General features: G+C 52.1%; 1 protein-coding gene across 1 annotated transcript; it reads right to left on the bottom strand.

Moving 5' to 3' along the window:
- Positions 1–53,937: 53,937 nt before the first annotated feature.
- Nphp4 (nephrocystin 4) lies at positions 53,938–141,583 on the bottom strand. Its single transcript, XM_059255480.1, has 30 exons — positions 141,361–141,583; positions 135,385–135,565; positions 130,218–130,370; positions 121,399–121,571; positions 120,179–120,243; positions 118,992–119,147; positions 114,694–114,830; positions 113,621–113,802; positions 112,986–113,112; positions 102,279–102,461; positions 96,839–96,959; positions 84,550–84,611; positions 83,066–83,182; positions 82,244–82,392; positions 81,943–82,134; positions 80,825–81,012; positions 73,540–73,700; positions 70,400–70,580; positions 65,897–66,022; positions 63,064–63,269; positions 62,042–62,268; positions 61,644–61,830; positions 60,967–61,050; positions 58,156–58,312; positions 57,672–57,757; positions 57,023–57,108; positions 55,896–56,067; positions 55,448–55,627; positions 55,044–55,187; positions 53,938–54,483 (listed from the first exon to the last, which is right to left on the bottom strand). Exons 2-30 carry the CDS (start codon positions 135,517–135,519, stop codon positions 54,343–54,345), a joined length of 4,278 nt encoding a protein of 1,425 aa, XP_059111463.1. The 5' UTR covers positions 135,520–135,565; positions 141,361–141,583; the 3' UTR covers positions 53,938–54,342.
- Between the last annotated feature and the right edge of the window lie 2,596 nt (positions 141,584–144,179).

Raw genomic sequence — 144,179 nt, 5'->3', positions numbered from 1 at the left:
CTCCCTCCAACCACCCCAGCTCCTCTTGGGAAAGGGAAGCTGATGGGCTGCAGTCAAGACTCAAGTAGAGCTGCAGATCCTAATGTATATCACACAATATATGTATGTGATGTCTGTGTACACACATAAGCACACCTACATGTGCACACATATATATATACACACACACGTGGATCCACGCAAATATAGAAACAAATATAGAAGCAGGCAGGCCAGAAGCATCTCTCCCTGCGGACTCAGCCTCCTGCTCAGGGCTGACTATTTTTCTTGCTCATCTGCTCCTCATCTGAGTTCCCTACTCTCTTGTCCTTGGCTTAGGCAATCAGGAAATCAGAAAAGCAAAGGGGTGCTTCTGTGGCCTTGATCTCAAGCCCTACCTTCTGGAGGCCATAGTGGACCCAAACCTACATCCAGCAAGGAGATTGCACGTTGCCCAGAATTCCTTCTCCAAGCATATACCGCTGTGGGATCCTGGGTTCCCTGGCTGATGCCACCTGTGAATCCTCATCCATCAAGTCTCACAGGGGCTTCTGTCCTGGAGTCCTTTTCCACATTGTGTGGCAGGCTACACAATTTCCTAGTTGGAGACCTCCCTACTCAAAATCAACACATGGCTCTCAGTTGTTTCATTTAATACACTGTGATTCACAATGCACACAATGTGATTCTTTCTTCAAGATAAAACCACAGAATTTAAGCACAGCCAAAGCCAGGCCAAAGCCCATGAGGGTCAAGAGCATCTGGAACAAAGAGAGTGAGACTGTGAACAGGGGCCAGGTAGTGCAGGCTCCATGGCCTGGGAAGGAACATGCTTCCAGAATCTTCTTTAAATGGAGAGCCACTGGGCATTTCTAAAATGATGGCCATGCCCACAGGGCATAGCGAAAGAGAATCTGGAGGGACTTCCCAGTCACACTCAACCCTGAAGTTATCCCTGGTCCCCTCACTGAAATTGTGCCTGTTCAGTGTGGGCCACCTGAAGCAGCCCTGTAAATGGCTCTTCAGCTCTTCTCGTAGGGCAGGGTGGACTTCCCTGTGGCAGGGCCACAGTTTGTGTCCACCTGTTCCCAGAACAGCACAGGTAAGGACTCTCCTGGTACAGATGCAGACCACCTGGAATCAACCTTGGTATCCAGACCCAAGCCCTGCCCCTTATCCCTGCCTCTTGACCTCTCCAAGCCCTGTAAGGACCTCAGCACAGTCAGAATCCAGGGAGCCTGTGCAGACACCAGGCAGCTTCTTGGCAAGCACAGGGACAAGAGAGTCCCACCACCAGCCCTTGCCCCAAAGCTGCAGTGATGGGGACACCAGGACCCTCTTCACTGGAGTCAGGAAGTTGGGGACATCAGCCTGCTCGGGTCTGCAGCAGGAAGTGGGGACATTTTCCCAGCCCCACAGAACCATTTAACAAGGGCCCTCTTGCTTTTGGTGTTTAACTGCAGGCAGCTTTCATGGCACCCACACTGAGCGAGCTAAAGGAAACTTGGGATCCCCCTCTTTAGGTCTGGCAGGTTATTCAAACACACAAACCCCTGTCCCCTGGTAGTGAGGACATAAAGACTGATGTCAGAGCCACCTCTGACTGATGCAGGTCACTGTGGCAGGTGCCCATTTGCCTGTGTTAGCAAGGGGCCCCACGCCACGCTTCGTTCTCCCCTCCATCAGTTTCTAAGTCACTTCTCAGTAACCGGGGCTTGGCAAGTATTCTTAGAACGAACCAGAGCCTACATGGGCCTCAGTCCTACCCTTTACGGGTCCTTTGGTCTGAAGCCTAGGATCCACCAGATGCTCCCAGAAGCTGAAAGGGGCTGTGGGAGCTTCTCAGAAGACAGCATATGTCAAACAAGCATGAGGACTGGAGTTCAGATGCCCAGAATCCACATGGCAACCCATCTGTAACAGAGGCAGAGACAAGGGATCCCCAGAACAAGCCGGCCAGCTACACCAGCCATATCCATGAGCTCTTGGTGTGAGTGCAGACTTGCCTCAGTTTATAAGGTGGACAGCAATCAGAGAACACACTCAGTGTCAGCCTGTGGCTTCCCACATGCACACTACAGTGGTCAGTTTTTTTTTGTCAACTTGACACAAGCTATGGTCATCTTGGAAAAAAGGAACCTCAGCTGAGTCTCCATCCGACTGGCGTATAGACAAGCCTGTGGGGAGTTTTCTTGATGGATGATTGCCTTGGGAGGCCCCAGCTCACTGTGGGCAGTGCCGTCCCTGGGCTGGTGGTCCTGGGTTCTATAAGAAAGCAGGTGTGAGCAAGCCATGGGGAGCAATCCGGTAAGCAGCACCCCTCCGTGGTCTCTGCTCTAGCTGCTGCCTTGAGGTCCAACCCTAACTTCCCTCAGTGAGGGAGTGTGACCTGGAAGTGTAGGATGAAATAAAGCCTGTCCCCCCTCCCCCAAGTGGCTCTTGGTTATGGTGTTTGTCACAGCAGCAGAAATCCTAAGACAAAGGCTACCACTTAGGCTTGTTGTGCCTCCTTGGTGAGCTGACCTTTTCTAACCATCTAGTAACCCTTTCTGCCTCCGGCACTTTCTTTCCTATACAATCAACTCTATCTGATATTAATAAGTCTTCTTGTTCTACTTTCTTGCTATTTACATGACACTTTTTTCTTCCACCAACTTTCAATCAATTGAAAACTATGTTTAAAGAGTATTTTCTGGAGATTGCCTTCAGCTTGTGGCTGGGTCTTTTTTTCAAACCATTCTGCCAGTTCCTATATCTCAATTAGTGCATTTAGACCTGTTCATGTAATTATTGATATATCAAGGATAAAGCCCTGTTGTTTGTTTTAATTTCTGTCTTTTCTGTCTCCCTTTCCATTTTTTATGTCGTTTCTTTCTTCTCTCGTACTCTGGATTACTTGAAAGTATTTTATAATTCTTATAGTTTATCTATGGTAATGGTGGTGGTGGTGGTGGTGGTGTGTGTGTGTGAGAGAGAGAGAGAGAGAGAGAGACTTCTCATTTTATTTTATTTTATGTTATTTTTGAGACACAGTTTTACTATGTAGTCCAGGTTGACTTTGAACTGTCTGTATGTGTCTGTACACACACACACACACACACACACACACACACACACACACACACACATATGCACACGCACACGCAGGACAGTATTCTGACCGCACCCCTTGGCCAGGCTCAATAAGGTGTGCTAACCTGGTCCTTCTTTGCATTCCTTGCTCCCTGTTTATGACTTAACTATCTTAACATTTCCATATATTTAGCTTTATTCTTACAGTGTTGAACCATCGAGCGCAATCTAGAAACTCCAAAAGGAGAAGGATGAGGAGGTGAGGAGGAAGAGGAGGAGGAGCTGGAGGAAGAGGTTGCTGAGATCCCCCGTCTCAGCTCACTGTGTTGTTTTCCCCTCTTAATGTTCCAAGCAGCCACGAGGTTTCCCTTCAGCCACGTATTCATCCATCGTGGTTTTCGCCTGAGTTCTCCCTCATCTTCCATAAAAAACAGGGTTTTGTTTTCACACGTTTCTAGCACGTACATGACTTCTCGGGGAGCACTTTTATCATGGCTGTTTAAAGTCTTTGTCATCCAATCCTGACCTCTTTGTCATCTTGGGTGGTATTCATTGGTTGTGATTTTTCACTCAGTTTGGGACTTGTCTCTAGTTCTTGGTATAAAGTGTAAATTTTTTTTAACTGAAACCAGGACCCTGTTGTATTTTGCAGGGACTCTGGACACTCCTTAAATCTTCTGTTGGAGGATCTTGCTCCGACCCTACTTTACCATTACTGAGATGGATGTTTCTCTGTAACCGCCCCCACCCACCCCCCCCCCGACACCTTCAGGGACTCCGCCTTCCTCTGTGGAAGTTTCAGGTCCTGCAGTGCCCTCCACTGACTGGCAGCCCGCTGGCTTCGTTATGGCTTGACATGGCAAAGGTAGAATTCCAGACTCAGGGTTAGACCCCATTCCATTGCACCCTGGAGAGGAGAGAAGGGATGTCTTGATGCTTCCATGTGGGGATGGAGGGCAGGGTTTCCTCTGTGATCTTTTGGGGGAGCACACAGGATACCGGGGTGTAGAGGAGCAGCAGAGAGACCTCTGGCTCCCCCACCCTGACCTCTCATACCATGACTATCATCATAATCCACCTCAGAAGGCCTATGAAGAGCTAGCCCCATTCATGCAGCATCACGTGGATCCCAGGTGCCTTGTTATGGGGTCCCTACCATCCATGTGGCACTAGGCGATAATAGGCAGGTGGCAGCTGTGTGGCTTCTGTGACCCCATGAAGCCTGAGCTTCCTAGTCTCTTACAGGTCGTCTCAGTGTCCCCTCCCTTCTGAATCAGCACGACCCATCCATCTCTCTGACTGACGAATCTCTCCTTGTCATCCATCCTGGGAAAACAAGGGGCACAGGTGTGTCACTCACACAACTGGCTGGCACAGTCCCACCTCCTGACTCAGACAAGACTAAACAGAGTCAGAGTACTGACTGGGTCAGAGGGGAGCTAGCCTGCACTCCTTGTGGGCTCCTCTGGAAGGCTCAGGCCTCATCACAGCACAAAGACAGACTTCAGGTCAACTTATGTCCACCAAGCTAGAGAATGGTTCAGGTGTGGGGGGAAACTCCTGGTTCAGAGGCCCCGATCCCACCATATCTCACACACTTTCATTAGAGTGCAAGGGTAGGTGAGGATCGGCCCCCAGCCAGGCGGGAAGGAGAGCTAGTGGCCATTGCTCTACCCTACACCCATGCCACCAAACCTCCTTCCACCCTGGCAAAACCTGACTTCGATGACCTGAGACGCCAGGGCAGTTCTCCTCGGCTCTCTTTCATCGGTCTGTTTGAGGGTGACACTTGTGAATGTCCCTTTCCTAGATTCTTGCTCTTTATTGTAAGTGTGCACATAAAAAAGAAACAACAAAGAGGGAAAGAAACAAAGAAAGAAAGAAACAAAGCAGGAAAGCAGCCATCATTTAACAGCCTGAGAGCAACACCGAGTGCTTCATGACCAATGCTAAGACACAGAGCAAGAGCAAGCAGGAGGCAAGAGGCTCAGAGCACAGGCGCTCTGTAGCCAGGTTAGGTGTCCATCCTCCCTACCAGCTCAGGGACAGCAGCAGCTGTGGGCCGGCAGCAGCTTGGTGACAGCAGCAGCTAGGCCGGGTGCCCTGGTGTTACGCCCCACCCCCTCCCCAGCATAGCCCTCAGTCCCGGACAGCTATGAATCCATCTGTCCCACAGCATTCCCTGCTCTGGAAGGTTCATCCAAAGGACTCCACGACAGATGACATCCCCATACACGAAGGTTCTAGAAGGTATGTTCTGTGCAGTTCTACTCCCTTTCACACTCCCTTCATTGTAAAATCCACCATCGTCATGTGACAAAGCTAATCCAGATTTCTGTAACATCCCAGAGCCAATGGAAGAAGACCTTGACTTGGGTTGTCCTCCCCGGCAGGGTTTCTCCAGCTGGCCACTGACTGGGACACCTACTCACGACTTGTCCCTGTGATAGGGGCTGAGGCAAATATGAGGCATCCCTGGAATTCACCCACAGCTCTGACACCAGACGGCTAAATTATCCAGCCATGATGCTCAGCTTCAGTTCCCCACATTGATAAAGAGACTTCTCCACCAAGCAAGAACATTGTGGGAGCCGATGCAAAGACTGAAATAACACATTTGGTGAAGGGCCTGGCCCACACTCGCTGCGCAGTGTGAATCTATCATCAGTATTGATTTTGTGGGAAAGCCCATGTTTCCAACCACACTTCTGTCCAGAACCCTGGATAAGAGAACTAGCTACGGACTGAGCACTCAGCGAGGCCCCTACCAGCCTCAAGAGAAAGGACTGCGGGCCTGGCAGATGCAGTTTTAGCAATCCCGACCTCTTCCCGGCCTCCTCCCCGCCTCGCCCCAACAGATGCCTGAGATGGGGTCCAACCAAATGTGGTTTTGTTTTTCAAAGGGCAAATAAATGTATCAGAAACTCTGGTAGAAGGTAGCCGCAGCCACTGGAGGGTGAGTTTCAAAGGAGAAAGTTGGAGGCTCCCTTCAGGAGATTTAATGAGCTAGAAAGATGTGAGAAGTGGGACAAAATCAGTATAAATCAAATATTAATCGTGGTAAAGGAGAGGCTTGCTAAGGCGTAAATCAATAGCACCAGTAGGCTGGAAACACCTGCCTCTTGCAGGCACTCCCAGAGTTCTGGGGCTAAAACAGCTAGAGAACCAGAACTTGGAAGGAGGGTTAATGAGGGTGTCCCTGGGAAGCAGGGGAAGCTGATGACCAGCTGCAAGCAGTAGGGCTACCCCTCTAGGCCCGTCTTACCCCAAAGGGCTGCAGACCCTGAGTGCCAGGCACACCCCGGCCCCCAGAAATCCTGACACTGTACTGAGCCTTGTCCCAGGCTAGGATGTAGGTGTCTCTCAGCCTCCATCCTGAAGGCTTTGCTGTCACTCAAGTTCTGTGAGAAACTAAGGCTCAGAGACAGTTAGCAGAAGAAGCAGGCACCTAACCAGGGTCCTTTGGTTCCAATTCCCTGCCCCTGGGGAATCTCTACTATCCAAAACATTCCCATGGCTGTCCTTGCCCCAGCCAGAGAGGAGTGGACAGCAGGACTGCACAGGACAGACTCACTGTGTCGGCTTCACCCTGTCCCCTGCTTTCAGCGGCTCAAAGAGCTGCTGTCAGCAATTCCCACCAGGTCATCCAGCCATGAGTGAACCCTCCATGAATGAACCTAAACCTCCTCTGCCCACCCCCGCTTCCTCTGCACACACCCACATCCTCTTGTTTAACGGAAGAGAGAAAGCCTCGCCCTGAATGTAGGTGTCACCATCCAACGGTCTGGGCTCCTGAACGGAGCAAAAGAAGATGAGCCGAGTGCCAGCATCCGTCTCTCTCTGCTTCCTGACTGCAGCGCCGGCGGGGTGACTGGTGGCTTTGCGCTGCCCTCGTGCCTTCCCGGTTATGACGGACTGCACCCTCAAACTGTGTTCCAAAATCAGCCCCTCCTTCCTGACCTTGCTTCCTGTTAGGCATTGGTCTCAGCAGTAGGAAAAGGCAGCAACCTACTCTGAGAATGGCATTAACCAACCCATGACTTAATGACACACTGCTAAGCCACGCCTCTTAAAGTCTCCACCCTTTGATGACATCACCACGCTGGGAACACAGCTTTCTGTCTTAGTTGGGATTTCTATTGCTGTGATGAAACACGGTGGCCAAAAGCAGGTTGGGGAGGAAAGGGGTTTATTCAGCTTACACTTCCACATCACTGTTCCTCATCAAAGGAAGTCAGGACAGGAACTCACACAGGTCAGGAACCTGTAGGGCTGATGTAGAGGCCATGGAGGAGTGCTGCTTACTGGCTTGCTTCCCATGGCTTGCTCAGCCTGCTTTCTTATAGAACCCTGGACCACCGGCCCAGGGATGACACCACCCACAATGGGCTGGGTCCTTCCACATTGATTAAGAAAATGCCCTACAGCCGTATCTTATGCAGGCATTTTCTCTGGTTCCCTCCTTTCAGATAACTCTAGCTTATGTCACATTAGCATACAACTATCCAGCATACTTTCATTGTATGACCTTGAGAAGACCAAACCACAGCGGGTGTGATGGTAGCACCGATGACATCCGTGGAGTTGGTGCTGTGTGCTGGACCATCAACCCTCACTACCCACACTCACATGAAGTTCTCTGATGTAGGAGGTGACCCTGGCCTTACAGAGTGGAGCTTTTTCCACATCACACCTGGCTGGAACTCCTCCCAAGTCCTCTGACCCCCAGACCCTCACTCTGTCTTGCTTCCTTCTCCAGGGGAACCCATGAGGCATCTCGTGGGCTGGGAGAGGCAGCTCTCAGCCACGCAGCAGAGGCAGCTGGCATTGCAGGTGGCAGAGTGCCAGGGATCTCTTGAAGAACCGAAAGAGCCTGAGTGTGAGGTGCCAGGGTGTTTCCTCTGGATTCAGAAACAAGCTCTTAGCTCACATGAGGCTCATGCATCCACTGAAAACTGAGTCAGAATTCCACACGTGTAGCTAGAGTTTTCCTGCCTGGCCCATAGTCAGGACAAATCTCTCTCACCTGCCAGTCCCACAGCCGCTCAGACCCAACCAAATAAACACAGAGACTTATATTGGTTACAAACTGTATGGCCGTGGCAGGCTTCTTGCTAACTGTTCTTACAACTTAAATTAATCCATTTCCATTAATCTATACCTTGCCACATGGCTCGTGGCTTACCGGCATCTTCACATGCTGTTTGTCATCATGGTGGCTGGCAGTGTCTCTCTGACTCAGCCTTCCACTTCCCAGCTTTATTCTCCTCCTTGCCCTGCCTATACTTCCTGCCTAGCCAACGGCCAATCAGTGTTTTATTGATTAATCAGCAACACATTTGCCATACATCCCACAGCACACACGTCTTCCAAGAAAGAGTTCAAGATCTTCTGTTCGCCCAAGTTAAGCCAGTCCTGCCTGGAGCCTCCTACTACTGCCCATTCCTGTGAGGCAAAGGGAATCCCACAGACCTTCCTGCTCACCTGAAGCTTCCACATCTTTTACTGGGAAACATCCAACTCCCCAAACCTCCTTACTTCCCAAGACATGCACGACAATCATCCCCAAGCAAAAGCAAGAGAACCAAGGCTAAGATCACTTAGCCTGAACAGAGAGGGTTCTGGTCCCACTGATCCTCTATCCCCTGACCTACACTGCCCCCTAGGACTCACCATCCCAGTCAGACCCCTCTATGGGTGGCCCTGGTGTGTGCCAGGTTGACAAGACCATGGCAGGCTCCTCTGGGAAGACTAGTGAGGAAGGGGCCAAGGCTGGGAAGCTGGGCAGCCTCTGTCTTTCATGTGCAGTCCCTTTTCTGTACATCAGTCACAGGAAGTTCTCTGGCAGTGAGCAGGGACCTGATCAGTAGAGTTGCTTGGAGAGTCTGTCATCTGCCCACCTCTCCTTACCATCCTCAGCTCTGGAGGACGGGAGCTTTTAAAGGGATTCAGTACGCACCCTCGGGTTTCAAAAAGTGTGCCTGGCCTCAGATGTGTGAATTTTTTAACAGGATTAATCCAGCTCAGAAGTGCTCTACCAGAGCTTTGTTCCTGGTAAGACAGGCTCTGATGAGAAGCTGCAAACGCAAGCTTGACATCTCAGGAGCCCGGATCATGGACCTCCTTGCAGATGCTCTGCAGACAAGAACGACGGCCTGATGTTTCCCATTGCAGAGAGGCTGTGAAAGGCTGGAGACCCGCTGGGACAGAGGCTAGCTGGCCTTGTGAGAGAGCCATGGAGACTGAGAGCGTGGACTTCTGAAGACTCAAATTGCTCTAGGACTCCATGGCCACTTGGCATTTCCCAACCACCCAGCATTTATACCCCTTGATTTCCAGTTTATTCTGGTTATCCCAGATGACAGCCTCTAGAACTGCAGGAAAGCAGGGTACGGCTCACCCTGGGAATCATGGAGCCTCAGACCCACAGGAAATACCAGCTTCAGGCAGTCTGACCTTGCAGGGACCTGGGCCCTGCAGAAGAGGCAGCACAGAGTGACCAGGAAGAGCTCAGAGGAGCCACCATACTGCCTGTCCTCAGATTATAGCTGGGCTATTTTATATTAGGTGGCAGTCAAGCACCTTAACTTCTTGTGGGCCTTGGCTTCTTTATCTGTAAAATGGGAGAAGGTTGCTAATGACGGGACCTACACCTCTGGAGGGGCTGTTGTGTGGGAATTGGTAATGTAGAAGGAGAACTCCAAACAGTGCCTTCCTTAGGATGTACATTAGATAACATCACTTGCTGTGGGTGTTACAATTATTCCATGTTATAATATTGTCACTTATATGATGTCATTATAATCATAGCATGTAGCCATAGTGTGCCACATGACAGGCAAGAGGTGAAGCTCTCCACCTGAATTACAGCCCACTGCATCCATGGCTCCTGTCCATACATACTCAGCTAACTTACACTAGGAGGTTGGATAAGTAGCAACACAGTCAGATGGGAGGCAGAGGTTCTCTCGCCCTTCACCGTGGGCAGAGTGCTTCATGATAACCTGTCATGCATGTGATGAAGAGCTGTAAGTGAGGAGCTGGATGGCTCCATACATGAGGAACAACAAGGGTTAGGAACATTCTCTGTTGGTAGAGGGCTTGCTGACCATGTGTAAAGTCCTAGCTTCGTTTCCCAGCACCCCACAAGCTGAATGTGAGTGTCCACACCCGAAATCCCAACACTCGGGAGGTAGACACAGGGCCATCAGAAGTTCAAGGTCGTCATCGAAAGGAGATGGGCATGCACGTTACCCTGGTCTGGCCAGCGCACTGTATGCACTGTGTTAAAACACCATGCTGCGCCCTGTAAATGTGCAGTTACCACAAGGAAATTCAAAAAAGTCTTGCCAGGCTTGCCAACCCAGGCCTACCATCCCAGCTATTGAAAAGGATGAGCTGGGTCACCACGACTTCAAGGCCAGCCTGGGATGCAGAGAGAGTTCAAGCCCAGCTTGGGCAACTTGTGAAACCCTGTCTCAAAACAGCAAAAAGTGAAAAAAAAAAAAAAAAGAGGTGAAGATGCAGATCATGGGCTGGGGGTCAGGTCCAGTGCTCTGGGCTCCACCCCAGTGCTGCATGGTGACGATGGTGGTGGTAGTGGTGGTGGTAGTGATGATGATGATGGTGATGGTGGTAGTGATGACGATGATGGTGATGACAATGATAGTGATGATGATGATGATGATAGTGATGATGGTGATGATGATGGTGTTGAGGATGATAATGATGATGGTGATGATGGTGATGATAGTGATGATGATGATGAGGGTAGTGATGGCTTCGGTGATGAAGGTGATAATGGTGATGGTGGTGATGGTGATGACAATAATAGTGATGATGATTATGATAGTGATGATGGTGATAATGATGATGAGGGTAGTGATGACTTCGGTGATGAAGGTGATAATGGTGGTGGCAATGATGGCATTTAAGCAGATGGCAACAAGAAACACTCTGAACTGAACATTTATACATTATATGCATATCAGTTATCACACTATACCCTGCAAATATGTAGAGTTTACAATATAATCTAGAAAATGAGCAAAAGCTGAAACTAGGTCTGTGCTGAATACTCACAGACCTTTTTATTTCCTTGTCGTTATTCCCCAGACAGTGCCGTATCACTGCTATTTACCTGCTGTAACTGTTGTTCACATTTCATTAGCTTTTGTAAGTTGTCTGGGGATGGCTTACAAAACAGGGGCAAGTGTGTGGGGTGCATTTAGATGCTGTGCTGCGTTATGAGAGCAGCTGGCACCCCTGATCTCACGATCAGAGACTGTAAGGGAAGCTTGCACCCTGCCCATGATGACTGCCAGGAGGTGACAGACTGTATGATCTTGCTTCACGCTGCCAACGGCCTCTAAGGGGCATGGCATTGAAGCCCACTGTACATGTGAAGAACTGGGATCTCAAAGGTTAGGAGGTATCTTAATTATTTTTTCTATGACAAAACATCATGGCCAAGGCAATTCACAGAAGAAAGCATTTAATTGGGGTATCATGTTCCAGAGGGTTAACATCTATGTCCATCATGGCAGGGTGCATGGCGTCAGGCAGACAGGCATGGTGCCGTAGCAATGGCTTGGAATTTGCATATGACCCACAAGCACAAGGCCGAAAGAAAGCTAACTGGGAATGGCATGGGCTTTTGAAACCTCAAAGCCTGCCCCCAGTGTCACACCTCCTCCCACAAGGCCACACCTCCTCATCCTTCCCCAACAATTCTACCACCTGGGGGCCAAGTATTTAAGTATGTGAGCCTTTGGGGGCCATTTTGGTTCAAACCACCAGAAGTGGCTTGTCTACCATCTGTAAGCTGGCTGTGAGGGGAAACAGAGTCTAGGCCAATAGGAAAACCTGACCCTCAGCACATTCTTCCATCTGGAGCTGGAAAATCAGGTGTCCACAGAGCCAGGCAATCATCACAGACACCAGACTTCAGTCATAAAGCAAGCACAACAAGGCTAGCTCTGGGAGGCTCTAAGGAGTGGCAGCAACCGCAGCAGGAAGAAGCATGTGTCTGCCTTGAAAGGCCTCTCAGACCCAGGCGGCAGAAACCCTGGGGGCACATGAGCATAGTATAGCCATGCTTTCCTTTTTCTCAAAAACAATATACATTTGGATTTTTTTAATGTGAAGAAATTATTTTAAATTCTTTTAAACACACAATGACTCAATGTATGTATTTTCTTTTTAAACTCCTTTAGGAGACAGCACCAAGCCTGAGGCCCCTGAACATGGAAGATGCACACAGATGACCCAGTGCCTCCTCAGAACCATGTCTGGGATACATGGTTCTATCTCTAAACTCTTTCCATGGCGAAGTCTACGCAGGAAGCCCAAGTTTGCTGGAATTAAGAAGTGGACTTGAAATGAAGGTGTAGATGGGGAAGTGGGGGCCACAGAGCCTCACCCCATATCTCTCCAAGAAGCAAGGCTGTGTTAGCTGCTTTTCTCTTTGCTGGGCAAGACACCTTAAGGGAGGACCAGCTTATTTGGCCCACAGTCTGGGGCACAGCGGGGAAGGCATGACATCGGGAGCATGAGGCAGCTGCTCACATGGCATCCACAGTCAGGAAGCGGAGAGAGATGAACGCTGGACCTCAGCTCACTTTCTCCCTTTTTTATGCAGTCAGGACCCAGCCCACGAGATGATGTCTTCTCTCCTCAGTTCAATGTCTTCACAAACACCCCTGTAGACACACCCAGAGGCTTATTGTTTCCATGGTGATCCTAAATCCCATTGAAGTGAGGAGATTAGCCATCACACAGGCATTTTCCCCCACTCCAAAGAAACTGCGGCTGGCAGGATTCTCACCAATATCAGATTTGTGAGGCTTAGACTTCCTAGCTCACAGGTGGAGCTGAGATCAGAGAGGAAGACGTTTGCCTTGTCACATGGGCTGTGGATCACTGAGATTGGCTGATTTTTTTCCTCTCTCTCCAGGGTAGCACTCCGCCACAGAGGTCCATTTCCATGGGTGCCTCCATCAACCACCCAAGGCCACCCATCAGATGGGATGGGTGCATAGCTGCTTATCAAAGACCATGAAAATGCTTTGAACATTGTACACTTTGAAGCTCCGGCTGGCTTTAAATCCAGGCCTGCAAACTATCTTTGCAGAAAAATAACCCAGATTTGTCACGGCGCATTTTGACACGTTTGTATGCTCCCTTGATCCAACCCAGGGCTAACAATAGCTCCCAGCTTCACTTTAAATAAGAACATTCACAACACAGACAAGAAGAATGGGGGGAAATGGGCAATTACTTTTCAAAAAATTCACAAATGATAAGACGAATCCCGGCTGCTGAAAATGGAGCCAGGTTTCCAGGCAAGTGACAGATTCACAACCAAGCGTCTCTAACAGCCGCTGACAGTCCCCAGACTGAAAGAGGGGGAAGAGATTGAGGGCATGATGGCCGTGGAGCGGCTAATGGGATTTAGGGACCATCATTTGCAGGTCACTGGTTCTAACTTAGCCCAAACACCCTGTCACTAGGAGTTGCCACTATCTGGCCACTGACAAAAGACAGCCAGACCCAGGGACACTTTTGAGATGCAGAAGGGACCCCAGGGTTGGACAACAAGAAATGGCTGAAGACAAATACCAAAGTAGGCAGCGAAAAAAGTCACTCTGTAGATAGAAGTGCTGGGGCAGGTCTCCAGCTTCCTGTCCTCCATTCTCCGTTGCCTCCTCTCCAGATGTATGACCAGGAACCTCAGCTCTGCCTCATAGTAAGGAGCCCTCTTCTGCATCTTCAGAGCCGCCATCATGGGGTCTCCCGATCCAGTTCCTGGTGGAAGCAAGTGCCAAGGAAGGAGAAAGCACCACACCTGGTTGCTGAGGATGAGAGAAGGGCCAGGACCAGAGCCTAAGTGGCCTCCAACCAGATCACTCCCGTGCCGGCTTCTCAGTCATTCACACACTCAGAAGAGAATGTCAGAGCATCTTTCAGCCCGAAGGGAAAAGGGGTGGGTGGGGCGGGAGAAACGTCTCAATGAGTGAGTGCTTGCTATCAAACATGAAGTCCCAAATCTGGTCCCTGGAACGCATTTACAAAGGCCAGATGTGGTGGCACATGTGTTTATTCCCACTGTAGCCAGAATTTTCTCCAGTCCCACCGGCCCCGCAGTCAGTGATTCTCCAGTCTCACCTAGTCCCGCAGCCCCACAGCCGCTTATAAAATCATTCAGAGGCTTATATTAATTACCAACTGTATGACCTATGGCAGGCTTCTTGCTAGCTAGCTCTTATAACTTAACCCATTTCTATTCATCTATAATTTGCCATGTGGCCATGGCATTATCGGTCTGCTGGCATCTTGCTGCTCCTTTGGCAGTGGCTGGCATCTCCCCAGACTCTGACCTTCTCTCCATATATCTGCTTGGATTTTCCTTGCCATAGGCCAATGCAGCTTTATTTATCAACCAATGAGGGCAACACATATTCACAGCATACAGAAAGACATCCCACAGCTGAGGCTGGTAAGGCCAAAAGCACTGGGCCATGCCTTAAGCAAACAAAGAGCTCTGACATGCTGACCCAGAGGAGCCTGAAGCCGGACCCCCAAGATGACAACTGCCGACATAAGACCCAGAGCCAACCGGGAAACACCACAGCAGTTGGAAGCAGAGCCCTCCAAAAAAGTACACACATAAATACCTCAGTCCTTTGTTTAACAAGCGAGATTGCTGACAACCTCCCAGAGCCTGTGCCGTTGGTTCTGCGTCTATTCACCCCCTGCCCCCGGGATCAGAGACAGTGGGATCCCAGCTGCAGAACCAGCGACACCACAGCATCCCACCTCTGGAAGGTAGAGACAGGGGGGACCTTGGGCTTTCTATCCAGCTGTGCTGCTTGAATGGATGCGCTCCAAGCCAGTGAGAGACTCTATCTCAAAAACAAAGTAGATGGCACCTGAGGATGACATCCAAGGTTGACCTCTCGCCTCCTCACACATACACACATACGTCCACCTGCACACTCATGAACATAAACACATATGTCTACATATAATAAAGAGAAAAGGAGGTTCTAAGCCACAGGCCAGTCATGGAAGGACAAAGACTGCATACCTCCACTCATATGGGGCCCTAGGGTGCTTGAGTTCAGAGAGGCAAAAGGCAGTTTGGGGTGGGGAAGAGTGGGAAGTCAGTGGCCAGAGGTGCACACCAGCTTGGAGCTGGCTGGTGGTGATGACCAAGCACCTATGTTCATGCATTTAATGCCACCAAGTGTTCCTGAACAGGATTAAATGCGTCCATGGTTTGTACATGGCCACAGGTCACATAAGGATGTTTCTAGTTAATGGTTAGCTACATAAAGGACAGTGACTCCAGAAGAGACATATCTAGTGTCATCATAGCCAACTTCTTGTGATGTTCACATGTCAACAAAATAACTGGACGGCAGAGAGCCTGACTCTCCAAATGAGTTCCACCATTAGGCAATACATGGTTGTATTTTATTTTTTTAGGTTTATTTGTTTTATTTTGTGTATATGAATGTTTTACCTGCATGTTGGCATGCATGTGTACCATGGACATGTCTGGTGCCTACAAAGAGCAGAAGAGGGAGTCAGACCCCCCAGAACTGGTGTCACAAATCATTGTGAGCCACCATGGGGCTGTGGGGAGTTGAACTTGGTCCTCTGAAAGAGCAGCACATTCTCCTAACTGCTGAGCCATCTCTCCAGCCCAGCATGGCTGTGTTTAGCACACCCATAAAATGGGGGCTTTTCAGAGCCCAGAGAGCACCCACATGGCCCCTTCCAGAACTTTCACTGTTAGCCAGTGCCTGTTAAGAAATCATTTTCTTTTTAAAAATTGTTTAAGAATTCTGAGAATTTCCTAGGTGAGTGCAACGTATTTTGATCATATCCAGTCTCAATTCTTCCCCGACAGCTCTTCCCAGACCCTCTAATATATTCCCTCCCAATTTCATGTTCTTTTTATTTTTAACCCTCTGAGTCTAATGAGTGTTTTCCTGTGGTGTGGGGCCCTCCACTGAAGCATGGGCAACCTACCAGGCAAGGGCCACATGCCTAAAAAAGATGACTCTCCCTCCCCTAAGTAGCCATCAATTGCCAATGGCTCTTGAACTGCAGACGTGTGCTCCTAACAACTATTTCTTAGACACCTACTAGGTACCAGATGTTCTACTGAATCTCAGAGCTGGCCATCAAACCAAGTTTCTACCACCAGGAAGCCTGAAGCCGGTGAAGGGAACCAGGCCAGGTAATGGAGGTGGGAGGAGGGGCTCAGAGAGGAGCACACACACACACACACACACACACACACACACATACACACATCACACACACACACACACACACATATACACACACACACATACACATCAAACACACACACACACATACACACACACACATACACACACACACACATACACATCACACACACACACACACATACACACACACACACACACACACACACACACACACACACACACGCCACAGCACAGTAGGACAGCAGGGAGGAAGCAGCCGTAAACTCCAGTACTAACAAACAAAACCCTTCATTCAGGCAGTGAACTTGTTCTCAACTTTTCTTCCAGAAACCTCTGGGTTGCACCTAGGAACCAAAGGTGTGTCATAACTCGGGGGGCCCCCCTTCTGCCAAATTTAGAGTTTTCATTTGGGTCTGTGTCACAGCGAACCCTGTGTGTGTGCTGTCAGGGTGATGGATGTGGTGTTTGCTCACTGCCTTCCTGGCCGTTTTTCATGCTCTGTCTATGGGGACTGGAAAGAGAGTGATGGGTTCTGTGTGTCTTGCTCAGCGCAGAGGGATGTGGACCCACGGTCTGCTTCCAACATCATCCGTCTCGCTTTAGTATGTCCTGACGCCTGTTTGAGGTCTTTGTCATCTGCCAGACCAAGGCTTATTATTTATTTCTGGCAACTTGTCGAACATAGTTTTCATGGAGTCGTTACTTCATTTAGAAGTCCGTCCACCTGCCATGATGGAGGGCACTCAGCTGAGTTGTCTATAGAGATTTGGGGACGGATTGGTGTTGGCTTTTATCTCAAAAGGATCTGTTGAGGCTGGCTGTATCTCACAGTGTCAGCCACATAAATACTGTAAATATCTCTACTCCAGAGGGAGGGATTCGATGGAATGGCCCGTCCTCTCTCACACGCCTGTGGGTAAAAGCGATAGTGTAAGGGAGATGGTCTGTGGGAAGCAGCAGCCACGCAGAGCAAGGACAATCTGGATGTGCCTTTGAAATTGCCCTTATCCTGCTGCATATTCCCATGAACCCATGTTTCTATCCAAGCAGACCCACTGAAAACACAACTCCGTACAGCTCCAGCCTGAGCATCATGGTTAATTCACACACAGCTTCAACCCTGTTAGTGGGGCCACTGGTATGACTGATGGACTGATTCTGGAAGACTTCAAACAGAGTAGGACATGGCTTTGGGTGAAACCAAAATAGTGGGGCACCAGACACTTTGGGGTGGATTCTCAGCATTAATTGAGGATTCTGAAAATGCTGTCTTAGTTAGGGTTTCTATGGCTGTGATGAAACACTATGACCTAAAGCAAGTTGGGAGGAAAGGGTTTATTCGGCTTACACTTCCACAGTACTGTTCCTCATTAAAGAAAGTCAGAACAGGAACTCAATCAGGGTAGGAACCTGAAGGCAGGAGCTGATGCAGAGGGCACGGTTCCCTATGGCTTGCTCAGCCTGCTTTCTTGTAGAACCTAGAATCACCAGCCCAGGAATGGCACCACCCACCATGGGCTGGGCCCTCCCCCACCAATCACTAATTAAGAAAATGTCCTCCAGGCTTGCCTGCAGCCTGGTCTTCAGGAGACATTCTTAACTGAGGATCCCTCCTCTCAGATGACGTTAGCTTGTGTCTGGGTGACATAAAACTGTCCAGCACCCTGTCCCATTGAGAGTTCCCTTCCATGTGGGGTCAGGCCAGCATGAGCTAACCAGACTTCCTCCTCTGAAACATTTAGCTGTATACAAGAGGAACTGACTAGGCCATAACCTGTAGTCTTGGGAACACTGAGGCCACCTGGACCACAAAGACAGAAGATTTAACAAGGACTAGAAACCAGCCCCACACCACAGCTGCCCACACCACAGCTGCCCCACACCACAGCTGCCCACACCACAGCTGCCCCACCCCTTCAACCCCACCCCCACTCTTGTTTCGGGGATCTTCATTCTATGGAGTCTTCCCCACCACTAGGGGCAGGTGGGGCGGGGGAAGAGGTGAGGATGGGTTTTTAAGGCAAAGTCAGGCTGGTCTGAACACAGGAGATATCTGTAGTCTGATTACTGTGTCATCAGGACCCATGCTTGAATTTCAAACCTGCTGTGCATCAATTCAGACAAATTAGCACAATCTTACAGAAGAATGCCTTGTTTAAAAAAAAAAATGCTGTGGGGTTGGAGAGATGGCTCAGTAGTTAAGAGCACTGGCTGCTCTTCCAGAGGACCCAGGTTCAATACCCAGCATTCACATGACAGCTCATGAATGTCTGTTACTCCAGTTCCAAGGGAATTGACACCTTCACACAGACATACATGCAAGCAAAACACCAATGCACATAAACTAAAAACAAATAAATCATTTAAAAATGTATGCTTTCACAGCCCAGAGGCCAAGGTCCCAGAGGATCCCACACTAGCTGCTGTCCCTGCTCCTCCAGCTCAGGGGGACTCTTTGCATACCCCTCCGGGCAGCTACACCTCTCCGGGCAGCTACACCTCTCCGGGCAGCTACACCCCTCCAGGCAGCGACATCCTCCAGGCAGCGACATCCTCCAGGCAGCGACATCCTCCAGGCTCTGCCACTCTCTTGGAGTCGTCAACTCCACCTGCCTCAGCCCCACCTGCCTCACTCAGCCCCACCTGCCTCAGCTCCACCTGCCTCTCTGTACCTCTTTCAAGGACACTTGTCACTGGATTGAGACCAGCCTGGATAATGTAGGAAGTCTTATCTCAAGTCCCTCGGAGGTCTACGAAGACCCTTTTTCCGAAGTGCCATTCACACACCTGAATGTATGGCTGGGGGCAGCTTGGAATTCCTCTGACCCGTATCTCTGCCACCGCCAATAGAGGTGGGACTCCTTGAGAACTTCCACATCCATGCTGGGACCTAGGCTGGCTTGATCTACGCTGTCATTCATGAAATTCTGTAACAAAAATAAAATAAAAATGTGAAGGATTAAAAAACATTAATTAAACTACTAAGTTTCAGGAAAGAAAGAAAAGACTTCTCCTAACCACAATGCATTGCAGTGCTCTAATGTGAACACCGCAAAGACATGTCACACCGTCCCCTGGGGACAGGGCTCTCCTCACTGTCTATGGGGCACGCGTTATCTCATTCCTCCTTTATGAGCTAACGCTCTCTGGAAACAGTAAATGACCAGAAAAATGAGATGAAAACCACAATTCTCCAATTTTTTTTATTAGATTCAATCGACATAAAACTACCCAGAAAATTGCCACAAAGATTTCTAAACCTCTGCTTTCTGTTTCTGCCCTTACCTTGTCTAGCACCAGTAATAGTTCTGAAACACCCCTCTGATTGCCTACTGTGGGAGTTCCCAGAGCCAAGGAAATTCCTGAGTGGAGACAGGACTCACACCTGTACACAGGTCTGATGCTGACTCATCATTGTCAATTTAACAGGATTAAGAATCACCTAGGAGACCGAGGGGGTTTCCGGAAAGGTTCAGTAAGGAGGGAAGACTCACCCTGGGTGTGGTGGCACCATGTCATGGGCTGCAGGTCCCCAATGAATAAAAAAGTAACCAGCATTCTCTCCCTCTCTCTCTCTCTCTCTCTCTCTCTCTCTCTCTCCCTCCCCTCCCCCTCTGTCCTCCCCTCTCCCCCTCTCCTTCTCTGTCTTCCCCCTCTCCCTTCCCTCTCCCCTCTCCCCTCCACCCTCTCGCCCTCTCTCCTCCCTAACTGTAGAGGCAGTGTGAGCAACTGTCTCATGACCCTGTTGCCAGGACTTCCCCATCATAATGGACTGTACCTTCAAACTGTGAGTCAAAATAAGCATTTCCAGGACTGGAGAGATGGCTCTGTGGTTAAGAGCACTGGCTGCTTAGCTGGGCGGTGGTGGCACACGCCTTTAATCCCAGCACTCTGGGAGGCAGAGGCAGGCGGATCTCTGTGAGTTCGAGGCCAGTCTGGTCTCCAAAGCGAGTTCCAAGAAAGGCACAAAGCTACACAGAGAAACCCTGTCTCAAAAAACCAAAAAAAAAAAAAAGCACTGGCTGCTTTTACAGAGGACCAAGGTTCAATCCTGACACCCACATGGCAACTCACAACAGTCTATTATAACAGTTCTAGGGCATTCGATGCCCTCTTCTTGCCTTCACAAATACCACGCATGCACATGGTGCACAAACATACGTGTCAGAAAAACACCCATACACATAAAATAAAACATAAATTTAAAAATATATTAATTAATTAGCCCTTATTAAGTTGTTTTTCTCTGGTATTTGTCACAACAACAAGGAAAGTTGCTAGTACAGAACCTGTGTGAGATGTTATAGTGCAGGACCCTCTGTGTTACAGCCCAGGAGGGCAGGCACTGGCCCTGTATGCTAATACAGAAGAGGTGTGTGTGTGTGTGTGTGTGTGTGTGTGTGTGTGTGTGTGTGATGTCCCAGTGCAGGGCCCTCTGTGTTGCAGCCCAGGAGGGCAGGCACTGGCCCTGAACGCTATTGTGCAGGAATCTCCTCTCAAGTAAAACCTCTGTCTTGGAGGGAAGCTCCTTAAGACAGGAAGTAAACAACTCAAAATAACTTCAGGAAGTTCCTGAAACTGACCAGACTCACTAGGCTCTTCCCTCTCCCAAGTATCTATAAACAGTAAATACTGTGGGAGACACTCTCAGACAAGCTGAGCCGCCTGGAAGAAGGTCAGACCAAGTGAGGCGCCTGGAAAGGACACTCTACAACCCATTGAGCTGCCTGCAGACTGTACAGTGAGCTCCAGGTTTCCAGCTTTGTGAACTGTCACCATACTGGGGTGGGCTTTTGGTGACACAGCTGTGTTTGAGTCATTTCTGCTCCCATAAGTCACCCCTTGCCCATATTCCTGTAAGCAACACCAATAAGAGTCATTGGTTCACCAAGATGGACTTCGGTGGGGTCCCTACTTTGGTCTGTTGTCGATTCCCGATCTGGGGTGAGCAGACATTCGTTCCAGTCTCCCCAGGAATAGTGTCACACAGCATATGCTCCCTGGGTGTCTTAGATTGTTTTCTATTCCCATGATAAAACACTGTAACCAAGGCAACTTACAGAAAGAAGGGTTTGCTTGGGGCTTACAGTTGCAGAGCGGTAGGAGCCCACCACCATCATGGCAGAGGACAGAGCTGCGAGCAGGCACACACTGGTGCCACAGCGAAGAGCTCATGTTCTGATCCACAAAAGAAAGAATTTAATTGGGCTTATGGGAGTCCATGATGGTAGAGCAAAGCATGGTGGTGGGAACAGCTAGGAGCCCACATCTGGATCCGAAGCAGGAGGCAGAGGCACCCTGGGAATGGCAAAAGTCTTTTAAAACCTCAAATCCCACCCCCAGTGACACACCTCTTCCAACAAAGCACACCTCCTAATCCTTCCCAAACAGTTCCTCTAAGTGGAGAACGAGTGTTCAAACATATGAGCCCATGGAGAGTGTTCTCATCCAGACCCCCACTGAGGAAATCCTGTCTCCCCAGCTGAGCAGCTCCTGCCATGGGTTCAGGATCAGAGTCTATTCTGGACATGAAGAAAGTAATGAAAGAATCACATTCCAGTTGTGGGAACAGAAGGGGGTCCTTAGCTGTCTGAGTCTCGGGTAGATACAAAAGCAATAACAGTGGTCAGGAAGACCTGGAGATTTTTTTTTTTTAATGCTCCAGAGAGGTGCAGACTGAAGCCATGCAGACACCAGGCAGAGAATGCCCTTGGCATCAACAACAGATGCAGAAACTCTGGGGTGCAAGTATGAGAGACTCCTCCAGGAACCCCTATTCAATGTCCTCCTCCAAGATGAACTCGGGACTCCTCCCTGTGCTCCCAGGTCCCCATCATCACACAGTGGCTCTGGGAGACATGTCCTCTCCAACACTGGCAACCAGCTCCTCATGAGTCTCCAACACATGGTGTTTGGTAGCTGCTCCAAGAGTGTTTGGAAAACAGAAGAGAGAAAAGTGGTGGAGACCAGTCACAATGAGAAACAGAAAAATCGAGGTTGCTGGGAGCCCTGACTCTCAGCAATCCCATGCCCTGCGCCTCAGTCCCAGGTGGAGCTGACATAGAATTTCACGTTTGAGAACAAGTCTTGGTTAGCCAAACCTGAGATCGCAGCAGGGTTCAGAACAGCAGAGGAGGGCAGCACTCCCACCTCACCCAGAATTCCTCTGGACCCATCTGCTCATTCCACCTGTGGACCCCAAGAGAACAGGCAGATTCCCGTCTTATTGTGGGGAGTGGGAAGAGCCAAGGAACTGTCAGAACACCGTTCTCTGAGGCGGGACACCCACTCTGCCATTATCCATAGCTGTGGTAACTGGCTGTCAATCTAGGGTTTTCCTTCTTGCCCTCACTTCCAGAGTGGAAGCAGGCACCTTGACTAGGATGTCTTTAGTCTTTGCCGCTGATGCCTGGAACCAACACAGTAACAGGCAACATCAATACCCTGGAAGATTCCAAAGCATACTAGTCACATCCCTCTCTGTTTGCACTGACTCCCCTGTGATCAAGGTCTCATTTGACAGATGGGGCAACGGAAGCCTAAGAATGGAGTGGGCTGGCTGACACCCCATCCTTCCTCACCATGTCGTACATGGCTCCCCTTCTGAGCAGGCAGACGAAGCTGAGGTTCTATCCCCCCACCAATTCAGAGCCTCCTGATGTCTGGGCACCAGCCAGGCACTGACACTCACTGGGTGCTGCAGACACCGTGAGCTTGTGGCCTGGTGGGGGAGGTGGAGGGTGTTCCCCAACAGCAACATTCATGCTGCAGGTCTCTGGACAAAGTGTTACGAGAGAAACAACAGGAGGGACCCACAGTGTGCAGGTCCTCTGGAGCAAGAGAGCTCCAGATGGGGAAGCTAGGGCCTGGGGGACCATGAAGAGAAGCTTCTAGAGGAAGGACAGAGGAAGAGAGGAAGGGCTTGCTCTCCTCCAAACATCAGGAGAGATCAATAGATCACAGCCTGCCCTGTGGGCAGGGCTTCCCTATGATGAGCAGAGCTGCCTGTGGCAGGGTCTCTCCATGGGCAGGGCTGCGTGCCGGGCGACCCAGCAGGAGAAATAACTGCAGCAACAGCACATCTCCCCAAAGAAGCTAGGCAGAGGGGCATCACAGCATCCTGGGCAGAGGAAAGTTGGTGGGTGGCCAAGGAGCGGCTAGCATCCTCAGAACCCGGAAGACTAGGAAAAGCCTGACTTTGTTCCCCATAGCCACAGGGCCCTGGGCAGCTTGAAGCAGATGATGTGTTCAGTCTCCAGCTCAAAGGCGCAACTTACTGATGGGAGGGCTCCTCAGAGGCGCACAAGCAGAGCCAGAACCCCCTGAGGCTTCGAGAGGTATCAGGCAGGCACCTAGAAGTATACCAAAGTGTGAGCAAGCCAGTACACATCATCCCAAGGGTATACACAGCCCCACCAGCTCCCACCTCAAGAGCCAACATCCCTAGCTGTTGAAGGAGACGCTGTCGTTGCAAGGACAGCCACAGGGCCCCTCTTCCTGGGCTGCCAAGGACACAGTAGAAGTTTTCGGCAGCTAGTTTCCCTGGGTCTTATGCCACTGACTCTAGGAACAGACCTCTGAGATCTCTGTGTCACACGTGGGACATACTAGAGGAAAACCAGCCTTTCCCGGGAATGTGAACAACAGTGCTAGGCTGTCCGGAGAGTCCGGAGATCTGGAAGGCATTTAGCCCTGACAGTGTGAAATGTTCTGTTAAATTACTAAAAGGAAATATGTAGGCTTCTTTGAACCTGAAAGATAGAGTAATTACTGAACCAGAACTCACAGCAGGAGAAGGTTTTATGGAATCTAATTAAAGCAGAATGGGAGGAGAGTCATCACGTCTATGGGAAAGGGCCCATCATAAGGAACTGAGCTGGTAAAGCACTGAGGAGGGGCCTCAGCCTGGTGGTCCTGCATGCTTAGGCCTCAGCCTGGTGGTCCTGCGTGCTTGGGACGCAGGACAAGGATGGGGATGGTGTTATCCTAAAAGATGCAAGTTTATAAATACCCTCCCCAGTTGGCCTTTATGAGGGTGTGTCATCTGTACACACATGTCTGTACACAAGTATATACATGTGCGAACACATGTGTAAAACTATGCATGTATCTATGTCTGTGTAAGAGCAAGCATGCATGTCACATGTGCACATATATGTGACCACAAACATGCGTACACATACACACATATGTTCATGTCGATAGAAATGTCTCACTAGCGCACATGGATGGATGGATAGATATGTATACATGTGTGTAGTTATGCATACACATGACATGTACATGCACAGACACCAAGAGCACCTTGATTCTTCAACTGGTCACAGGGAACACACCCTCCTGACCTCTCAGAAAGACTCTAAGGTGTCTGGTCACTACAGCAGAAAGAGAGTGGACACTGTCCTCCTAGGCATCCAAGCCCTCATGTGGGGGCCTGACTGGAAAAGCCAGAGCAAAGCCAAACCTTCCACACCAGCCAGCCAGAAACAATGGGTCCTGACGTGGATGTCCTAGCAAACCAAGCCCAGGCCTGGCATGCAGGAGGGATAAACTCAGGGCCGCCAGGGCAAAACAGGGAAAGTGTAAGGGGAGCTGACGCTAGGCAGAGCTACCTGGTGCTTCCCGACCTGCCCCACATCCCCACCTCAGGAGATGGGTCAACCCAGTGGGTGACTCAACCTGGCATGTGCTGAGTACCCGTCTAGGCTTCTAGGAGAACACAAGGGCCCAATAGTCCCAGGCTGAGGAGGGAAGAGAAATGTTCTACCTGCTGGGATGTCCAGCTCCTCTTTAGTCAAAGACCAGTCACCCCAGCGCACTGAACCTCAACACTTGGAAAGGATGTCACACTCTGTGGAGGGTGCGTATGCTGGTGTCATCCCAGGCCAGAGTGGTGGAAGGAACCAGAAACTCTGGTACACATCTGACCTGCCTGACTGTGGGCCACAGTTGGAGAGCGCGCCTGGCCAACCAGCACCAGCAATAGAGTAGCCCTCAAACATGGTGCAGGTTGATGTCTCCAAGAGAATCCAAGCTTGGTGTCCAATGCCAAAGCCATGGGTGACCTCCACCCTGCAGGCCACTGTGGTTCCCAGCTCAGTCACTGCGCTGGCCCACTTCTCAGTCAGCCCACACCTACAGAGAAGTTCAAGTCTCACACAGAGGTAACCGGGACATTCTTCAGCAGGACCACCAGGACTGGATCTTTCTTGACATGCTCTTCAAGCTCAACTCGGGTCACTTGTTCTGGGTCCTTTCTCCAAGACAGACTCTGCCCTCAATCCTCTCTTGTCCCTGGAGACTGGCAGCAGTGACAGAATTGAGAGTCCATGAGCTCTGGACAAACGGATAGGGAGAAGACAGAAGGACACTATGGAGGGTTCAGAGGGTCCCTAGGAGATGCGGGGCGGGCAACCTGTCACCAGCTGGGCTGCAGAGGATTGCTTGCCTATTTAACCTGTAGACCTGTGTCTGGACACCGGAGCTGGAGTTGCCCACACTAGGACCGCCTTGAAGATGGTGAGCCAATGCACAGGAACAGCTAGACACACAGAATCTGAATTCCCACGGTGCTCCAGGAACACCCTGCCCCATATTTCCTCAGAGTAACTATTGAAAATGTCACCCCTTGCCTTGTGCCCTATTCGGAACAAAAGAATAGAGTCCCATTTCTCCCTTCAAGAAAAGTTCCTAGGTACCAGGGAGATGGCTCAGTTGGTAAAGTGCTGGCTGTGCAAGCACAGGGTTGTGAGTTCGATCCCCAGATCCCACACAGACATGTTGGGCATGAGAGTGCACATCTGTAAGCCTACCCTAGGGAGGCAGAGATGGGGGATCCCTGATACTCACTGGGCCATCCAGCCTAGCCTACTTGATGGGCTCCAGGCCAAGTGAGAGACCTTGTCTCAAAAACAACAGTAAAAAAACCAGGGTGGGTGGCTCCTCAGAAACCACACACCATTTGACCTCCAGCTTCCACATATACATGCACACACATACACGTGTACACACACATGTGGGTGTGGATAGAGAAGGCAGGAAGAGGGAGAAAAGTTTCCTAGCATCCAGAAAATAAAATCCGTAAGAACAAGGGATGCTGGGTGGTGGTGGTGCACACCTTTAATACCAGCTCTTGGGAGGCAGAGGCACGCAGAACTTTTTGAAATCAAGGCCAGCCTGGTCTACAAAGTGAGTCCCAAGCTAGCCAGGGCTGCACAGTGAGACCTTGTCTTAAAAAAAAAAAAAATTTAGAGGATTTGACGGGGGTGTGGGGGTGGGCAAATAAAGAAATGGAATTTTAAACAATACCATAAGCCAGAAACTCAACCAGAATCAAGGAGAGCTTGAGAGCTTGCCCGAGGGTCCTGCAGCTAGCTTATTTGATCAATACAGCCAATTACACTGATTAATAGAAGTAGGACGTGGGGGTCATGGAGGTGAACAGAGGAAGGGGGCATGCCATCCTCAGAAGACTGTACAGAGCAGGAAGGAGCAGGCCACCTGCTCTGTGTTCTGGTCATCTACTAACAAAGGGCAGCCTGTGTCCTTGGCCAAGAGAGAAGTGACCACCCCAGACACAGCAGGAAGATGAAGTAGCAGCTACAATGGTCACAGATACTCCACTGCCTGCCCACCTGACCTGGAGAATCTGAAGTCTCCATGCAAATCCTCCACCAGTCTCTCCTACCATCCCCACCCCTCCCTGAGGCTAGCATTCACCCTCCTTCAGAAGCGGTTCAAGGCTTCCTTCCCCACAGTAGGCAAGGAGGTTCTATCCAGACCAGCCAGGCACCCCAACTGCACTCAAGGGAAAATGGAGAAGCTATGCTAAGGGAGAACACCACGGGGCTATTTTTCCCCTTAGACCCAAAGTCATTTTATTCCCATTGTGTTTGGGAGGCTGAGGTACAGTTGACTCTCTTTCCTTCATTCCTAGGGTTTCCCCAGCAACTACCAGCACATGTCCACCCCTGGACAGCTGTGTGGCCTGGGACTTGCAAACAGGGCCACCTACTGTCCTTGGGATGCCTGTTTCTCCTATGGTAGACACCTGCCCACCAGGTCAGAAGCTGCCCAGTGACCTCTCCCAGTGATAAAGCCGAGACTCTCCATGCCAATCCCTAACCAGCCATGGGTCTGTGGCCAGAGAGGATCCTATCCTGAAGCCCATACCTCTGAATCCCCTCCTTTCTCATTTTGAAACCCAGAGAAGACTCAGCCAGGGCCTAGGGCATGTCTAGGCTTTGGGAGGGGTGGGCAGACATAGTGCCAACTTACAGGGCCACCTTTACCTATATGGGCAGGGAAGTTCCAGTATTCTGTCAGGAACATTGAGAAGACATGTAATGCAGAGTCTCAGGCTCCTCTCAGCCTCAGTAGAGGTAAGCTCAACCCAGCCAAGTCTTCAAGGTCATTGATGGAGATGATGCCTGACATTTCCATGTGCTATCAATTGTCAATGTAGGGCCCTGGGACTGCAGGGAGAAGCCTGGCATCAGTTCAGTTGAGATACAGAGCAGACCAGAAGTGCCAGAGGAGGGCCAGAAGAAATGGGGAGAAGGCCAGAAGAGCCAGAGGAGGCTAAGAGAGCCAGGGGCTCTGGCACCCTCTTCTGGCCTCCCTGGGAACTAAGCACACTTGTGTGCTTACATCCATGCAAACACTCGTGTGCATGCTGTAAATCTTGTTCTAAACAGTGGAAACCCAGATGCTTTGTTTAAATGTTTTTGTTCATAACAACATGGTTCTCAGTGAAAGGGAGACATAAACCAGTCTCCACAAAGCAGCAAATGGAGAAGCAGGGTGTAAAGCACTATTAAGCCACAAGCAGTGAGGAAGTTTGGAGACCTGTCACAGCAAGAAAGGAAGCCAGGTACAAGAGACCACGTATTCACTTAGAGGAAACACCAGAACAGAGTCAGGAGGCAGCAGAGCTGTTACCAGGAACTGAGAGTGGGAGCGTGGAGAGAGAGTGCCAGGAGGGTGCAGGCTCCTTACGGGTGGAGCCAGGAGGGTGCAGGCTCCTTACGGGTGGAGCCAGGAGGGTGCAGGCTCCCTGACGGGTGGTGCCAGGAGGGTGCAGGCTCCTTACAGGTGGTGCCAGGAGGGTGCAGGCTCCCTGACGGGTGGTGGAATGTACCGGAACTAGAGAGTGGGCTGTCCAGCACTAGGACTGTGTGGGATGCCGCTGAATTACATACTTTCAAACAACCACGTCCACATTGTGTGGAACTCACTGGAACTTAAAAGAAAGGGGGGGATGCAAGCAAAGAGCTGGGGGACTGCTCAGTCCATAAACACAGACCACAAAGATCTGAGTTCAAATCTCCAATGCCCATGTCAAAAGCCAGGTACGGCAGCAAGCACACCTACAACCCCAGTTCTGAGAAGGATCCCAGGGCCCAGGGCCAGCCAGCCGAGCCACATCGATGACTCTGGGTTCAGGGAGAGACCTTGTCTCTAAAAATAAGGTGAAGTGATTGAGGAAAACACCCAACATTCACCTCTGGCCTCTATCTGAGTACATAGATTCACACATAAACACATACACATATGGAAGCAAATATAAGCTGAGGCTTGACAGTTCAGACTTCCAGAAATAATTACAGCCTGTGTAGGACGGACAACCGAACTAGACAGGAGGGTTTCAGAGCAGAAGTTGGTGAAGGCACCGAGGGAATCAGAAGGTGGTACAGAAATATCTGAAGAAGGCAAATCAGAGAGGCAGGCAGCCAAGTGAGGCTGCTTGCCTGAGAGGAAAGGTCCATTCCCGAGAGTCGCTCTGCTCCTGCCCAGCCTTCCTGTGACTAGCAAGTCTTGGGGAGAATTCCTATTCCTAAGGGTCAATCTGAACAGGTTGACGCCAAGGGCAGGTGCTGAACGTGGCCTCCATCTGTGTCCTAATCTTGCACTTGTGAGTGTGACTCGTTTGGATGCAAGGTCTGTGCAGATGTTTGAAGTTAAAACCTTGAGATGACGTAATCCTGGATCATCACTAGAGCATTCCTACTTAGTTCCCACTAAACCCCAGAAATCGCCCAGCTTTCTCAGTCTCCGGCTTGCTCCCGCTCTGTCTTTATGGGTTGGGTCTATCCTCACATCGGGAACCAGGCTGGTTCTCCAGAACCTACTCAACTAGCACCAAAGTCTACCAGAAGAAAGCATCCTCTGAACCATGGTATCCCTCTCAGTCAGCCTACACACACATGTGCCCACATGCTCTCCCACAGGAGCATGGGCTTGTTCACACGCACACCTTATCTCTTTACCAGGGAGTCCCAGAGTGGCACAGGAATAATTAGAGCAATGACCTAACAAAAAAACTTTAACATTTCACTTTCACTCACTCCTGCCACCATCAAATGCCACCTAGGCCATGGGCCCCTTCCAGGAGACCTCCCTTGGTGGTGATGAGAACTTAGACATCACAGTAGAGCACAATCTCCCGCAAATGTCAAGATTATCAGGTCCAGCATGGGCAATCTACGAGAAGCTGGCAAGCCTTGTTCACAAGCCCCTGACCTCCCAGAGCCTCCAGTGAACAACAGGAATAGCGACACCTGCCCCTTCCCAGACAGAGGCAGCTAAGCCTTCTTCCAGACCAGCGAGCATTGTCTTGGAGTCTAAATAAGTGATGGGACAGGTAAAAGCCAACCCCAGGTTCTTACCCAGAGCTTCAAGGAAGGAGGTTAGAATTATCCCAAGTCCCAAGAAAGGAAGTCTGTCCATCCATCCTCCCATCCACCACCTAGGCTTCCCTTCTGTCTATTTCCCATCACCTCATTTGTGCATCTATACTTCCCCTTTATTCATCCATGTATCCATCGACCCATCAGCGCAGCCATCCACACCATCTTCCCATGTCTTGGACTTGGAAACAGTCTGCAGATTTCCTTAGTGACTCGGTCCTTTCAGGAGAGCCCTGCCCCCTCCAGATACAATCAGCAGAATCTGTTCAATCAATGAATGATTCCAGAAGATCAGAGCTGCATTTTCTTTGTTTCAGAAAGCATGGGGACTTTTGTATCCCAGCTCTGAGATGGCTGTGTGGACCCCGCCCCCCATTCCCTTCAGTCCAGCTCTGACAGTATTGTTGTGGCATTTGGAAAAGCTAGACCTCTATCGGGGACTATGGGGGTCCAGCCCCTCGATAGTCCCCTCCCAGGGTCCGGGAAGAATCTACAACCAGCTGATAATTAATCTTTGATGAGAAGAAATGAATCTATGTACATGAAACTCCTTAGTCCATACACTTTATTCTTCTGAGTCAGTTACAAGCTTATATTCTTCTCTTGTATTTAGCTCATTTCTAGCCTGATTTCTCTCTACACTTGTCTGCGGTCCCCTCTAGGTTTTATCTTAATTCCTTCATCTAGTTCTGCCCCTTCTAGGTTCTCATCCATCTTGTTCCTTCCCATATCATGTTTTCTCCCATCTCCTTCTCTCTCCTCATCTCGTTCTTCCTCAACTTGTTCTTCCCCATCTAGTTCTTCCTCATCTTCCATCTCGTTCCTCTAGTACTCTCTAGCCCTTCAATCTAGTTCTTCCCTATCTCAGTTTGTTCCTCTCAAGTTCTTACCCATCTAGTTCTTCCATTCTCTTTTCTCTTCTCTCACCACCACCGGCCCCCCCCCCCCCCGTGCCCTGGAAGTCCTGGTATATAAAGCCAGGCTTCCAGGGTCAAACGGAGGGGTGATAAGAATCACATAGGGAGCCAATAACTGTTAATTATCATTTGCAACCCCAAAGGGAAGTGACCAATGGGGAAATGAATTAACTAAAGGCTAAATTCGGGTAATATCTAAGAAGAGGGATCTTATGTGCTCAACTATAGCCTTAAACGTGATTATTAGAAAATGTTAGGAATCTATAAGCTGCTAGGTCAATGGGAGAAAATAAAACTGTCTTCTTTTTTCCTGTGGCTCCTATCTGTCCAAGCTATCTGCCGTTTTTCTGCAGGGTGGGGGAAAGTGTGCTCAGTCACTAGGCAACCTGTGTACAGCTAGATGCCTCTGGTGATAGTTAAAGGGAGATCTGGAACCAGAGGTAAGGTTTGGGAAAGGAGGAAGTAAAGCTTAATTGGCACATCCGCCAGGCCTTCTCAAACAGGTAGCCTGGATGGTTAAGTCTGTTCTTAGAGAATACAGTGGTATCTCTGATAAAGTATTCTCCTCCATCTGGGGATGGACCTGGCCGGATGCTGCTAATGATGATAATTACAGGGAGGCTTGAACTGGGGTTCTGGCTGAGCATAGCTGTCAGCACAGAAGGCTATCTAAATATTCCTAGAAGTGGTTAGGTAAGGAGTTAAAGGTCTATAAAGTTAGTAAGACTGTAAGAAAGGAGGGTCCAAGCTAAATTGCACCTGACCTAGGTGGTGTCTCCTTGTGGAATTTACCTTAAATCAGGAGACTTGCATGGGGACTGTTATTACTGCTAGTCCTTGAAAGTGGCCAAGGGAGATATCTGATTCCAGAGAAAGCCTTTCCTGAGGCTGTTCTCCAAATACCTGGAATGTGTATGTCCAGAAAGTGATCAGTCCACACTGATAGCCCTTTTTAGGGAAAAGTCAATTGGGAAGACTATGAAGGCACACATGATTTTCATAACAGAATACAGCTGATATATAACAAGCCAAGTAACACCAAAAACTCCTTGGGATTTGGCTTCCTCTGGAGGAATTCCCTGATTCCTCCAGGTAGTGGCTTTGCCATAACCAGCTGAGTTCTTATAATATATTCCTGCGGCCCGCAGCAGACCTCCATAGGGCAGATGATTAAACCAAGGCTAATATCTGAAAAATTGGGTGATGGTGTCTGGCTAGGGACACTGATGGCCTCGCTTTACTGGGATCCTTCTCACTCCTCTCCTCCAAGGCTTGTTCTTCAAGTGGTAACATCCTGTTTCTCCAAAGCAGCCACATGCTTCCTACCAGACCTGGGCCCAGCAGTCAGCTGGCCATCACTGAGGAAGAGAACACCTCCACAGGTCCTCCATTCCCAATACAGCAGCAATCCTGCAGGTAGTCTAAGGAGAGAGACAATAGCTGGGTCTGAACAGACAGTTTTAACTAAGAGGCCAGGTGACGAAGCTGGTGCAGCTTTTAATGGAAACAAGATTGATGTGTCTCAGGCCGCTGGGCAGGCTGAGAGTCTGAGAGAGAGGGAGAGTCCGAGGCCCCTTCTGGGTGTCACCCTAAGAGTGAGTGGCCCCTCGGAAAAGTCCAGATTCATCCAAGCCAGCCATTGTGAGTCATCGTGAGTCACACACACCCTCTCCGGAACACAGCAACGTTTAACTGCTGAGATACTTCGCCTGCTTTCATCTCTGTCTGCAACTTGGACCAGCATCAAGAGCCTCTCAGGTTGATCTAAGGCAACATCATTCTTTCTGTTATCGATTTCTCTTCCTGTGGAAAACAAGAAGTTTATGTCCACACTTAGAACATAAGTGCTACCATGCTGTCTAAATATTACCCCTCACTGTCACAGGAGAACAGGGAAGCAGAAACAGAGTTTTCACCTACTTTAGACACTGACAGTCCCGTCATTCACTGGCCTGGACTCTGCTGTCATCAGAATACAGGGACCCCAGCTGTTCGAGCAGTAGTGATACTACCTCCCTTCATTCAGAAGCAAAGACAGACAAGGGGGATGGCTCTGTGGGTAAGGTTCATGCAGAGAGGGTCCACAGAACCCACATAAAAGCTGGGTGTGGCAGTGTACATCTGTAATCCCAGGAGTCCTCACAGCAAGCAGGAGGTAAAGACAGATGTTCACAGTTTGTACTGAAGCAAGTAACAAATGACAAGGTGGAAGGTGAGGACCAACACCCCGGGTTGTCTTCTGACCTTCACTCACACCTCAGCACATGCACACAAGCACACACATTTTTAATTTTTAAAGCAAAGATGTATGGATCCCTCCTCTCAGAGGACTGTGGCAGAAGTTAGCATGAGTAGCCTTGTGACAGACGCTTGATGGCTGTTCGGGTTGGTCCCCACCCACCCAGAATTCATTTTTGTCTCCTAGAATGAGCAAGAGTTTTAATGAGTGACAGCTACGCATGTACCATCCCACACAGAGTGCTGAATTCAGCATCCATCCAGTTTACCAAAGGAGAGAATGGTTAACTGCCTATTCGTCCATTTTCTCACAGAAGAGAAAAAGAAGGGATGGGGAGTGAGTCAAGTCTGAAGAAGGCAGGTCCAAGGCTTTAAAACTAGCAGTCAGCAAGCTTTTTCTGAAAGGACCAGATGTGTTTTATACTCTGTGGATGATCATAGCGTCTTTAGGAACCTGCTAGGTAGCTGGTATGCAAATGAGTGGGCGTGGCCTCTGTGTTGCCATGAAACCTTATTCCAGGAAAGTACTAGGCATGGCCAGTCTGTCCCCTCCGGCCTTGAGATGAGTGCTGAGGACGGTCGTGGGTGGAAGACACCAGAGGGGAAGGGCCAGAGCACATCTGAGTTTACAGAGACCCCAGTAGTACAGCCAGGCAATGGCCCAACAGAAGACTTTCCTTCCCTGAGAGACGAAAGGCAAAGCCTGAACCGTGAGGATCCCTCCACAGCGGCAGACACTCCTCCCACCATTCCAAGCGGCAGCTCGCTGTGGCCCTCGGAGCCCTCGGAAGAAAGTGAGTCTGTCCAGGCCCAGACGACAGCGCCCCTGCCGCAGCATCCAGGGCCAGCTCACCTGGGAGGAAGAGGAAGCAGGGACAGCTGGCCGAGGCTCCAGAAGGAAGGCTTCACTCGCTTGCAGGTCGCAGTCTTTCTCCCGCAATTAAACACTTTCTCAGCTAATTGGCTTCGGCAATTTAAAAGACTCGATTCAATTTCCACTCCTTTAAAATGCAATCTAGACAATTTATGAAAAGAAACTAAATATACTGCAGCTTTGAATAGGCTTTCTCTTGCCATCACCCTCCTTAACGGCACTTGGCGAGGTAAAAATACGCTTAAATCAAAAGAAACGTCGTCCTTAATAAGATGAGAGCCGGCATGATGAACTCGGCATCTCCTCAGTCACGACAAAGGACAACGAAGGCTGCATTCCACCTGTTGGATGTCCTCCCAGATGAGGACGTGCAAAATGCTAAATTAAAAATGAAGACAAATCAAGCCACCAAAGAGGCCCTCCAGCCCAGGGCGGCCCTCCCTGCTGAGAAGCATGTGGGCAGGGTGGAACCGAAAACAGTCACCAGAAAAGGTGACTTCTGGCTTCCAGGGTGTGTACACACACACACCACACACATCACACCGCACACACACACCACACACACACCACACACATCACACCACACACACACCATACACACACACATCACACCACACACATCACACTGCACACACACACCATACACACACTCACACTGCACACACACACCATGCACATGCACCATACACACACACCATATACACACTCACACTGCACACACACACACACACACACCATACACACACACATACACCACACATCATACTGTACACATACACTACACACACACACCAAACATACATTATACACACCCAATACACATACACCACACATGCGCTACACAAACATACACACCACACACACACACCATACACACCACACATACACACCATACACACACACCACACACACACACCATACACACCACACATACACACCACACACACACACACCATACACACCACACACACACCACATACACCACACATACACCATACACATACCACACATACATACATACCACACACACCACACATACCACACACATACCACACATACCACACATACCACACACACACACACACACACCACACACATACATGTGTACACATACACACCAAACATACACACACAGAATGAGGGGAAAGTCTCAGTCTATGGTTGGGGCAAAGGGAGGTGGTGATTGATCATGACCAGGATGTGCCAAATCAGGTGCAAGGTTGAGACAGAAGTTTCTAGAACCGTCATGAGTGTGGGAGAAACAGGAGAGGCAGTAACAGTTCCTGAATGAGGCTTCAAGAGGGACAACTGAGATGGATTGTTGGAGGTGAGGAGTTTATTAAAAGAGTCATTAACCCATAGACAGACAGACAGACAGACACACACACACACACACACACACACACACACACACACTGCATGACAAGGAGTCTGAGAATTCAGGCCCCAGAACAGAGACAGACAGCATGGGGGTCTCCAGAGAGAGGGATCAGGGCCCACGTGGAGAAGTGAAGGCAGAGGAGGGTCCCAACATAAGCCTGTGGCTGGGCTCTCTGACGTGTGGGTGGGGAACAGGATGTGTGGCCACCAGTGTCAGCTTTGATGGAAACTCAGTCCCCAGGTGAAAGATCCAGAGCATGTTCTCTGGAGACTCATGACGGTGTCTCAGTGTCTATGACAGGGGAAGGCTGCTGCAGATGTTGTGGCCTGAGCAGCGGTCTGGTCTGGAGTCTAACGATTATAGTCTTACAGGCAGAAGGCCCTGGAGGGAAAGGCCTGGGAAGAGGATTCCCCATGGGCAGGGTCTAACTTGTACAAATGAGCATGAACATGCTTTCACTTAGCATACACTGAGCACACGCCCATGGCACACACACAGTTCCACTGAGACGTAACTGCCGACAGATACTGTTAGAGTTGCTAGGTCAAGGCCTGAGTCCTGGCAGCCCTAACGAGCTCAGCCACATCCTCAGTAGGCCAATTAAAGAGACAGGGTAAAAAGCAGAGAGAGGGGGTTTACTCAATGTGGCACACGGAGAAGAGGAACAAACACGTTCTGCCGTCACCCCCCAGTCTATCTTCTGGTCATGATGCTGAGGTTAAAATGGGAGGCAAGAGGTGTGTGAGCTCAGCAGTCCCGGTCAAGGTGCCGTTCTGCTCATCATCGTAGCCTCAGTTCCCGTCTCTCCAGCAAGGTGGTCTGAGAAGCTATCAGAACTATGTGGTATCTCTTTCCAGGACACAGGTGCCCCTCTCTCTGGCACCAGGCTTCAGCTTTTTCTTCCCCCCAGCATAATATCCCTGGGAAAATTCCAGTTCCCTGGGACCCATTGTCTCAGTAGTCTCAGAGCCCGAGGAAGGACACAGGTGTCCCTTTAAGATACTTTCAGTCCTGTCGAGATGGCTATGTCACCTCACATGCAAAATAAAGATGAATACACATGTCCACACACAGAGAGACAACCAACCTACACAATACCAAACTCACACATTCGACAGGCATGCCCACACGTGTACACACAGAAGCCCCGCACAGACACCCACCACACACTGAGGCACAGGCACAGGCTGTGGCTTTGGATGTTCAACATCCCCAGAAGGCCATCTGTTGAAGGTTTTGTCTCATGCCTATAACATTACTGGGGCAGAGGTGGAACCTTCTGGAGGTTGTAGAGAAAAGAGGTAAGTTCGGGGAACGTGTCAGGCATTCCAACCTGTCTCTTTTATCTTGCTTCCCAGACACTATGAAGTGAGCAGGCCACACCCATGTGATCACAGACTGAACCCGTGAGCCAACATAAACCTTTCCCACTGTTAAGAGGACTTAACTCGGGTGTTCTGTTACAGTATGGAAAGCTGACTAATACAGTCAGACCCACACTGAGGCTCAGACACAGACAGAGGCATATACTTCTTACAGTTCCAGACAGAGTCACACTTCAACAAAGAATAGTAGAAACACACCTTCAAAATACACAGAGAGAGCGTACACACATACATAGAGAGAGAAAAGTGGGGACTGGGAAGCCTTTGCCTCCCTGTCAGTGTTAGGCTCTGGGGAAAGACCCCTCAGATGTGGGACATAAAAGGCTGAGAGAGGATGGGGAAGGAGGTACAAGGAGAGAAAAGGAAACAGGCTCTGGGTGGACAGGAGCCGTTAGAAGATACAGCTTTATTGCCGTGTTTATTTTTACAGTTGTCTTCTATTCCTGGAGAAGGCATCTGCCGTGTCATTGGGGGCACTAATGTGTACACACTTCCCTTTGGGAATGAATTTGGTTCACTTAAAAGCTGGGTCTATTTAAAGGATAACATCAGAGGTGCAAGATGGACTGGGGGTGTGGCAGGTTGTGGAGCGACGCTAGCTTACATAGTGCAGAGGTGAGAGTGACCAAGGGTTTGGGGGGCAACCCCGGGGGAAGGGTGCCCTCTCCCCACACATCTTTTCACCCCATGGAAGAGGAGAGCAATCTGATTGGTTAGAGCCTGGATACCTAGGACCCACACACACACCTCAACCTGATACCTGGGGTCTGAGATTTCCCCTGAGAGGACACCTCCTTCTCACCAACCCACAGCGCTGGAAGCTGTACATCCAAGTGGTGCCCTCCCCGTGTGCTAACGTCTGGGTCTCAGTCAAGGTGGGATGGTGTGAGGGAGATGTTCTAGTGGTCGGCTGATGTGATGCTGCTCCAATTTCCTCAGGCTCCCTCAGCCTCTTCTTGGGCCACAGCAGAAAGGCCTGAGCCCAGGTCTCACTGGGAGACCTGCCCTGTGGTAGCAGAAGCTGTGTGTCCAAAAAGCATGTCCAAAATTTTCAAAAACGTGTTTAGGTGACTTTGTCTATAACCTTGGGGTATTGAGAAGGATCCACAGAAGTGTGGTTGGGAAACTAACCACACAGAGGAGAAATTGGAACACCACACCCCGTCTTTGGCCAAGATGTCTGTTGACCCTCCCTTCATAATAAGAATACTGGGGTGGTGAATTTATTTTAGGACTTTACAAAGCTGGGCATCAACCTAGAAAAGCAGTCACACTGACTGAACACAGACAGAGATTACAGCTCTAATCCACAGCGCTTCTGCTCTGTCCTCGTTGGTTTGGTGATCAGAAGGACACAGTCTTTACTCCCTCTGATGTTTAGCTGTTATTTGCTCAACAAAGGCATGGATGTGTTCATCTCTACCCTTGTTTTAAAGCTCACCAGGTGCATGACCACATCTGTAGGTCGTTAGGCAAGCTTGACTGTGAGTAGTCTCTGCCCTTAATTTCTGCTTTGTGTGTGAGAGACAGGTAACTCAGCAGAGTCTGGGTGGGGGAATAACTGGACTAATGGACTCTGTCGGGCTCTGGTGTTTGGGTCTACAGTGGATAGAAGCACTTTTGAAAATGAACCATCAGATTGATTTCTTACAATGCCCTTTCCATTGAGGGGGTGGCCAGCATAGCCACTTCACTGTCCTTGTTCTCTGACCCATCAGATCCAGGGCTTCATCAGAACAGGATGGAGCTGGGTGTTAACTCTGCCCAGATGACCGGAACAGAAGGTCACCTTTGCCTACCTTCCCAGTGTCACTGTGCCGAAGCCCTGGCCGTGGGGGTGGGGGGGAGGATATTCTAAGGACAGACACTTGTGCCCCTCCCTGCTGCCCGTGACACTATTCAAACAAAGCCCTTAAAACAATGCGCACAAAAGAATGAAAACTTCCCTGGAAATTTCATGCTTGTGGAGAGGAAAACCCTGGTGCAGCCAGAGGAGGAACCTGTCAAGCAAGAAGAGATCTCCCAGCTCCACTGGTGCACCTCACAGGTAAATGAACACATTCTGCTTTCTGGCTCTCAGTTAGTCTTTTGTGTAAAATTGTCACGCTATAAAAAAGCTGAGAGAAACTAAATATATTTTCCCATTGTGCCAAACTGTAAGTAAATCCAGTATCTTTCACCAATTTGTGTTTCCTAATTTGTTTTAAAATAGAGAGAACCTGGGGCTGTAGAGAAGGAAGGCTCAGCAGTTAAGAGCACTTCTTGCTCTTGCAGAGGACAGGGGTTTGATTCCCAGCACCCACATGGCAGCTCACAACTATCTGTAACTCCAGTTCCAGGGCATCTGACACCCTCTTCCAACCTCTGCATACACCAGATGTGCATCCAGCACACATACCTGCATACAGGCAAAACACTCATAAAATAAATAAATCGAACAAAAATAATACAGAGAAAGTAAGGCAATGGACATAAGTGGTAATAACAGAAGACACTGCGCCCCCTTCCAGATAGTAACAGAGAAGCTGTCCCCACCTCTCCTTCCCAGGGAAGAGCAAACCCAGAACTGAACCCCCAAGGCGTCGGCAAAATCAGCAGTCACCTATGGAGTCTCTCCTGTACCCTTATTGTTACCAGGATCTTAGTCTGGACTCTCCTTGGCTCACCAGTCCTTGTGAGGTCTGTTGAAGGGATTCAGAGAAGATACACAGTGTCGAGGGGAAGATGGGCTCTTTATTCCAGAGTGAAGTGGAACAGTCCATCAAGAGTGAGAATGAGCTGCAGCCAGAAGGGCCATCATACTGACCCACACATAAGACAGGCTTTAACATATTTCCACTTTAGCCTTCCTCTTGTACTTTTATTTATTTATTTGTTTGTTTGTTTAGTATATGTGTATTGGGGGAGCTAGAGAGAGAGCATATGAACACACAAGTGATTTCGGTGTGGTGTTTGTGTGTGATGTATGTAGACATATATGAAGGCCAAGGGAGGATGTTAATCTCCTTCTCTATCTCTCTCCACCTCATTTTTTTTTGAGGCAGGGTCTCTCACTGAACTTGAGCTTGCCATTTTGTTTAGACCGACTGATTACAGGCACACATGGCCATTCTCAGCTTTTTATATGGATGCTGGGGGGTTGAATACAGATCCTCTTGCCTATATAACAAGCACTCCTACCAAGCCATCTCCCCAGTCCCCAAGGTTTTATACAACCATTTCTAAAGTCGTCAGAGCAAACACTCTGTCCTGTCCTGTCTAGGTGATGGACAGGCTCACTGGATTGACTCTTACAGGCAGGGGAGAGGGTATCTCACTGTTCTTTATTAGAAAGCCTCCTGCCACACAGTCATAAGGTTAGAGCTCCTGGATCCAGGATTAAAGAGTAATATACCAATGACCTCCAGTTCAGGATGTCATATCTCCTCCTGAGGCCAGAGCAGGTCTCAGGTCCCACTCCTCTGGCCAGTAATTAGAGTCATGCTGCTTTGGTCAGTGGTTTCATAGGTTATTGGTTACGAAGGTCCTCTAAGCCTATTAATATTTGAGTAGTTACCTGGGATTATTGTAGACCAGAACATCATATGGTCACCTTATCAACAACTTTACCCCAAGTGTGGAAAAAAAAAACAACCACAGAGATCTGCTTTGCTAGTGTCTGGCTGGAGAATCTTCTGGTAAGCCTGCCTCTTGGTCATTATTTATCCAGCAGCTCCCATTGGCCCTAAGCTCAGATCATCTTCATCCTGGAAGTTTAGGAGTACATCCTATAGACACTGGACACAAGGAGAGGCTCTGTAGCCCGGTGGAGAAGACAGCCCCAAAGGCAAGGGTTGTCCTATGTACCACTAAGCAGGTTCCAACCAACCTTGCAAACATGCCCGGGCCTCTCCTGCTGGACTTGAACCCTGGGCCTGACTTGTTCTTCAAATCTGCAGCTCCCATTTCCTGCTGGCTCATTCGCTTATTCAGGAGTAAATTAAACTCTCATTCACTCATTACTGATTTATAAGATTTGGCATTTCAGGAACATATTGATGAAGACTTAGTTATAAGATGGATGCATTGCCAGGAGCCACAATAATGGTGTAGATAAATAGATTGTAGATAGGTAAGTAGATAGATAGATAGATAGATAGATAGATAGATAGATAGATAGATAGACAATGGAAGGAGATAGAGAGATAGATACATAGACATATAGATACAGATTATTAGTACATAGATTGTAGATAAATAATGATCAATTGACAGATAATTAATAGATACATGGTAGGTGATACATGGACAGATAGATAATAGATTAGATAAATAATAATGATTGATTGATGATTAATTGGTCACTGGTAGATGATATAGCAGATAAGTGGATAATGATAGATGATTGATAGATGACAGAATAGATAGGTACATAGATAGCTATTGATAGATGATTAATAGATAATGATGTATGATTAACAGATGATCAATACAAGAAAGACAGGGAGAGAGAGAGAGAGAGAGAGAGAGAGAGAGAGAGAGAGAGAGAGAGAGAGAGACTCTAGACCTGGAGAACAAAGTCTGACTTGAGACACCAACACAAAGTTACAGCCCCCAGCCCTTTGAATAGAGACTCTCTTCCTTGGGAACATACTCTGAACTGTCTCCTGAGCTGCCAATCACAAGCCATTGCCTCACAGCTCAGCATTCCAAAGCTTCGTGGCTTCAAGCAACAATCAGATGTGACTGTTGGTACCTTGGGGCCAGCTGGCTGATTCTGCTGGCCTCTCTCTTGGCCTGGCTCACCTGCTTCCTGTGGTGTCACCTCCCATGGGACAGCATGGCTTGTTCGTGTAGAGGAGACAGTATTCCAAGAGAAGGATGGAAGCGGGCATAGAACAGGGATAATGTCACTCATTATGTTCTATCCATCAAAGTACACCACAAGGCCACCCATGTTCAAGGAGAAATGATTCTTCCTTCTAATAACAGAAATTGCAATGTCACAGTTCAAAGAAGTGTAGAGACAAGACAAATGAGTGACTCCATAGTGACAGAATTGGAGCAAGAATACCCATCAATACCAAAGATGGCATACAACCTCTTGAAGACCCAGGGTCTTGATCCAGGGCATTTAAAGGTGTCCCTCTCACAGGTTAAGATTTCAAGACCTAGGTATACCAAAGACGGCATACAACCTCTTGGAGACCCAGGTTCTTGATCCAGGGATGTGAAGGTGTCTGCTTTACAGGTTAAGAATAAGTTTCCCCCTCCCTTCAGTTATCACTGGATAGGCATGAGGCCCTAGCCCCTGCTCAAGGAACCCATAGTAGAACATACTGAAGGCTGAGTGGAAACTTACTGGCTGACCAGAGCTTCAGGATAAACAGTTTGCCTCCAGAAATGTGTGATCCTTAGGCTCCAACAGGGCGTAAAGTGCCTGTGGCAGATGGGAGACTCTATGGAACTTGTGCTGAATCGAAATGGAAAAATCTCATAGACAAGTCCCTTGGGTTCCAGGGCAAGCCACAGCCTCCTTGACAAATGACTAGCCCCTTTAGAGACAGTTCGACAATTGCTCCTGATGATCAGTCTTGATTGTCAGCCTGATGATGTTTAGAATTACCTAGGAGACATACCTCTGCATTGCCTGGGAGTGCATTTCCAGAGACGTGGGAAGACACAGCCCAGATGTGGGCAGCACCATCCCGTGTGCTGGGATCTCCCACTGAATAAAAGGGGGTAGCAAACTGAACACCAGCATTCACCTCTCTGCTTCCTTATTGTAGATGCCATGGGACCAATTGCCTCACACTCCTGCCACCATGCCTCCCCACCACGATGGCTGTACCTTCAAACCATGATCCAAATAAATGTTCTCTTCGATTGGATGCTTCTAATCAGACAGGTGGTCACTGTGACAAGAAAAAGCAGCTACTACACCACAGTGTATGTATTCATGGATCCCTGAGGGACACATGGCACCAAGTGTAACTGGTATGCAGTACTCCCCACATGAGATGATTATTAGAGGCTCAGGTGGGCCCTGAAGACTCAGGTGCATGGTGGAGTGATGAGAGACAGATGAGGGCCAAATCCTACAGCATTAGACAGGAAGGAGGCCACAGTCCCCACCCTTTAAGCAGCATTAGCTTGAGAGAAAATGATCCAGAATTTACCAGACCAAGTACGTCTAGTGTTGAGCATCGTCTAATGAGCCCTGCAGGACCTGCTCAACTGTTAAAATGGATCAATAAAGGCTGCAGATGGCCCCAAGTCCCCCACAGGGAGGAGAATTGCCTTTCCCAGCCAAGATGATCCTTTCAACCTGCTAGTGAGAGGCCTCCTTCTGGCTTCAATTGCCAGGAGTGGGCATAGCCAAGCCCTCACACAGCCACACACCCCCAGTCACCCTGTGCAATGAACTGGAGCTCCAGAGCTCAGGAGGATACCCTGAATAGGGCAGCACGGGTCACACAGAGCCTCCTCTATACTCAGCATTGGGGATGGAGGTGGCACCTTCCTCTCAGGAGTGTCCCAAGCCGGTCCTTGGAGGAGGAGATGAAAAATTCGTAGGTCAGGCTGCTTCCAGACAGCCTTCAGCAAATTATCATGTGCTGTGAGTGGAAACCCCTCTTCATCTCTGGGGTGAACATTTATTCCCCCAGGGGGACTTCCAGTTAGTATAAAAAGCATCATTAAGAAGAAATATTGTGTATCAATTATAAAGAACTTTTATGTCATTTGAAGCACAGTTGTGGAAATGACTGTGACCTCGCATGGTCATGGTCAAGATTATTTTATGAGGGGTGATGGTTTAAGGCAAGAAGATAGCAATGGCTGAGGAAGTAATAGTCTGTGGGGATGGTGGGGATGACAATAGATGATGCAGTGATAACACAATGGCATTGGCAGGCAATAATGGTGATCATGTTGGCCATAGTGATATCTGAAGTGAAGTGGTAGTGATGGTGATGATGATGGTGATGATGATGATGATGATGATGATGGTGATGATGATGATGATGATGATGGTGACGATGGTGATGATGATGGATGGTGATGATGGTGATGGTGATGATGATGGTTGTTGATGATGATGATGGTTGTTGGTGATGGTGATGATGATGATGGTGATGATGGTGATGATGATGGTGATGATGGTGGTGATGATCGTGATGGTGATGATGATGATGATGATGGTGATGATGATGATGGTTGGTGATGATAATGATGATGATGATGGTGATGATGATGATGGTGATGATGATGATGGTTGGTGACAATGATGGTGTTTATAGATGGTGATGACAGGTGATAGCAATGGTTGTGGTGATAATACATGCCGATAGTAATGGTGATGACGGTATGGTAGTGGTGATGATGGTGGTAGCCTCTGGCCTGTAGATAGTTTTTTCGAGGAGAGCTAAATTGGGATGTGACTCTGTAAAGCAAGAGCGAGCTGCAGAATAGCATCTGCCACCTGTTCCTTGCCTCATGTGGCACTTTTGGCGCTGCTCATAGGCAGCTTCCAGGGTGGTAAACTGACTTCAGTTCTCCCCAAGGGAGCTCAGGTCAGATGCCTGGGGCTACCCCTGCTCAACCACACATCACAGGCATCTTGACTTCCCTTCTGAACAAATGAGTTTCTGGTCCCCCACATCCCCACCCCTCACTGTGACACACCTCCTCACCCTTCACTCTTAGCTATGAACACTCCTTAGAGTTTGGTCGTTGCACAGGGGAGCAACTGCCCAGTTCCTTGCTCACCGTCCTGTGCAGGAATCTGCTGAGCTGTGATTTAGCCCAGAGGTGCCTGCAGAGCCCTGGCACCCAGGTAGTTCACTGTTACTTTGAATAGGAGCAGGACCCAGGGTAGCCTTTTGCTTCTTCCTTAGGTGCTAATGGATGCCCATTCCAATTTGCAGCACATGTTTCCCCATAGTACACGGGAGCGTCAGAGCCTGTGTGTGTTGTTCCCCCCACCCCACCCCGCACAAGACAGCTGCCATCCCACAGGAAGTCTCACGATGCCTCTCATCACCTGCAGGGAACTGATTTGATTCTCTAATGAACTCCAGGTGACAGCATCCTCAGCTCTGTTCCCATCAGCAGTGGTCCAGGATGGAGTGAGAGTCAGATTCAGAAGCATTCCCAATGTCACTCAGCAGCATCCATGGTCAGTGGACCTACCGAGTAAGAGTTTCCCTTCCAGGGTTCCCCCACCAGGTCCCTGGCTGTTGCCTCTACAAGAGGGGACACTAGTGTAGTGAGGACCCCATTTCTGAACTGGAAGTAGACTAGTATCATGCGTGTCCAGCTCAATCACATTCTCTTGTCTCCACTGCCCAGTCCCCAGACACCCCACATCCATACATGAACCAAGGACATGAAACCCAGAGTCCTGCTCTTCTCTGGCCTTGGTGATCTAGAAGAAGAGGAAGTGGGTACAGCTTCCCCATCACAGCAGCAGGTTGGAGGAGCAGGCAAGGCCCCAACCTCAGCCCTCAGCTCCTCCTGGGCTCTGACAGATAGGTAATATCTAGATGGTATCTCAAGTCTACATCCAATCAGTGATACTGAAGCAGACTTAGTCAACTACAGATGCAAAGGACAGTGAGCTTCAACACCCATGCATGGTGGCCACCCCTAGCCAGAGGGAAGGAAACATCTGGAAGGCCATCTTCCTGCATTCAGAGGCCCCATCCCACTCATCCATGCCTTCTGACCCCTTCCTCCAAGATGCTCTAGCCCCTGGGCTTGGTGTAGTCACGGCAGGCTGTGAACACACGTGTATAGGAATACTTGGAGAGGCCTCGAGAGCATGTGCTTACTCATGGAGGTTACATTAATCATGAGATACAAGGTTTGGGGGACAGACTTCTGAATGCCATGTCCCACACTCCCAGAGCCAAAGATGACTTCAAGTTCTATTTATTTGGTGAATGACAGCAATTGGCAGTTGCTCTGGGGGCTATGGCTTTGAAGTGTCAAGGAGTGAGGTGGCCCAAGGAAACAAAGACTTGAGCAGATGACTGACAGGTACACATGGCAGTGATGCCACTACTGGGAGCGGGGGCCACCTGGTCTACTGCGGCCTGGGGACGTCCCCCAAGCTGTCTGTGATTCACCACTAGAGCAAGGAGTGACTCTGCTTTGTGTCTTCTGACACCAGGGCTGTGAAAGGACAGGTGGTGGCCTGCGGGAAGTGGGGAGGGTGGAGGGGTGCCATCTTGCCAAGTCACCAGTGCTCTTAGAGTGTCACCTATAGAGACAGACTCAAGAGTCTTCTCACACAGAAGCCAGGAGGGTTCTTTGGTGACAAGCACCCTCAGAGAGGGCCCCTGAAGGGTGATGCGCACTAGGACTTACCTGACAGTTCCCAACACAGCTCCATCTCCACTCAAGGGCTGACTGCAGCATGCAGCAGCTAAGTGTGTCAGCCCTCATCCCAGCTCCCCAGCAGGACATTTGCTCTGGCTTCCTGTCTAGTTACCATCAGACTTAAATGAGCCCCAGAAAGTCCTGAAACCCAGGCCTGAGCTCAGCTGGGTCCACAGTTTCCCACACCTCCTTCCAGAGTCTTTATTGTGCTCTTAGAGTCAGTTTCTGCCTTCACTCACAGGAGGAGCCTGAGAAGTGAGCAGCAGAGCCCAGGAAGGACAGGTTACCACATTGATACCCAAGTCCCCGTGTCTGGCTCAACATAGGGTTGAGGTGTCATGCTCAAGGACCATTCCTGCACCCCAAAGGGCCACCATGACTTCAAACTCCTGCGTCCATCAGCTCCCACATCAAGAGCTCTTCCTGGATCCAGAATGTTCTTGCTGCCTCACCACTCTTTGGTTCCTCCCGGGAGAGTTTTTATCGTCTTGGCTTGCTTGCATGTCTCCCAGCATGCTGGCTACTAAGCTTCTCTTCTTACTTAAATCCCACAGCTGTGGAGGAAGAGGCAGTGGCCTGGTTTGTTCTCAGTTTCCTGTGAACTCCTTTCCTACTCACCCTTTCCACCTCAGCATCTCTAACCACCTTCTGGAGCTAAGGGTCAAGCTCTAGGCTGATGTAATATTGACAGAGCCCTAATGGCCTCCTGTAAATGTGAAGGTCAGATGATCCAACCCAGGCTAGAAATCAAGATGTTGCTTCTTAGGAAAAGCAGATGAAACACCACATGCTGTTTGGAGAGCTGGCCCAGGGAGTACCACTTTCTACTTCAGGCCAGTATCCATTCCAGTTGTTTTTTACAAAGCCAAACCTGCACCCCCCACAACACACCGCCTGCCCCCAGATCTCATGGCCCACCTTCCCATGACCAGAGCATACTCTGACTGGGATTATAAATCAGCTGCTTTCTTAACTGGAGGGATACAGCTATTCCTCACCACACCCCAGAAGAGTCTTAGGGAATCGTGTCTCACAGCCCTCCTCCCTCCTGCCCCTGGGCATCAGCACCAAGGCTCTCTGGAGTTCTGCCGAGTGTCACCCAGCAAGGCTGAAGGAAGGTTAGGGCAGTGAAGTTCTGGGCAGGACTATCCCTGAACCCCACATCTGCCTCATCTTGGCTTTGTCCTCCCTACTTCCTTTCTAGGTCCTTCTAGGAGCTTCTTGGCCCCATCACAGGGCCCAGGCTTAGGACCATCACTGGTGGGGTACCCACATCTCCCCCCAGGAATGGAGGGAGAGAGCCACTGGCAAGGCTTCCACCCTGGCAGCTGTGTTTTGACCAAGGTCTCATGCTTTCTGCATACTTGAATTCCATGCTGGAGCACAAAAGTCCCATCAAGCAACCTGGGGCGCTGAGCACAGCATGCCTCATAGCTACCTAATACAGTGCATGTTAGCTTAAACACCCAGGATGACGGCATCTCAAGCAGGATCTTGAGGAAGCAGAGGAGGAAGCTTCCATTCCCAATCTCCACAAGTCAATCCCATCTTACAGCGATAAAAACAAAATTAGAAGAATTCTCCTCAGTGGCAAGCACAAGTCAAACCGACGATTATGTTCTATTAAGCCGGATCTGCTAATAAGCTTATGTGCCTCCCTGTCCACATTCCAGCCCTGGGTGGGGGAGGAGGGAGGAGATGGACCCTGGCAGGATGTGCTGGTCACTGCCAACGGCAGTGGCTTGGAGCAATGGCCGAGACACTCAGAGCCTCATCCTTGGTAGAGACACCAGAGGACAGCGCACTCCTCCAGGCTCCTCCCTTCATGAACCCCCACAGACCGTTCCCTGTCTGTAGATCCATTCGATCATTATGAACATCTAATTTTCCTCCCGAGGCAGAGGAAATGGTGGGACTGTAAAAGCACAAGCAAGCAGAGTGTGCAGAGCAATATAAGCTGTCGTTACTGGGGACAACTTCATCAGCCAGCCTGAGATGAATACAGATCAGGTTCCTCACGCTCAGACCCATCGGCAAAAATGAAACTGGAAGCCTGCATGTTGGGGGTGTTTATTTTGCACCATCATCGCAAGAGGCTACCTGATACACTCTTCTTTCCCCCAAGCCAGCGCTGAGCCCTGGGAGATAAAAGCTGCATCAGATGGAGCCAAGATCATTGACGAAAGTGAAGTCGGAGACACTGGCATGTGGCAACAGCTTTGCAACCTTTCACCCCAGACAGTGCCAGAAGTGCCTACCAGCTAGGGGCAGGATTGTACAGACCAGTGTGGGCTCAATGGCAGCCTGAGAGTCACCATCAGAGAAAGTGGGGCAGGCTAAGCCATGTGAGTCTGGGGTCCTCCAAATGTTCTGCCATGTCCCTGGGAAATGCCCCTGCCCCAGAGAAGGACGTGGGACAAAGACAACATCTGCAAGACTCAGCACAAGATGAACACGTGGCAACCCTAGTCAGTGTTGCTATGTACCATGTGGCAACGACAGCCAATAAGCCACATGTAGAACCTTCCATGTGCCAGCCCTGGGACTCCACAGGGTGCCTATCGGACAATGGCTGGCTGAATCCGCCCTGCAGGGAAGTGACTCTTAGCCCACAGGCAGCCAGAGGCTAGTGGCTTGGCTTCTCACTGACCCAGACTGAAACCATTGGGAGATGTCATTGTCCTACTTCTCAAGGCAGGGGCTGAATGTTGACAATTGTGCCCCAAGGACTTGACAGAGAAGTGGCCCTACACCCAGCTAAAGCCTCCTGCAAGTGCTGAACACCTCACTCAGCTCCTCCCTCCACCTGGAAGGCACCACAGGGGTGACGACGGCACCTCACCCCTCTTCTAGAACCCAGCACCTGCACACTACAGAAAGCTTGGTCAGAATCCCGCCCAGAACATCAGAAATTCCTGCCTGCCGCCACATCCACATGGCAGATCCAAAGACACACAATCCCAGCCTTGGACCTCCCTCTTCCACTGCTGAACAAGGGGATTCTGGTTACTGTAGATGGAGTTTCTCTGACCTGCCCCGGCCCGTAGCCACTTCCAAATAATCACCCAGAGGGTTGTATTAATTATAAATGCTCAGCCAGTAGCTCAGGCTTATTACTAACTAGCTCTTACACTTAAATTAACCCATAATTTTTATCTATGTTTAGCCACATGGCTTGGTACCTTTGTTCAGTATGACATTCTCATCTTGCTTCCTCTGCATCTGGTTGGCAATTCCTGACTTGGCCCTTCCTCTTTCCAGGATTCTCAATTTGGCTTTCCAACCTAACTTCCTGCCCAGCTACCAGCTTGTCAGCTTTTTAATAATCAGTGAGAGTAATACATATTCACAGTGTAGAAAATGATTGTTCCATAGCAGGTTACACCAAGAAAGGACCCAGGAGTCACTTCTAGCCACATCCCACCCCTGGTGCCTGAGTTGGCAGTCTAAACTGACCCAACATTAGCACCCATCCCAGGAAGTGCAGCATGCTTCAACCATGTCCAAGTCATACCCCATGAGTCACATGAGACCAAAGATAGTTATGAATGCAGCCCAACACAAAATTATGAACTTACTTAAAACATTAAGTTTTTTTGTTTAATTTTGTTTATAACTCAGCTGTATGGTTCTTGAGCACAAACTTTGTAAAGGACGTCCATGTCACATTGTCAAAGGTTGAACAGTGGGGCCAGCAAGATGGCTCAGCAGGTAAAGGTGCTTCTCCACACAAGCCTGGTGAACTGAGTTTGATCCCCAGGTAAAGATGAAGGGAGAGAACCAACTCTACAAAGGGGTTCTCTGACCTCCACATGTGTGCTGTGGCATGTGCACCCCAACACACTCATGCACACACACATATAAATCAAGCACACACATGATCAATAATAATAATAACGATTTTAAAAGTTGATCTGCCTCTTACATCCTTGGACAGTCAAGCCAGTCCACTTTCCGATGTTTCTAGATGACAGGAGCCAAGAAGCAGCGCGGCTCGGTGTTATTCTAGGAAAATGACTCAGCCAACCTACTTTTACAGCCTTGCAGGGTCCTTGTACACCATGGCCTTTATGGAATCAATGGCAGAAATATTAGCTGTCACTTTCCAACTGACTGGAGCAGCAGGGGCACCACATGTGCCCCGATGGGTCCCCGTTTGTCAGCTTAACACACCATAAAAAATAAAACAGTGACATTCTGCCCTCAGGGTGTGTCACCCCATGCTGAGGGCAGGTTTCAGGGTCCAGGAAGGACATTGAGTGGCTATAGCCACCGAGGCAGGAGTGGTGTGTGCTTGTCTAACAGTACCTACCCCCAGTGGGGACTCTCTGTCTGGTTCCCAGGTCACTCAGGCTCTCTTCCATGAGCATGCTGGTCCTGGGGCTGTGACTGAGGGACCATGAGTCTAGGGCTGGGTTGCAGTGACGGCATTGGGTAAGGGAGGGTGGGTGCTGCTCAGCACCTCACAGATCCTAAGACTTGCTTATTGAATAAATTCACAGAGCCATCAGCTGACTGACTGACCATCCCAGCCTCCTGGATAGGATTCCAAATACCTGCTTGCTGGCCTGGAGGGGCACGCCCATGATGGTTAGCAGGGGCCAGGCAGCTGTCCAATCCTGACACCCCATCACCATGCTGAAGCCAGCAAGGCTTGGGGAGGCTCTTGCTCCTAAGCAGCTGCTCCCCCACCTGACTTCTAGCTACTCTTCTCCACCCACCCTGACCTCCCTTGGGGTCCCAACTCCAGGTCCCGTTTCAGGCTTCTGGAAATGAGTTGTTTGCAGCGGTGTCTGCTTCCAGACTCATTGACTTTAGCCTTTGTTGTCCTAGCTTCCTGTCAGAACCGGTTATTGCAGGTGATGGATAGGAACTCACCCTGCACTAACCTGCCTCTTAAAAGCTGCCCATGGCAGATGTGGCACACAGCCAATGGCTCAGAGGGGGCTGTGGGGCGTAGGAGGCCTCTCTCTTCACTCCCCAGGGGGCAGGTGGGCTGTGGACCCAGCAGGCTTGGGTCTAGCTAGCCACCTTTTTCCCACACCTCCTGGTGTGGCAGCCCAGAACCCACCACCTGCTCTGAGGCCTTGTCCAGCCCAGCACCCCCAGCATGAAACTGATGAGCAGACCCTCAGTGGCCCCACCTCCCTAGCTGTTCTGGAGGCTTCCACAGTTGAGTTTTGTGGTGAGGTGATGGAAGGAGACCAGGGTCTTCCTGAGCTCCCAGCTCCGGTCAGTAGAGGCGTTGGCTGCCCTCCTCAGGTATGCCCATGTTCCACCCACCCCCTCACTTCTGACTTTGCACCCCAGGACAATCCTGAGAAGCCGACCAGTGTGGGGCGCTCATAATGTAATCTGCTTGAGGAACTGGCTCACAGGTTTGTCCGGCATTCAAGTATGAATTTGGGGGAACAGGCCCCAGGCTGTAAACACTCAGGAGTAGAGGCTGCAGATGGAGCCCAGGTATCATCTAGAGGCAGAGTCTCCTCCCGGAAGACCTATCTGGCCCTCATCTTCCCACACACACACACACACACACAAGCCAGGCCCACCCATCATAGACAGCAGCTCACTCAAAGCCCTTTGGCCAGAAGTTAAGCATATCTGTGAACCATCCTGTCTCCACAGCAGCAGACAGATGTGTTTAAACAAAGATCTGGGCACTGTGGACCAACCATGGAAACAGCTACCTGTATGTGATGCCAAGGTCCTACCCTTTACCAGCAGGGTCTCCAGGCAAGCATCCACATGGGTTTCCTGAATGCAACTGTTCTTGGACCCTTCACTATGGGGATACCTCTGAACTGAGACCTCCTCCAGAGGCAACTGAGTGGTGAGGTGCAGAGCTGGGATCTGGAGTGCTGGCTGATGTGTGAGGAAGGGGGTCCAGACTTAGGCTCAGCTGTGGCTGTGACTGGTGATCTTGTGAGGCCGTAGTATAGTGGATAGCTGTTCCGTCTATGACTTTGAAGCACCGCCCCTAAAGATGCAGCAGGTAACTGCTCTACCTGCCTATGACCTCGAAGTACATGCCCCTGGGGCATGGCCTCGTGGACTCTTTAGAACTGAGATGTACGTAGGCAGGTTTCTTCTCCCGCTCATGGTTTTTGGAGATGGGATTGAGTCAAAGCGGCTGGAACAGCATTCCAGAACCTGTGGCTATTCTATCTACAGTGAGTTTTCCCCCTAATAAATTCCTTATCTATTAAACAGACTCCGTAGATTTCTCATTATACCATGGTGTTCTTATCCCACCCTGCAGGTGACAAAGTTGAGGCCAACAGATGTGCTATGCAGGCTGAAGTTGCCCTGCTACTGGGCAGAGGCATTAAGGTGACAAAGATCTAACTGGAGATCCTGGTGCATCTGGAGCGGCATCAACACCACGCTCCACTTCTGGCCCAGCCTGGCTCACTGTATTTGTTGATGGTAACTGAAAATCAAAGAACCTCATCAGTCCAGAAGGTGCCTGAGCTGGGCATCCTCACATGTGGGCACAGCTGGCTGTCCACTCCCATGTCCCCGAGCTCAGCAGCCTTGGGCATCCTCACATGTGGGCACAGCTGGCTGTCCACTCCCATGTCCCCGAGCTCAGCAGCCTTGGGCATCCTCACGTGTGGGCACAGCTGGCTGTCCACTCCCATGTCCCCGAGCTCAGCAGCCTTGGGCATCCTCACGTGTGGGCACAGCTGGCTGTCCACTCCCACATCTAACACTACAGCACCAGCAGAGGTACAAGACTCACAACGTCAGAGATCAGGTTGTCCCCAGACAAGGCCATCTGACAACTGCCCTCAATCTGTAGTCTCTGTGACCCCAAGGGCAGGGAAGGGGCTGTGTCCATTCCATCTGTCCACATTCCTGCCTGAGGTGGGGAGTCATGGGGACTGGAGGCTGCTTTGCAACAGGGCACCTCAGAGCCCAGGCCTCCCCTGGCCCACAGCTCTGCAACCCAACTCTCTCGTCTGCTTCTACACAGTCAAGTCCAGGGCTGTCCCCCTGCCCAAGGCAGGACTATGTGGCTAATGCTTTCCACACCAAGAGAAGAATATGGTTCTCACCACCCTCCCTAGAGAGAATAGGGGGGAATGAGACATGAGCATCGTCTAGTCATAGCTGTGAGTACTCTAGCTCAAGACTCAAGTCCTGCTCACCTCCAGAGCAGAAGGCAGCCTACCACAGGCCCAGGCATGGAGGAAGCCAGAGAGGCAGGGATGTATGAAGGGAGAAAAAGGCTCTCGTGGCCTCCCAAGGCTGTGTGGGTCACACTGAAGACAGTCCAAGACGGGAAGCACAGGCTTTAAAAACATTGAACCTCTTAACAGCCGAAGCCTGCGGTCAGGCTGGAACCACTGCAGCTGCCGCCTCAGCATGGGCATGCCAGATGCTGCACTGTGCCTGGAGGACTTCAGGAAAACGACACGTGGCTTCTTTGGACTCTAGGAGCCTCTTTGGTGGAGACAGCTTACAAGCCTGAGTGGACACTGGAGCTGTTGGCCAGAAAACACAACTCCCTGAGAAGAAGAAACGTGCACCCAGGGCCTAAGGGCAGCAGGAGCCGTGGCAGACAGTGGCCTGGGACAGACTCCGCTCATCACCACCGCTCAGTGCTGTTTCCTTCTCTCCCAGCAAGATGGGCAGAGACGCCACAGCCTCAGGAGCAGTCTCACAGCCGGAGGGCAGCAGGCCCCAACTCTATCACCCCACAGGAGGAACCCCAGAAAACACCAGAAGAGACTCTGTAGAAGTGAAATGCTTCATTCAATAACTTAAAAAAAAGGGATACAAAAGAATTCCAGTATAAAATACATAGCAAATTAAAATATATTATGTTCATACTAAATCTGGTAAGAAAAACATAATTTTATCATTGGGGATGACTTGTACAACACAATTTGTTCTAGACAGTGACGGCCTGAGAGGTGTGAGGAGTAACATAGCCTTGTGTGTGCGTGGGCAGAGTAGGGTCACTGCTGTGGCCACCTGGAGGTCACATTCCCTCACAGGATTAGTCTCAGCTTAGCTGAGGTGTTGTGCCATGACCAGGAACACCGCCTCTCTCCAGTCAGCCAGCTCCACAGGCCGTACAGGCCTGTCCTGAGTCACTGAGATGGCAAGGCTAGGAGGGGAGTCTGCAGGGGGGGCACTCGGGAGTGGGCACTGGCCCCACAGCTGTCCCCTCACTGGTAGAGCACCTTCACACAGAACGTCTCTTCGTTCTTGTCCTCGTGGTCATTGATGTAAATCAGGATCTCCTCCTGCCCGGTACTGCCACTCGGCCCAAACCTCAGGCCGATGGTGTAGGTCTCTCCTCCCACCACCTGCAAGAACACAGCAACTTCAGCATTCGCCTGGGCTTCCACCCTTCTGTAGCAGCTTCCAGAACTGTGAGACAGGCCGGCACACGGGTGAAACACTCTCCACCTACGGCACATCCAGGCTGGCTGGAGACCCAGCAGCACCTGGAGTGACAGAGCCTGTGAGGGCCAGGCTAGCCCACATAGGCCTAAGGCTGCTGCTGCTGCTTGGTGCCGACTCAGGACTGTGTGGAGAGCCGGGTGGTACCCCTTTCCTAGGCACCACTCTGATGATGGGCAAAGGAATGAGGGATCCCTCAACCCACTAACAGACTGCCCCTCAATAGGCCCCATACTCCCACCCTCCGCTTCCACCCTCACAGTTCAACTACATTTCCTCAGAGGAAATCCACCTGCTGCGGTGACAGTGGAGGGCACAAGGGCCATGATGTTCACCTGCCACCTGAAGACCTTCCCCGGGGGGTGTAAGTGTCCCCAGCTTTCTAGAGCCTGCCAGCTGGAAGCAGATCTGCTCCTGGGCTCAGCACTATGGCCCCCTGCACCCGCCAGCCCTCAAGGCAGACCTGGAAGGAGTTTTCCTTGAACTGCAGCAGGTCAGGGCGGTCAGTGTGCAGGTGGTAGGTCCTCCGAGAAGGATATGGGTTGGTGTAGGTGATCCGCTTGCTGGCACCCTTCCCTTCTCCAGCTGCCATGGTGATCTCAAAGGCCTGGGAAGGGAATGGAACAAGAGACACAGGGCCGCTGGCCCAACCTGAGTACTGAGCATAGGTGCTCCACTTAGCCGCAGATCCGCCAAGACAGGCCAGCAGCATCCGGGGCCATCCCACAGGGGCTTGCCCCATCTCACACGGAGCCTGGATCTGGGTAGCTGGGTCCCTGGGCCAGGTAACATCATCCCCCACGAGACAGCGCAGAGGCCCTATGGTGCCTCTGACCCCCACCTCCTGGCCCCATTGTTTATACAGACCTTGGAAATGAGAGGCTGGCGGCAGGAGAGGCATACGAGCCATGACGCCACCAGCTGGTGGTAGTCCATGTCCACCAGATTGAGATGGACAAAGCGGCTGCCAGCCCTCCTCGGCCTCACGCCCACGTGAAGGTCCTGCACCCCATGAGGCGGTAACATGAAGACACCTGCAGGGTCTGTCTTCAAGGACAAGGGAGAGGTCAGGGCACAGCCCTCTTGTGGTGATGCAGCTCCTGAGAGTCAAGTTTAATAATCCTAAAAGCCTCTGGGGCATGTACTGGTCCCTCATTCTCAACACCACATCCAGCAAAAGGCAGTTTTCATAAAAGGTAGCTCAGTGAGGAGATGTCAAAGCTGCCACCAGCCACCCTGTGCCTCTGCAGGTGGGGCAGGAATGGGCTCAGAGAAGCAAAGAGACCCCCATCTCCACCTCCAAGAAGGGCCATACCTTCAGCTCCTGAGGGTGGGAAGTAAAGGCTCTCACTTTCCTAACAGTCTGTGTCCCCCGTAGGACAAGGGACAGACGGGTCAGCTGTCCTGCGACACAGGAGACGTCCACACGCTGCAGGGAGTGGAGGCAGACCTGCCATGTCTGCACAGGCTCCGCCAGCCAGCGATCCCTGCAGATGACAGGGGTCATGGACACATCTTAGCGGGGCAGCGTCACGAGAAGAAAGCTCACGGGGAGGGCTCCAGGCCGGCTGGGAGCCAAGTGGCCACAGGGAGAGCTGCAGGAAGCCACACTGGATGGGAACCCTGTGTGCAGGCTGGGGCTGGCCACCCTTGCCCTAACCTGGAATCTCTCAAGCTGGAGCTATGCAGAGTTTGTCTGCCTCAGGGCACTGCTGAGTTTGGGGATGCTTGAGCAATGCATGTCAGGTGACGAAAATGTGAGCCAAGCCTAAGGACAGTGGGGACCATGGCTGAAGGCCACAAGCCTGAGCTCAGCGCTTGACATCAAGTCTCAGCTCTGAGATTCTATGGCATTATTATCAAATGGGACAGTGGGCGATAAACATTCACAGGCTGCTATGAGGAACCACTGAGATATGTTCATATGGTACGGGTGCTGCACAGCCCCTCACCCCCAAATATAGCTAACTCCCACAGTCCCATTGTCAGAAGCCGCATGGGACACACCCTAGGCTGCTCCAGTTTTAAAGGGCTCCCAGGGGGCTCCAACTGGACCTGTTTAGCTGGCTGAAAAGCCAAGGCATGGCTGGACCAGTCTCCAGGTGCAGAAGATGAAGGCAGCCCCCAATACAGGGGCTGAGCTCCAGCCGACTTCAGGGCTCAGTGCAAATCCACTGAAGGAAGGGTGGGGAGAGTCATCTGGGGCTGGCTCTGGGCCAGAAAGCTGCACCGTCCCTTCCTTGGAGGACATGTGTCACGTCCATCTCTTGGGCTACTGTGCTACTCTGGGAGAGGGCATGCCATCGCCAAGGCCTGGTTGGCCTCTAAGCTCAGTCTGACTCACTGCTCTCCTCACAGAGCAAAGCACCAGGACCCATGATGCCCAGGGAGAGTCAGATCCCTTGACTTCACTCAGCCCTCCCCATCTGTGTCTGTGCTTACGCATAGATGATGACAAAGAAGTCTTTGATCTCTGGGCTTGGACCGCTGGCCACTTTAAGAAACACATCTCGTGGCTCGCCGGGACCCTGCCAAACACAGCACGGGGCACACTGGTTCACAGCCGCCCGTGTCCTCTGCTGGGCTGCACCCGGCCAGGTGCTTGCAGCTGGGTGAGGCAAGGCAGGTGAGCACAGCCCCTCCCTCATACGATGCCTTCGTCTTCTCTATGCGTTGGGACTCACTGCTTTGCTCACTGCTCAGGAAAATCATAGCTTCCTGATCTTATATGGATTCCAATAATTACATCCCACCGACTCTATCCAGCTTCCCAACCAGTCATAATACAATTAGTGCCCTACCCTCAGCGTAATGGCAATCAGTAAGTGCCTCAATTACCATGCTCAGTTCATTCTGATTCATGCCTTTTCTTCAAATTTAAACTCAGATAATCAAGGAACAGAGCTGCTAGCAGAAAACCTAAAAGCTCCTTCACGAAGCCTTCCTCATTATGTCAGGAGAGCCACCCCCCCCACAGCCCTGCAGAAGGAACCCTCATCTTGAGACCAATGGGGGGCTGTGGGGATGCAGTGGGGATGGGAGGGGGTTCTCCAAAGGATCTGCTCAGATGGGGCTGACACGAATGGCCTACCACATTCTGGGCCTCACAGATAACATTCGGGTCACTGCATCGGACGTGGACTGGGGGGTCCTCACCGGGCATCCCCACAGGAGCACCTGGGAATGGAGAAAGGGATAACCCTGCACTTAGCCCAGAGCACACACACACAATGCATGCCTGTGGGTGCAGATGCTGCTGCCCTGACCTAGCGCGTTCCTCAGTCTCGCAGGCTGTCAATCAGAGGGAGTGGCCACCCATAATCGAAGAACCATCAATAATGAGCCATCATCAGGACACCACCAGCCCCACACACCCTCATGCCTGATGGGGATAGATCTGAGTCATGGGAGCCATGAACTCTTTGTGGAACCAGCCACCAAATATGCTCCTTGTCACCCCAGAGAAAGCTGGAAGCTTCTATTTCAAACCATAAAGGCAGGTCAGAACTCTGGAGGTACCTCTTCCCGTTAGCCAAGCCTGCACAATGGTAGCCACAGGGACGTGGGGGACCTGCCTGGAAGTGTGTGCCAGGGAGGCAGGCGGATGGCCTTCTTCAGGAAGGTGAGTTCTGGGTGGTAGAAGCGGAAGACCTGGTCCACCACGTGGGGCTGGGGCTCCACAGTCAGGCAGAGTACTGCAATGGGCCGGCCACTCTCCACCCGGAAAAGAACCTGCAGAGATGGGCATGTGACAGCTTCGTGGACCCCTCGGGATAACACGAGGAGCTCACCATCATCCCCAAAGTGGGATGGGAAAGACAGACGCTGAAATGCATCCGTAGGTGCACAGGTGAGGGGATCAATGGACTGGATCTGGGGTGCACTCACAGACATGCCAATCCCTGAGCTTATGCAAGGCACACTCCTAAAACCCAGTGGACCAACTAGCCACCCAGGAGCACCAAGAGCTACTCCGGTCTCGATTCCACCTCCACAGGCTGGGACGTCTGAGCAGTACTGCAGAGGGGTCACCAGGCTCCATGGTGGCACCAGGTGGTGTGTTTAGGGACAGAACACAGCACAGGCCCTATGATCCCGGTGGAGGAAAGGAGATGCCTACACCAAGGAGACCAGAACTAGAAATGCTCCTCTGTCCAAACAGTTATAAAAACACGCATCTATACAGAACTAATGGGCGGGTGGTGCAACGGAGGAAGCTTTGGTCACTACAGACACTCAGGGCACACGTGCACAGAGACAGACATGTACAACACACACATGGCATACTGAGAAGAAATAAGCTGAAGGCAGGTGGGGAAGTGAGATCTTTCTGAAAATATACCTTATATTAGTTTGAATCTGGATTCCTGTAAACATTCTTCAATTTTAAAGCTAACCTAACACTAGCTGGGGTCTAGACACCCCGTCCTGCAACACAAGGCCCATTGAAAGGCTTCTCTTCTTGCCTACTTTAGCAGGGAGGCAGATCAGCCAGCTCCTTGCAGCTGAAGAAGCGAAGCCGAGTGTCTGGCAGGCCAAGCTGCCTAAGCAGCGGAGCTACCGGCTGCCTTGATAGCTGCAAAGGAGAGCCTCGGGACAGGCAGCCCACCACAGCAGCAGAGTGACGGAGCAGCAGCTGCTTCCTGAGCAGTGACAACTCTAACAGTAGCCATAGCAACAAGAGACGGCTGAGCAGTTCAGAGTGGTCACAGCAGGGACAAGACAGGCATGATGGACTTAGGGCAAGGGGCGAGAACTGAGGCTGACGGAGGCCGTACAGAGCCAGAGGAGACACTCTGCAGTCCTGGTGCTGGAGAGTTCCAGAAGCCATCCAGTCTCCAGGGGCCAAGTCTTGGCTATGCCTGGCCTAGGGCTGTAACAGTGACTGCTGTCGGGGGTGAGAGCCCTGGCTTTCATGGCTTACACAGAACTAACTGAGCTAAGTGTCCAGCTACCAGGGACCTGGTGAGCGCTGTGGCTGCGGAGGGTTGCTGTGGGATGTTCTGTATGGCAAATGTGTTGCTAATTAGTCAATAAATAAAACACTGATTGGCCATTGGCTAGGCAGGAAGTGTAGGCGGGACAAGGAGGAGAATAAAGCTGGGAAGTGGAAGGCTGAGTCAGAGAAACACTGCCAGCCGCCACGATGAGAAACAGCTTGTGAAGATGCCGGTAAGCCACGAGCCATGTGGCAAGGTATAGATTAATAGAAATGGATTAATTTAAGCTAGAAGAACAGTTAGCAAGAAGCCTGCCACGGCCATACAGTTTGTAACCAATATAAGTCTCTGTGTTTACTTGGTCGGGTCTGAGTGGCTATGGGACTGGCAGGTGAGAGAGATTTGCCCTGACTGTGGGCCAGGCAGGAAAACTCTAGCTACAGAGGGTGCTGCCTGCTGCTGTTGCTGCCGCTGCTGCTGCTGCTGACCCCCAACAAACAGCAAAGGGGGAAAACAGCAGAGATGGGAACCTGAAGACGGTCCTCTTGCCTAAGTAAAAGGACCCCAGTCGACTGGTGACAGTGTGTCACCACACACACACACACACATACACACACATACACACACACACACACACACTCAAACACCATCTGCAGCACAAAACAATGCATGCATTCCTTCCACACAGGTGAAGCCAGACTCTGCTTACAGACCAGACACAAGTTCTCACAGGAATTGCGGCCTGGTGGGCACAGTGCAAGGGTTGCACACAGTGAACATGGCGGCCTTTGGGCCACCCTCTGTCCAGACGACACTAAGTAAGACCTGTGGGAGGAGGAGGGAGACCAAAGTACCACAACAGGCATTTTCCTACAAAAGAGGGTAAAATCTCAGGTCTTCCAAAGACCACCCTCTCAGTAGGCTACTGAGAGAACGTGTCTAAAGGCTTATTTCTAGGAAGAGCATGCCTCATCTTTCCATCTATTTATCTGTCTGTCTGTCTATCTATCTATCTATCTATGCCTTGATCTATCTACCTACCTATCACAAGTGCATACACTCACGCACTTGCATACACATCACACACACGCACACACACACACACACACACACACCCCTTTAGAATGCTGCCAAGTGGCCGCCATGTGCTATGACAGCTGTGTTTAGGGGGCAGTAGCCGGCAGCCATTAGGACAACCAGCCTCCTCTGCACAGAGCCGAGGCTGCATAGAGCTGCCAGGTGACCCACCCACGCTGGACCCTATCATGGGGTGTGCCAGTGTCTAGGCACAGCTGTGGCCTCCTTGTCCCTGCCACATCTTATTTTAGTCTAGAAGCCTACCCAGGAAGAGAGGAGGAGGGGTCATGATCTCACAGCAGACGCCACATGCTAGGCTTGGCATACTCGGACACTTGACTTGCTCTAAGGCATCCCAAGTCCCCCTACCTTGGCGTGTTTAGTAGGCATGGCACTGTACTTCCAAAGGGGTCCAGACTCTGGGTCCTTCTCCGAGCTCATCTCAGCAGGGGTCTGTGAGACACGGAGCAGCACAAGTGGGTCAGGGCGAGTCAGGTGACAATCACAACTTGGACCAGCCAGGGCCGTGAGCTCCAGGTGTCACCATCCTGTTCTCAGGCAGGCTCTCACAGCGTGATGCTGACTGCCAGCCTCACCCACCCAACTCAGTCACTGCCCTGTGGCCTGTCCACAGAGCCAGCTGGACATCTGAGGAACTGGGACTCCTCAATCCCCTCGTAAGTGACTGCAGAACTAACTGCAAAAGAGGCCAGAGCTTCAGTGGGTCCCTCCCCCTCACACTCACACAACTGGCATGTGCCTTCCCAGCACTCTGTTAGTTCTGTGCAGGAACACACACAAGGGAAGGGGCCAGCAACAGGGATGGTGCAGGTATGCCCTCCCCTGACACACACCAGGAGAAAGAGAGAAGGATCCAGGCTGCTGCACATAGCACCAAAGAGGAGCACACACTGAGTGACAGGTGGGGCAGGCACCAGTCAGGGATCCCCTGGTGCAGACATGGGCTGAGTAGGGACATTTGCAAATACAGAGAAATGCTCTTCCCCTTTGCCACCCAGATGGACAGCACTTCCCTGTCTTCACACCTGTGGTGGAGCCAGTGGGCCCACAGAGAAGTTCTGGTACTTGAAGGGGATGTGGGCAGTCTCCCGGGGTCGCAGGTAGAGCTGGGGTGCCAGGCTGCCACGCAGGTGGAACATGTCCTCCTCCAGAGGCGTGTGCAGGCCAGTGGCCTCCTTGAAGTGCCGCCACTCCTGGCAGTCCAGGATGATGCTAGAGGTGCAGGGTCAATGATGGGGACCATGGTGTGTAAAGAAAATACACCTACCACCCCGAGAACCTCAGATGAGGGGACAGGGGACAGCCAGACTGGCTTCCATGCCAGAGGTGAATCGGCCCAGGGCCTACACACACACACACACACACACACACACACACACACACACACACACACGCTCAGAGCTAGCTGGGTGGCAGCTCTTACCTGAGCTCTGGGCTATCAATCTCGATGGCCACCGTGTGCTGAGTGTTATGCGGGTTCTTAAGGGCAAACTCGAAGAACTCAGCTGTGCCCAGTGTGGCGTACAGTGTGTGGTGGGTGGTGATGGCCTGGCTCAGTACACTGGTGATGCTCTCTGTCTTAGTTCGCTCCCGGTAGGCATCAATGACCTGCAGGTCCCGTGAGTGCTGTGCACGGACACTCTGCTGGGCCTATAAACACAAGGGGCCACATCTGACACCCCGAGTCCTTGCTTTGCCAGCCCCCATTCCCTGAGGCATCAGATTTATTTTGGAAATCAATCTCTCCTTCTTTAACCATGTGGTCTGGAAGTACTACCTGTCAACCATACTCCAGGGATCTCAGTGCTTGTCAGAATAGAACAGAATACCACATCCCAGCTTGCCTCCATCCCAAATCCTCCTAAGAGACCCCTTTAACCACCAAGGAAAGGTACCAGGCATAGCCTAGGGAATCAGGAACAGTGATGTCAAACAAGAAAAAACCTCACGGCCACAGGACCCACCCAACAGGTACCCCGCATGGTGCTGAAGCCTGCCTGGGACGACAGTCCACAGAGGAGATGTAGGTCCCGTGTGGTAGCCCAGCATCCAGCAACCTCAGTCTGGGTCCACACCTGACAACCAGTCTGTGAGGTCTAACTGCCTCCTGCCTCGCACCCTCGCGTGCCAGGGTTCCAAGCCTGCAGCTGCACTGATCCCCTCAGATCCAATGCTAAGGAGGCTGAGACCGCAGACGGGGGGGGGGGGGGGGGTGGTGGCTGCCTAAAAGGCCTTTGGACATAAACTCATTTAAAGTAACGATACCTAAGCTCTGGTCCCCGAGTGTGAGAAACCTTTTAGTAAAAGATTTCCAACCTGAAAATAACCCCTAGTGGCCAAAATGTCCACTTCTCTCCTCGCCTGCAAACAGGGAGGAAGGTGAGGGGACTGTGGGGAGGAGGGACTGACTCTAGGGACGAGGTACAGCCATGGGCAGCCTCTCACCAGCAAACTGATCCTGCGGCTGCCAGAATCCCCTCCGGACTCCTGCAGACGCACCAGCCGCATCCTTTCCAGCTTGCGCCTGTGCACAGCATCTGCCTCCTGGCCCGCAGCCTGGGGCCCCTGGCCAGCTCGAGTGTGGGTCAGCAGCATGGCGGCCAGCTCGCTGTCCACGTCAGCCAGTTTCTGCGCCTGCACCACACGTTTTCCTATGGAAAGGGCCAGAGGAGGGGTCGGGGTGGATGTGAGGAGGAGTACCAGCAAAGCCAGTGGCTGATCCCTAGGGACACTTCACATGAGCAAAGAGCTTCCAGGGTGGATCCTCTCTGTGTCACTCGACTGATAAAGATGCATATTTGGGCCTGGTCCCTCACAGCAGCTCCCCTTTCACAGTCCCTCAAACCTAAGGAACTCTGGTCCCAGTCCTTAGCTAACACCAGTAGATGATTTTCTAAGAGAAAAGCCAGATGCTCGGGTTTATAGTTGTGTGATACACCCTCTCCTGAACTCAGGTAGCCTCAGGAAGAAGATACGGGTGGTCACTGCTGCAGAGGCCTGCTTCTGAGGTACATCGATTGACTCCCCAGCCCCACCTGTGTGCACATAGCACGATCCCCAAGTTCCTATCAGAAATGGGGTTCACAGAGGTAGCCTGGTTCCAGCACTGCTCTCATCTGCCTTTTGGAGCGGGCACTCTGATGTGAGTAAGCTCAGATCCTGGACTCACGAGGAGCTAGCCACAGACAGCAGGGTAAACACTGCCTAAGCCCCCTTCCCATACAGAGCTGGGGTTAACGGTGCTGGTGGAACTGTGCTTGGTGACAAGGCCACATCACAGGCTGACAGTAAGAATCCAGGTAGGGCAGGTGAAGGGGGATTCCACCTTGAGGCCTGGGTCCTCCCCCACTTACCGAGCTTCCCAGGGCCTGGCTCCACCTGTCCTCACACAGGGCCAGTAATCCGTTATGGCGCTCTGTAGGGCGAAGCACAGCTGCTCCTCTACTCACCTACCACTCCCTGTTTCCAGGCTCCTCACCACCACTCTATTTTAAATTCATCTCATTGCTTTTTCAGTGTCACAGGTTGGCTTAGACATCTTAAGTGACAGCCTGAAGGAACACTTTGTATGTCAGAGCTCGGGCGTGCATGAGAAGCCCAGCCTGGAATCTGGTCTGAGCAGCCTGTGATCATGGCCCAGGAGAAACAGCAGGCTGGGGGCAGCCACACAGCCAGGATTCAAGATGAGTTCAAGGGACAGCACGTTTACCCCAACAGTTGCCTCCCCTGACTCCAAAGCAACCAGAAATGGGGTTCTGGAGGAGTCATGTGGGAGCACACTTCCCTAAACACAAGAAGAGCCTAGAACTTCTCAAGGTCTCAGGGAACTTCTAATCCAGAGCCGCACCCCAGGGAACACAGGCTCTTGCAGGGAACCCTCTGCCCGCCCATCACAGACTGCAGGGCCCCTGACTCCAGGGCTCTCTTTCTCTCAATGGGCCGTCACTCATGCCAGCTTCCTGGGCTAGTCAGAGGGGCTAGCTGGGAATGAAGCACCGTGACCCCAAGTAGGGAACCCAGGCCCAAGCTTACCCCTCACCCTAATCATCATCACGATCATGTGACCTCCCTTGCCTTAGTTCACTGAATATTAAAACGAGGGTCTAGCCTAGAACAATGGGGCATACATGGACCGTGGGCCCCTCTGAGCCCTCAGCCTCTTTCTGAGGGAGAATGTACAGTTCTACCTGTAGAGTCAGGAATTAGATGGGCAAGATTCCCAAGGTCCTGTGACATGGAGTGTAGAGGATTCACCGAGCCCCAAGCCGTGGCTCGGGCATCCTCTTCTCAAGACACAGTCCAAGGCTGCAGTCCGAGGTGGACAGAGCTGGGACCACCCACATAAGAAAGCTCTGGGAGTCACCATCTCTAACATCTGAGCAAAGAGCTACTTAGAGCGTACAGCCTCCCCTCCTTCCAATGACAGGCTCACATTCAAGCCCTGGGGCCTTCATGTTTAAGGGAACAGAAAGACTCCAGACACCCCGTGGAAGCGACTTTCCTCAAACCTAGGGCTTTCCAGTCCAGACTCAAGCCTCTCATTCCCTAGCTTCATAAACAGCCAAGGAACCAGGGAGGAGTTTCTAATCTGCTTTTAAAAATCAGCGTCAGGGCTGAGAGGTAGCTTGGTGGGGAGTGTTTACTGTGCACAAGGCCCTCAGCACACATGTAAAAAGTCAGGTATGGCAGCATATACCTGCAATCCCTGCACAGGGAGGCAGGGACAAGAGGATCCCAGGTGCTCACCGCTCACTGGCCAGACAGTCTAGCCAAGTGGTGAGCTCTATGCTCAGTGAGAGACCCTGCCTCAGAAAATAAGGGGTCACTCAACGCTGACCTCTGGCCAACACACATGCTCGCACACGCACGCATGCACACATGCACACACACTTCTCATCTCTTCCCTGTGTGAGCAGCTCAGATTTAGGTAATTAGCAGAATTACCATCTCCCTATAAGACATCATGATTGGATGCAGGGCCAAACCTAGAGAAGCTTCGAGGTTCAACAACCCTGTAAGTTCCTAGGGCTATCATCAGGGACCCCAGCTGGGCATAACCAGCCAACCCTGAATCCAGATACTAGGGCAATGGACAGCAATGTGAATACATACCACCCCCCCACACACACACATACCACACCACACACATACACACACAACACACACACACACACACACACACACACACACACACACACACACACACACGAGGCTTCTGCCTCACTGAACCACATATACCCCACCTGCTACCCAGCATGTGGCCACAGTCTCAACTCACGTCTGGGGCCTCCTGGTACGAGGAGGCTTCCCCCAGAGAAGAAGCTGGCTCCGTCATTTGAGATGACCCGAGACCTGGATGGTGGCAGCGAACAGGAACCTCTTGCTCTTGGCTCACACATGTGACCTAAGTGAAAAGCACTCTCATAAGATAGGGCCCCAAGTGGGGACTGGTAGACCATACCAGCTCTCCCATATGGAGCCTGGGCCTGCAGATGCATGCCCAGGTGCCGGCTGCTGCTGTCTGAATGCATCCTGCAAGAGGGATTGTGGGTAGGAGATGGGCTGTCTTTGCACTGTCTTCTCCAGGCTTGGACCCCTCCCCCCACCATACATAGGAGGTCTCCATTTGATCACACACAGTTCATGCAGACTGTCTCCAACTCTAACCCGGGCCTGGGAGAGCTGAGGCTCTAGGAAAGTCCTCTCCATGTGCAGGTGAAGGCAGATGGGATTTCACGCTGAGGCCTCTGCAGAGCAACAGGGGCCTCGAAGAAGGCTGGGCAACGATGCCTGCCAACAGATCCAGAGCAGCACTTTGAGATGCTGCAAGTGGTTACAGCCCCAAGGAGGCAGCATCTGCCCACAGGCAAGCTTTTCTGGAGCACAGACCCACAACTCCACAGGGGTCAATCGCCCGGGCGAGGCAGAGCCTAGCTGACGAATCACATTCCAGACGGAATCACCCAGCTGCCAAAACACACCTGTGCAGTGCATTCTCCCAACCTCAGCAGGGCAGGGCGGAGCACATGCTGGCACAGTGTCCCCACTGCCCCCCCCCGAGACTGGCAGCAGCAGGAACCCCTGCCCAGGCTGCCCGCCTCTCTGATGTCCCTCTGCCCGTCCTGCCTTCCTGTTCACAGTAACCTCTTCCTCAGTCTAGATGTACCTGCTCTTCACCCTCCTGTTCACAGGCTTCTGTTCATTTGCACACCCACAGCCCTCCAGGTGAGCCATGGCTTCTGCCTGACCCAGGTCTCCCGGCAACAGAGGTGCTCTTTTGATCTCAGCTGCCTGACAGACGCATCCTCACGGATGTGGGCTGAGGTGGACTGGCCTTCCATCCTCCGTGGGGTCCAGCCGGTCTATAAGCAGCTGAGAACAGGTGGCCCCAAGCCCAGGGACAGCAGCCTGGATTTCAGACTCTACAGCTGGGACCCCGGCTGTGTCAGGGCCCTGCAGACCAGCCCTCCAGGAAGACTGGCTAGGACAAAGACTGTGTAGCAGAGAAAGGCGGGGTGGAGTCAGCGGGTTCAGAGAGCAGCTCAAGTGGAGAGACGACCACCTGGAGAAGGCTCCTTAGAGGTCAGAGAACACAAAGCCTCTTCCGCCAGAAGACTGATGCTCCAGTCATTTTTAAACTGTCTTTGTCATCCCTCGGCTGCCTGCTGCCTGGCTGCCTCTCCTGCAGGCCAGAACAGTGAGTTCCTCACAACCAAAGCTCTAGAGAGCACTGGAGCCCCATCTTTCTCTGACTGCTGCAGGGGCAGATATGGAATCCCCACTCAGCACCTTCCAAAGCTAACAGGGCAGACAAATGCCAGGCCAAGCCACCTGCTCACAGCCTGAGATATCTACTCTCATGGCTAGCTTCTGTGTCCAGTGCTAGCTGCCACACTCCTGGGGGCCAGAGAGCAGGGCTGACTTGTCCCCATAATCTCTTCCCAGCAGAGAGTCAGTAGCTGACCCTCATCCTGCCCCCGCCCCAGCTCTGGCATTGGTTCCGTGGCCCATGATAATACAACAGCCTCAGCTGTCACTTGCTCAGACGTCCTTGCCACATCCCCACAGACACGCAGTCTCGGCTTCACAGATCTTGCTGCTGCCACACACCCACACACTCAGAGCTGACCCGGGCTCCTTCCCACACAAACGCAAGGCAGAGGGTGGCAGCTTGTGGACTGTAGGGTCTTGGTAAGCTCTCGGTCACATCCCAGGGAATCACTCCAAGATGGAACAAGCCTGTCACCCTGCAGTGGGAACACTGAGGCTGGCACACTGAGTTGGCAGGGGTTTGTCCCACATGGGGAGGAAGTTCAGGAATTTCCCTAGCTTTCTTGACTACCATTACTGAGTGGCCAGTGGGTCCCTCCGTCAGGCCTTGGATCTATCCACTCCCCACCAAAGTGAGCCCTGGCCTATGACGTACACTGCAGACATACGCTGCTCCAAAAGACAAAGACTGGGGAAGACACATCGAGGTCAAGATCAGTCTGCGTGGCAAGGGTAGGTGACCACATTTCTTCACCCTCAGGATCACGGAGGGTGGGTGGTGACAGCGGCCACAGCAGTGAGTTGAGCTGGACACACAGTCACCCCGGGACAAGGCATTCTGCTGGCCCTGGTGCTATTTCCCCTCGTGACATCCTTGCTCACAGGGTCCGCTTGTCAATGACAGAAATAAACTGCGAGAGGTGAACTCACCTCCACGTGTGTTTTCAGAAACAGCACAGGGCAACGGTGTTGCCATCGGGTACAGTCTGCCATCCTAATTTGGCACAGACTTTCTTCCCCTTTGGGGGACAGGAGGTTATGCTGGAGACACCAACTCATCTGCAGCAGGGGCAGAAATACCCTCTAAGCACACAGGGCTCCCAACGTGAGTCCACAGGGGAAGCAGAACGGGCCACCACTAGGTGTCAGTCCCACACCAGGACACAAGTTCATCACCATGGATGCTCTCTAAAACCTAAGCCTTGCCATCATAGGTCCCAAGGACATCAGCCCTGCTGCCTGCCTCCCTGGAGGGCTTCTGAAAGAGGGCTCCCAGGTGACCCCTTCGCCACCCACCTCCTTCACCAGCATAACTGGAGGAGAAGAAAGCAGTGTGGGCCATTCAATCCTTGAAGGACAAAAGACAGCATGAAAAAAAAAATCAGCAGAGAGCACCCAAGGGGTGGGGAAGAAACCACGGAGCGAGCCAGCAAGCCAGCAGCAGAGAGCTGGTGGTTGCCGGCACCTATATACTGTCCCACGCAGCCATCCCACTGTGAATGAAGCTGCTGGGTGCTGCGACCAGGCCGAGGTGCGAGCTTTGTGTCTGTCACCCTAGAGGCCTCCACGGCCAGCATCCAATTTGCTGAAACATGACTGCTACACCAAATGGTTTCATAAAGAAATGAAGGCCATAACACTTCTGCTACCTAACAAAAAATGGCGGTGGGGCAGACAGGTGGCCCCACCAACATGCCGCAGCACACTCGTCCTTCACTGGCGCACGCACCCTGGTGCTGCCTATCTCGGGCACTCCCCCAGGGGCTTATCTCCCTCTTGCAGGCAAAGTATGAAAATGACAGTTTAAGATAACATATAACGGAGCTCATCTTTCTTCTGAGATAAGATTTTCCAACCTGGAGTCACTGCACATCTGTGGGCCGGTGAATTAAATATAAAAGGAGCCGCCAGGTTTGGAGCTGGGCACGTCCTGCGGCTCCCCGCGTTGCTCGGGCTCCTGAGTAAAGCCTGCTTCTCACAGGAGCCTCGTTTATTCCTCCAGAACCTAATTGAGTTTTGCTGTTTCTATATTGTCTACTTTCCAAGCTGCCTTGGATTTACATTTGTAAACAAGCAGGCAGAAACCTCCAACCAGACTTAATGAGCTGTGCGTTCGCTCCTCTGCCACCGCCGCTCCGAAAGCCCGTGCTTCAGCACAGGCTGGATGTGGCCCGTGGGGCTCTTGGACTTAAAACCAGGCTGCGCTTTGAGGAATGGAAAAATCCCTAATAAGATGGCAAAGATCTTGGTCTCAGCCTCGCAAAGGCCTCCCACAACCAGTCCTGCACTTTTGATTTTAGCAGGAAAATCACCCACCCTTTGGGGTCCCCCAAAGGACGAGTAGTGAGGACGCTGCTGTCTCTGAAGGTTCTCTCCTGGCTCACCTCCCCAGGACAGGTGCCTGACTTTATGCACCTAGATGTCTCTGTCTATTGACCCCCTCAGCCTCTCCATTCTCAGTGAAAGTCTCTGGAGGGTCCAGGCAGGACCACCCAGAGCCAGCCCCAACCGCCTGCCCTCATTGGTCAGGCAGGAGCAATAACAAGAGCAATAACAAGAGCAGGCTGCGTGAGTCCCTCTGCTGAGGCACCTTGAAACGATGTCACTGCGCTCAGAAGAAAAGCTTTCCTCCTTCCGCGGTTCCTGAGCTACACAGAAAACTCAGGATAGCTCTCACCTCCCTCTGATGGGCAGTTCTGGGGCTGGAACTCTAAGTCAGACCCTCCAGCCCCTCGTCACTCTGTTGGAGGGTGGTCACAGGATGACCCATGGACGAGCCTGAGAAGACCAGTGATTCCAAGCTCCCACCAGAACCCAGGCAGTGCATGCCTGCCTCCAACACAGGTGTGGTGGCCAAGGTCAGGCTGGAAGCCATGCTCACCCAAGTCTTGGTTTCCTACAAAGTGTGGGATGCCGAAGGTGAGGCTACCCCTCCTGCTCTAGCTGGGGAAACAGGCTGGAGAAATGACACAGAACCAGGAGAATTAGGTGAAGCTGCTGGAAATCTTACCCACGTTGGCTAAGGTCAGGTGCAGGCGGCCCTTCACCACTGTGTGGACACCAATGGGCTTGATGCTGCCAAAGCCAGCCAAATCGCCGCTCACCACCACCGTTTCCTGCTCATACTCAGTGGCCAGGACCTCCAATTCATGTGAGACCTGAACAGCTGGCCGCCCTTGGCGGAGGAGGTGCTGCAGAGGGAAGAGAGACAGTGGTGAACAGCTGGGGTCCAGCCACTGCCACCCCAATGGTCAGCAGAGGAGGCCCTGGAGGAGGGGGAAGGCAGGTCCGTGAAGGGCGTTAGCTACAGAGCGCTAGTCACCTGCCACACAGAAGGCGCCAACTTCTTAGAAACATCAGCTTTAACACAGCCCAGTCTGCCCTCTGAATAAACACTGGGTGGCACTGTGGTGCACCAGGGACCTGGCAGCTGCCTGGTAGGAGATACAGGCCACAGAACAAGGCAGGCACTGGCCGAGCCCCTCTCTGAATGAAACTGGGATGTGACAGCAAAGGTGACACAGGAGGGGAGCCAGGCCAAGGTGTACACCGCAGAGCCCACAGGGACAGGACCACAGGTCTCAGTGTGGCTCAAGGAGGGGCCAGACGGGGTCACGGGATATGGGGACCTCAGGACCTGGGCTGAGGCAGCATGAAGCCCTATGTGCCAGTGTGGCAGGCAGGCACAGTGAGTGGCACAAAGGCCTGCCCCAGGACAGCGTCAGCGGGGCTCTCTTGAGTCCCTCTCTCCAGCTGTCATCTTCAGGCTTCTGCCTGTGCCCATGCCAGGCTGGGGCACTAGGGATGGACTCAGGCTCCTGGCCAGCCTGGACCTCATCAGCTACGTGCCCTGGAGCTTCCTCCTACCAGACAGGTGTATGGAACCAGACTACGGTCCAAGGTTCGGTAACCCTTGAGTCTCTTCTACAGAAATGAGAGCACCTTCTCTGGGAGTGAGGACACCACACTGGGTCCTCCACACTTCGAAGGCTGCCAGCCCAGTGACAATGGCACACCACAAGTGCACAGCCATTCATGGCTCAAGAGCCCCTGGTAAAGAGCCCCTGGTATTGGTAAATAGGACAAGGCCTTTGGAGAACGACCCGAAAATACAGAAAAACATCTAGCATTTGCAGGAAGCAAGGAGATGTGAACACGGTGCCGGGTGCCTATCACAGTGGAAGGCTGGCTGCAAAGACGGAACCTCTGGACGGAAGGGTGTGGCTGCCGAGAGCCCACACGGGGGGAGCTGGCCTCAAGGGCCCCAGCTGCTCTGTCATCTGAAGCCCCCACTCCATTGCTTCGGATGTGACATCAGGGCACACAGAGGCAAAGAGCGTTAGGGTAGGGACTGTGCAGAATCCCAGCTGTGATGGTTATCAGTGTGACTGTGAACTTGTGTCCACTGGAAACGGGTTAACAGGAGGTCATACCAAAGTGGCCAAGGGCTTCCTTGAAAGACGCATGGAGGTCATTAGCTCCAGCCACACACGAGCCCTTAAACCCAACTTGCATTCTTCTTTGCCTTTTAACTTTAAAACGTAAGCAGAGTGGCTTGAGAGGCAGCTCGGCAGTTAAGAGCATCTGCTGCTCTTCCAGGAGTTCAGTTCCCAGCACCCGCAAGCAGCCCACAGCAGGGCGGCCTGGAACTGTGGCTTCAGGGGACTGATTGCCCTCTTCTGGCCTCTATGGGTACCTGCAGGCATGTGCAGATGTGCGCACACACGCAGACACACACACGCAGACACACACACACGCAGACACACACACACACAGACACACACACACACGCAGACACGCAGACACACACACACACACACACACACACACGCAGACACACACACACACACACACACACACACGCAGACACACACACACACACACACACGCAGACACACACACGCAGACACACACACACACGCAGACACACACACACACACACACACACACACACACACACAGGGGACTGATTGCCCTCTTCTGGCCTCTATGGGTACCTGCAGGCATGTGCAGATGTGCGCACACACGCAGACACACACACACACTGAGGAATTTCCAAGGAGAAAGACCAAGTAAGGAAGCTGCAGCTGGGACGAGGCTGAGCCCCCACCGTGCCTCAATGGCTGCCTTGTGAGGCCCCTTATATCCTTCCCAACTCCTCTCTGCTGCAGACACTGCCTCCAGCATCCACAAACCATCCCTACCCAAGGAGCATCGTCCTCACAAAGGACATCAAGGCCCGGAACGCTGAGTAACAAGGTGGTTAGTGGAGGCAGGACAAGTTAAGCGAGGGAGAAAAGGAAGAGGGAGGGGCTGGCCCAGCCTCAGAGAGGAGGGGTGCCATTTGGGGGTCCAGCACACAGAGACAGGAAGTGACAGCTGGAATCCATGGGTCTCACTGCCCAGCAATCACCTGAGAACAAGGTAGGCAGGGAGCCTGATGGACAATGTGGCTGGGATCGAGGAGGGATCAGCATCTGTCATGATGCCACAGGGCTGAGGCCAGTGCGGAAATGTTCATGGTGACCTTAAGCTGATCCTCTGGGGTCCACTTCACCACAGAGAGAAAGAAGGTAGGAAGAAAGCCCAGGGAAGAGTGATGGATCTCAGTGTCTGCACAGGGAGAGGGTGGGAGACACAACTGAAGGATCCCAACTAAAATCAGAGCAAGCAATTCAGAGGCTTGGGTGTAGCTCAGCGGCAGAGTGCTTGCCTGGCAAGTATAAGGCCCTGGGTTCGATTCTCAGAATAGGAAGGGAAAAAGAAATGCATTACTGCCGATAGGAACCAGGTAACTCCACATACCTCAGTCATTTCCCGCCTCTGAGGGCCAGCTAAGAGCACCATAGAGGACAGGCGACTACCTGCCCTTAGACAACCTACACTATCGCTTTGGAAGAGTCAGAAGGTGGCATTACCTGGAAGGTCAGTATGGGAGAAAAGCTCACCAAGACACACACGGCTGTAGAATTCAGCCCCATGGAGAAGGCTGTCCCTCAGAGGGCAGAGAACACTGCACTGCTCGTCATTAGCGGACAAAAAGTTGGCACAACCTGGTGCTGGGCTGTGACCCTACCGTTGGGGACAGGCTATCCGGTGACTTGTCCCACAGCACTGCAGTGCCCTGCCCAACCTTCGGTGGGCCGCTACCTTCATCTGGACGCCAGCAGACCCAATGAGGAGCAGAGAGTCTCCGTCCCAGACGTCGACCTGCAGCGTCTGAGCAGCCAGGTAGTGGGTGAACCAGCGCTGCTCGCCTGGCTTCAGGAACCCGGGATCCACCATGTACCTCAGCTGGAAGCCGGGAGAGCCTGAACAGAGAAAGCCCAAGTGAGCCTATGAGTAATTGGAGTCATCTATCATCTTTACGTGCTGGAAATACTTCTGCTCTGGTCATGATTACTAATTTCTGCTTCCGTCACAACGACAGTTAATAAACACATTAATCAAAAACATCATAAAATATCCAAATTAACAAAGCGAAGAGTCTGTTCAAGAGACTGTACTCCTTTCCAGTGTGCACAATAAGCTCCCAAAATAAGACTTATGGATTCCACCGAGTCCTGATGATGGATGGGGACGACGCCCCATGAGGCTCACCAGGGAGTTTATTATTCTATACACAGAACTTAAGAAGAGCCCAGTACACATGTACTGTCAAGGCTGGGTCACATGTACACACACACACACACACACACCACACACACACACACACACACACACACGAAGATATTTTGAACCTTCCCCTGCTGGGCTACCTCAGGGTAGGACATCAGCCCCCAGAAACCCCAGGTGCCTCTCTGGCTAACATGGAAGCTAGACTATGGCCTCTGCCTTCATCTTCCCGAAGAGACATGATCATTAATTCTGAATCGACAAAACTGACAGTGGGATCATCGTTAGTTAAAGTGCACGGGAGCAGCAACTCCGAGAGACACTCAAAGCCGCGTTTTTCCCTCCTATCGATAGCGCCAACGGTATCTACAAAACCACGATGAGCAGAGCCCTCACCTCCAGACAGGAGGGAGTGTGTGCAGCTCCTCACAGGCCACCCTCCCCTCCGAGACACCCTGCCTCATGTCTCAGCTGCACGGGGCGCAGAGACCAACATCCTGTCTGAAGCCATGACAGACGGCACCCTTCTAGTGGAGGGAGTGTGTGTGGTGTGAGACAACACAGCCTATGATGCTGGGCTCCAGCCCTGAGAAGCAGGGAATGGAAAATGGGTGGTCTGGGGTGGACCCCAGGCGTGTGTGGTGAGGCCTGGCTGAGGTACGAGAGGAACCAGGACCTCTCTTACCTAAGAGGAGCCAAGTGAAAACTGTCACACAGAAGACAGGTATGCCCCACTGCAGCATCTCAGAGGGGGCCAGACAAAGTCACCACCCACCCTAGCCCGGCCCTGTGGCCAGCCCTGAGTCCTCAGCTCAGGACCATTCACAGACAAGAACCTGGCCCAGATTCTCATGCCTCTCAGAGACACACAGGCTCTGAAGCAGTCCTGTGAGCACCAAAGCCTGGGCTTACCACACAGTGTCAGACCAAGGCCGCAAGCAGTGCCAGCCCTCAGCAAGACCTCTATGGAGTGACTGCCCCAGAGACATGTGAGCCACATGTCCACATGCTACCTCAGCTTCTCCTGGGCACATGCCCACCTGTCTTCTTGGGACACCCTGAGTCCAGCATGTCCCACGCTGGACCCTCCTGTCTCCAGTCAGCTCCTACCAACACCACCTGACTGGCTCCCCTGCTCCATCACCATTCACCAGCTGCCAGGCCCCTTCAATGCTACCACCAAGTCACTCTCTCAGCAAACACTGGCTGTGCCATGCCAGATGCCAGGCCCTGCACAAGGAACATGAAGAAACAGGACACACAGGACCTATGCCTGTGTGGCACTAAGGTGGAGGATTTGCCACTGAGCACAGAGCCCGGGGCTGCTTATTGTGGTATCTGTTGACCATTCATAACAAGCCGGCCACCTCCTCACGCTGGGGGCACAGCCCACTGCGCTCCTGACCAGCCGAGACCAACAGCTCTTTGGCGGCCATGTCTAGAACTGCTACAGAAGAACCTTTGAGAGTCCTGTGTCATTCCTGGGGGCTCAGAAGCTGTGACGCCACCAGCCACACTGAAAGAGGGTCCACAGGCAGGGGTACCGTCCTCCCCAAGTTCGCAGCCCTCGCCCTTCCTACTCCATGCCCTTTCTGGCTATACCCTTGTGGCCTCCTCACCCAGGCCCACACACAGGCCCATGCCTTGGTGGACACTTCTGATTCTAGTGGGTTTCCTGACTCAACCCAGCCATCCCTTCACGATTCACAAATGCCTCCTGCCCTGGACAGGTGTTCACAGCTCCATGGAGTGAGACTCTTTCCATCTAGATGACATCCCAAGTTCAGAATGAGCTGCTGCAGCTGTGAATTCCTAGGCACCAAGTAAGGCAGAAATGCAGGGGCAATGGAGGCGGGGGGAGCGCAGGAAGTGGGACAATGACTCATACCTCTCTATTCAAGGACAGATCCAGCAGCCCACAAGAAAGGGAGGACCCAGTACCCCAGGTTCCTACCCCACAGGCAGCTGCAGGGAAACACTGAGCACTGCACCTCAGACACAGAATGTGAACACATTCAGAACATCAGGAAAACATGGCTACGTTAAGCCGCAAAGAAAACCTAAGCACATCCCATAAAGTAGAAATAAAACAACTCCGATCTTGAATACTACGCCATAAACTAGAAATCATTAATAAAAATTTAATCAAAACAAATTCAAAACCTAACCCTAAGTGACTATGTCAAAGGGCACACAACAAGGTTTTCTAGAAAGCCTGACTTGGTGGCACACGCCTGTCATCCCAGCACTGGGGAGGAGGAGGAGTAGGATCAGGAGTTCAAGCCACCCTGGGCTACACAGTGAGTTCAAGGCTAGCCTGGGCTACATGAGATCCTTCTGAAAGGAGGAGGTCTCTAGGAGAACAATGAAAACACAATTTATCAGAGTGAACAAAACACAATCATCAAAGAAAAATTCATAGCCCTGCATACCACATATCTACAAAACCAGAAGATCTAAGAAAAATGAAGTGAGCCGAGAAAACTGGGAAATTAATGATCAAAAGTATCAAAAAGAGGGGCTTGGAGAGATGGCTCAGAAGTTAGGAACACTGGCTGCTCTTGTGGAGGACCCAGGTTTGGTTCCCAGCACCTACATGGTGGCTCATACTGCCTATGACTCTGGTTCCAGGGTACCCAACGCCCTCTTCTGGCACTATATACACATGGTGCACATACACATTTAAAAAAAAAAGGACAGAGAGACGACAAAGAAAAGAATGAAGATAATCCCGATTTTAATTAACTAGGAAACAAGAAATAGCCACAGCCCTAAGAGGTAAGGCTGTGTCTGTACTTTGCTCCTGTGTATTCTGAGTCTCACGTACCATATCTTAATGCTTTATCTCTTGAAGAACATGTGGGCTTTTCCAACTTTCCCATTGTGATTAAAGCTTCTGCTACATTGTGTATGGTTTTTCAAATGCCCAGTGATGCAAGATTTCTTTCAATTAAGTGAATTATTTTTAAGCTGATACATAAGAACATAATTGTATGTGTGAATTATATGCAAGTACAAAAACGTAAATAACAAATGCCATCTTGAGCAAAAAGAACACACTAGGACACACAGCACTACCAGACACCAAAATACACAACGAAGCTACAGTGACAGAGGAGAGTGTGTACTGCCCCAAGACACACAGGCCAGGAGAGCAGGACGAAGTGCCCCAAAACAACCACATCCAACCACAGTCGACTGAGCTTTCCTTCCTCTGTGCCAGTTATTTTACATTAGTGCTGGTTTATGACCTACACTGTGATGGGTCTTATACAAAGTTCCATGGCTCCTGAGAAGACTGTGCATCTGGTCAGGAAATGTCTGTGGTTTAGTTTAACTCTAGAGCTTATTAATTTTGAGTCTGGATGGCCGGTCTGTTGAATCTGGACTTGTGGAGTTGCCCACTGTTACCTTTCAGGACCTGTCTGTCTTTTTACCCGCATTAATGTTTGTGCTTGTGAAACCCAGGCCCCAGGGTTTGGTGCACACGTATTTACAACCGTTGTAACTTCTTGGTTTGTGAGCAGAAGCTTCATCTCTTCTAACTGTGGTTGATGCCTGCTTCATTAGATGTAAGACTGGCCACACCGGCTACTCTGGGGCTTCTATCCCCTTCATGGACTGATGTCCACCCTCTGACGGTCAGTCTGTGCGTGCCTTTGCCAGTGAGGTGTGGTGTTTGGAGACAACAAATAGAAACTGCTTTTTAATCCAAACATGTTACCTGCATCTTTTAATCAGAGATTTAATATACTAAGTATTATTGAAAGAGGGCTATTATTCCCATGATCTGCTGGCTGTTTCTCTGGCTAGTTATTTCTTCCCTTATTCATTCCAGGGCCTTGATGGTTTACTCTGTGAGGAGTGATGGACTCTTTCTTAGCTGGCTTCGTAGCCACGGGTTGCTTTGGTCTGTGAAGGGTCTTCATTGTGTCCTGTCTTTTTCCCTCTGTCAATTCTAAAAGGCAACTTTGCTGGATACAGCAATCTTGGTGCCAGTTCGCTCCTCATGGGGCTTGAAACACATCACACTCCAGGCTGGCAGTAAACTTAAGAGTTAGGGCTGAAGAGCTGAGGGAACCGACACGCCCAGAAGCATCGCCAGTGACTCCTCCCCCGGCCGTGAGCCTCCATGTGGAGTGACTTCCGTGACTTCTCCACTCTTGCTCCTCAGGAAGGGGCAGCCCATCCAGCAGCAGGGAGGGAAAGAGATAGAGCTGTCCTCCTCACCTCAATCCAGGCCTGCTGAAGGAGGAGCAGAGGCTGGAGTTCAAGAGGGCTCAGGCGAGCAGAAAGGCTGCACTTTACCACAGGTTGCCCGGCTGCTGTTACAGGGGACCCTACCACCATAGCAGTCCAAGCACCTCAGAGGGGGAAGCCAGAGGCACAGCTGGTTCCCGGACTGCATGTTCCCATAACTGCTTTGTCATAGATGAACATAAAGGAAAGAGATGTTTTGATCTGTACCATCTAGCACCATTAATTCTGACCTTGGAAAGAAACAGGGAGCTTGGTCTCTGGTGCCTGCAATCCCCAGGGCCTCCCGTTCTGTTCCCAAGGCATTTATGTTCACCCTCCTGTTCCGTTCCTTTTGCTTATCCCAGGCTTTGTCCTGTCTGTCCCCATGCTTCCTGAGCTGAACAATTAGACAGGTCTCCTGAAGGACACTCTCTTCTTTCCCAGCACAGGCATCAGCCTGACCATCAGCCTGCACCTCAGCCTGACCATCAGCCTGACCATCAGCCTGACCATCAGCCTGAAAGCACAGTTCACTTCAATCGTGTTAAGTTTTCACATGTGGCATTATCTGTTGTTCTGTTTAAAATCATTAGCCACTTCTGTGATTCTTCACTGACTCATCACTAGAAGTGTGTTTTAATTTTTCTAATAGGTCCAGAGAGTTTGGGGAAGGAGGAGGGGCAGATTTCTGACCTAGTGGCATTAGTGTCAGAGAACAGCATAGCCTTTGATGTAACAATGTTGAGGTTAGCACACAACTCTAATAGAAGCTGCAGCATCTTCACACACGCCTTCACTGTGCTTTGTTCTCATTCCCTACGAGTTCTATGAGAACCTTTTCAGGCTGCATTTCCAACCATCCTCACGGATGTGTCTCTGCCTGAGAGGTATGTGGAACTCACCTGCTGGAGGGCCTGTCCTTCCCCACTCAGGCTGCATGCATGAGCGCCTCTCAAACGAGAGGCACTTCCCTGCACAGGACGCCCCCATGGCCTTTCACCCTCCCAAACCCAAGCCACATCTGCCTGTCTCTGAGTTCTGGCACCGATGTTGTGAAGTTGCTTCTCGGGGTTTGAATTTGAGTGCAGTTTCCCCATCACTGTCCACATCAAGTGGCAGCAGCAGTTCAGACCCCAGCGTGGTCTCATGAGCCGTGACACTAAACTAACATAGGAAAATGCATCAGGCCTGTTTCCGGCCTGTGTGGTTTAAACCCATTAGTGTACAATGAAACCAGGAGCTGTAAACCACTGCCCACCTGGAGGACACCAAAACACCATGTCACTGTTTATCCTGCCTTTCCCAAGGGAACCATATCTCACAACTGGTGAGATGCACAGATCATGGGGGCATCTGCTTGTCAAGTAGAGGTATCCAAAGTAGACTGTGACTCTTGTGTCTTCTCTAGAGAAACACCCACATGCAGTGGGCACAGTCTGTGACCACAGTGCCACCAAGAGAGGAGGCCAAGGCTGCAAAGGAGATGTCACATCACAGCCACAAAAGCTCTTGTAAAAACCGGAGACCTGCATCTAACCCCACACCTGGACCTCACCCCCAGGGCCCAGGAAAGGAGGAAGCAGACAGCAAGCCCCCTGTGAGACACTGCCACGAGACAGAAAGTAAGTCTAGACTGTCATGGAAGCTTATGGGACAGCATGGCTCACAATGAGGAAAGAGCCTGGCCTCACTAGAGAGCACAGACGGCAAGTGAGGGTTCCACCCATCACAGCAAGGGGACTCCGTCTCTGTTTCTGTCTTTAATTACAGTTAGTGTGTGTGTGTGTGTGTGTGTGTGTGTGTGTGTGTGTGTGTGTTTATGTGTATATGTGTGTGTGCATGCCCACATGTGCATACATGCACACATGCCTCAGCACACATGTAGAGGGCAGAGAACAACTTGTAGGAATCGGTTCTCTCCTTCCACCATGGGGGTCCTGGGACAAACTCAGGTCATCAGGCTTGGCAGAAAGCACCTTTACCTCACAACCTGAGACCTCACTTCTGAGCAAATTATGTTTTAAACTATGAATATTTGCAACAACTATAACATTGGCAAGGGAACTATTTTTAGTTCTTAGATGGGATTATACCATTAAGTTCATGTTTTTCAAAAACTGAGTTTGGAGGCACTATGTAAAGAAATACTTGTAAAGGGGATTCACATCCACACAAGGCTGACTCTGGATCCCGGACAGAGCCCAGCTGGCCAGCCATGGAGCTTGGTCTTAGACACACCCGTCCCACTGTCCTGCACACATGACAGACTGCACAACACGCCTCCTAAGAACAACGTTCATGGGACCGGAGAGATGGCTCTGCAGTCAAGGCCACTTGCCGCTTTTGCAAAGAGATTGTTTCCCAGCCCCACATCGGACAGCACGCAACCACTGTGACTCCAACTCCAGGAGCTCTCTTCTGGCCTCCAGGACACTCACATGCACACAGACAGACAGACAGACACACACACACACACACACACACACACACACACACACACACACACATAAAAAGAAAAGGCATTGTAAAATAAGAGCCCCACACAAAGTCTAGCACAGGCATTCTTGTATCCACCACTTACCAGCCTCAAAGGAGCCGTCTTTATTAATGGGGACGAGGACATGGGACAGGGAGGTGGAGCTGCTCTTGCCTGTCCCATCCAGCTTGACCAGCTGCAGGCGTGGCGTGGTCTCAGGTGGAAAACGGTAAAACTGGAAGGTGAAATACACAGTCTGTGGCCATGGTGCTCCTGGGCAGTCCTGGGCTGCTCTGAACACAACAACAGGGAACCAATCAGACATCCACGGAGAAGCTCCAGGGTGTGACATGCACAGGGGCAGGACAGGCACTGCGATCACCAAGGTCACCTCAGTTACCGCCAAGAACAGCTTTGTCCTCTCAGAGGACAGGACAGTGGCTATTCCAGGTGCCATGACCTCCTGGCTGGAGGTGCTGCTCTCAGCAACACTGGAGCCCGAGAATGGGCACACAAGGGGCAGGTTTTAATTAGCCCCGAAGACCACACAAAGCGGGGCTTCTGGCATTTACAAAGGAGGGTCCCAGCCAGAATAATGTAAAAACGTCAGCATGAGAGAAATACCAATGATCAAGATGAAGGTAACTGATTACTGATTCAGTTGTGGTGCTCTGAATGACATGGCCCCCATAAGTTCATAGGGAGTGGCACTATTAGGAGGTGTGGCCTTGTTGGAGTAGGTGTGGCCTTGTTGGAGGAAGTTTGTCACTGTGGGGAGGGCTTTGAGATCTCATATATGCTCAAGCCACACCCAGTGTCTCAGACCACTTCCTGTTGCCTACAAGATCAAGATGTGATACTCTCAGCCACCTCTCCAGCACCATGTCTGCCTGCATGCCACCATGCTCCCAACCATGATGATAATGGACTGAACCTCTGAACTGTAAGCCATCCAGCTAAATGTTTTCTTTATAAGAGTTGCCATGGTCATGGTGTCTCTTCACAGCAACAGAAACCCTAACTAAGACAGTCACTATACACCATATACCCATATCAGATTACCAACTACCCCATAAATGCACACAATTACTACATGTATCAGTTAACTCAGAAAACAGACGGCCATATTCCAGCTGGCAAAACCTGATCACAGAACATGCCAGGAGTCAGCCCTTCGGTATGAGGAAGCCAGGGAGTGTGATGGATGGGCACCCGGAGACTACCTGCTGAAGGCAAGAAACTGAAGCACGATCTCATTCCCTCGACGACAATCTGACTCCTCCTTCTGAGGGTTGAACCTCACTGGATCTGTGGGGTTGACGGCTTCCACTGGCTGCTGGCTGGCATCCAGGATCTCGGGGAAGCCGGAAGACTGCAGGAGCGCCATTGCTGCTCTTGAGAGCTGCCTTCTCGAGCTGAAACAGGAAAAACCCTCAGCCCGAAGCCCAGGAGTGCCGTGCACACCTCTCTACAAGAGCCTGCTCATCAAAATCAAAGGTCCAGGGCCTCCCCACCAAGCCTCACCTCCTGGTCTGGGCTCCCACAACGATGGGGACATGCAGAGGAGTGAAGGGGAGTTCCTGCAGATGATCGACAGCAGGTGTTCCCAGAACCAAGGACGTCTGGCTCAGGTCAGCTTCCAGGTGAGAGACCCTGCCCTCTAACACGGGTTCCTGCCGAACAAAACCAGGGCTCCAGGAGTGCAGCAAGAACCTGCCAACGACGGACCCCAAAGGTGCTCAGGACTAAGGGTTTACTGCCCAAATGACTTCTGGGGGCTCATCAGCTCAGCAACTATCAATACAGGAGGCTTTTAATTTCAGGTGACCAATGACAGATTTTAGCATCTGTCCCATGCAATACTTGGGCCAAACTAAAAACAAAAAAATAAATAATAAATTTTTAAAAATTGTGTTTTTATCTGTAAGTCAAGGTTAACCAATCACTCTGTATTTTATACAGCAACCTCATCTGTGAGTTACAAAGCAATGAGGAAGAAAACACAAATTTTATGAGCAGGCCAGTACCACAGAGACACCTGATGTCTGAGGCCTGAACACCAAATGCCAAGCGGTGTGGCAAGACATCACATTCCTGTTTGGTCTCAGACTCAGAAAGTTAGCAAAAGCCTGAGGTAGGCAGTTGGGCAAAACCTACCCCTCCCGTCCCCTCCCGTCCCCTCCCATCCCCTCCCATCCCCTCCCGTCCCCTCTCATCCCACAGCCCACATCACAAAAAACACCCCAAGGCCCCGTCACCCAAACAACCAAACACCAGACTTCCTTCCCATGAGGAGGTGATGAGCTTGTGTGGGAGCGGAAAGCAGGACAGGGTGGGTACACTTACTGCCTGGAGCTGGGGACCCTGTGGGGACTGAGGTCTGTCCAGGGGCTGAGGAGGGGGCTTGGAAGAGCTGCGCGGAGCCGGAGGCTGTGGGGAGGCCACCAGTTGGGAAAGCGACAGCTGCAAGGCAAGAGTTCTTGGGTGAAATGCTCCAAGCATGCAGTCAATGCACACACAAACACGCATGCCTGCACAGACCCCGAAGATGACTCCCCTGCATCACCACCAGGAGTGATGCCAGCACTCTCCGGGCCAGCGGCTGTTCTGAAGTCCAGAGCCCTCCAAGTTCCCTTAATTCATAATTAGAAGGAGGCCTGGTGCTGTGATTCCTCACGCATCACAACGGGAAAGCGGGTGAGGAGGGGGGGGGGCTCCTGCTGCAGGACCAGATGCTAGCCCAGCCTCTGGATTTGCGCCTACCCTTGCACTGGACACCTCCAAGGCTCTGTCCAGCTCCCTGTCCACTGAGTCTCCCCACCAAGGCAGCGACCAGACTAGGTGGTCCACAGGAAGTCTGAGGACAGAATGTCCATCTCCACTTCCTCAGAGCATGATCTGCCTCAGTCTCCTCACCTCTGTCAGGATAATAATGGCCTCAACAGCTGGGCTGCTGTGAGAATTGCATGTACATTCAGTGTACTAAGCCATCTACAAAAGTTTATGTTCACAAATGGAAAATGAATGCAAACATCAAAAGTGGGGGTGGGGCTCTGGGCTGCACTAGAGCATGTGTCTAGTCATGGCTGGAGTCCGTTTCCAGTGCATACTGCTGTGGGATGATGGCTACCAGCAAGGACAGCCAGCCCAGAGGAGGGCTCAGCACGATGAGGGCAGGAGCAGTGTGCACCAGACAGTATCCCTGGGGCATGGGAAGGGTCTCTAGGGTCCATTCAGCCCCCTCAGACTGCTACGCCAGCAGAAGGCAGGAAGCGGCCCACAAACTGCACCTTGGATCTGGCTTCCCTAAAATTTGATTTTCAGGACGATGCTGTAAGTCGTGCAGCCATAGCCGCCCAGGGACAGGGAAACGCGTTCTTTTTGCACAGAAAGTTTTAGGCTGTGGAGGTGAATACTGACTGATAGGTGGCTGGATGTCCTGCCTCTGTCGGCTGTGGTCCAAAATCTGCCAACCCCAAGTGCTTGGCCCACAGGCCAGCTGCTGCCTGGTGTCTATACCACTCTGGGAGGGGTGACGGCCAGGTCCCAGGGTCTCAGGGACTCAATGGCACTGACTCAACAAGCCTCACCACTGGGAGAACGTGGTATTTTAGGTGTGGATGGCAAGGTCCAGGATCACTGACTGGGCAGGAGGCCACCAGAATGGCAATTGGACCTGGAAGTCAGCTAGCTGAGGCAGGCTGCAGGACAGGGCAGGGGGACCAAAGACACCTCCAGCCCCCACATCCAAGTGAAGTCCTTTCTTAGGCCCCAAACCCTCTGACCCTTATTCTAGACTACATGAGAGGCCCTCTGGAGCCTGGACTTACCCCTGGTCCCACAGGAGAGTCCTGGATTGCAGCAAGATCCTGGGCTGCTGGTGCTGGTGTGCCTGGGGTGGGGGGAGCACACGAGGCCATAAGTGTCTTCAGGGCCAGAGCCCAGAACGGCAGTCCAGTTGGGACCACTATGCTTCTCTATGCCATCTATAACTGGCTGTTTGCATAAACTGCCCAACACAGCTCCTCTGAGCCTGGAGACTGGAAGCAAGGCTGCCTCCTCACACCCACTCTGCCTGCCTCCTCCCCTCTGCAGCAAGCTGCCTTGCTAAGTGTGGGCCAAGTGAGACAGAACACTCTGGTTCCTGGATAACCAAGCTCTCTGACACACTTCTCCATACCCTCTGCCTTGGGAGTGCCCAGCTCTGAGGTATGCCAGACTTAGTGGTATCACGGCTGCAAGCTGCCTGGTGATCCCAACACCACCTCCTGAACACAGCCCAAGCCCCAGGCTCTCCTCATTCATGATGCAGATGTGCCTTTGGGAAGTCTACCCAGAAGTCAAGGCCAGCCCTCCATGAGGTTCCCCAGAGCAAGGGGCTGAGAACAGTGGTGACCCTTCAGAGGCCAAGGCAGTGTCCAATGGTCCAAGTGGCCCTCTGCAGAGTGACAACCTCCTCTGTTGAGGCCACAACAGTCAAGCCAGGAGTGAGGCTGAGGTTGGCCTGTGCAGATCATCACAGCTAAGTTCCATCTTACAGCCATGTCACAGATGCCACCATTGGCCTTTGCCTCCATGGTCACAACTTCTTGTCAATAAGAGGGGCTGTCCCAACGAGACTCCAGCCCATCTGACAGGGAGGGCCACCTCTGCCTGTCCCCAGAGATGAGGGTATAGCCAGAATGTTATAGGAACCTTGTATTTTCCTGTGGAGTGGCCTGACAGTTGTCCCTGAGAGCAGAGCTTCGTGTCCATGCCTTGCCTGGACCACTGCAGTCCCCAGTGATGGGGACTTTATTCCCTACTGCACTTTGATTTCTGGAAATATCCTGCCCTCTCCCCAGGGCCTTGTCCAACCCTCATGAGGCTAACAAGAGATGCCAGGCATTCACGCAGCCCTCTCTTCCTCCCATGGGGCCCCTGCTATCCAAGTCTCCACATGGCCCACAACTGTCAGCAATGAATCTCACACTCCCAAGGTCCCCTGGGGACCCCACAGCAGACAGCACAGGGCAAAAGAGCCCAGTGTCTCTGCCTCTGTGCCACCTGCATGGAGAATGCCTCCTGTTGCATTCTGGGTAGCAACAAAACCAAAATACGATCAGCACACTCTCTACTAAGGAGGAAACCCTTAAGCCCTATACTGCAGTGGCCTTCAGGCCACATACTGCCTAGCCCCTTCTGGCTGCTTCCAGAGGGTCACTTAGGAGATGCTACAGCTTGTCCCAGGACCCATGAGGGTCTGGTGGAGGCCTTGTGAGATCTCACTGATGGGGGGACAGAATGGCAGGGAGTTCCAGGAATGGAAGTGGGGAACCAGCCAAAAAAGGCTTCTGCCTCAGGAGACCCAAATGCCCAGACGGGCAGGTACAGCTCATGGCCCAGCTGCCCCCTGGGTCATGGCCCACCTGGGAAGCGTCCACCTACCCACCCACTCTCTCCTAACTTGTCAACCAACAGGGTTCCCAGTGACCCAGACACTCATGACCAAGGAGCCTGTGATCTGAGAAACCAGGGGCTTTGCTTTGGGGGAGCCAGAAGACAAGGCCAGCTGGCTGTTTCCACAGGACGATCTCAGCTCTCTGGAGGCAAATGTGGGTGCTGCCACCCAGCCGGCTGCCACAGGGTGCCTGGCTCAGGTCCCCAGACCATCTTCTGCCACTCTCTCCTCCTAAAACAGCCTAAAGATGAAACGGGAAAAACCTACTTTGTTCCACCCTAAATGGGGACTTGGAAAACTCTACAGGCTGATTTTATAAAGAGGAAAAATTGCAGGAGATGGCTCCATTATCCTTAGCTAAGAGAAAGCCAGCACTTAGGCACAGGCCCGTGTGCATCCTCCGGGCGAGGGAAAGCTCGCTGGCTGGAGGCAACACCACCAGGGCCCATTACCGCTTCTCCCCCACAGGCTCAAATTTGGGTATTGTATGGTATGTTTCTTCAGGTAGTTCTTTATATTGTGACTTACCATGCAATTTTACCTTCTGATAGAGCTAAAACAGCCTTTAAGAGGCTCTGGCAGTCCTTTTACGACACCTGCTGTTAGCCCAGGCTGTGAGGGCCCAACCCACACCCCAAGAGAAACACAGGCTGGGAAGAAATACATCCAGACCAAGAGATGCTCGTTTTCCAATCTTTCCCTCTTAGCGCCTCATCCCTACCTGGGGTACACCACAGTCCCACAGGAAAGGCATGTCTGATGGAAAGACCCACTTCTGCTATGGCACACAACTGGGCAGGAACCCCTGGGCAACACATCAGACCCCAGGACAACATGTCTGTGCGCCCATGTCTGCCTGCAGAATGTCCAAGTGCACACACCACATGCCGCTGAACCAATACAAGCATGCTCGTGCACAGCAAGGAGCCCAAACAGGATAGCTGGTGTGTTGAACATGCGAGGGCATTACAGTGAGAAGAGCCGGTGACCAGACACACCGGCACAAGTCTATCCTAGCTACTGATCCCATCTCCTGAGGGCAGAGGCAGGGGAGCAACCACGTGTGGCAGGCTGGCCTGCTCCAAGCTCGACGGCTCCCTCAACAGGGTGAGCTGCAAGGCATTTAGCCCGCCACTGCACCCATCTGCTAGTGTGAGTTCCCATGTTACCATTGGCTGTATAAGGCTTTAATTATAGCTAGGTGCTACTCATCAGATCTACCACAGTGGCCCTGCCACAGCCAGAAGGCCCTTCGGGTGGCACTAATGACAGCCATCAGCACAGGCCGGCACAGAGAGCTCCACAGGCAGCTGCTAACTACTGACTGCTGCTTCTCCCCAGAATGTGGCCGCGAAGGCTGGACTCCATTCCGGAGGCTTGAGATAGCGTTTAGCTGGGCCTGGGCCTGGGCCTCTGGGTTTAAGAAGTGGCCTGGCCATTAAGGAGAGCATGGAGATCCGGAGACCATGGTTTCTCTTGGGTCAAAGGAGCCCCCAGGAGCCATGTGGCCAGTGCAGCTCAGTGGCACACAACCTCAGTGTACAGAGGAAAGAGGCTAAGTCAGTGGGTCCCGAGACGCCAGCTGAGGCTGCTGGCCAATTGCCAGAGACTAGGAAAAAGGCTCCTCAGCCACATCAGGCTCTGCATCCTGCCTGAGCACCGTCTAACTGCTCCTGACACACTCTTAACTCTCAACCAGTCTCCAAGCCCCAAGAACTGCTGTCCATAAAACATCCACCTCCACCCCAGTTCTCTCAGTTTGGCCGCAAGAAGCCCACGTGTCCTCTGCCTGACTGAGCAGGGGCTCCTGAAGGCCAGGCAGGAGCTTATGCTCTGACCCCAATCTGAACTGTCACAGGTCCCTTTGGGTCACTCAGAGTCCCAAGGCCTGTGTGGCCTCTGACTTCTCTGCGCACTAGGGAGAGAGGCTGCTCTCCAAGGCATGCTAGTGTGGCCATAGGGAGAGACTTCCCTGGGACACACTGAGCTGCTTCCCTCAGCCCTGGCCAGACCTCAGATATTTTAGCCTGACCAAGAACGCTGGACACTGTCACTCTGAGTAACGGTACTACAGACGCAGCAGAGGAGCACTCTCCATCCATGTCCATTATCACAGCTGGCTGGCCTCCCTAAGACAGTGAGTGTTTGCTGGGCTTTCAGCTCCGTCGGAGCCCCTCCGGAGCATGGGCAAGGATGGGGACCAAGGCACAAGGCAGTGCCCACCCCGGGCAACCCTCAACCTTCCACTGTCCCCTTGTGAACGCACAGGGGCTCAGGTGAGTGGGGCCCGACACCACTGCACCACCTAGGGAGCCCCTGAACGGCCATTTCTCCCCTTGAGCCATCTGCCTCTCACATGCTCAGGTCTGGGCCACGTGACAGTGGACAGACAGGACAGGCAGCACCCTTCCCACCTTTACTTTCCTATCCCTCCGATTCACGTGTCCAACTTGTCCACCTTTACTTTCCTATCCCTCCGATTCACGTGTCCAACTTGTCATGTGCTTGTAAGGGCCACAGAAAGATGCCAAGATAAGGAAGTAGCTAATGCAGGCCAGGACAACAACCTCCACCACTGTCCCAGACCTGGTGGCACTGGAGATCCTCAGTACAACAGGAACCCGCAGAAGCAGAGATGGATGACGGTACTGTGGCACCTTCCTGCTGATGACCTCGGCAGGGGGTGGGGGTTCATGCAAGGCAGCTTGGGCCCTCCTTCCACCTGAGGGACTGGGGAGCAGCAGGCATGTGGGGTGAGGGGCGGCGGGGTGTGGGTAGAGGAAAGCACTCGGCTCGCTGAACACCCAGCCCATGGTCACCTGTGGTAAACCACAAGACGGCAGAGCAAAGGCCCTGAAGGTGGAGCAAGAAAGGAGTGGCAGGAGGCAGTTGCCTAGCAACAAGCAGCAGCTGGAGAAGGGAGGAGGCAGGGAGGGGGACAGTGTGGCCGTCACAGTGAGGGAGGGGAGGAAAGAGCCTGGGCCTTCGTGAGATGGACATAAAGACGTCATTAGACGTAAAGGAAGGTGGCAAGAGTGGCCCCCTGTCATCAGACCTCAGGGATCAAAGATGAATCTGTACTAATGGGCTCCGGGTGCCAGGGATTCACAAGGCAACCCACCCGAAAGGCCTTCATCCCTCACTATCTGCGGGTAAGCCAGCCTTCCCGAGGCTTTGACCACAGGGGTGGGAAAACGGGAAACAAGAGAAAAGGGAAGAAGCTGAGGGTGGGCAGGCACAGGTCTCCACCTGAGTGAACTCAGACCGCAGCCCTCGTGGGATGGGGTGACCTGCCCAGAGCTGGGGGGTCAGCTCAGCTCCCTGACAGCCCACTCTCCACAGCCCTGTGTCTAGTCTTCAACAAACTGCTGTGTCCCAGGTGGCCAAAAGCCTCTCCCCGACTTCTGGGGGGGGGGGGGGGCGGGTTCCGCAGACACAAGGCCACCACCACTCCCGGTGCAGAGGAGGCTACAATACAGTGGCAGATGGCAGGGTCTAACCACACGTGTCCTGGAAACACGGCAGTGCGTGTTTTTGATGACCCCTGCTACAGGACTGTTTTCAGATCTACTCAGCAAACAATCCAAAATGCTGTCGCCCTCAGAACACTCAAAAGCAAAACACTGACTGGGTCGAGGAAATTCCAAGTTTCATCAAAAGTGCAGTCCGAGTGCCCTCTAGTGGCTCGGTGTTTGCTCTCCCGTCGTAGGTGACAAACAGACCTCTGTCTCTCTGTCAACTTTATAGGACAAATAAAAAGGATGATCCATACGGGAAAGCCTGAATACCTCACTTAAAGTGACAGCCACATGTCATTAAGGTTTCCAGAAGAGCTGTGTAAGCTGGTATGACACTGAGGTCTGCAAAGTTCCCCTCGCAAGTTAGACGCTAGAGAATATTTAAGTCTCTTATATTGGGGTCTTGGGAGGCAATGATTTCTAATCGAGGAGCAGGGTGGAATGATTCTATCAACAGGACATGAGTGCAGCCATAAATTCAAATTAAATAAGCCAAACAAAATCAGGTCTCAGTCACACAGTCACTATGATACTGTACTACAGAGCTGTTCCTGATGTCTACAGAAACCAAAGCAGACACCTCTCTGCGCAGACAGTGAATCTTTTTTAAAGATCTAAGAGTGTGTTCATGATGACTCTGCTTCTTCAGAACTCAAACGGCTGCTCATGTGTCCCAGAGGAAAACACCCCCAGCAGGCCGAGAGGAGACACTCAGGGGAGGTTGGCAGGCAGGCTCTGTCCTCCCTCCCCCCTGCCCCCTCAGCCCACCCATTCATTAGTCAGTCCCTCCCTAGCCACATCCACACAGGGGCTGCTGAAGGGCAGGCCCCTGGCCTTGGGTTCTCTACTTCTCGAGCAGGGGAAGCTTTTGCTCATTTGCATTTTGCTCACAGCAGCAGCTCAAGAAGGGGACAGCTGGAGGCAGAGTGTGGCCCCCACAGATATGGGATCTAGGCAGAACTATGATGATGGGAGCTCATATGGCGACCAACGCTTTCCAATTGTTCTCCCTGAGCCCCTAAACCTCTCTGAGGACTTTCCTATGGGGAGCCGCCCTGTACCCCTCACCATATACCCAGAGTGACCCCCATCCCCAGCACCCAGTCTCCAGCCTCCCCACTCCCTGTCCCTAATCTTCTGTCAGTGGTGGGTAACACAGCGCGATGCTGATCACTACCTCAAAACTCGCCTGGAACAAAGTGACGCACGCTCTGTTGGGATTCCTAAATCCAAGGATTATCCTGGAGTGCCTGAGCTCAGAGCAAGGAGAAACTTCTGGCAAGAAGCCAGTTCTGCAGAAAACAGAGCTGGAAGGAGGGGAAAGCACAGGGTGAAGGCAAGGGGACAGATGAGGTCTCAGAAACATGCTGGGCTCTGGGATCCCGCCACCCCTAACACCAGGGCTGCCTCTGAGCTTTTCCATCACATGAGCCAATGAGATTCCATCTTTCTTTCATTTATCTGGCAAATAAATCCATTTATCCATTCCCTGGCTGGGGAGGAGAGGGTGTTTTTTTTTTAATTTTTGACTACTAAAAGGTCATGGGGCTGCAGAGACAACTCACTGGATAGGCACAAGCATGAAGGTCTGAGTTCAAATCCCCAGCGCACGTGAAAAAAGCCATGCACTGTGGAGAGCGGAAACACACTCATTCATCCACTCAATTATGCTAAGAGTTCAATTTAGAGCCTCACACATGCTCTACCACTAAGCTGTATTCCCAGCTCCACAGACACAATATAAAATGTGGGGGCAGGAGGCGGTGGGGGGGGGCAGGAGGCGGCGGGGGGGGGGGGGCAGGAGGCGGCGGGGGGGGGGCAGGAGGCGGGGGCAGGGGCTGCAGAGACAGTTCAGCAGCTGAGAGCATGTATTGACTGCTACTGTAGAGGACCTAGTTGTGTTCCCAGCACCCACAGTGAGTGCCCCCAACTGCCTGTAAATCCATCTCCAGGAGACAGGACACCTTCTCTGGCTACTATTGACACTGAACTCACATGCACACCCCCACACACAGACACACACATATACACACAATTAAAAATAAAAATAAAATCTAAAACAAAACAAAAACTGTTCTCAAGAACAGTCAAGGCTGCCGGGTGGTGGTGACGCACACCTTTAACCCCAGCACTCGGGAGGCAGAGGCAGGCACATCTCTGAGTTCAAGGCCAGCCTGGGCTACAAAGCAGGTTCCAGGCCAGCCAGGGCTCCACAGAGAAACCCTGTCTCAGAAAATAAAAATTCTAGGAACATCCCGGGCCATTATGCCACTCTGGCTGCACATCGTGAGGGTAACAAGGGCACAGTTACCCTCTGGCCCCATCTGTGTGGCAGCCATCAGAGACTCTGTCCTGTTATATCATACTAAATCGTCTCCGTTTTCCTAGCACATCTAAAGCTTTGTTTTTTAATCCATCCAGACGCGCGCGCACGCGTGTGTGTGCGTGTGTGTGCGTGTGTGTGTGTGTGTGTGTGTGTGTGCCCGTGTGCGCACACGTGACATGAGTTATTTTGCAACATTTATTTGAGTGACATGAAGCTAGGACTGAATTTTACATTTTCTGTACAACCAGGTGCACCAGCACCATCTACTGGCTGGTCTGTCCCGACTCCCTGTGGTCAGCATGATGACTAACTGCTCCCCCAAAGACAGCCACATCCTAATCCACAGGAGCTGCTAGTGAGAGCTGCTGGTCAGCAGACCCTGAGGCATCGCTTGAGCAGAGATGCTGCTCACTGCCAGGATGCAGGAAGAAGGGGATGAGGGACCAAGCAGCCACTAGATATTGGGGGAAGGGGAGGAAATGGATTCTCCACGAAGCCTGTGGATGTGACTTCTAGAGCGGTGGGATAACAAGGATGCACTGTTTTAAGTCACCAAGTGTCTGCCAAGTTACTGCAGCAACAAGAACCACAGGCCTCCTATCTGTACAGGGATGCCCATCACCCCGTAGATGCCGCACTGTTCTTGGGCCTGTAACTCTATGCATAAGTCTGCAAACCAAAAATACTGAGGTTTCATTTCTTCCAAACTGCCTTGGCTGCCCTTTACTGGATTGTTTTTAGATTTAAAAGTAGCACATCTCTAAAAAAATAAATAAATAAACACAGTGCGTGGGTACAATACACTCTAGGCAGAAATCACAAGCTAAGAGTCAGCACAAAAGGCAGGGCACAGGGAAGGACTCCAGGGAGTTTGCACGGCCCCTAGACCAGCAGCGGGGGAGGGAGTTAGAGAGGGCGGGGGTTAGAGAGGGCGGGGGTTAGAGGGAGGGGGGGTTAGAGGGGGCAGGAGTGGGGGTAGAGAAGAGTGGAAAGGAGGGGAGGCGAGGATGACTTGAAACCTCAAGCAACAGGCAACAAAGACAGAGGTCCTGAGTGGCCACCAAATGTCAACTGAAAATCCAGTGATTTTCAGGTCAGAAAGAGAGGTAATCACGGTCAGCAAGGTGGATGGACTTGTTAAAACAGAGCCACGAGTGCAGGACACCAAGGAAGCCAATGTCCAAGTACAGAGCAGCAGCCGGGTAAGTAAAGGCAGCTTAAGATGGCAGAGGAACTTTCCAGTCTCCAGCTCGGGCCCACCAGGAAGCTGACAGACACAGCAGTGGAGACCATCGGGAAAAGTGGAGCCCCTAAGGCCAGCTGACCTCCAGTCTCATTTGGGGAGTGCAGGCAGAGCTTGTGAGGACTCTGGTTATCTGGGGGAAGGCAGCCCTACCTGATCAGGCCCCACCCAACACAGCTGAAGAACAAGACCCAAACGATCAAACTGTCCTCAGAGTGTTACACCACGTATTAGACTCACAAATTCTCAACCCCCAACAGGAGAGAATCCCAAGTACCCATAAACCAGGCAGAGCTCATCAGACATGCAGAGGAAAGACACCACCCAAGTCCCCAGAGAAAGCGGAAGGCAGAGCTGTGCAGGTTATGAGAGGCAGGTAGGAACAAGGTTACAGGGTCCTGCACGCCTCTGGCTACCCACAGGCTGGTGACCACCACTAACCACAGTGTTTCATATTTCCAAACAAAGAGAAAAAATTGTGGGTATTCTTAGCGCAGAGATGGACACACCCACTGCCCTGACCCCAAGATGGCTCAATACAGACGCACTAGAACACCCCACCCCACCCCATGCAGCCCTTCTGTAGCTAAGAGACGAACTTGAGAGCGAACTGACTAAGACATTCCAGTCGGCCAACAGGAACACTCAAGTCTGTAAGCTGTATTCCACATAAAATGAGGACTTACTCTGGAGTGACGCCGACAGAAAGTGCACCCTGCCGCCCACCACCCGGGGGATGCGGCAGACTTTCTGGCAGCACCCCAAGTAGAGGGGATGCTGCGCAGCCAGATTCCACTTACATGAGACGGTCCACTAATGTACATACTGCGGGAACAACCCTGAGTGGTCTGCTAAGCACAGAATTCAAACTAGGAACTTCAACTGCTCTGCAGAGAGGGAGCCTTCAACAGGGCTTGTCACCAGATGGTTAGGTTTTGGTGTCTGCTACTGGGCATTTCAGAAAATCCGGTGACCAGGAAATGGAGGTCTGCACATCAAGCTGTAGGTCAAGGGGGTCAGTGGGCCACTCACCTATCAATGAGCAACTTACATTCAACAGGACCAGACTCCACAACAGAACCTCAACATACAGAGAGTACCCTATGCCAGAACTCGGGCACCAAATCAGGACAGAAAACCAGTCTAAACTGTCCAGATTATCAGAGGCTGGGTGGGGAGGGCAGGGAGAGGCTAGGAAGAGTCAGCATGTCCTCCACGGCCACTTGGTATCCCCTGCTGTTGGGCAGCCAGAGGGATTGTGGGAGCACAGCAGAAGAGAGCACAATAGGAGGGTGGGACCACAATGGGATGGGAGCACAGCAGGAGGAGGGGAGCACAGCAGGAGGGAAGCACAGGGGGAGAGGAGCACGGGGGAAGGAAGCACAGCAGGAGGAGGGGAGCACAGTGGGAGGAGAGCAGAGTGGGAGGAGGGGAGCACAGCAGGAGAGCACAGGAGGAGGAGGGGAGTACAGCAGGAGGGGAACACAGTGGGAGGAGGGGAGCATAGCAGCAAGAGGGGAGCACAGCAGGAGGGGAGCACAGCAGGAGAGCACAGCAGGAGGGAAGCACAGCAGAAGGGGGCACAGCAGGAGGAGAGCAGAGTGGGAGGAGGGGAGCACAGTAGGAGGGGAGCACAGCGGGAGGGGAACACAGTGGGAGGAGGGGAGCACAGCAGTAGGAGAGGAGCACAGCAGGAGGGGAGCACAGTGGGAGGAGGGGAGCACAGCAGTAGGAGGGGAGCACAGCAGGAGAGCACAGGAGGGGAGCACAGCAGGAGAAGGGGCACAGCAGGAGAGCAGAGTGGGAGGAGGGGAGCACAGCAGGAGGGGAGCACAGTGGGAGGGGAGCACAGTGGGAGGAGGGGAGCACAGCAGGAGGAGAGCACAGCAGGACAGCACAGCAGGAGGGGAGCACAGCGGGAGGGGAGCACAGTGGGAGGAGGGGAGCACAGCAGCAAGAGGGGAGCACAGCAGGAGGGGAGAACAGCAGGAGAGCACAGCGGGTGGGGAGCACAGCAGCAGGAGAGCAAGCAGGAGGAGGGAAGCACAACAGGAGAGCAAAGCAGGAGGAGGGGAGCACAGCAGCAAGAGGGGAGCATAGCAGGAGGAGGAGAGCACAGCAGGAGAGGAGTACAACAGGAAGGGAGCACAGCAGGAGGAGGGGAGCACAGCAGGAGGAGAGGAGTACAACAGGAAGGGAGCACAGCGGGAGGAGGGGAGTACAGCAGGAGGGGAGCACAGCATGAGGGAGCACAGCAGGAGGAGGGGAGCACAGCAGGAGTAGAGCACAGCAGGAGGAGGGGGCACAGCAGGAGGAGAGGGGCACAGCAGCAAGAAGGGAGCACAGCAGCAAGAGGGGAGCACAGCAGGAGGCTGAGAGCAGAGCAGGATGAGGGGAGCACAGCAGGAGTAGAGCACAGCAGGAGGAGTGGAGCACAGCAGGAGGAGTGGAGCACAGCAGGAGGAGTGGAGCACAGCAGGATGGGAGCACAGCAGGAGGGACGCACAGCCAGAGGAGGGGAGCACAGCAGGAGAGCACAGCAGGAGGAGGGGAGCACAGCAGGAGGGGCGCACAGCCAGAGGAGGGGAGCACAGCAGGAGAGCACAGCAGGAGGAGGGGAGCACAGCAGGGGGAGGGGAGCACAGCCGGAGGAGGGGAGCACAGCAGGAGGGGAAATAGCCAGAGGAAAGGAGCACAGTGGGAAAGTGGGAGCACAGCAGGATGGGAGCATAGCAGGAGGGTGGGAGCACAGTGGGGGGAAGGAGCAGTGGGAGGAAGGGAACACAGCTGGAGGAGGGGAGCACAGCTGGATCAAGGGAGCACAACTGGAGGAGGGGAGCACATTGCTCTGCTCTATGGATTCGCAAGCTGTTCATTCCCCATCTACCTGTGTCCAGGGCCCCTACAGCCCTCAGTTGGCAGGAGACAGATCTGCTCCAGAAACCTCCGCAACTACTCAACACCCACGTACGCATCTTGCTGTGCAAGCCATCCTGGCTTCACCAGACTCAGGCCTAAAGCAAAAGGCACTGACCACAGGGCCAGGCCACACAGAAGACACTGGGCCATCAAGCTCAGTGACAGTACCGGTTCTTCAGCCCACACACAGCTGTGGACCTGTCACTCACAGGACGAGGACTGAACCTCTGTGGGAGGCCATTGCCACTGGCATCCCTTTATGACCCCTTTCCTGAAGGGACGTCCCCAAGTCACACAGTGAACAGCAACAGTGCTTCAGTGAAAACGGAAGGACAAGACCAAATGCAGCCAGGGCGGCTGCCGGCACATCCAGCGGGCCCGACGTGCCCAGGCCCTGTGTTCGCAGGATGCCCCATGAAGTGCCCTTGATGAAGTCATCCTTCACCAGCAGACACACACTTGCTTGGGGAGTTGTCAAGTAACTGAACCAATTTGTGGCTAGAGTCTGGGCGACAGACAGCTGGACCACACATTATCACACTGTCCAGTGCCACATCATCAGCTTAGGGAGACCAGCTAATTGATTCGATAGGGCAATCTGCGGCAATTACCCCGCAGGGCTGATGAGAGAGGGAAGCAGGCGGCAGGGTAGAGTCAGCTCTCTGGAACTCACCTGAAGGGGACGCAGGTGTCTTCCTGGAGGAACGCCGCTCTGCCTTGGGGCCATGCTCTGGGGGGGTGTCTGAGCTCAGCGAGAACTGGAACTGGATGGTTCCCGACTCCACCTGCTTCACCTGTGATTGACCCCACGAGAGCAACGATGGCATATCCCTCGCTGGCCCTTCCATCAGTGACTCACCAGTGACTGCCCAGACCCCCCTCAAAAAAAGTTTAATCAAGAGAGCAAAGACTCCGGAAGCCACGTGTTCTTAGATCATAAACAAGTAATTTTCTGAGACGAAAATTAGTTGTAGCATTAAAATCCCAGGAGGCCATATTATCAGAGAATGACATTTACCCAGGAAATATAGTTTAAGGTATTTAATAGGCCACAATGTGTGTGTGTGTGTGTGTGTGTGTGTGTGTGTGTGTTTTAATTAACATGTAATATTGACTTACTTGCATAACAATAGTCCTGTGGGTTTTAACTCCTGTGCAGAATCACATGACCTGCCCCATCCCTCCCTCGGCTGGTCCAAGCATCCACTGCCTGCTTCTCCATAGCCAGGCTGGTCATCCTGAGTGTCATGTGGACACAATCACGCAGCACGCGGCCCTTGAGAGGGGCTTTCTCACACACTCAATCCACACAATGCCCATGGAGACTGACCACGTGTGAAACTATGGACAGTCCGTGCCTTTCAGGGTTGAGTCATGCCCTATCACACTGATGTGCCACCGTCCACCCATCCGTCCACTCACTGAGAACACCGGGCTAGCTGCCGGTCTGCAGACTGCGCACAGAGGTCTGGGGACACCGGGCTAGCTGCTGGTCTGCAGACTGCGCACAGAAGTGACATAAACGGTGGTGGGCGGATTGCCGTGTGAACCGGCTTCATTTCTCTGGGAACTGGCTGCTAGAAAGTGACTCTGTAGACACTACAGTTTGTAAAAATTAAAATAAAATTTAAAAAAAATCTGAGCCATAGTGGCTAGAGAGATGGCTCAGTGGTTAAGAGCACTGGCTGCTCTTCCAGAGGACCCAGGTTCAGTTCCCAGCACCTACTGGGTTTAAACTGTTATTGTTTGAATCTGAAATGTCTCCCATAGGCTCATGTTCAGAGCTATCTTGAAGGCGTGTGGACCTCTACTGGGTGGGGCCTGGCTGCTGCCAATTGGTCACTCGGGGCCACCACCTTTGCCAATCACATGCACCCGACTCTGGCTGGCTCCCTCTACCTCCTCTCCTCCTAAGTGAGAAGTCTGGACTAAATAGTCCCACCTCCATGCGCCCACCTGCCTCCCCTCCCAGGACACACTTGGTCCCTCTGAGGCTGTGAGCCACAATGAGCCTTTCCTCCCTGGTTTCTGTCTGGTATTTTGGTTACAACAAAATGAATTGTAATTAGTGTGGTATCTTATTGTTAATGATTTCTCTTGAGGTTTTAAATGTAAACTCTACCAGGGGTGGAGCACATGCTTGTAACCCAGCACTTGGGAGGCTGAGAGGAGGGCACCACCAGTTTGAGGCCAGTGTGAGTTACACAGTGAGACCCTTTCTCAAGTAAGTAACTGAACGAATTAAATAAAAATTAATCTCTGACATCTCACGCCCTCTAGAGGATGGAATGCAGATGCTGATCCTGGCTCCTGACACCACACTGCCTCATTCCACAGTATCTAAACACCTTGAAGACCTCACAGGATACCACGCAGCAGAAGCTTCTGCCCTCCACCTCCCAGGAAGCCCCACTCAGACGCCATTCCCGCTGCTCTTCATCCCCATCTTCCACGTTTCCTTCTGTCTGGAGAAACCCAGGCTGCTCCTGAATTCCCTTCAGTTCACTGGAGAAGGTAATGCCTGGGCTTCGGGTGACTCTTGATAGGTACAGAATTCTGGGTTCCAAAATCTTTTGTTTTCCCCACTGTCCCCCATGGCTTCTGACAGAAACCCACAAGCATCCTCGTCACTATTTCCCTGTAGGCAAGGAACCACTTTTCTATTTCTGTTCTCAACTCTTTTCCTTCGCTTTTAGTTCTGTGTTCAAAGCGTCTGGTGAGGTTACTTCCCATTTATCTCTGGGCTTTTGCTGAACTTCCGGATATCTGGGTTTGTGTCTCTTGCCCGAGGTTTCCTGTCATTACATCTTCAGAGGTGTTTCCTGCACCAGGCCCTCTCCCGTCTCCTGGGATAGGGTGCTGACACAGGTGCTGGACTCTGGCACTGTCCCACTGGTCGGCAGCAGAGCTCAGCCTGCCGCTGTCTAGCAACTCCTGCAGCTCAGGAGGTCCTAGTGCTGCGGACTGACCGCTGTCTAGCAACTCCTGCAGCTCAGGAGGTCCCAGTGCTGCGGACTGACCTTCAGGTTCACAGGCTCTTCAGTCATCCACCCAGCTACACAGCACATCTTGTGAAGATTTTAATTGGCTGTTTTTCAGTTCTAAAATTTCCATCTTGCTCATCTCTGTATCTTCTCTCTCTTTTCACTGGTGTCAGCACCCATGTGCCTGGGCATTTCCACGGCGCTGTTTTAAGATCTTTGATAACCAACCTTTGTACCATCTCGGCGTTGCTATCTACCGAACATCTTGTCTCTACCTCGGCTCTTGGTAAACAAAATCGTTTAGATTATATTGCACTCATCTTAAAGATTTACATTAAGAGTCTATGGCTGCTTTGCAGTCCATGAAGAAAGAAAGTTGATATTGTGTGTCAGTGGGATCAGGGCTCAGGTCCCAGCTTCTGATCACAGTTCCTATGGGCAATGGTGTTCACACGAGCGCTCCTCTCAAAACTTGCACAGTCCCCTTAAGATCTTCTGCTTATGTTCCTCCAGTGGGCAGTCCCAGGACTGGACAGTGTCCAAACCATACACACAGCTCAGGTCTCAAACTCCTTGGCCTGCTGTTTGAGGTCAGAGACCCACATTGCAGCTTGGGCTAAGCTTACAACATATGCTTCTAAGCCCCCCCCCCCCCCCCTGTGAGTGCTGTGCAGTTCCTGGGCTCCCTTCGACTCTCCAACCAGGCCTGCTGTGTGCATCGTATCTGAGGCCGGGTGATTTATAAAGAGGACAGGAGTGTGAAAACGGCTAATGTCCTCATCCATCAGTTCAGGAACTCAGTGCATGATGTCTACAGTTGATAAACTAATAGCATAGGAAGCATACTATTTCAAAATCAAAGGTAAATAACTATAAATCATAACTAGGAACTGAAAGCTTCTGGAGGTATAAATACTTTTAAAGGATTATTCACCCAAAGGAAAAAGACAAGAAAAGGACAAGAGCTAGGCAGGAAACACAGCCATGAGATGTTACCTCACTTCACACAAACTATGAAATAATGGTCGGCAGGACAAATCCTAAAATGCGCTTCCCAGAAACGATGCATTCCAGCGTTGCTACTTTCCTTGACTGGCAGCTGCCATGGGCTCAGGGACGTTCTTCCAAGTCTCCATGTGCGTATTCAAAAGGCAGTCACTGAACAAGGGAGAGGGCACAGGTGCGCGCACCTGGATCCCCGCTGGTCTCACCTGGCCAGTGTTGGAGCTGCTTCCCCGGTACAGGGGTGGAGACAGAGCCTGTGCCATCACAGCTCACCACTCTCCCCCACTCCGTCTGCTCAGGGTGCTGGTCCTCAACAACAGCACTTCTGGCCCCAAAAGCCTGCAGCAAGGTCTGTAGACACTGTGGCTGCCACAATTGGAGACGCTACTGACATCTAGTGGCAGAAGATGGGGATGCAGCCGAAGGCCCTCTAGAGCGGCCGGTCCCCAACACAAAGTTACCTGGCAGAAACGTCAGCAGTTCTGGGGTTGAGAAATGGAACTCAGATGTGATGTTCTTCATGGAAAATGGAAATGTTTGACACGTGTGTCACCAAGCAAGTCAAATTTTCAAAATGTGTGTGCCTGATACAGTTCACACACTCGGAAAGGAAAAGCAATGAGGTGGCAAGACAAGTTCTAAACTGGACAAACACTTACACCAGACAGACAGACAGAGACAGACAGACAGACAGACACGCAAAGGGACATAAAACCACATGGAAACTACACCAAGAGTGAGGGGAGGAAGGGGGTGATTTAAAACGTCCGGGGTCCATCCTGGCCCTCTAGGGTATGACAGGGCACCCTCCCCGTCCCGCTCTTCCATGTGGTGCATGGAGCCTTTACACTCACTTCCTCTTTCTCAGGTGAAGGGGCCGTACTTGTCATTTCATAATATGGTTCCATAATGAGAGACAAGCTCTTAACAAGGAAACCGCACAATCAGCTGCTCCCTGATGCAGGTCCCCAAAGTATCAACCAGATCGTAAATAACAACACTGGAAATAATAATAATAATAATAACAGCTGTAGCTGGAGTCAGCACAGACTGAGAAATGGCAGGTATGGGCACATTCTAGGCACCACATGGAAGAGCGGGGTGGGGGTGAGGTGCCCTGTCACCCTAGAGGGCCAGGATGGACCCCGACATTGGCCAGAGCCAAGCCATAGTTCCACACCTGTCCATGGTGCCCTGGGTCACTTGCCTTCCAAGACCCCCACCTGGGCAGGGCAGCCAGGGCAGGGCAGCCAGAGCAGGGCAGCCAGGGTGACACACGCCCTGCAGCCTCTCCTGACCTTACTTGCTTTCCAGGTTGGAGATCAGAGAATGTCACAGCCAAGAAGCTTTTTTAATCTGAGAATCTGCAGTGGACCTGCCACCCTACATCCAGCTGAGAGGGGCAAGGTCCGGAGTGGGTATGTGGTGAGTGTAACGCCCAGCTGCGGACCGAAGCCAAAACCCTGCCTAGCTCTCATGCACTCACCCTCCTGGCAAAAACCACAGGACGTCCTCCTCTGAGGCACCAAACATGGACCCAAACCGAGGAGAAACTCCTCACCAAGTGTGCAAAACAGTCCAGCAAGGCATGCAGAGGTGGAGATGTGAACAGGGTGCTATGCTAGCCAGCCTAACCACGGCTCAGCAAGCACCAAGGGCATGCCCAGGACACAGGAAAGGTTTGTTCAGGAAATACCAGAAACATACTAGTCAATTTGGAGTTTTAAAATAAATAAACGTAGACTCAGTGGGTAAAGTGCTTCTGAGTAAACGTGAAGACCTGAGTTCAATCCTAAGAACTCACATGAAGCTAAGTGTGGCAGTCCATATCTATAATCCCAATACTGTGGGGAAGAGGGGGGACAGGTGGATCCCAGGGGCTCACTATCCAGCATGCTAGCTCCAATCAGCAAGCTCCAGCTTCAATGAGATTCTGTGTCCAAAAATAGGATCAGGAAGAATACTGAAAAAAATCCAATGTCAACTGCTGGCCCCCACATGCATTCTCATGGGTGAATGCACCCGAATATCACACACACACACACACACACACACACACACACACACACACACACAAATGAACTTGCCAGAAGCATTTGAGAATCACATCTATGAAGTACTTACCTCCTCAGAGCTCATGCTAGCTGAAGGCACCTTATAGACTAGACAGTGTGAGGGATTGTGCTGGATCCCACCCTGAAGAGGCAGCGTCACTTTTCCTGAGGCCGCCTCCAGCTCAGGGTTCCAAACAGCCCAGCGAACCATGTGCATGCATGCCAAGTTGGATAGAGAAGTGGACGAACCCGCCTGGAATGGAAGCACACAGTCACAGAGTGAGCGCAGCAACCACCTGGGTGGAACATCAGTGATGTGGTCGCACAGAACCTCTGTAGGAGCTCAGAGCAGCAGGGGGGGGGGGGAGCAGGGCCTCCCACCCCACCCCCACCCCCACCCCCGCTCCACCCAAGAAGGGAGCGAGGCAGAGGATGCAGCATCCACAGCATGAACAACCTGTCCTAAGACCCACCAGTCTTAGGACCCCACCAGCTTCCTCCTGTGGCTCAAGGCAGCAAGGGCCACTCGAAGACGCCTCCACTCCTCAGGGACCTTTCTGCAGACCTGTAAACCTTGGGAACTTGCCGAGTTCTCCTCAAATGCATCAGAAAAATTAAAGAATGGCACCTGCATTGCTGAAGAGAAGCTTTGCAAAATAATGGTGTGAGTGTGAGTGTGTGTGTGTGTGTGTGTGTGTGTGTGTGTGTGTGCCTGTGTGAATATCTGTGTTAGGGAGATGTGCATGTGTATGTGTATATATGTGAGGATCTGTGTACTTATATATGTGTGAGTTTATGGAAGGTGTATATGTGGGGAGAGTCTAAGTATGTATTGTATATGTGTAAATGTATATGTGGGGATATAAGTATGTGTGTGTGTGTATATATATGTGTGTGTGTGTGTGTATAGGTGTATGTATATGTATGTGTACGAGGGGGTGGAGGTGCGTGATCAACTCAGGGTTACTGGTACGCATCTTCATCAAAGGCTGAATAGAGGATAAGTACAGTAGACTGGAGAATGTCTATGGAGCTGGGAAAGCAATCCGGCTCAGTTTTAGGAATTACTCCTCCACCTTCTCAGCAAGTAGCCAGATGAAAAGGACAAGGCCTGAGGAAACCCAGGCTCACAGCCATCTGTCATTTACAGAAAGTTGTCTCTACAAATTCAGATGTGGAGTCCAGCTCAGCAATGTATTCTACAGATGTCACTTTCATCTGGTTTTTTTCTTTTTTTTTTTTTTTTTTTTAAGTAAGATTACAGCTGAGCTCCAGGTTTTTTTGGGGTACAGAAATGCCATCAAAAGGTGACCACTTTGAGTAGTAGCCCTGACAGGCAGGTCCTGGCAAGGTAAGTTCTCTGAAGTCCACAGGAAACTCTCACACCAGAACAAGGTGACCCATGACCCTAGTCTAGAAGGCCCAGGGAAGGAGCCACCAGGCCGCTTCTCACTGGGACACAGTCTGAGCCACCACCTACTCCAAAGCAACACCCTGATGGCAGTAGGCGGTAAGGGGTCTGTACCCAGCCTGCCCACTTCCTGGCCTCTTCATGGGTAGCTGACCAGCCGGACACGTGGGTGAAGGAATACACCCCGGATGAGATGGCTCACCGCCCTCGGCAGCAGGTACAGGTCACTCAGGTGCAGACAAGGGCACCTGAGGGCACAGGCCCAGGAAGGCAGCACAATTCTGCTGTGGAGGACAAAAGCCTGGGTAACCTGGAAGAGGGCCTCCTTCTCTTGATGAGGTCAGAAGTCCACAGCTACCTGGGATGGAGACATGAAGCACCATCCACAAGAAAAGGACACCAAGGGACAAGATGGCATAAGCTTTGGCAAGAGCCAACAAGGACAGTAGGGTTCTAGCTGTGGCCAAGGTCCTGATAAATCTGCTCATTTGACTAGAACCAAGGAGCGTCCATGCCACTGTCACTGCCAGACACAAGTACACCAGGGTCCCAGGCAGATGCCACACACTCACAAAAAGGCCTCTGCTAGACTAAACTACAGCCAAGTTCAAGGGCCAACAATCAGAACAACAAAGTGACCAGCCCTTGTTCCTGTGATGAGACTCTGTCCTGCCATACGCTCTTTATGTCCATGAGAGAAAACTCCAAACCAGGAGTCTTGACTGCTGTCTTGCTATGCAACTGGAATTCAAAGTATGCAGAGCAGCAGGGCAGAGCTGGTCCTTCCCCAGAGTCAGACTTCAGATGGTAGCTCTAGGTACGGCCATGTTCACATCCCTGTCAGTGTGAATGGGGTTTGGGTTCCTGGCCACTGGGTGAGAAAAAATCCTGAAGTACAAACAAAGAATCCATAAAGTGAGAAACTTTAGCATCAGACTCTGCACACCGGAATGAGCCTGCTTCCACCCTGCCCCGGCTTCCACCCTGCCCCGGGCCTCCACCCTGCCCCGGGCCTCCACCCTGCCCGGGCCTCCACCCTGCCCCTGCATGGGCAGGACAGATTTGGGAAGGTGCTGGGTAGGTGCAGGGCGTCAGTTGGCATTGGTGACAGATCCACTCCTCACAAAACTACAATCACCACCCAAGGAGTCAGAGCACTCGCCAATAAAACACCTAAACTCAGCAGCGGCTGGACGGCTTCTGTAAACACAGCGCTCAAGGCGGGATCAGAACTAAAACAGGAATCCAAGTGTCCATGCAATTGGTGCAACGCCTTCTGGCTTCGTTTCTCAAATTAGGTGTCCCTGACATCTAATTTTCCAATTTCACGGTTCTCCGTGGCTGTTTGGTTCTCGATCAATATAAATCTCTTCCGTGTGGAGTATCTGTTAGTTAGATAAACACTCACTTTTCCTTGCTTTTGTCTTTAACAGCTTTAACAGTGAGAGATGATTTGCGAGCTACTGATCACTTCTGAAGCCCCAACACAGTAACTGGGAGCTTGTGGCAGCCCAACTCCACACATCCACCTGTCTCCTGAAGCCAGCCCAGAGGCTCCTGCTTCGGCCCATCCACGGTCCTCTCTATTCACGGCCAAGCACATGCACAGAGCAAGCACAGTCACTCATCACGCTTCCTCTGCCTGTGATTTTTTTTTTTTTTTTTTTTTTTTTTTTTTTTTTGGTTAGGATTAAAGGTTGGCTGGTACCACAGTGCAGCCCTGCAGTCCCAGCTACCCAGGAGGCAGAGACAGGGAGAGTCTGTGAGGCAAGGAGTTTAGGGACAGCCTTGGCAATATAGGGCAACTCTATCTCAAAAGTAAAAATAAAAAATATTGACTATCATTTCTTTTCCTGCCAAATTTAGATCAGAATTCATACATCCCCTAAAGAAAAAGGAAAAAGCCCAAACTACTCTGAAGTGAATAGTTTTCATTTAGTTTTAACTGTAGGAAACAATATAAAAAAAACCAAAGGAGCATAGACAGGTCATGAGCCAGGGTGTGTTGTGGAATTGAAGGGTCAGCAAAGCCACAGACAGAATTCTGACACAGACCTCCAGAGATGCTGCAGCCCAAGGTCCCAGTGGTGGGGCAGAGTGGCAGCTCACAGAACATCTGTCCCATCCCGCTCCCTGGAGCATGGGGTGTGTGCAGATGTGCTTAGCATCGTGAGATGAACTCATCCCAGGGTAGCCAAGCTACACGGAAGCCGATGACAAGTGTGGTAAGAGCGGGAAAGAAATCTAGGATGGAGCCAGAGACATGCGGGGACAGAGACAGCAACGTGCTGGTGGAGCAGAGAGGAGAGGGAGGCAGACGAAGCCAAGGACTAGCCTGCAAGAGCAAGGAACCGGCCTCTCCCAGAGGAACACGCCTGCTGCACCTTGCTGTGCCCAGTGGAACTGACTGAAGCTGTGGCTTCCAGAGGTGTGAGAAAATAAACTCTAAGACAGCAGCCTTGGGACTCAGGCAGCCCCAGGGATTCACACGGTCCCTGGCGGCTATCCTCAGATTCATGAGTAGAGATGGGCTGAAGCCTCTTGTTCCCTCGGGAGCTTTATCTCCTCAGATGATTGCTGAGGGTGCTTTTCTGCTGCCTAGATCACCGTGCATAGTTCTGAGCATGATCTGCTGGGCCCTCCTGCCCCATTGGCAGAGACAAAGTGACAGTGGCATCCTGTCTGGGTAGAGGGAGGAGCCATCCGGACAGTGGTCAAACTTGCTGCCACTGAGGCCAATTCCAGAGACAGGGACGAGCCCAGAGGGATGGAAGCCTTGATGCTTAAGACCACATGGAGCCCTTGGCTGAGCACAAACAGCCATGGCAGACTGTCGCTGAATGCTCCCTACATCACACCAATCACAGAGAGAAGACACAAGAAGCAGAGAGGGGACTGTGCTGGGAGAAGCTCAGTCAGGTCAATGCTTCCCTAAATTTGAACTCTAGAACCAATGTAAAAACAAAAACAAAAAACCCCCCACAGTCAGCATGGTAACCCATCCTTGTAATCCCACTCTGAGGAGTAAGACACAGGGATCCTGGGGCTTGCTGCCCTGCCAGCCCAGCCATATGGAGTTCCAGGCCAGCAAAAGACTCTCTGATTCTCTCTCTCTGATTCTCTCTCTCTCTTTCTCTCTCTCTCTCTCTCTCTCTCTCTCTCTCTCTCTCTCTCTCTCTCTCTCACATGCACATGCATACACACACACACTTCTCTCTCTCACAAACACACACCTCTTACACACACAACTCTCACACACACTCATGCAAACACACACACACACCTTTCTCTCTCTCATCTCTCTCTCTCTCTCTGTCACATACACATACACACACACACACACACACACACACACACACACACACACACACACACCGAGTCATAGCTAGCACCTAAGGAATGACAATCAAGACATCCTCTGCACACAAAGCAGAGTGACTTAAGGGTCCTCATCCTTTAAGGAAAGTAACAAGAAAGTGTGGGGCACTGTGAAGGCCACTGCAGAGGCCACAGTCAGACCCCAGCCAGGACCCTGAGCAATCTGGCTCATGGCAGGAGGGGAAGGATCTGCCCTTTGAACTCTGACCCAGAGCCCGCACCTATAGGGCAGATGTGAGACCCAGACAAGCAGCATAGAAGGGGAAGCCAAGGCCCACCGCCCACCCAGAAGAGCGCAAAGGGAATCGGACAGCCTGAGTCCAGACATCACCTTAAAAAATGTGTTTTCTGCCGCTCCTCCAAAAGGCCTCACGTTCTGGGCCCCTGAGACAAACCTCACAAGGCTAAGACCCGAGGTGACGAGTCCTGCAGACAGCCAGTGGTAGCATGAATCTTCACCCCTCCTCCCCGCCAGCCCTCTAGCAGAGGGTCCCCGACCAAGCAGCATCGATTACACGCCGCAACCTAGCGCAAATGAGAGGCACAGTGCACTCGGCAGCGACTGCCAGCTAATTCCCTTCACACACACTCACATCGGCAAAGGAAGCCTAACAACCCATAATTAAAGTCATCTGCTCTCCCATGTGTGACCCAGCATATGAGGTGTCACTTAAACTCACGGTGATCATTTATTAGGCAATATTTTCAGCTCATTCAACTAAGCACAGTATTTTTAGTCACATACATGAGCAATGAAGGCAAGTTCCACAGCCTAGAACAACTCTCCTGATAGGCTAACAGGCTAGCAAAACTCCAGGTCCTTTCCGTCAGCCTGTGGGGGCTGAAAGAAGCAAGAGAGGTCCTGGTAGCAGAGGTGACTGTGAGGTGGACGGGTGGGGCCGCCACCGGTGAAGACTGAGTCAGGCCCAGCTGCATAGACACCTAGAACCAGCTGCGTGGGCAGCACTGGGTCCTGCTCCTGCTCCCTCTCCCTCCCCAGTGAGGTCCTGTGGCACTGGCCTTCCACAAGGCCTGCTGAAGCAGTACCTAACAAGAACTTCATCCCAGATCCGGCCACAGGAGACGGGAGCATGAGGAGGCCATCGGGGGGCCGTAGGAGATGGGAACTCTCACTCAGGGGTTACAGCTGAACGGGAAGTGAAGCAGGAGAGGAGGACGAGGCTGAAGAGACGGCAGGAGGAGGGTGAGCAGAGAAACACACACGTGTGTGCGCACACAAGGATGGGCAGCGGGCAAAAGAGCCACAGTAAGCAGATGTGAGAGATCATGACAGGAGTGTTTGAAACCTGAAGCTCTGCCCATGCTGTGGTGTCACCGCGGGTCGCCAGGTACCAGCTGCTCCACTCCACTCCTCCAGACGCAGTCTAACTTAGGAAAAGGCACAGTCCGTCAAGATGCCTCATGCAGAGCTGGCCACCTACTCAAAATAATGACTGTCCACACAAGCACTGCAGTTACGTTGGACGTAAAGGTCAGAAAATGTCACGCGCAGAACAACAGCATGGAAAACAAAATGCCCATGAATAAATCCAGTAGGAAGCAGTCAAAATCCACATCTGTAACTACAAAAATCAAAAAATACAAAAACAGCGGCTGGGGAGAGGGCTGCTGCAGAGACAAGAGTATCCCACGTAAACAGGGTGGATGTGGAGGCCTGTCTCCAGAAGGCGGAGACAGAGATCCCAGGAGCAAGCTGGCAAGTTAGCTACTGGTGAGTGTCCTGGTGAGTTTTATGTCAACTTGGCACAAGCTAGAGTCACCTGAGCGAAGGAAGCCTCAATGGAGAAATAACTCAAGATCAGGCTGTAGGCACAGCCTGTAGGGCATTTTCGTATTTAGTAAGTGTTGTAGGGGGTAGGGGGTCAGTCCATTGTGAGTGGGGCCACCCTAGGGTTTGTTTCTGGGTTCTATAAGAAAGCAAGCTGAGGATCCCATAAAGAGCAAGTCAGTAAGCAGCACTCCTCCACAGTCTCTGCATCAGCTCCCCTCTCCAGGTTCCTGGCCTGCTAGAGTTCCTACCCTGACTTCCTTCAATGATAAACTGTGATGTGGAAGTGTAAGCCAAATAAACCCTTTTTTCTCCAAGTTGCTTTTAGTCAGGGTGTTTCGTCACAGCAATAGTAACCCTAAGAGAGAAAGTTCCAGGCTTGCCTCAAAGGATAAAGTGGAAAATGATTAAGGAAGACTCCAGACACCAATCTCAGGCCCCCATACACAGGAGCACACATATGTAAACATACATACACACCGGCAAGCACACCACCCATGCACATAAAAACAGAGTCTTACTACAATGCCTGGCACAATGTGTTTGCACAGCCATGGGGGCAGGGCCACAGGCTCTTGGTCACCTGACTGACTCCCAGGTCCAGGGGTCCTTGGCTTTTCCTGACTCCAGGGAGGTAAGGTGCTCTCAAGGGAAGCAGGGTTCAGAAAAGCGGCATTGGGAGGGTGAACACAGGATGCAAAGGCGCTCTCTGCAGACACGCATTCTGAGCAGCGAGTGACAGAGAAGAAAGATGCAGTGTGAGGGACTGGAGTCAACCAAAGGAAGAGCCCTTCAGCTGCTACCAAGCAGAAAATCAAACAGGCGTCTTCTAAAAACACAGGCCCATCACAGAAGGACCTCCAGGGCAGTCCCTGGCTACAAATCTCATCTCACCTAAAAAAAGGAGACAAGAAGAAATGTGAGCTGTGTTTAGCAAAAACTCAGACTCAACAGAGCAGAGGGAGCTACAAGCAGGCACCCAGGGCTCCATCTGGCCTGGGTGGGGGCCATGCCCTGTTCTATGAACGACAGTGATTGGGTAGGGGGAACAGATGTAGACTAGGCAAGTGCTCCTGGGCTCTCGGCCTGTGAACAAACGACCAGGTTCCATCCATCACCAGGGCCTCAAGCTGCAGAGAGGCCAGAGGCAGAAGGCTCAGCCACGGGCCCCAACAAACCCCAGTTAAGTTTGCGATGCTTAATTGCAGTTCTCACCTTGATTGGATTGAGAAGCACCTGGTGGGGACAGCCAGATGGCTCAGCAGGTAAACATACTTGTGGCCTACGCTGACATTCCGAGTTTGAACCCCAGGACCCACATTGTGAAAAGAGAGAACCAATTCCCAAAGCTGTTCTCTGACTTCCACATACGAGCATGCACGTGTGTGTGTGCATGCACTCACGTACAAAATCACAAATGAAATTCAAAAGATACCTGTGGCACACTTTTCCAAATGGATTAACTGGGCAATGAGACCTACCCTGAATGTGGGCAGCACACGCCCATGGGCTGGGTCCAGACTGGATAAAAGGGGAAAGGAGAAGGCAGCTGACCGCACATACATCCCTCCCCTTCCTAGTCCATGGATGTGGGCAAGCAGTCTCACTCACGCTCCTGAAGCCATCCAGGCAACCCACTGCCACGACAATGCCTTTCCCACCGCGATGGGCACGCTCAAACCAGGAGTCAACGATCACTTCCTCCTCCAGTGTCTTTCATCAGGTATCACATTACAGCCAACATAATACGAAGTCGACAGTTCCAGCACTACAAAGATCACCCGGGAGACAGCCGGGAGCCAGGCCTGCCTACAGACCAGCACCACACACGGCATGTGCTCATGTCTCTGTCAAACCAAAGAAGATCAGTAGATACATAAATAACAAACTAGAACTTAACTCCTTAGCAGTTTGGGGAGGGACTACCTTGTCATGTGACACCACTCAAAGCAATGTTTTCATTCCTACAAGCCTAGGGAAGGCACAGTTACCTTGAATGAACACACAACAGAGGCCTGCCTCGAAAGTCTGTAGCTGGGCCCTCACTCCATTCCCAAGTTTTGGGGAGTGTGCGCCATCATTCGGTCAGTTGGCAAACACCCTGGGGACCTCAGCTGCACACTTCAGAGCTTCGCAATGAGGCAGCTGTCAAGGATGCAATTTCCCTGGTCACTGCCTCTTGGGCAACTCAAACCCAATTTATCCCCAAAGACAAAATACATTGACAGGGCTTCGGTTGCCAGTTTGTTTTTAATAATGAACAAGTGCTCAAGGCTGGGAATGAAATGGATTCGACTTTCAGTCGGTGCTCCCCCTGACCCAGATGGTCCCCTCCCACCACCCCCACCCCATCTGGATGGACCATTTGAAGATACACCGTTCACAAAAGGGGATTGCGGCTCTCAGCTCCTGCTCTGAAGCACAACGGCAAGCCAGAAACCTGGCACAAGGGACAAGGGAACACAGCAAAGCCACTGTGGAAAACATGGGGTGCCTGGCTTGGGTGAGGACACTGTGTGGGGAATCTTATTGCTAGAGCAAAGCAGAGCTTTCAGTGACCACAGGGATGAGCAGCAGAGAAGTGTCTGTCCAGGCTGACCATTCCACGCAGTGGGGGCGCCCATGGTGAGGAGCTGAGCCCATCTTTGGGGATGGCTGCCAGTTTTTACAGGGAGGAAGAACAGACGAGACTGGCCCAGAGCGGCGAACACAGAGCTGGCGATGGGACACGGACACGAGGGTCGTCACGTGCTGCTCTGCACCCCGTCTACGTGTCAGTTTTCCATAAAAAAATAAAATACATTCAGGGGGTAGGGAGATGACGCCAGAGAGGAAGCGTCTGCTGAGCATGCACAAGGACAGGAGCTTGTGTCCCTAGAAGTCTGGCAACAGCACAGGCAGGCATGGTGACACCGGTCACCCCAGCACCTAGGAAGTAGAGATGGGGACCCCCGGGGTGGGTGGGCTGGCTAGACCAGCCAGAACTGCTGAGCTCTGGCTTCAGTGAAAGACTCTGCTAGATAAATAAAGTAGAGAGCAATCGAGAAAGACTCCTGTGGTCAACTTGAGGCTCCTCACGCATATGCGCACAGACATGCACCCGCCCCAGCACACTCACACATCCATAACCAGAGGAGAGAAAAGCAGCAAGTCCACCTCCCAGATAAATAACTGAAGACGCACGTCCGGATGAGTAACTGAGGGTGACAGTTCCAGAGGCAGCGGTGGAACCAGCAGAGCCTGTGGACAAGGCTGTGCCGTGGGTAGGTCTCATGTAGCCCAGGTTGGACAGAAACTCATATACAGCTGAAGAAGGCCCTGAACACCTGATCCTCCTGCCTCTGCCTCCTAAGTGCTAAGGTCGCACTGGGCCAGGCACCTGCTGCCTAGCAGCTCCTCACAGGCCGGCTCTCCCACAGCCCGTCCGGGATACCCTGCATCCACATGCACCTGCACAGCACATTTTAAATAAAACACCTGCTGACAAACAGGCAGCAGATGATAAACTGGTCACTAAAATGACCAAGACTTGAGGTCGACCCCAGGAAGGCCTGGTGTGAGCAGAAGACGTGGGAGTCAGCTCGGCAGCAGGAAAGATCAAGAGCACAGAGGGCAGGTGGGCTCCAACCCCCTCCTTGCCCCGGGCTCAACTCCCTTCTTCAGAAAACTGGCCAGCAATGAAGGCCCTTGCCACCGGGTCCCGTCAGTCTTCCACTGCATTAGCTGTTAGATGATCCGGCCTTTTCCAAACAGAAACTGAATCTTAAGAACGGCATGATCCGTTTCCCAGAAAATCTGTGTCCACATGGGAACTGTCTACCCAGTGCACCTCTCAACCAACACTATAAATTCTTATCTTAATTATGATGTAGATGCATGCAAAGTTCACTATAAAAAGCCGTTTATCACTCATGCAGATTTGAACTTTACTACACTTAATAGCAAATGAAAAACACAGTAAAGTGGCTTCATTTTTCAAAATAATTACCGGTTCAATAATTATGAATTAAAGCTGTTACGATGCATGAAGCCTCCTGGGCCATGTCCTGCCATCACAGAACGTCCGGTCCCCACGAGGATGATGCGAGGCTGCTTCCTAGCCCCACCTAGACTTTTACTGCAGAAGAGACACTGGTGCCCGCCAGGCCCCCCTCAGCACAAAGCTGACCTCTGAAAGCCAATACACAAAGAACACTCACACTGCCGTCCGCTCCTGAAGGACTGCTGAACGCGTACTCCAGCTGGAAGACGATGGCAAACGCTGGGTGACTGACCATCTCCGGGAGTCGCAAGTGGCTTCTCAAAACCAGAGCCTGGTTTCCAGAGCTGGTCGGAAACACAAACCAGGCGGTGCTGAGGCACGGGTTCCCACCCCACTGTGACCCTCTGGGTCCACTCTGTCCAGCCCACAGTGCTCACTCTGGTTACCACTGGCGACACCTCCAGACTCGCAGAGGTAGCCTGCAGGGGAGACAGTCAAGTCACTTAGAGTGGCACAGAGGTGAGGGAGGGGCCGGCCAGCACTGAGCTCCTGTGTGACAGCTGACCTCTGCACATCCCGCAGTGATGTCTGCACGGGGCCTGGCACATGGGATTCAACACGGAGTAGGACATGAGGCCCATCCAGGTGGTGTGCAAGAGGCTCTTCAGACCCTCAGCTGGGAGCGTCTACAGCACTAGCCCAAAGTTGTCACAGCAAAAACAGGGACTTTTCCCAAGTGTACGACCCTGGGGCTTTGCCTGATGAGTGTGATGGAGAGGTACCCGCAGAGCAAGCCCACACTGCATGCTCCACGTCCTCACCTCACCTCAGCCCCTTGGCACAGTGAGATACCTGTTCTTAGAAGAGCTGCTGACTCTCCTGCTGAAGCTTGCTGAGCGCGTCAAGGCCACATCCATCTCGGGTACAAGCACAACCACCTGTGGCCTGTGCACGAAGCCCAGGCCGTTGTGGACACAGACGTGCAGGCGCCTCTCCAGGACCTCTAGGGTGCTGCCATCCAGCAGGCTGACCCCCTACGAGAGACACAGGGTACAGAGAATGAATCCTGTGTGGCTGGGAAGGAAGTGGCCAGAGAAGACTGGGTGGGCCACAGTGGAGGAGCGACACTGAGTGTAAATGAACCCACTCAAAGGACAGACGCAGGACACAGTGATGACCACAGGCCACGGCACATGAGGTACGTCAGGTATTTCCCAGCAGCGTGACCTTCCCCAGGCAGCATACACCGAAACACAGGCAGCTGAGCTGACAACTCTCAGGACACAGCCACCTCGTATGCGTGAACCCCAGGTCCTTCTGGGAGCCGCCTCCCTGAGATGAGCACCCTAGTGGTGCAGAGGGACGCAGGGGAGGAACACACCCGGGTTCCACTCTGTCCTTCAGGAGGAAGCGGGGTGGGAAGAGGATGCCACAAGTTCATAGGGCTGTGTCACAGTTAGGCAGGGCTCAGAGTGTCTCATGAGAGCACAGCACTGACAGAAACCACCATGAGGGGCCACCTCCAGTCACCTCCTCAAATAAGCCACCTGGCCTCAGAGGTCCTTGTTAGCTGCAGAGTATTTTCTATGTTTCCCTCATGTGGTGAGGTAATTTACTTTTAGATGAAAACTATTTCACAATCTGCAAACGAACATCAGTGTTACAAGCTGTCAGCGCCATCTACAGACTGGAGGGTCTGCTTAAGGTGCATCCTGGGAAAATGGCACCTCCTAGACCCACTTTATCTGGCAATCCAGGGAAAGAAGTGCCCTCTTCAGCCAGGAAAAAAAGGGGCAAAGGCAGGACCTCACCTCCCAGGATGAACCCCCACTCCCAGTGACACCAGATGCTGGCTGTCCCAGCCCAACCGCAGGTGGCACCGTCTCTGTTCAGGTTAAGCTGCAGCAGGATGAGACATGAGATACCTCCCGGAAGTGGTCGCTGATGAGCAGTTCCAGAAGTTCCTCCTCAAACTTCTCCAGTGAGGGGTACAGGGTGAAGAAGAGGTCATCCAGGTGCCATGTGGTGGGCTTCTGGAAGCGAGGCTTCCTCAGGACATCACCTGGATGGGAAGAGGGATCATGTTGTCCTCGGGGGAGCAGGTGAGGCCACACCATGTTCCCACCAGTCTCAGGCACAGTGATCAGGTCCTGCAGGCAAGAGCACTGCTCAGACAGCGCACCAGAACCTCTGCAGGGCGAGGCGGGCTGAACCAAGCTCACCCAGCATCTGCGGGCTCCAGCTTGACCGCCTGCAGCTTCAGCAGGACCACGCCAGCTCGACTGCTTCTCACGCTACTGACTTACCCTAAACCATCTGAAGCATGCAGGAATGTGCATGCTACAGACACCGGAAGAAGCATGCCAGCTGGTACCACAAGAAAACCCTCCTCTCTGACCCAGAAGCACCTCCTGGGGCTGCCTGGGGACAGGGAAGATGAGGGTAGCTGGGGGCACGCTCGGTGTCCACGCTGAGGGCAGGATCCTGGCATGTTAGGGAGGTCTTCCCCAGGCCCCGAGAAGCAGCCAACCACTTCTCACGACCCTGTGGAACCTGTGCTGTAACGCTGCGTCCCCATCTGCTCCCATCTCCACCTCTTCCTGCGCTTTCTGTGATCACTTACACATTTAGACAGAGGGTTGTAGGGGTTTTAGGAACCAGCTCCAAAGACAAAAAGGACAGTTGGCTGGGTTTGGTGGTACATCCTGTATGGAAGGCTAAGGCAGGAGGCTAAGGCCAGCCTAGACTCCCTCCTTTTGGCAGGAATGAAGAGGAGGAAGAGAGGGAGGAGGAAGAGAGGGAGGAGGGATGGGTGGAGGGGAGAGGTAGAAAGAGCCAAGCTAACACTTGGTGCTGAGGAAGCCATCGGAAGAGCACTGTGGCCTCCAGATGGAGGGTCAGAGGTGTGGGGTAAGCTGCCATCGGGCTCCACCAAGGTCTTCGGAGACAGCGACGTGAGTGTGTCTGATAGCACCGAATCTTCTAAAGGAAGGTGTTGATGAAGACGCATTCACATGCTTGTGTGCACATGAGTGCATTGCATGTGTGTGCTTGTGTGTGCATGTATCTGTACATGTGTAAGTATGCATACTTGTTTTGATGGGGATCAAACCTAGTGCCTCATCTGTGTAGGCAAACACCACTAAGCTGCACCCAATAATGTCTGGGTGAGCATCTGGTGCCATCCTGATTTGGGGACCTCTCTACACTGCAGCCAGAAGTCAGGGGAGAATCACTGCCCTCAGTAGGTCCCCTGAGCGGTGAGGTGGTGCCCCAGCCCGAGGACCCTGCTGCCCTGACAACAGACGGAAAGGCGGCCGTGTGGCTGCTCCGTATAAAGCCTCTGGGAAGATGAGGCAAGGAGGCCACAGGGCCCCCGTGATGGGCACAGGGGTCCCTGAGGCACGTCCCGCACTCAGGCCACTCCGAGCAAAACCTCACAGCAAAGCAGGGCCAGAGAATGAGAGAGAAGGGGATGGAGGGGCTGGAACCGGGAAAGGGGAGTTCGAGAGATGTGACGGCCTCCTTTCTGCGACTCCCTGCTCCCGCCCCTCCACTAAACAGACTACCATGTTCTGCAAATTAATTGATCATGTTCACAGAGGCGCAGGCAGGGAAGCGGGCCCCGAGGCACCTCAGCACCTCTTCAGGACAGCGACCTTCTCACCACACACTGGCAAGCAGTGTGCCACTCAGACGCTGATCCCAGAGCAGGCCACAGACGGAGGTACGTGACTCCACAACAGACAGGAAGGGCCCACGGTGGGAACAGGTGACATCTGGATTGTGTATCTGGTGAAAGACGACACCGACTCCTTCTGTACTGAGTCCCCACCGGCAGCTCTGATGGCCCTGGGGCCATTCACAGTGCTGTCCACCAGATTCCTGGGAGTCGGGCAACAGACACCCCCTCCTCGACACTGAGCAGCTCCTGTGGCCACCGTCCACTGGACATTTCCGGACAGCTCCTATCATGTACTGTCCCTGTCACTGGGACACCTCGGGCCACCACCCCGCTGAGGGCAATGGTGGCATGCCCGTCTTCTCACGGTGCTGACCCTGACTCTGCGCCTGCATTATCTGCTTATACAGACACAGGAAGGGGAACTCAGCATCCTCCCTGCCCTCACGGGGCTTACACTGCCTCGGGCAGATGGTGGGTCGGCTCTACACCATGGGACATGCCAGTGTTCAACAGCCAGGCACAATGATGAAAGACAAGCAGCCGGCCTGGCCCTGCACAGGCTTCAGTGCAAACGGGGAAGGCCATGGGGGAGAATGATGGACTGCTCAGGACCCACAGCCAGAAGAGAAATCAAGCTCCAGCAGGCTACAAGGGAGACAGGATGTGGACGAGGGAAGAGCGGGCCACGCCAGAGGCTGTACCCTGATGTCCAGCAGCACAGGCAGGCGTGGGCCTGGGGGAAGCCAGCTGCAGGAAACAGAGGCTCCAGCTGCCAGAGCCCAGTAAGGAGCCGCAGCCCTTACAGGAGCCTTTCACATCACTGGGACAAGCCACCTGAGGGCGGTAAGGAGAGCAGGCCAGCCCACAGGAGCAGGGAACTTCTTAGGAGTGTGACTGAAATAAGGAGGGCTCAGGAACCCACCTCGGGTGGACCCTGACCCTCCCTGTGGCCCTGGGCCAGCTCTCCTGCTCTCAGGAGTTCAGCTCTCTAACTGCGTGAGCAAGCGGCGTCCCCCCAACACAAACACACAGCAGTTCCCACAGAAGGTCCCCCTGTGCAAGCCACTCCAGGGACCCACTGGGAATGTCCCCTCGGCTCACGCCCCATCTCTGCTCCTGGGAAGGACACATGTATGTACACACCTGACAAAGATCAAAACGGCCAATCCCAGAGGACTACTGTCATTCAGCAAAAGTGATTACAGGGCTCAGAAATCTCCGGTGGCTCACCAGAGGCCAGTCTACCAAGAGAAGCCATCCCCGGTGGCTGGTGGTCTTGACGAAGTCCTGAGGGAAGAAGGAAGTGCCTCCTGCACCACCTTACCTGAGAACCTTCACTGTGTGTGCCGCACACACCCAGGAATGATGGGAAAACACTGTGAGCCACAGTTTGAGGGCTGAACAGCCATTTCAGTGATCGGGTGTTTGGTACACAGGGACCTGAGAGCAGGGACACTGTCAACAAGGAACCCCCTCCAGAGCTGAGCAAGCCAACAACCTTGTCATGAATGGGTGCTGTCACAGCATGGGTGTGACAGAAGAGAGACCCACACTCGCTATGGCTGGAGCCCATCCTGAGAACAAATCTGCAGTGTGACCTCACTACGTGCTGCTTAGACGACACAGCCAAGGCAAAGGTGGGTGACAACCGGTGACCCTGGAGGGGTCATGCTAGTGACACACACCCAACCCTACATGGCAGCAACACAGAAGGCAAGGACTACTCAGGAGCTGGGAGGGTGGTAGAGCCTGGCACTCCTGGAAGGGGCCTGGGCTGGACACCCCATCCAGGGCCCAGGACCATGACCATAACCATGACCCTGCTCAGCAGAGGCGAGGAAGATGACCCCAAGCACAAAAGCCACAGTGACGGGGTTGGGGGGGTAGAACCTTCTAGAATAGATCATAGGGGTAGCAACCATCTCTGGGCTGTGTCTTGTGACAGTGCAGGCCCTGGAGTAAAGTGCCTGAGTCTCAAGCTCGGCTTTGCGATCAAGCTGTTCCCCCGCCTTCAAGGGGCCAAGGCTGGAAGGAGAGCGCCTGCACTCATGTACTGAAGAGAACACACAGAAAGAAACCAGAGTCCCAGCAACACAACGCTCCTGGCAGTGGCTTTCTCTGCAGCGTCAAGTGTAGATGGAAGAATGTTTAGTCTTTCCCGAATTTACTAAATGAGGATTGCTGGTGTAACTTCAAATCTTAACAATATAAGGATGCTTAGTGGCCCTGACAACCCACTTAAAAATGCTCACGGTGGTAAGCTTTGCTATGTATATTTCAGGACAACCAAGAAGTAACAATGGCAATGCCCAATACTGGAACCCAGGAGGGATGGGACCCAGTGACGGGTTCAGGGAAGATGGGGAGCAGGCTGGAGGCTATGACACTCTTCAAAATGGGCTGAGTGGGGGATGTAACCGTCACCTCCTCTCCCACCACACCACAGGCCACACTGCTGAGCCACTGAGGGACACGTGGGCAGCCCAGCCACCTTCACCTGTCACTGACTCACAGTGGCGAGATCCAAGGGCAGCTTACCCGTGTCCCCGTGAGGAGGAAGGAGGCCAGGGATCTGCTGGAGACCAGACACCAGGAGATTCTCGGGAAGCAGGTGGAAGGCGGGCTCCAGGGGTGAGTGTGGCTTCAGGGTGTACTGGAGGCTACAGTTCTCCATCAGTGTCATGTGCTTGCTCTCTGGGGGAGGAGCACCAGACATGGGCTAAACCGAGAGTATTTCCAGTCAAATTTAGAACAAACGCCACAAGTAGACAGACGGCTTGTTTCCTAAGGAACACTGTCAGGCACGTAGCACACATCTGTCTTCTCAGCACTGGGGCATCACACGCAGGAGGAATGTGAGTTCCAGGCTAGACCCTGGCTACACCCAGCACACCTTGTCTCAAAAAAACAAAAATGAAATAAAGGCAAAAAGAACCAAGCCACATTCTCTCTGTTGAAACTGAAAAGATAGGATCTTGTTTCTTGGCTTTGTTTGTATTGTGCGTGCGTGCGTGCGTGCGTGCGTGCGTGCGTGCGTAAGATGAAAGTTCAGGACACCTTGGGTGCTGTCCCTCAGGTTCCTTCCACTTTGTGTTTCAGACAGGATCTCTCTTGGCCTAGAATTTCACCAAGTAGGTTAGGCTGCCTGGCCAATGAGCTTCCAGAGATCTACCTGTCTTCATCTCCCATCTCACTGTTGCTGAAATTATGAGTGGGCGCCACTGTGCCAGCTTTTTACCCGGGTTCCAGGGACCAAGAATCTCTGTGGCTCTGTATGCGTTTCTTAAGACAGGTTCACTGTCTGTATTGCGCAGGCTGACCCTGGACTCCAAGAATTAAGAGATCCTCCTGCCTCAACCTCCCAAGTGGCCAGGACGTCACTTTGCCCAGGTACGTCTGCAATAGTGAAGTCTTACTCCGACAAAGTTAGTCTCTCCAGCCAGAAAACAAGCTGTGCAGTTTCCACGTGTGGCTGGGAGACAGAAGATGCTCAAGCTGACTTCCTGAGCCACAGCCCTACAGGCAGCAGCCCCACAAGAGGCAGGCACAGGAGTGCAAGTCAGAGGCAGAGGCAGGTTCCTCCTCCGTCCATTACAGAACCAACGCCAAGCCCGTAACACAAGGACCAGAACCACTGCAGAGAGTCAACCAGACAGGGCGAGGTGCAAAGCTCTCAGAAAAGTCGGGAGCTCCAGATACATGCCAAGACCAGGCTAGGCTCTTACGTTCTATGGGATCCTGGAGGAGCGGGTGCAGAAGGGCTCTGGGGGTGCCATGATACAGCCTCAACCTGAAAGACAGAACCAGGAAACCGTGTCAACTGCCATATCTCATGACCAGGACAGTTCCTGGGAATTCACCGCCCAGAGCCTATTAAATGTTCCTGGTCATATCTGCTGCACAAACATAGGTGGCCGAGGGCAGCGCCAGCCCGCCATGTTGTGATAAACATGCCCCCACAGACCTGCAGCCCAAGAAGCAAGAAGCTGCGGCCTATGGACAGACAGTTAACAGTGCCGGCTGCTCTTCCACAGAAGCAGGGTTCAATTCCCAGCACCCATGTCAGAAGACTCACACCACCTGTAACCTCTAGCTCCAAGGGATCTGACACCCTCTTCTGACCTCCAAGGGTGCACATATATGGCAGGCACACACGCACACACATACACACACTAATAATACTATTATTATTATTATTATTATTATTATTATTATTATTATAATAACTTTAAGCTAGAAAGCAACAGAAACAGCCTGAGAAGCCCCAGGAAGACATTATCCAGTCCCCTACTGGAGCCATGTTTTCACCCAGGCATGGCATTCCCATGCACGTGTCTGGCAATGTCTGCAGGGTATATCTAGTTAACACACTGGGCAGAGACTACTCCCGGCATCTACTGGTGGAGGCCAGGGGCACTGCCAAGAATCCCACAGTGCACAGGATGGCTCCACAACAAAGAACGACCAGGCCTGAGCGAGCAGCTCCAACACTGAGAAACTCAGATCTAGAGGTGCAGTGTGAACTTGAACCCTGGTTGGAAGGATGGCACGGAGCTTATCTGTCTCGGAGCATCCAGTTCTAAACAGCCTGGTGCATAGCAGGCACTCGATTGTCACCTGCTGAGTGATGACTACTACAAAGTCAATGTCACACGGCTGCCTCTCGTGCACAGATGAGTGGGTGGGCAGCCGCAAATCCCACACAGAACAGGCGACAGGTCAGGGCTTGGGCCTGTGTATAAACCGTATCCAACCCGACACTCACCCAAAACTGGTTCTCATTCCACAGGAAAGAGCAACTCTTTGGCTAACTTGGAATTAGCACCAGACACACACACGTGTTGTACAGACATTCTTGCAAACAAAACACCCATATACATAAAATAAAAATAATTAAATCTTTAAAAAGAGAGAGAGAAGAAAAGAAAGAAAACACAGAAGGTACCGTTTGTCCTGGGCAGCAGAGGTGGGAGATTCCGGCTTATTACCAAAGATTCGAAGAATTCCAAACCCACAGGACAGCACCTGCAGGGTGCCGTCCCTCTTCCTGCCTTCAGCGACCACTTCTACCACAGCCACGATGTTCGGGTGGTTCAAGGTCGTGTGGAAGTAGAAAGGCTGCAAGAGAAGCAGAGAGTGCTGACGGAGGTGACCACAGGCAAGGCGCAGTGGGGGGGGGGGGGGGCAGACGCTCTCCTCCCCAGATCCTGTCACGGCCACACCACAGCACCAGGCCCCACCCGGTGCCCTTGAGAGGCAGGAGAGCAGCGCACCAGGACAAAACCATCACACGCTGGGGAGGTGCAAGCGTGGAAACTGGGGTTCACATCCCAGAAACCCACGGAACTGCCAGGTAGGTGTGACGTCCCACTTGTAATTCCAGCCCTGGAAAGCGGAGATGGAATCCACAAAGCAAGACTAGCCATATCAGTGAGCTCCAGATTTGACTGAGGGACTGCCTCAATGAGGAAGGTGGAAGAGCCATCATCCCTTCCTAGTTCAGTTCAACGTCCTTGTCTGGGGTTCAAATTGACCAAGTCACATTCCCTGTATCAACCTAAGGCTGCCAAATGCACTCAGACACATGTGTATACACCCACACAAATATGTGTACACACATACAAACATGCCTACTCACACATGCACACATGCGCTCACACACACACACACATACACACATGCCACAACACACACACAACACCGTTGGGCACAATCAACCCAAGCCTTAGCCAACACAACAGCATTGGATCACAGTTTGGCATGCATGCTGACTCTAACCCCGCCCCTCATGTGTATGTTTTATGAAGTTCCATCCAAACTAAATGTGCTTCAACCAAGAATTCTTAGCCTTCTCTAAACTAAGAAAGGATGCACAGCTCACAGCCGGTGCCTTTTACAGTGAAAATCACCTGAGATCTGGTTGGGAGGGCGTGGGGGTATTTAGGCCCTTAGAACACAGGTGAGAGCTTCTTCTTTTTTTTAAAAAAGATTTTATTTTCAGTCATGTGTATGGGGCGGGGTAATGTGCAAGCAAGTGCAGGTGGCCAGAGAAGCCAGAAGAGGGAATCCAATCCCCTGGAGCAGGAGTCACAGATTGCTGTGAGCCGTAGGTGCTGGAAACTGACTTGGGTCAAGACCTGTTAACTGATGAGCTAGCTCTCCATTTTTGTTTGTTTGTTTGTTTGGGTTTTGTTTGTTTTGTTTGCTTTTTGAGACAGAAGTCTCAGTAGCCCATGCCGACTTTAAATTCATGATGTAGCTGAGAATGACCTTGAACTCCTGATCCTCCTGCCTCCAAGTTCCCAAAGAACAGGCTTGTACCACCAAGTAGGTATGACATCTTTTCATTAACAGATTTTTGGAACCTAGTACATGATAGCAAATTTCATCTTAAAAGGTCCTCCATTTATAACATTCCCATTCCCAGAGTGCAAATGGGAAATCTCTGGTCCCTGGGTGGGTGAGGGCACACAAGGGAAAGAGACAGGACAGCTGAGGCACACACAACACACACACACACACACACACACACACACACACACACACACCTGTTTTCAGTTCTAATTGACCCCATCACAAGCATAAGAGACAGAGGTGGAGCGTGCGGTCGGGCTTGCCAACCACAGGGCCTCAAGTCCACACCCTGAGGAGTAACCCTGGGCTGGCTTCCATATGCTGCCATCTTTTAGTGTCTGGGTGTCAGTCCCCAGCTGAGCACAAAGACACCCCCTGCAGACAGTGCCAGGCAGGGCAGAGGGAGGCCAGTGCCATGTGATTGAAATTCGGGTTATCACTCCTATTAAGGAGTTATTACCACGGTGTCACCCAGAAAGCGGTTACTGGAATCCCAGACTGTCAGCCAGGACAACAGAGGGATGCATTAAAACATCAGCCATCAACTATAAATCGCTATTCTATTATCTTTTATTGCAAAATGATGAAATAATGACCACTTAGAGCTGACAGGTGGCTGGGCTGAGACAGAGTTATGCTTCAGGTTCCCAGACTCGCGCTGTCTGCAGAGCCCTGCTGGGCCGCTGGGCCCGTCACTATCTCACCTGTATATTTACACCTGTGCACACTGGTTTTATGGACACTGCCCTCTTTCTCTTCCGGCAGTAAAACAAACATTTAAATTCTCATAGGAAGCAGTAGGCATAGCCCAGCTCGGAGGTCACCTTGAAACTGCTCCACCTGAGCAGTGGGACCAGTGGGGGCAAGTCCAAGGGAAAAAAACACAGGCAAGCGTACTATACCACTGAGGCCCTGCCTTTCATGGCCACCAAGACAACTGCCTTGGAACAAAGGAAGGGGAGAAAAATGCCAAAAACAGCTTTCTCATCTTAGCCGGTCCCGGCATCTTCCATCAGAGAGCCAGCCTGAATGCAACACACGGAAGGACAAGCCGAGCTCAGTCCAGCAGCCCCACTCCCAGCTAAGAATGAGCTCTTTTCCAAACATCACTCATTGTCCTTCCAGTGTGGGGACCATGCTAGAGAAGTCATAAGGAACCTGGAAACACATCAGCCTTCAACAAGTTCACGGCTCAAAGGGCGGATTAGGCAGCTATGGAAATGCTTGCATTGCTCAGGAACACACAGCTTTGGGGAACTGGGGAAGCAAAAGCCTCCTAGGATGGACACACAGACACACGCTCACCTCTGTTCTTCTGGATCATCTGTGCTAGGAGCAACCCCTACCCACACTGCCCCAGTTTCCCAGCATGCAAAAGGCTTGGGCAAAATCCCAGACAGCACACAGCTGAGTGATACCTGTGAACAGCCCTCCAGACCAGGGCAACTTAATTAACACAACGTCATACATGCTGAGGAGAAAACTCTGAGTGTCAACTAAAACAGCGTGATTAAAAGTCAAGCTCATAAAAATCCCTGTGAAGAAAGTCACTGTCGGCAGAAGAGACAGCTCTCAGCCCACCGTGTCACAGCTCTCACACGCACTGGCCAAGGCTCCTCCCTGACGGGGTAAACAGATTAATAAATCATCTCGGTGATCCTGTCCTGATACCTTCATCTTCAAAAACAGACACCATTGCCTCGGGGCCAGGTTTCCATTTCTTGCCCACAGCGACAGAACTGAATACAGCTCTGACAGCATGCCTCTAAGAAGCTGTGCTTGGCCTGCACTGCTGACAGCTACCCATGCTCACAGGAGCAGCAGAGCAGCAATGCAAAGCAGTAGTTCAAAACAAGCCAGTAGAGGCTGGGGAGGCGGTTCAGAGTGCTTGCCACGCAAGCATGGAGACATGGGTTCGGATCCCCAGCACCTAGGTAAAAAAATCTGTCACCTCTGGGCTTGGGGTGGGCACGGGGGGGGGGGGGGGGGGGGGATGGTTGAGATAGAAGAACTTGCTACTGGTCAGCCTAGCCAAAAAGCAACAAGCACCAGGGAATGAGGGGGAGAGTGACAGAGCAGGGCACTCTGACCCTCCTACGTACCCCTGCACAACAGACACACACAAACATTTGTACACATATGCACACACACACTCACCTCATACCTGCACAACAACAATAATAATAAGCCTTTAATGCAGAACCGTTGGGAAAACAACCCACAAATGCCTCCTGCAGCTCCCATCTACTGACATCTACTAGGCTCAGGTTTCCTGGCCAATGGAACACTGACCAAGCTGGGCCAACTCTATGCACCCCAGTCTCCCCTAAGACAGTCACAGGCTCAGTTCTGAAGTTGGGAGCTGACCTTGTTGGGAAGTTGTCACAGTGGTAGGATCAGGCTGACACCACCTCAGCACAGACCAGAGAGGGCAACCCAGCCCTCAACATGAGTGCTTCTAAGGCTGAGAAACTCAGATCTGTAGAAGGACAATGTGAACTTGAACCCTGGCTGGAAGATGACACAGGAGCTTATCAGTCTCTATATGTTAGCACCTACGCAGACTCAGGTGCAGTGGACACTCAGACATCTACCCAGTGAACGCACCCTGCTTCATGGGCAACTGCTGGAAACCAGATGACTTACACTCAAGGTGCGCATCTCTGCATATGGTGTGCAGAAGACTTCAAGGTCACAGAGCTGAGTGACCTTCCCGAGATCCAGGGTTTGGCCCATGTGCAAACCACAACAAATCCGGCACTTAGGCCCAAAGCTGGCCCTCACTCCAGCTGGAAAGCAATTCCTTGACTAACTTATAAAAGGGTGATCAAACACCACCAACCCAAAGGAAGAGACACTGGAGAACAGAAGCAACCAACCGCAGGCCCTCCCTGGTCGCCAGGGACTGGCGGGTCACTCCCCATACAGTGAAAACCCAACCTTGGCAACAGCCAAAGACTCTGCTTCTGTCAGGCCCCACTTTAGGCTGATCCCAGGAGTGGGTACTTCTGACCTCGAGGGGAACTGCCCTCCTCCTGCAGGGACACAGCTGCAGCTGAGCAGGGGTTGCCCTCTGTGCACGCCGTCCCTCGCTGTCTGCCCCAGGGACCCGTGAGCGGCAGCAAGACGGAGAGAGTCGAGTGTACAGTCTGGATCGATCTGGTGAAGCAGGGTCCAGGAGGTGTCAGGACCTTCCTGTCTGCATCCCTTCCCCGCACGGCTCTGAGGAGTGAGGGCCGTCAGGACTCCATCCTCACTACTCTGGTGTTCCAAGTCTTTTCTGAGAGTAGAGCTGACTGCAGTTCTGAGACGGCATCTCCCACCCACCCCCACCCACCCCCACCCACCCCCACCCACCCCCACCACCCCCACCACATGCCAGTCACACACATGTATGGAGCCAGCTCAATACATCAGAGCACGCCCAGACAACCTAGTAGCCACACATAGACCCCGCAGCCCCAGTAGCCCCGAGTACCGCCCCTTGGTACTGGCGGCTCCTTAACCTCACAGCAGATCTGCCTGAGCCATTGCTTATGGGAAAAGTACCTCGCACATCTGTGTCACCTCAGAAAGTCAAGCAGCATCTTAGGCATCTGTCTCTACAGGCATGTGGCCGGAGCACCCAGCCAGCCAGTGACCACAACCATAGCACACACTAAGTACCCACCGAGAGCACGTCAACCTTGTACAACACAGGTGCAGGCGCACACCACACAGAGCAAAGGGGGCATCCCTTTACTTAACTGAACACAATCTCCTCTTTCGTATTCAGGAGCCAGGAGGAAGCTGGCATAAAAGGTCGGGCGGACTTCATCACTGGGCCACCACTGGCCTCTGCTGCTTGCAGTGAGCATAGCAACGAGCAGAGAGAAACCAGAGCAAGCAAGCTCAGGCATCACCCTCAGGACCCTCAGTGTCCGGCCACCACATGCTAAACCTACACACTTTCCATTCCACTGACTCCCAACGCACAGCCTCAACCAAAGGCAAATCAAGACCGCTGCCCAAGCCGAGCTGGCTTGTTGTTAGTTGTTTTTGCTCTTTTGGGAACCCACCATCCAGCTCCCAAATAATCCCACATGGATGCTTATTCTTACTTATGAATGCCCAGCCCTAACTTGGCATTTCCTTAACTTTAAATTATCCCATCTACCTTTTGCCTCTGGGCTTTTCCTGTTCTCTTACTTCTGTAAATCTTACTCCGTGGCTTGCTGTGTAGCTGGGTGGCTGGCCCCTGATGTCCTCCTCCTTCTCTGGCTCTTTCTCTCCCTTCTCCCAGATTTCTCCTTCTATATACCCTCTCTGCCTGCCAGCCCCACCTATCCTTTCTCCTGCCTTGTTATTGGCCTTTCAGTTCTTTATTAGACCATCGGGTGTTTTAGACAGGCACAGTAACACAGCTTCACAGGGTTAAACAAATGCAACATGAACAAAAGTAACACAGCTTAAAATAATATTCTATTACACAGGCTGAGTTGATGTGGCTCCCACCAGCATAGGTCACCAAGCCTAGGAATAAGCCTGAATCTTGGATTACCTGGACAAAGGTCTGTGTCAGGGCTCAGGATAGCTGGCCAGCAGGGGGCAGTGAAATCTAAGTGTATCTGGGCTTCTGGGACAACTGAAACCCAGAGTAACACAAGGTCAAACCCAAGACAAGGACATAAGCAGCGTCAGAGAACTGTCTCTCACAGCCACCGGGTATTCTACAGGGGCCACCCATCTGTGACTCCCAGGATTGGAGATCTTGAAAGGCCCTGCAACCAAGATCCCGTGCTTCCAAGTCAGGATCCCCAATGGGGAGCGGAACATGTGCAGCAGAGCTGATCCAACCCGTCTCTGAACGCAGAGCTAAACAAGGGGTCATGGAGGGAGAAGGGGGAGGGTGTCTCTGTGCTGGCTTCAGAGAAGGCTGCTGACCGGGAGCACAGGCTCACCTCCGACACCTCCCCACCGAGGGCTGTACGTCCTGGTGGCCAAGGGGGAGGCTCCACTCTGCATGCACCTGCCTGCTCCCCTTTAAAATGAGGACTCACGATCGCTGCCCTCCACAAGAGGAGGACAAAGATGAGATGAAGGAACGTGCTTCTTTCATTCCCGGCCCTCGGAAGCCCGTCCCCAGAGAAGGCAAGTTATCACAGCAACACAAGGTTCTCATGGGCCTCTGCATGCAGGAGAAAGAGAACATCAGGAGAGCCCATCCATCCCTACAGGGCTGCTGCCAAAGGCAGAAGCGGCCACGCATCCCCCATCACTGTCATGAGACAGAGGACAGACCTGTGTCAAAGGCACAAGGCCAGCCCCTGCCTGTGCTGAGACGGCCCTCGTGGGGTCACACAGAGCCATGTACAAGATTGACAACATGGACTCCTGTCACCAGCACACTGGCCTGGCAGACCTTTCCAAGATATTTGCATAAGCCACCTGATAACATCGCGTCAGACACACTTCAGTTCCCGTGACATAGATTTTGCCAAGCCTTTGTTTAGTCTTCTGACCTCTGGGGCCATTATCTCCCTCAACTACCCGTGTTTAGTCTGGGAAGCCTCAGAATGAGCCATGCCAAGCCACACAGAATCAGGCGGCCGGATGACGGCCAAAGTCAGAGAGCAGCATGTTCACAGCCAGCCTGAGGCTCAGCACCAGCTATGGCGAAAGCAGCCATGGCAGAAAAGGAGCCATAGTGACCGGAGCAACAACTCAGAACAGCCACGGTCCGTCCCTTCCACTGTCACAGTACCGTTTCCTCGGCCTCAGTTCACCTGCTGAGGAGGGAACAGCTCAGAGTCATCAGAAGCCATCACCTGCAAAGTCAAACCTGGGCTCCTCACTGCCCCCTGAAGGCCAAGTATGGAACAGCAGGGAAAGGCCCCTATGGCCTCTTCAACTCGTAAAGCATACTGGGAAGGCCCACAGGACACAGCTGTCCACCCGACTCACCACGGCCACACCAGCCCCAGCTCCCCTCGCTCTCACACTCTGACCTGCCTTGCTGGGTGCATCCCCTCCCCTGCTCGTCCTGGCCTCTCAGGGGCCCTCCTCCACGGCCCTGCCTGAAGCAGGTCCCCAATCCTTCTGCCTCTTCTGAGAACATTTCACAGCTCACGGCCTATGTTACTGCTCTTTGTACCACTCCAGAGGGATGGAGGCGTTCTCTCCTCTCTACCTGAGAGGTAGCCTGAGGTGAAGGCAGCCAAGAGGCTCCCTGGGGAACACGGACCCAACTGGTGACATGCTACTGCCAAGTCTGAGGGCAGAAGCACCGATCCAAGTCCACGCTCTGCCACCCTCCATGTGGGCAAGTCATTTTTCTGAGTCTGGGCTTCACCACCTGTGACGGCCAACCTTGACTGTCATCTGAGTAAAGTGAGAAGCATCTAGATTGGCAAAGCACACCTCTGGACAAAGGATGAACTACAAGCAGCGTTTCTCAAGCTGTGAGTTGCAACCCCTTTGGGGGGGTCAAATGGCCCTTTCACAGGGGTCACCTAAGACCACTGGAAAACACAGGTGTTTACATTACAATTCATAACAGTAGCAAATTACAGTTACGAAATAGCAATGAAAATAATTTTATTGTTAGGGGTCACCACAACATGGGGAACTGTATTAAAGGGTCACAGCATTAAGCAGATTGAGAACCACTGAACCACGGGGAGATGGCCCACTCAGAATGTAGGCGATGCTCTACCACAGGACTAAAAGTCCAGATGGAAAAAGACATGGAGAGTAAGCCCATGAGGATAGGCATTCTCTCCCCACTTCCTTTCACCATGAGAGGACGGGTGTTGCCAGACATCCCGGCCATGACACTCAGCCTCACCACAGGACCAGAATCAGCAGGTCACTGAGCTGAAAATTCCAAAATGAATCCTTAGGCCGTCGTTCCCAGGTATCTTTGTCATGGTGATGAAAGCGAACACTCCATCAGCTGGGATCAGTAACTTCACTGTTCCGAGACCCCAGAGGCTCCCTGAAGGCGGTGGGACCCCCACATCCCTGCACCCCATCGTAAGCACGTCGACCTGGCTGGACATAAGAGACTGTCTGGAAACAGTGTCCCTCCACTGAGACAAGCTTTGCAGCAGTGACCTGCTACCCCGGCCATGCGTGTGTGTGCCGAGATGTGTGCACCGAGATATGTGTGCCAAGATGTGTGTGCCGAGATGTGTGCACCGAGATGTGTGCGCCGAGATGTGTGTGCCGAGATGTGTGCGCCGAGATATGTGTGCCAAGATGTGTGTGCCGAGATGTGTGCACCGAGATGTGTGCGCCGAGATGTGTGTGCCGAGATGTGTGCGCCGAGATGTGTGTGCCGAGGCCTCACGGTCTGGGCTGCACAGGACAGACCCAGCACACCTGTGCCCTACCACAAAGCAGTCCCTACCCACGGTCAACAGAACCCACCTCATTGAAGATGATCCTGGGCGGCTGCCTGGACAGCTGATTGGTGGACTTCACCATGGTTTTCCATGTCCTCCCAAAGAAGTGTTTGTAGGTGACATCGAAGAGAGACACTCGCAGATGGCATTCAAGCTCCGACAACATGTCTAGGATTCCCTAGGAGACACCAGAAAAGGAGTCCTGAAGAGACACCCCATAGCAACTATGGGAACCCTCTGGAGGGCTCTGGGCCATCAGCACCTACCCCATATTCAGCTACCAGCAGCTCAATTTCCTTTTGGCCATGGCCTCTCTCTACAGCAACTGGTCTTGGTGGAGTTATAAATCATGATGCTCAGCCTGCTCTGGCAAATCAGAGCCCTGAAATGCCCTAGGATGGCATAAACTTAAGATGCATCCAAAGGCATTAGGACACCAGAGGCCAAGCCATGTCAGCCAGACACAGACCTAGGGCTGCTGGCCGCTATTTTGCTAGCAGATGGGACCAAGAGCTGAAGGATATGGTCCAGCCTGTCTCACCGTGAGACTCTGGATCAAACCACACCAGGGCTGAGTCTGTGACGCGTCTGTTATGTTGTGTAATAAACCTTCTCTGGCTTAAGCCATTGGGATGATGTCTTCATTTTGTGCAGCCATGTTAATTAAGTCCATCCTGATAGAAGTGGGGATTAAATCAACCTGTCAGAATTATTCTGGGATGTTAGTACAAGAAAAGCAGAGCTCTGATGTGTGAGAAATCATGTCTACGAGCCTAGAAGAGACAGAGTCTTTCCCACAGCCCGCTACCCACTGTTTCTGTTTTAACCTCCAGTTCCTTTATTACTGCCTTCAACTGCAGTTCTTGGGTGACAGTCCCCTGCTTTTCTCTCGTTCATTCACTCAACAAACCTTCCCTTCCCACCTGCTGCTTCCTATCTGCCAGCTGTGGTTCTAGGCACCAACGACACAAGAGGAACAAAGGAAGAAAATGCCTAAGTGTTTCCGTAAAAGAAAGCCTAGCCACGTAGTCAGGGAAGGGGCTCCCAGAAGACAGCATCTGGGCCGAGAACTAAGAGACCATGGGACTGGGGACCTGGGGACAGGGAGCCAGCAGAGGGCGCAGCACAACACCAGGCCCTGGGGCAAGAGAGCGGGATTCTCAGGGACTTATGTGTCCCTCAACCTCTGGCATCTGGAGAATCCCTGACAAGAGATGCCCCATGACCTCCCACACAGGCCAGTTCTCAGAGATGGCCACTGCCTTGCCTCTGAGAGCATTTCTGACAGGCAAACCTACCGACCACCCCTGAATGCTCTCCTCAGCCCTCACACAGAACCTCCGCATCCCAGGACCAAGACCGAGAAAACTGGACAGTCCCTATACCACAGGGATCTGTAGGGTTACACAAGCTGGCCAGTCCTCAGCTGCTCAGCCTGACCAGGCCTTCCCTGTGACTTTGAACCTCCCTAGGGTCCAGCATGGACCTCCATGTCCAGGTCTGCTCACTCTCTCAGCAGCTGTTTAAGAAGCCTTCTCAGTGGTCATCATCTCCTGAACTCAGCAAAATCCTGGGAACGGTCTACACCATGGAGCCTGTGGAGCTGCAGCAGGCTGAGCAGGAGGCGGGGTGCACAGGAGCAACCCTGGCAGCCTCGTGGAGCCCTGGGAGAGGCTGTGCTTGTGTCCCGATGGAACGAACAGCCACGGAAAAAGCACCCACCCACTCCCAGCAGAAAAGGCGATGTGATTCAGGACCTGAAGAAGTGCCACAGTAAGGGGATCAGGGACCGGACAGCAGTTGGGAAAGGGTGGTCAGAGGTCACAGCTTCCATCCATGCAGGAAGGGCCAAGGGGCAAGTCACAAGGTGGCTGGTGAGGAGAGGACAACTCAGGATCTGTGCTAATGGAGGGGCCACATGGAGGGGTCCAGAGGCAGGACACGGACTGTGAAGAAGCAAGAAGGAAAGAGACTGGCTACCTTAGCAGACCCAGCCTTCCCCAGATCCAGCTGTGAATGCCACAGCCCTGGTGAATAACTAGTGGATAGCTGGACATTTCCTGTGTAGAGCAAATGGGAGAAGTGGTGTTACCTGTAGGGATGAGCATGGTGGGGTGGGGCAGCACCAGTCCTCTGCCTGCAGCCTCCTCACTGACCCTTCCCTCCAGCTCTTGCCTCCATCCTCTCCACATCTGCCCAGCCACTGGCCCCACATCGCAGGCCTCTGCTGACCACAACCACCCCGCCTTCTCGACCCCGCCTTGCATCTCCCGGAGTCTGTCCAGGACTCTGGTCCCAGCTGCAACGGGAGCTCAGCTCCCCACTTCATCCTCAGGATCCCACCAGGCCTGACACATGCAGGTGCTCAGTTCCACTCAGACGTTTCCCATTCCTCCTTGTGTGTTTTTCTTGAGATTCCCAAGGAGGAAGCACACGTTGCACAACTTTCTTTTCTAACAGAGTTGTGCAAAGCCGTCCCGGTCCATGATGGGCACCATCAGCTACTGCCCGCACACATTCCTGTCCACCATTGCTCAGTCTGAGATGTTTTCTAACTTCCCTATGAATTCTTCTTTGACCCATAGGTTATTTATAGTGTGCTAATTTTCAGCAGGTTTACTGCAATGGGTTTACAGTTCAAAACCACAGCAGTCAGGAAACACACTCCCTATGATTTTCCCAGACGCTGCACACCAGGGGTCAACATTCAAATGCACAATGCGCTGCAGGAGGGCCTTGGAGGCCGCATCTTTCTCTCCCTCCTCTGCCCAAGTCTTTTTGGTGTCCAGGTCTTCACTGTGGTATACAACACAGAGAGGCCTGGGTGTCACCTGCAGTGGCCTTCCAGCCTGGGAGTGGCTGGTCACCATCTGTGTCCCTTACCTCCGGCACCTCCCTGCACCCTCAGCTCTCAGACACTCACTAGCATGGGCACAGTTGCCCTATGCAGACATGGCTTACCTTCTCCCACTGACTTCCAACTTACCCGTTCTTTATGTTTAAATACACTATGCTGTAAACAACACATAGTGTGACCTTAAATGTTAACTTTTGACCTGACTTTGAATCAGGAACTCCATTCACAAGAATTTTTCTATACATATATACATACATTAAAAATAATGTAAACATAGTCAGGCATGGTAGCTTAAGTCTGTAATCCCTCAAATTAAATACTCAAGAGGTTAAAGCAGGAGGATCTTAAGTCTGAGGCCAGCCTGAGCTACACAGTAAGGCCTTGTCTCAAAAAAGGATGAGAACAGGGCATGGTGGTACGTCTTTAATCCTAGTACTCGGGAGGCAGAGGCAAAGGCAGGCAGATCTCTCTCTGTTTAAGGCCAGGTTGGTCCACAGAGTAACAGGACACCTGGGGCTACATAGTGAGACTCTGTCACAAAAGAAAAGAAAAAAAAAAATCCTCATGTAACATGAACAATCTCTAAGACATGTTGTTTCTAAAATCATTTTTAAAACAAGGTACAGATTATATATATTTTATATATTACATATAAAACCATTTACATTTAAAGGAGGAAAAGGAGCCAGGTGTGGTAGCATGTACCTGTGTCTCAACTCAAGAACCTAAGGCAAGAGATCAGGAGTTTGAGTCTATTCTGGGCTACACAGTGAGACCTTGTCTTAATAATAATAATAATAATAATAATAATAATAATAGGAGCCAGCCAGGCAGTGGTGGCATACACCTTTAATCCCAGAACTCAGGAGGCACAGGCAGGTAGATCTCTGTGAGTTTGAGGCCAGCCTAGTTTACAGAGTGAGTTCCAGGACAGCCAAAGCTACACAGTGAAACCCCACTTTGAAAAACCAAAATAATAATCACAATAATAATAATAATCATAACAACAACAGGAGCCAGAGAGATGGCTCAGTGGTTAAGAGCACTTAGTGCTCTTACAGAGGCCCAGCACTCATACCAAGTGGCTCCCAACTGCCTATAACTCCAGTTCCAGGGGATCTGATGCCCTCTGCTGGCCTCCACAGGCACCTGCACACAAATGGTGCACATAAACTCATACGGACAGACAGACATAAAAATGAAAATACATACAGGTATATTTATTGTATTGTTTAGACCTTATGAAGTGTTAGACAAAAGCCAGACAATTCTGGTGGTATCTGAGACAGGACATTGTTGATAATTCACTGTTTTTGTGTTTCTTGCAAATTTCAAATTCTGTAAAATTACTTTTCTCAAACCAAGGAGGGGGGGTGGGCTTTCCTTCATGAAACTTCTGAGAAAGAGAAAGCTGTCAATTCTCAGATAGGACGGCCAGAGCCAGCTCAGGCAGGGATCAGTCCAGGGCCGGCCCTGCTAAGGAGCAGTCCAGGGCCAGTGGGAAATAAGTAGCTCCAAGCAGCTGGCTTCCCTCATGCAGGTTCTGCTCGGCTTCTGTGAAATCAGAGTGATATTGGAGCCCCCTCACAGGGCTGAGAGTGAGTAAATCAGCATGAACAGCATGCTAAGAGGCACAGCTGTGGCACAGCAAACATCTTGGTACCTAACGCTGTAGCAAACACAGGAGGCACCCACCAGAGGGCTTGGAACTCTAACTGCTGACAACTAGCAATTAAGTGTCGATCCTATCACAGCAGTGCAGACAATGGGCTTCCCAATCAAAGAAACACCGCACCTTCCCCAGCAGGGCTGGCTCCTTGGACATCCCTGCAGGCCAAGTGTTTCAGAAGGACACAGACCACATGAATGCCCTCTGAGTGGCTGCATGGTCACACTAGCTCACACAGGCCCCCTGGAAGCTGAAAAGAGCACACATAAGTGCAGAGATGTCGGCACAGGCCTTCGGGTTCACCTGGCTGGTGGCATCCAAGCACACAAGGCTTCCACAGTCTTGGCAAAGCTGCTACCCAGAGCAGCATTCTCCAATTGTAAACTGAAGGAGGACCACACAGGGCCACACACAAAGCATCTTCCTATACCTTGGCTCAGAAACAACCCAGAAAGACTACCTATGAGTCTGCACTGTGGCACTGTGGGTAGAAATGCTCACCCAAGGCCCCAGGTACTAACCGAGTGGCCGAATGCCATGTTTTGTACTGCCAAGTCCAAGGTAACAGGCACAGTGGTGCAACCCGGGAGATAAGTGAAAATCAATGTTAATTGGAAGCCTAATCTCAGACAACAGCAACTGACAATCAACGGAAAATCTCATTACCTGCTTAATTAGTGGCCCATCAAGCCACTTCAGGACACACTGGAACGCTGTGGACTCCTTCCCAAGCTGGCGAGCTCTCTGTGGGTGGGGAGGGACGAGTGTGTTTTGGGTGAAGGCTCTGTGCCAGTCATCCATGCTGCCCGTCCAACCTCACTGGGGCCTCCAGGACTCCCTGCACCATCTGTAGTAAAATGAAGGCAACAGTGATCAGCCCAGTGCTCACCTGACTCTCCCGGAGGAGCCTCCACCTCCAGAACCCCACACGTGGCAGCCCAGTCCCACAAACCCCAACGCAGCTGCATTGCTGACCTGAACCAATGCCGCCAAGGAAATATGCCAATCAGACACAGTTAGCCTGGGCTCAGCGGCTGGTTTAAGGGGGCACGCAGGGCTACTTTGAACAGATACATAGGTTAAGCACTGGCCAGTGAGTGGCAAATGAAGCCCAAGCCCTAAAACATTCAGAGAGTGTGAGCTAATGGGGCCAGTGAGCTGCCAATCTCCGTCTCTGCTGGTTCTGCACAGAGGGAAATACGGGCTTGGAACAGACATTGCCAAAGGCAACTTGGGAGCAGCTACCTTGAGACACGCATAGAAACGAAGGACAGAACGAGCAGGAGGCAGAGCCAGTCCGTCCCAATGTTATCACTAGAACCCTAAGGCCACTCACCCAGAAGGGCTGGGCTATTTGGCAAGGTCTCTTGTTGCCCAGCCAGCGTTACCAGCTTCTTAGGATCTCACCCATCAGGTGTCACCCAAGCTTGTGAAGCCGGACAGGGTCACCACCTTCCCTTGCTGTCTCTTCGCGTGACAGATGGTGGTAAGAGGCCAATTCTAGGCACTGCAATGTCAAGTGTGAGGAGAGCAGTAAGTGCCGCCTCTAAGAGCGGCCGGCCCTAACACCACCACTGCTCCTGGTGTTTCCACCCTGGTGACATCTGCACTGGCGGGGCACAGGCCACAGTGGGCAGCCCTGAAAGCTCTGTGACTCCCTGCCACGTTTGTCACCACAACAGTGGAAACACCAGCTTCACCAGAAAGAAAAAGGTCCTTGGCAGAGGCAGGGAAGCTATTAATTTCACTACATCTGGACTGCTGGGCACACGCAGCTAGACGGTGATGAAAAACACAGAGTAAAGCACGTTCCACGTCCGCTGCGAGCCGCAGGCCGCTGGGCATCCCAGGGGAAGGCCTACTGTGGCTGCTGCCTGCCCAGCCTGCTTTTCCATTAACACCACTTCAGTGGAGAGATGGCCGCTAGACAGCCTCAGCTTCGGCAGACACTTCCTCAAACACGGACAAAGTGAACCCGTCGCTTCAAGGAAAATTAGTAAAACTAAGGAGTTTTCAAACAAAAAACTGAGTTAGAAACATCTGTATCCTCCACTGCCTACCTGACTGCATCATACTTCAAGACCTGCCCTGTGAGCAGGACAGGGACAAGATGGATGCCATCCTCAGGGAGTATGTACGTATATGAGTGGTATTTTGTGTGTGTGTGTGTGTTCTGACAAATAAAGCTTGCCTGGAGATCAGAGGGCAGAGCTAGCCACTAGTTAACCATGGAAGTTGGGCAGTGGTGGCTCACGCCTTTAATCCCAACACTCAGGAGGCAGAGACAGAAAGTGATAAGGCGAGTGGAGACAGGATCTCATCCCTTTCGGTCAGAGGATCCAGAGAGGTAAGAAGTCACTGGTGGCTGCTCCTCTGCTTCTCTGATTTTTCAGGTTATTACTCCAATAGCTGACTCCTGGTTTTTATTGATAAGACTAATTAGGTTCACGCTTCATATATGTGTAAATATGTGGAAGATCTATGAAACTCAGAATGCTAGCACATTCCAAGTGACCAATAGCCAGTGACCACAACAGTTCGAAACCCTATGAGAATGAAAGATCCTGAGGCAAGAGCTGGTGTATAAGAAGGCGGTTGGTGGGCAGGGGCTCCACATAAAACAGTATGTGAGAAACTGTCCACACAGTGCTTGCCTGTTGTGCACAATGCACCATGTCTCGTCCCAGCACCCTGTAAGCCAGGCATGGTGACACGCACCTGTAATACCAATAACTGGGAGGCGGCAGGAGAGTCCACGCAAGTCCAAGGCCTGCCTGGTCTACAGTTAGTCTAGGCTAGCCAGAGCTATATAAAGAGACCCTGTCTCAAAACAAAAACAACTACTGCTAGAGAGGGGAGGGAAGCATCCAAGAGCAACAACCACCACGGGACCCTCCTCTTACCCAGTGGGGTTGGATTTCCTATGAAGGCTTCAACCAAGACAGCAGATGAAGGAGGCGCAAACGCCCAGAACAAACTGTCTCCTAGTAAGCCAAGGAAAACACTGGCACAAGCCCAAAGTCACCCTTCTTCGCAACAATTTCAAAGTTTTTCCGTGTGATCACATAATCAGGTTTATTGCTGCCATTTTTAAATTAACTAGTGTTTCTTGATGCTTCTGGGTTCTGACTTCTCATACAGTGAACACGGACAGACAGAAATCACATACACTAAAGTCTGTCTGGATCCTCATGAACTTCTTCTAAAGGTAAAAAGTAAAGGGTCATTCTAAGGGGTCACCCCTCCATGCTCAGGGGTGCATGAGGGAAGTAAAGGATAAGACTGTCAACCTGACCCTCGCACACACACACCTCAGGCTACATCCTAGCCTCCCCTGGAAGACATCTACAAACCAGGGACCCCTCAGTGGTCCAAAGCCACCCATGTGACTCTGCCTCTATGCGGATGTGGCAGCTACCAGGACGCCCTGTTTCCCTGTTCTTTGTAAAAGGACCCAATTCCACGCACGAGGAGGGCTGCCCCGAGTCCAGCCAGAGGCCTGCAGTAATTGTTCAAAGGGAAACCGGTGATGCCCCACACAGTGCCACAGGCAAAGCTTCCCCTGGGAGACTCAGTCTGGACTGGCACTCCTGCCCAGCCTAAAGCTGCCCAAGACTACCCAGCCCAGAATCCCAGGAGACACTCAGCTACCACAGGGAAATCCTAGTGCAGAAGCAGGCCCAGGCAGACTAACAGAACCAAGGGGGGATGCCTGAAGACAGCAGATAGAAAGCAGTGCCTCCGTATCCACTGGATGAATCACTGGGGTGAATGACACAAGCCAACAAGCACCCCTGGAAGCTCCTGCCCCTCCCTGAGTCAGATCTCCAGGCAAGCTGAGTAACCGTCTCCAACATTCGCACCCTGATCCCGGAGCCTGGGGACATGTGACTTTTCATGGCAAACAGGATTTTGCACAGGAGTGAGGAGGTTATGCTGGAACATCCGGAGAGCCTGAAGAGTCCCTTTTTACAAGTAAAAAGGCTTAGAAAGAAGAGCAGGGGACCACGGCAAGGCCAAGGTCTCTAGAGGAAGAAAAGCCAGGTACCAAGGGACGCAGGTGCCTCCAGGAGCTAGAAATGACATCTTCAGCTGGGGTCCCCTGAGGACCTGCCCTCCCACACCTTGACCTCAGCCCAGTGAGAAAGATTCTGGATGTCTGATTCTCAGAACTGGAAAAGAATCAGTTTGTTGGTCCAAGACACTGCACTGTGGCATCTGGTGACAGCAGCCACGGGAAGCTCATAGAGGTGCCCACTAGTGAAAGAGACGTGACCAACAGTCACTCCAGGGCCATCTCCTCCTGGAAGTGAGGGGCTCCTGGGCGGCCCTGGGCCCGGCCCCCGTGTTACTCTGCTGGTCACAGTCCTTGCGGCCTATCTTGTGGTGATTGCTCCCGGGCCAGCTCCTGGCAGAAGGGGACTGTCCCTCCCATGGCCTTGGCAGCCATTCCACAGGAGAACTTAGGAAAGTCACAAAGCCAAATGGTGCTGCAGTGGAGGGGAGCCTGACTGCTCTTTTTTCCAGAGAGATGTTATCCGCTGCTCTCCAGATCAAACAGGCATTGTCTTACTGAGAACCCGTACCTGACAGCACTGTGAGCATTTCTGGGGAGGAGGTGACCCACGCCCCCACACAGGCCCTGGCCCTCCTCAGGCCAGTGTCCTCATCCCACAAGCCTTGAAAAGCACTCAAGCACCAGCCTACCCTTTTAGGGTCTGCCTGTCCCCTGCTGTCCCTATCGCCTGTCAGGTTCACACTGGAGATCTGAAAGGCCCGCCTCCCCGCAGCCCTCTGTAGAAACATTATCCAGAGCTGAGCTGTCAATACAGTCCTGAGAGACTGTGAGCTCCCTGAGTCAGCACTAACCCTTGGAGAGAATCTGTCCTTAACTGAAAGAAATAGAACCTCCCTTGCAGAGAAGATAGCCTAAAGAGACACTCTGTAACCCCAAAGAAGTAAAATCTCCACAGGAATCCCATGCTGGAGGGAGGGAAGGTCAAAGCCTTGGTGCCAGTGTACTGAGGACAGGTGGCAATTGGGATTGTGAGAGCCAGGCTCATACCCTACAAACTCTTGTAACAGAAAGGTCCCGAGGAAGGACCAAAGGGCCACTGGGAAGAATAAACATTAGAAAGAAAACTGGACAGATTCCATGCTTTGAACCCAAGAAAAGGGACCATGGGCTCTCTAGAGAGCTTTGAACCCAAGAAAAGGGGCCATGGGCTCTCTAGAGAGGACAGGAAGAAGCCTGAGCTGAGTCAGGCACCCATTCCCGGTGTACCGTTCCGACAACTGGAAGGCAGCGTCATCACAGCCCCCTTACACATGAGGAGACGGGCTTAGGCGAGTTCACGGCTAATAGTGACTAACTCACACCCATGCCGCTCTCCTCTTCCCACTCAGGAAGCCAGAGGAGACAGACAAGATGTCCAGAAGGGGGCAGCGAGAGCCCTCCTGGTGGAGATGTCCAAAGATGAGGGCCAGGTTTTTTCTCCTCAACTTCAGCCAAGATCCTCACCTTCCCTGCCTGCTTCCAATCTACAAGACGAGAGCTTAGGATGAGGTCTTAGGGACTTCATTTCTGCAGATTTAATCAATAAATGTTTGCCAAACACCCGGTGTATTCCAGAGGCAAAAAGACAAATATCATCTCCAACAATATTAAACTGTAGTGATTCATTTATAGGTGACAGGGAGAGGAAACCAGAGGCTGAAATTCCACAAATAGTGGTGCCAGGCTCAGGGAGGCCTGCTCCCCAGAAATGAAGACTTAGGGAGGGGGGTGTGATGGAGGGCTTACCTGTAAGTTTGATTAAGGAGTGCCTGGCATGCCCTCATTCACCCTCTGCTATGGGACTAAAACGTGGTCTTCACCAAAGCTGATAATCTCGAAGATCCCTGGGTACTAACACTAGAACGAGATAGTGCTAGGATAGTTTGCGGCACAAGGCAGAATTATGGCCTGCGGAAGCTGCATGGCTGAGCGGCAAAGGAGACCAGGGTTGGAAAAGGGAGAGCTTGCCCATTCCCTAAACCTGCAAAGCCGGCTTCAGTGCAAACTTCCACGTGAACCGCGAGCGCATCTCCCCGGACCAAGGCAAGACTAGACACACTGGGAACCCGGACAGCAGCATGGGTTGCAATTCCGAGCAATGAAGGAAGGGAGGTCGACCCTGCCCCGAGTGCTGGACATGGATAGGGCCAGGGGCCTCACAGTGCATCCAGGGCCGCAAGAACCTGATCGAGCTGCACGTTCTAGGCCTGGGAAAGATGCACGCACACAAGGCCGTGATCATCTTCGAGGCTCTGGTGAGCACACCGCATCCGTTTTAGTCCCAGATTGCTGGGGGAACCGGGTCAGAAAACCGAGGACTAACCGAAGGAGACCCCGATGTCCAACTTCTGCTGGCAACCGGGATGCACCAACAGCGACGCAAGGGGGGAAACAGCGAAAGCCACGCGACCCAGGCCCACCCCTGTGTTCCGTGCTGTGCCTTGCAAACACCAGATCGTCAGTAAAAAGCAATATGTACAGTCCCACCCGGGACCCTGAGGTCTCTTCGAGCTCTGCTGCCACCCGCGCCTCCAAAACACGCAAACTTCCCCCGCACTTGGTTCAGTCCACCGCTGGCGTGTTACCTAGGAGACGGGCACCGGATCCACGCTTCCGAGGACGTCCCGCACCGTGGATCCAGCGATCGGGCAGCCGGTGCCCAGCGAAACCCAAGGTCTCGTGGGCTCAGCACCGGCCAAGGGGGGCAACAATCCGCCGCCACCCACGCGAGGAGCCCCGGCCTGAGGGACACCGCGCACTCAGCCCAGAACCCGCCTCGCGTCACTTTCTCCGTCAAAGCCGCGCGACCAATGAGAACCCGAGTCCCAGGACCCTGACTCCGCGCGCGCCAGCCAATCGGCGCGTCGGCGGGAGCAGCATGATTTGCATGGACTTCAATGGCCTCCGCCAATGAGACTGTGACTGGCGTGAGCCATAGCCAATGATAGGCTGCTAGGGGCGTGGCCGCGGGCGTCCCACGAGGTAAAGATGCTGCGGGCGGAACCTGCCGGAGCTAGCGGGATTCGGGGGCGCTGAAGTCGCAAGGGCAGGGCGGGAAGGAAGATCCGGAACGGGGCGCAGGATCCGGAGCTGGAGGCCCCCAGGTGAGTGCAGCTGGGAGACCCCAGCGGGCACCTGCGAGGCCGCGCTGTCGCGGGTACCGCGGTCCCTCTCCATCTCCTCTTCCCCAGCCCTGCATCCCTGCCCCCGCCGCGGTTCTCACCTCCTCTCCAGTCTCCCCACCTCCTTCTCCACAGTCTCCCTGCCCCCACCCCACCCTCTCTGCTTTCCTGTCATCCTGCCCCACCTTTCAACCGACATCCCAGACCCCAAGCCCAAACTTCATCCCCGGCTCTACCCCTTCCCGCCCCGTATCCCCACCTCGCCCTCGCCTCCCTGCTTCCCATCCTCTCTCCCGGCCTCTGCGCACTCCTAGTAGCTGTCTTCTCCATCTCTCTCCTTGTTGCTCCTCTAGACTCATCCTTCGTCCTTGCTGCCTGCCGGGTGTCCCTTTCGTCTTGACCCCAGCTTCCCACTCATTCTGCTCCTAGCCCCTTCAATCCCCGGCACCACCACCACCACCACCACCACCACCACCACCACCACCACCACCACCGCAATGCTCTGTTTTACAGTGCTCCTCAGCACCTTGACACTCCTTGCATCTACACCTTGTCCCCCCACCCCCTGCCTCTGTCCCTAGACCTCTAACCCAACCCTCAGATTCTCCCCTATGCCCAGGCCCTGGCAGTAAGCACATCCCCACCTCCCTACCTGCTGCTACTGCTGCTACTGCTGCTGCAGGATGCGGAGCCCAACTGCTGCACTGCTGCCTGCTGCAGTATCTGCAGCAAGGTGTACCTTCCCACCTGCCCTCCCTCCCATCTGGCACACCCTGCCTGCTTCTCCTGGCACTTGTCCTGGGGTCTCCTGAAGGATGCCTTCCAGCACCCTTTGCTGCCTGCCTAAGGGCTACCATCTATCTCCCTTCTCACCCATCCCCCCGTTACTGCTCAGTCTCACTTTGTGATTCAGCATTTTTGGGGTTGATAACTTTCTTTGCTTACTGGTGTGAAAGGGACCTGTCTTAAAGGCAGGTGGTCTGGACTCCAAAGGTATGAGGGTCACATCAGAAACCAGACTTGAGCTGCCCATTTGGAAGAGGGGCGGGAGCCAAGGACCCACCAGTGGAGGTTTGCCTCTTGCTCCGTTCCATTTGTCTGCCCTGTGTTGAACCACATCCAAGGGGAGATGACATAAGTAATAGCTCTTGGAGAGATGGACTATTAGCATTTATGGAAATTAATACATCTCCATTGAAGAGCAGGAACACCAAGTTCAGGCCACAGCTGTCCCACTATCTGTCGCTTCAAGGTTTCTTCTTTCTTTGCAATTTCTCCTCCCCCTCAGAAACTCCAGCCCCCAACTCCCTTCAATGCCAAGAATAAGCTTCCACTCTGTGCTTAAAGCGACACTCGGACCCAGCATTGCAGGGTTTGGGGACCTGTGTGTGTGAAGAGTCCCATCGATCCACCTGCTTCTTTCTTGGCAGACGTGTGCTCCACAGAGCCCAGCTAGTGTGCTACTACTGGGGTCCTGGCCTCATGCTTTTTTAGCGTGGAGTCCTTAAAGTGCACTTGACTTTTGAGGTCCTCTTGGTCAGGTTCAGCCTGCAACCTCCCCAAGGGAAGCTGTTCAAGTCTACACCAGCTTTGTGCTGGGCTGTGGCAGGACCCTGTCTGGAAAGCAGCCTGGGGGAGATTCCCTTCTAAAACAGAGATTCACCCTTTTTGCCTCTTTGCCACACAGGTCAACAAATGCCTTGTGGGTGCCAGTCAGGATCTAGGTACTGAGCCAGGCAATGGGCAGAGAAAGGTGTCATGGGAAAATGTGAAGCCCTTTTCATAGAGTCCAAAATTTTCTAGAGTCCAAAATTTTGTGAGTGTGGATGTGGAGCCTGGATGAGGGACGTGTATCTAAAAGCAGTCACCCATAGAAGATGGGGAACTGTGACACTCACGACACGTGCTCTGGAGCCAGAGAGCCAAAAGTCCTGTGGCTGGCCCACTCAGGAAATGCCCTACCCTTGGGCTGGCTTCTCTGTCTTTTCCTTCTTCACTCACGTCAAGTGATTGGGAGGAAACGACAGGCGCCATGTTGACATGCAGCTCCTGGGAAGGGCCTTGTGTTTGTGGGTACTCAGCATGGAAATGGGGCACATGGGAAGGACAGCCTCTGCTGGTCTTGCAGTGCTGGGAAACGTGTTTCCGTGTCTGAGGACACTGGCTGGAAGGGACATATGTCTGAACCTCGGTTAAATTCTCGGGAGTCTTTATGTCACCAAAGGCCCCAGAGCCAGAGTGTTGTTGTAGAGTTGAGTAAGGAGACAGAGCAGCAGCTGTTA

Source organism: Peromyscus eremicus, chromosome 2, assembly GCF_949786415.1.
Source record: "Peromyscus eremicus chromosome 2, PerEre_H2_v1, whole genome shotgun sequence".
NCBI lineage: Eukaryota > Metazoa > Chordata > Mammalia > Rodentia > Cricetidae > Peromyscus > Peromyscus eremicus.
Note: the sequence above shows the minus strand (reverse complement) of the source record. Positions and strands in the feature narration are given on the sequence as shown.

Coding starts and splice junctions, on each gene's coding strand:
- Nphp4 (XM_059255480.1), bottom strand. CDS start 135,519: ATGGATGACTGGCACAGAGCCTTCACCCAAAACACACTCGTCCCTCCC. Junction 73,701..80,824: donor AGACGGCTCCTTTGAGGCTG/GTAAGTGGTGGA, acceptor TTCTCTGTTCAG/GCTCTCCCGGCTTCCAGCTG. Junction 61,051..61,643: donor GCCCACTGGCTCCACCACAG/GTGTGAAGACAG, acceptor CGTGTCTCACAG/ACCCCTGCTGAGATGAGCTC.